The sequence below is a fragment of the Coffea eugenioides genome, chromosome 4 (genome assembly GCF_003713205.1).
Source record: "Coffea eugenioides isolate CCC68of chromosome 4, Ceug_1.0, whole genome shotgun sequence".
NCBI lineage: Eukaryota > Viridiplantae > Streptophyta > Magnoliopsida > Gentianales > Rubiaceae > Coffea > Coffea eugenioides.
Genome location: NC_040038.1, coordinates 13,499,398 through 13,643,576, shown reverse-complemented (window position 1 = coordinate 13,643,576; position 144,179 = coordinate 13,499,398). Strand labels below are relative to the sequence as shown.

At 35.3% G+C, this 144,179-nt stretch overlaps 7 protein-coding genes and 1 pseudogene across 7 annotated transcripts in view; 3 read left to right on the top strand and 5 right to left on the bottom strand.

Moving 5' to 3' along the window:
- Positions 1-17,645: 17,645 nt before the first annotated feature.
- LOC113768156 (peroxisomal membrane protein PEX14) lies at positions 17,646-25,691 on the top strand. The gene is made up of 13 exons (XM_027312404.1): positions 17,646-17,729; positions 17,896-17,963; positions 20,535-20,779; positions 20,930-20,978; positions 21,083-21,267; positions 21,469-21,664; positions 21,773-21,865; positions 22,967-23,043; positions 23,175-23,217; positions 23,316-23,383; positions 24,185-24,229; positions 24,333-24,401; positions 24,814-25,691. The coding sequence occupies exons 2-13, from the start codon at positions 17,906-17,908 to the stop codon at positions 25,285-25,287; spliced, it is 1,602 nt and encodes a 533-aa protein (XP_027168205.1). The 5' UTR covers positions 17,646-17,729; positions 17,896-17,905; the 3' UTR covers positions 25,288-25,691.
- Positions 25,692-35,078: 9,387 nt separating this feature from the next.
- On the top strand, positions 35,079-40,705 carry LOC113767740 (1-deoxy-D-xylulose 5-phosphate reductoisomerase, chloroplastic-like). Its single transcript, XM_027311920.1, has 12 exons — positions 35,079-35,364; positions 35,794-35,972; positions 36,098-36,184; positions 37,024-37,149; positions 37,234-37,296; positions 38,037-38,186; positions 38,373-38,440; positions 39,090-39,201; positions 39,334-39,438; positions 39,569-39,690; positions 39,843-39,989; positions 40,349-40,705. The coding sequence occupies exons 1-12, from the start codon at positions 35,262-35,264 to the stop codon at positions 40,515-40,517; spliced, it is 1,431 nt and encodes a 476-aa protein (XP_027167721.1). The 5' UTR covers positions 35,079-35,261; the 3' UTR covers positions 40,518-40,705.
- A 4,947-nt stretch (positions 40,706-45,652) lies between these two features.
- On the bottom strand, positions 45,653-47,265 carry LOC113769086 (putative disease resistance protein At1g50180). Its single transcript, XM_027313568.1, has one exon. The coding sequence runs from the start codon at positions 47,263-47,265 to the stop codon at positions 45,727-45,729; it is 1,539 nt and encodes a 512-aa protein (XP_027169369.1). The 3' UTR covers positions 45,653-45,726.
- Positions 47,266-47,312: 47 nt separating this feature from the next.
- On the top strand, positions 47,313-118,813 carry LOC113769085 (annotated as a pseudogene).
- On the bottom strand, positions 86,370-89,471 carry LOC113767673 (disease resistance protein RPP8-like). The gene has a single exon (XM_027311845.1). It carries the CDS (start codon positions 89,054-89,056, stop codon positions 86,420-86,422), a length of 2,637 nt encoding a protein of 878 aa, XP_027167646.1. The 5' UTR covers positions 89,057-89,471; the 3' UTR covers positions 86,370-86,419.
- LOC113767672 (putative disease resistance RPP13-like protein 3) lies at positions 102,880-106,141 on the bottom strand. Its single transcript, XM_027311844.1, has one exon. The coding sequence runs from the start codon at positions 105,791-105,793 to the stop codon at positions 103,136-103,138; it is 2,658 nt and encodes an 885-aa protein (XP_027167645.1). The 5' UTR covers positions 105,794-106,141; the 3' UTR covers positions 102,880-103,135.
- A 3,204-nt stretch (positions 118,814-122,017) lies between the features above and the next one.
- Positions 122,018-122,613, bottom strand: LOC113769084 (BAHD acyltransferase At5g47980-like). The gene is made up of 2 exons (XM_027313567.1): positions 122,532-122,613; positions 122,018-122,403 (listed from the first exon to the last, which is right to left on the bottom strand). The coding sequence occupies exons 1-2, from the start codon at positions 122,611-122,613 to the stop codon at positions 122,018-122,020; spliced, it is 468 nt and encodes a 155-aa protein (XP_027169368.1).
- A 19,453-nt stretch (positions 122,614-142,066) lies between these two features.
- Positions 142,067-144,179, bottom strand: part of LOC113767502 (probable disease resistance RPP8-like protein 2) — a 2,958-nt gene continuing 845 nt past the window's right edge. The window contains exon 1 of the mRNA XM_027311618.1: positions 142,067-144,179. This exon is cut by the window's right edge and continues 845 nt beyond it. Within this exon, the coding sequence (XP_027167419.1) occupies positions 142,164-144,179 (2,016 nt within the window). The 3' untranslated portion in view covers positions 142,067-142,163.

Sequence of the window (144,179 nt, the reverse complement as noted above, 5' to 3'; positions counted from 1 at the left end):
TGAATGAATCTGGTTTTGAAGTGGAAATTTTTAATAGCTAGCTAAGTGTTTAAATGCTGAATTTGAGTACCTAACACCCTGTTTAAACCAAGGGAAAAATTTGATCTAAAGTATATTAGTTGCTGAAATTTTTTTATGTGATAGTAAAAGGTTGAGTTGGGATCTTAACTTGATTTTAAATTTTTCCCTGAATCTTGATGGATGGAAATGTCTGGAATTTGTTGTCTTGGACTTCTATAAGAAATGTATGGATGGTTTGAATAAAAATATTTTGGTGTTAAAAGAGAAAAAGGAGTTTTTCACAAGTGAAAAATGACATTTCAGATTTTCGGATGTCCCTGACCAGTTTCAGTAAAATGCTTATATCTTGGTGTAGAAAAATCCGTTTAAGGTGCCATCAGTGGCATTTGAAACTAGAAACATAGGCCTTTGTTCTGTAGAAATTTCGTATTTTTCCTCCATGGGTACTGCTGTCTGTGAATCCTCAAAGTAGACTGTTTGGTATGAATGTCCTGTATTCTTCGTGAAACTAAATTTTGATTTGGGTTGAACTTGTAGCTTACTTGTGGTTTAAATTCTTGATTAAATTGTGGTTGGAAGTGATTGATGTTGTCAAGGGCTAATGATTGGTGAAGCCCTTGGCCATTGGAATGATTTTATAAGTATTACTGGATGATGGAATTAATTGCTGGAATGTCTTGGAGGCCTTACTTTTATTTTTATTTGTTCATGATGAGCTTGCTGAAACCAAGTGCTAATGATTGATGAAGCCTTGGTCATTCATTTTATTTTTATCAGAAATGCATTTGTTGAAATCTAGGGCTAATGATTGACGAAACCCTAGTAATTTGCTATGTGATTTTTGCCATATTTTGATCCATAATATGATCTTGAAACGGGATCGGAGCTGTGGAAATTGTATCGACCATGCGAACTCAAGTAACTGTGATCAAATTAATAAAAAAAATATTTTCCAGCTAGTATTAGATTATAAACTCAATATCTAGTGTTTCGCCTAAAACTTTCCAAACCGATAATTTCCTTTAGCTCAAACTAGCCTTGATAGCTATAGTAAATAAATCCTATAGCTTTTGAAAACCCTAAGTCTTATTCCTTTTCTTTTCATTAAGTATTGTTCTTAGCTAGTTAACTATAGGAAAAGTTTCAAAATACGAGTTTTACTAATTTTAGTGAAAAGCCTGGGAAACTTGCTCGGCAAGAAACCCTATTTTAGGAAAAATAGTTTTTAGGGATAATTTTTACAAAGGCCTTAACTTTATAGAAATGTTCAAAGTAACTTCCTAACGTGGATATTAAGAGGTTTGTCGACTTATTTCAAGAAAATAATACTAGTTACCTTTTTTTAAGGATAAGTATCTTAAGAAAAACTATAATAAACATTTCTTCTACTTTTGTCAAGTTTTAATCTAAGGGACTCTTGATTCTTCTAAGGAAAAGTAGACTAGTAGTATATTAAATATACCTCGATGTCTATAAGCTTAAAAAAACTGAGTAGAAACTTATAGTTTCAAAATTTGGTTTTTAGGATATTGCGATGACGCGGAATTCGATTCCCAACTTGATATCTGAACTCCACTCTTGGTGAGTGTCCCCGCCTGTTCTATGCTTACCTGTTTAAAGTACTTTCTTGACTTGATATGTGATAATTTGCAAAACTGGTTTTTGATCCATCGAAGTGAGCTGTGTGTACTTTATCGCACTAGCCGTTCGAGTGGTGACTTGTGCAAAAACATTTTTCTCCTGAATCCTTGATTCTAAATGTAGTTGCGTCGTTGGGTGAATCTCTCGACTTCTGAATCCAACTACCATGAGTCTAAACGTAGTTACGTCGTTGGGTGAATCCCTCGACGCATTAATCTAACTACAATAATGTCGTTGGGTGAATCCCTCGACCAATCATCTACGGATATATCTCGAGTATACTGCGTCCTTAGTCGGCGAGCGGGCCCGGGACAGGGGTATGAACGGTGACGGGTTAGGATCAAAATAAGACGCTCTACATGGATTATAAGTAGTGAGAGTTGACGGAGGGTCAACTACGATAAATGGTGATCAAAAGAGGAAAATGGCTCCTGAGAGCCCATGTATCCTACCTTGTGCTGTTATTCGCTTTCCTAACTGTTTAAATTTGCTATGTCTTTAACCGCTGTTTGTTATTACGTGATTGCATGTTTTGGGGCACCACTGAGATTTAGCTCACCCCACGTTTATTGTTTTCCTTAACAGGTTCTGGAAACTAAAAGCTGGATATTTACTTATGTTTTCTTTTTGGATTGTATTTGAATACTATGACTTATTTTGTGGGCTGTAATGCGTTATTTGGGGATAATGTATGTGGCGACCCCACTCTCCCCAAAGGCGAACCAGAGGGTTGGCGGGCCGCCTGCCCAACTCTCGCCAGGACTCACGCAAGCATTCTAACCCAATAACCTTTCGAAGAATAACCTAATCTATTACAAAACAATTCCTCCGAAGTAGGTCGACACTAAAACCACATTAACTTCAGAGATAGCAGTAATTTAAAATAGCCAAACGACAGCTCCTAAACATTTCACGCATTGCGAACTGCGGAATAGAATCGCACCGTCCCAACAAAAAAAAAAGTTCATACCACACAATACAACAATCAAGCCAAGCATCCAAATTAAGTTTTACACATTTTCCAGGTTCAAGTGGCAATCCAAAATAAAAAGTACCTTATCCGAATTTAACACACTACAGCCCACACAATTAGTCATAGTATACATATACATCCCAAAACGAAACATGGATAAGTTTCAAAACTTTCAATTTCCAGAACCTGTCAAGAAAAACAAATAAACGTGAGGTGAGCTAAAACTCAGTGGTGCCCCAAAACATGCAATCAGATAAAACAAATATCACGTATCGATTTTACTTAAAGTAAACAAATAGGAAAGCGTGTAACAACACAAGGTAGGATACAGGGGCTCTCAGGAGCCATTCTCCTTGCTTGATCAGAAATTTCCGTAGTCGACCCTCCGTCAACTCTCACTACTTAAAGTCCATGTAGATACTCTTATTTTTTTCTTAGCTCCGGCCACCGAACATACCCCAGCTCCGGGCCCGCACGACAAAATAAATGAGAGCGGTAATACTCGAGTATACCTGGAACTGGTCGAGGGATTCACCCAGCGACGTTGCGTCCAGCATGAGGTTATTATAGACTAGTCGAGGGATTCACCCAGCGACGTTGCGTCCAGCATGAGATAGTGCAAGCAGGATTTTCACGAAAACATTTCAAGCAAGTCTCCACTCGAACGGCTAATGTGGTAAAGTACACATAGCTCACTTCGATGGATCAAAACCATATTTCCAAATATCACATATCAAGCCGAGAAAGCGCATTAATCAGGTAAGCATAGAACAAGCAGGGACACTCACCAAGAGTGAAGTTCAAAGGTCAAGTCGGGAATCGTAATCCAAGTCCTCGCTAAATCCTAGAAATCCAAGTTTTAAGAACTATAAGTTTTACTAAGCAAACTCTTGACTTCAAACATATAAAAGATTATCTTGTATTAAACTAGTTTATTTCCCTGAAACAAATCAATAAATTTCTTAAACATCAAGACTAGTAAGGAATAAAGTGTTTCATGTGGTTTCTTTAAAGATATTTTCCTCTGGAGGCAAACTATAACCAAATTGGTTCAAACGGGTTTTCTTGCCGAATAAGTTTTCTATGCCTTTTATTTGAAATTACTTAAATCTAGTATTTTTTTTTCCCAAATTTCCTTTAAAACAACTAGTCAAGGATAGTTTCATGAAAACTTAAAGTTTAAAAGTTAAATACAATTACTCCCTAAAGGTAATAAAGCTAGTTTAAGCAAAATAAAAGAATTAACTAGTCGGCAAGGTTTTGAAAGTCCCAATACCTAACTTTCTAATAATACTACACTAAACTCGAATTCTATCACTTGATATTAAAGCGGAATATTTCCACAAAATTTAATTTTGAAAGTATTCAAGTTCAAGAATAATCAAAACGGTCTTCACGATTCTAGCTCATTTGCACAATGGATTCCCAGGTCACCAAGATTGAAACATTACAAACCAAATATCAATTTTACTAGGGCTTCATCAATCATTAGCCCTAGGTCTCAACAAATTCCAGTACAATTAAAATTCAACAAAGGAAGTCCAGGTACTAAAGCAAATCCCAAGTCACAACCCATGGACTTTCCAAGTACATTCAAAACAAGAATAAAACTACAGCCAACTTGAGTTCTAAATGATTCTAAGAATTCAAAATATCCATTAAACCTTCCACTTTTACTTGCTAGAATCACTATACATATAGTTTATAATCTGCTCAACTTAAACTGAAGCAAACAATACACAATCCAGAAAATAACTTACTAAAATCTTGAACTAGCATGACTCGCAACTATATACAAATTTCCAGCAAAGATATACCAAAAGTTTCAACAAGAGTTCCATCCTTAGCTTGCTTTAATCATTAGGCACTTAGCATGCATTTGTCCAACATGGAACGAGTTAAATGATCAATGATTTCAGCAAGTTATACCACCAATAAATTCCCCACAAATCTGTCATCAGCTAGGATAAAACTTTCCAGCAATTGATAGCTCGAATTTGAAACTTCCTCCATAATTCCTCATTTTTTTTTCCTTTTCAGCTCAACATGCAAAGTGAAATTCTCACGCTAAGAAGCATCTTGTACAATAGTATAAGATTTACAGCCAAGGTTTCGAAGGAAAGGCTAGATAAAAATTCTTTCCCTCGGTTGAAATTGGAAACGAAAATTCCAGCGTGTCCCCTCATACGATCTCAACCCAAAAATTCCATCCTTTACCCAAGTTTCCTTCAACTAAACGTCACTTAATACTTAAAGCTATCAAACTACAAGCATTTCATAACGTAATTTTCCATTTAACAGCAATCACGGTCTCAAACAAACATGAAGTCCCTCGGCTACTAAAGAAAATTTCCAGTAGCCAAGCTAGCCGCAAATCTGTTTTCTTTTTTTTTTTCAGCTAAAACTTTATTTAATACATAAAACTAACAATTTACATACCTTACCAAACATAAATTTCCATATTACTAGAATCACAAGCTGCAAGACAACATGCAAGCTCTCGGTTCCTCATCTCAAGTCCAGCTTACATTTTTTTTTTTTTATATCAAAACTCCCTTCAACCAAGATTATTAACCACAACTTAAAACCAACATGCGACCCATAATTAGCTACATGCATGATCCAATAAACAGCTACCTACCAGATTTGATCCAAAAATCAAGTTCGGATGTAATACAAAAGAAACCACCTAACCAGATCTGGTCCAAACTCTCTCGGTTGACATATAGGTGACCAGAATTTATTTTCCTTCAGTTTTCTGGCTTATACATAGCTAATTAACCACATGCATAACTTAATCATCCCGTTTTTAACTAACTAAACCCACAATTAAACTCAGATCATCACAAAATAACAAACTAAAGCTGAAATTCCAGCTCAACCACTCGGCAACCTCAAATTTTTTCCAAACCAGATTTCTTAAGTCTCAATTCCTCATCTAACCTCACAAACCCACATGCATGCGTATAGACAGCTTCATCAACCCGTAAACAATTTATCTAAGTCCAGAATTTACCTTAGCCTGAAGCCTAAAACACACAGCTAGCAGCTGCAACAATTCTCTCTCTCGGCTGTCCAGAAAAAATGCAGACCGCTAGTTCTCTCTTCCTCTCTCCCTTGCTCTGGCTTGCGGCTGGATGAAGGAACTCTGGTCTCAAGCTCTGCACCAGCTCACAGATGGAAGACAGACCGAATCACAAGTCCCTCTCTTCCCTCTCTGGTTTACGGACAGAAAAGAAAAGAAACAGGAAGCTCGGCTCACTCACCAGAAATCTGAAAATTTTCCTGTTCAGCCTCTCGGCCCTCGGCTTGCACAAGTTTTGGTTGTGGTAGTTGCGGCTGGAACCTGGTTGCAGCTGACCGAGATGGAGGTGCAGAATGATGAAGCTCACTCACGGTTTTCTCCCTGGTTTCACTCCAGCTCACGGACAGAACTAGAGAATTTGGCAGCCGCGGTTTCCTCCTCTTCGATACACACGAGGTGAGTCTCTCCCTCTCTTTTGCTCTCAGACCGAAAACTGGGTGGAGTTATGGAGTGTGTTGTGGTCTGAGGGGAATTTGTGCAGAGAAATGGAATGGCGGTTTGAGATATGAAATGGAAAGAGAGGTATATGGTTTGCGGTAAGTGATATGAGAAAGGATTGAGTGATATTAAGAAGTATTGTGGTGCCGTGGTTTAAGATGTGAAATAGAGGTAATGGTATAAGGTGCCGCGGTTTTAGGAGCAGAGGTTTCGTGTATTAGAATCGATTGCGTATAGAATTGGTGATAGTTGCGGTAATTGAATTTGCGGTCAGAGGATTGGTTTGGTTTGCATGGAATTGTAAGGGCATTTTAGTCTTTTCACTTTGCTCCCTAACCTCAACTTAATTTCTCAAATCCAACTTAATTCTAAAAATTATCCCCAAGTGTGATTTGAACGCCTAATTATACCCTAATATACCTAAACCATTTTTATCGAATAATTATCGATTAAACTTGAATATTAAGGTTCCTAGTAATTCTTATATTATTTAGCGATTAAATTAGTTATTAGAATTTCCAATTATTATTTCTCAAGAAGTGGAGTTAGTCTAACTCGAAATTTATCGATTTAGTAATATAAAGTCAAATGAAATAATAATTTAATCCAAGGGTGTCAATTTGCACATAAAAATTATTTTTACGCACTTATTGTGAAAACAAGGAAAGATAAGGATATATTTATCGAATTTTCACGCCTTAAGTATGTTTAGTATATTAGAATCATATTTATCTAAAATTCATTGGTTTTCATCTTAACGCGGAAATTCTTATTAACATTTAACATTAGCAACTAATTGGAATTAATCATAGGAACTTAAATAATTTATTTTAAGATAGTAAAGCTATCGACTCAAGTATCATTAATTTAGCATAAAGGAATTAAGTATTCTAACATTTTATGTTAAGGCGAAAAATTAATCTAACCCTAAAGTTATTAATTTACTCTAGCAAAACCAAGAAATTTCATACTTAGGAGAATTATATTATTTTTCACATAAACCTATTTTACGTACTTAATTGCAAACAAGTAAAAGTAATGCTAGAAATTATTAAGGAATAAAAGAAATGCAAATGAAATATGCACTGGCTTATATATCTATTTTCAGGGTTCTCACAATGTACTTTTCTTTTTGATTGCCACTTGAAGCTGGAAAATGTGTAAACCCTAATTCGATTGCTTGGCTTGTAAGTTTGTATTATGGATTTATGTGTTTATCTATCCGGTTTGGAACGACTTTATACTTTGGTACGTAGCACGTGGGACGTTTAAGAGCCTCGACTGGCGAATTTATCACTGCTATCTCTGAAGTTAATGTGGATTTAAGGAAGATCTTATTCGAGAAAATTTGTTTTGTAATAGATTAGGTTTTTATTCGAATGGATTTGGGTTAGTATGCTTGCGTGAGTCCTGGCGAGAGCTGGGCAGACGGCCCGCCAACCCTTTGGTTCGCCTTAGGGGGAAGTGGGGTCGCCACAGGTGGTATCAGAGCTCCTACTGAGCTCAAACCGGGAAAATGTTCTCGGACTGTGGGGAAAGGTCTATTAAGTGTTGAACTAGTTACTATGGTTAAGGGAATTAGATATGTATGTTGGGTAGGAATCTCAAATGTAGGTGATTCATGCTTGGGACTGGCCAGCTTGAGTTGTGAATCATCTTATTTTCGGATTCTTGTACCCGAGTACCAAATATTACATTTAATGGAGTATTGACAATTGAAAAGAATTCAGTATATTGCATTATGATGTGACTAGAAATCATGACTAGGTTTGGAAAAGTAGAATCGAAGGGACCAAGTCTGACTTTTGGAAGTTAAAAGCGCAAAGCCAGCAGTGAGATCTTGAAGATTCGTGCAAATTTCATATTTTCTTTAAAATGAATAATTCCATTAGTCGTTCACAGGTAAATAGGTTTTATGTCACCTCTTACCCAAAAATGTGGCTTTAGACCTAGAGATTGAGTGAAATAGCAGTTTAAATAAGAACTATGCAGTTGTGAATGGTTTTAAACCCGGAGGAGAGATAAGTTTGATAAATTTGCCACGTTATTAGTATGCTATCATTTGCAAATAATTAAAGGTGAGCTCTAGATGACATCGTGGTCTTTGAATTTTATTGAAGGATTATTCGGGGCTAATATCCAATGGGATAAAGATACCTAGCTGTTAGGTTATTAGAAAAGTTGATGAATGAAATGTTTGAGTTCATTTAGATTACTTAAGAGCCACTGATGTACTTAAGTAATGATCATATTATTTGATTTGGCACTAGACGTAGTAGATCTACAATTTACTAAGGAAATTTGATTAGTGTTACTAAGGGGGTCTAGTGGGATTGTCTAGGACTAAACTAATGAAGGTTAAATTGAATCTAAACTAAGGGTTGAGCTACTAGCTATGTGGTTATAATAATTTGTGTATTGATGTATTGTTTCCTTTCATGCTTATAAAGATTGAAGTTTGAGTTATGTATGAAAATATTGAATGTATTCGTGAATTGTTTGGCTCCTGAAGTTGTATGAAGTTGGTGTGCAATGTGACTTATATTGTGAGTATGAAATTCGATGATTACGCGTCTATTTTGTTATAATGCTGTAAAATATATTAGCCTTGGGATTAAATAATTTCTAACTTGAGTGAAATTTGATAACCAAAGTGGTGTATAGAAACTATGAGATTAAGATTGGAGAAAAAAAATAAAAATAAAGGAAAGTTGAGCCTATAACGAGGTTATAATCATTGCAAGGACCAATGGTGTTTTCTAAAACAGATTTTGACAAGGATACTATCAACGGAAAATTTAGAAGGAAACCAACCACGTAGCTACCCCTATTGACCACATGACTGATATCTTAGAACGGTTGGTGGAGTACCAAAGCTCTAGGCCAATCAACTAACCTAGGAACCAAAAGAGTTGCGAAAATGGAATGACTCTTGAAATTCGTCTATCTAGGTTTCATGGGGAATCTGACCTCAAAATAGTAAGATTAAATCGAAGGAATACAATAAGGCCCTAGTGAGAATAAGAAGTATGACTGTTGTTTTTAAACAACTTTGAAGGTGGGTATTGAACAGTGCACTAAGACATGAAATTTTTCTTTGGGATAAGACTTCCTAATTCTGTCGTGATAGTGAGTAACGATGGTAATCTCAGTGACACTTAAGAACTCGCTGGATTAAGTAGAAAGTAGTTAAGGTTTATATTTTGGAGTAACCGTTAGTAAAAGGATGAAAGAGCATTACGGCTCAAGCTTCCAGTATTAATAGTTGCTTATTTTGATCCTATGATTTGTCTGGCAGGCTAGCTATTTGATTTAAGCCAACTAATAAGATGACAACTTTGGAAGAAATGCGTAAGGAAATGGACATCCTCCGAAATGAGATAGAATTTCAAAGGAAATTGGCTGACTACTGGGAAGGACGATGGAAACAAGAATATGCAGATAAAGTTGAGCTACTACGCCAGAACGTAGAACTGGAGAAGAAACATAAAGAAAATCCTCGAAATGGCCAAGCCGCCACCTTTCATGCAAATGGTGGATATTGTGGTAAGGTTAACCACATTGAGGCCGAGGGTTGGTTAAAGCAAAGAAAGTGTCTGGGGTGCGGTAGTACCAAGCATAAGATTTTGGATTGTCCTGGAGCACCACGAGGAGCTCTAGCAGAAGGAGTTGGGGCAAGAAATGCAGGGGGAAGAGATAATAGAGCTAGCGGGGGATCAAATGGAAGAGGTCAATCTAGGAACGTCTCACGAGGAAGTCGTGCGATAACTTTCCGGGAAACTTGTGGGTATTGCAAGAAATCTGGACATACCGAGGCCGGCTGCTGGAGGAAAGAAGGAAAGTGCTTGAGGTGCGGAAGTAGCGAGCACCAAATTGCCGGTTGCCCGAAAATGCAAGAAGGTGAGAATTTTGGGGACAAAATTCATTTTAAGGAGGGGAGGATGTGAGAACCCTGAAAATGGATATATAAGCTAGTGCATATTTCATTTGCATTTCTTTTATTCCTTAATAAATTCTAGCATTACTTTTACTTGTTCGCATTTGAGTACGTAAAAATAGGTTTATGTGGAAAATAATATATATTTCTACATTATGAAATTTCTTGGTCTTATTAGACTAAATTAATATCTTTAGAATTGGATTAAATTTTTCGCCTTAACATAAAATATTAGAATATTTAAATTTCATTATGCTATATTAATGACACTTGAGTCGATAACCTTACTATCTTAAAATAAATTGTTTAAATTTCTATGATTAATTCTAAATAGTTGCTAATGTTAAATGTTAATAAGAATTTCCGCGTTAAGATAAAAACCAATGAATTTTAGATAAATATGATACTAATATACTAAACATACTTAAGGCGTGAAAATTCGATAAATATATCCTTATCTTTCTTTGTTTTCAAATAAGTGTGTAAAAATAATTTTATGTGCAAATTGACACCCTTGGATTAAATTATTATTCCACTTGATTTTATATTACTAAATCAATGAATTTCGAGTTAGACTAACTCTAATTCTTGAGAAATAATAATTGGAAATTCTAATAACTAATTTAATCGCTAAATAATATAAGAATTACTAGGAACCTTAATATTCAAGTTTAATCGATAATTATTCGATAAAAATGGGTTAGGTATATTAGGATATATTTAGGCGGTTGAAAAACGCTTGGGGACAATTTTTAGAATTAAGTTGGAATTGAGAAATTAAGTTGAAGATTAGGGAACAAAGTGAAAAGACTAAAATACCCTTACCATTCCATGCAAACCAAACAAGACTCCTGACCGCAAGTCCAATCACATTTGTTATTACCAATTCGATACGCAACCAATGTTATACGCAATCGATCCTTACACGAAAACCTCTGTCTCTTAAACCACGGCACCACCATACGTCCTTTCTATCTCACGGCTAAAATCACAATACCATTCCCTCTATTTCATGTTTCATTTCACAAACACAAACCGCAATTCCAATTTTTCTCTGCACAAGTAAACCACAAACCGCTTCTTTTCTTGATACCGAGACACCACCTTCACCAAATCTCATTTCCTTCTCTGCACAACTCCACCGAAACTACTGCAATTCCTCTCCACAACCACACCACACCTCTTCCTCTGCCTTGACCGAGAGCATCCGAGAGAGAGGGCTGCCTGGTGAGCTGCATCCGAGAGCTAGGAGGAGGGAACGTGAGCTGCCAGAAATTTTCTGGTTGCCGTGAGCTGGAGTGAAGCCAGGGAGGAGATTTTCAGGAAGCTTCACCATTCTGTACCTTCATCTCCACCAACTCCAACCAACCGACCTCAAAGCCACCAGCTACAACAAATTCCAGCCGCAACTTAGGAGCCAGGAACCACCGACTGCACTTGAAGCCGAGAGCTAGGGAAAGAAATTTCTGGAATTTTTTGTGTGAAAGATTAGCTGCTATCTGAGGTAAATTCTGGTCTAATTAGGTTGATTATTAGTTGAGCAAGCTGCATCTGAGCTTGCATGTTTAGATTATACAATCGGATGCTGAAATCAAACCATTAGGAAAATTTCTGTTTTGACAAAATGTTGCTACCGAGAATTTGAGGAGATAATGTAACTCCATTTGTGTTTTTCTGTGGCATCTGAACACCTAAGTGCCTTTAGCTGAGTGAAGACTTGAAGATTTAGACCATGCATGTTGAATTGTGCATTCGGATGATGTGTTAAAGCAGGGAAAATTTCTGGTTTGGTTAAGAAAATTTCTGCCGAGGAACTGGCTTGAATTTGTAGTTTTATTTCTGGCTTCCGGCGACAATCTGAGTTTGTTTAAGTGTTTAACTAGTCAAAAACAAGAAGTTTAAGTCATCTAGTGACATGCATGTGATATTAGGCAACCGGATGAGTGTATTAGAAAAAGAAAAAAATTGATGTGTCTAGATTGAGTCTGCCGAGAGCTTAGCTTAAATTTTTGCAGCCTGATTTGGTTTAATGTTGTTGTTTAAACTTATAACCATGATTAGATGGTTAATAACAAGTTAATTAGGCTCTGCATGCAGCTAATTAGTTAGTTTAAACCAGAAAAATAAAAAAAAAATAAAAAATGCAATCTGCCATGCATGTTCATCCGAACCAAGCAGGAGAATTTTTAGAAAATTTTGATGTTAATGGTTGTTGTTTGAACTCGATTTCTGAACTGAAAATGTTTATTTCCTAGCTAAGTAATTGCATGAGGGAGTTGAGAGTTTAAAAGCATGTTTTAACCCAGAAAATAAAATGAAAACAGAACACCTCTTCATGCATGTCATCCGTGGCTGATGGGCGAAATTTCTGGATTTTTCTAGATGATTTTAGTTGCTGAATGAATCTGGTTTTGAAGTGGAAATTTTTAATAGCTAGCTAAGTGTTTAAATGCTGAATTTGAGTACCTAACACCCTGTTTAAACCAAGGGAAAAATTTGATCTAAAGTATATTAGTTGCTGAAATTTTTTTATGTGATAGTAAAAGGTTGAGTTGGGATCTTAACTTGATTTTAAATTTTTCCCTGAATCTTGATGGATGGAAATGTCTGGAATTTGTTGTCTTGGACTTCTATAAGAAATGTATGGATGGTTTGAATAAAAATATTTTGGTGTTAAAAGAGAAAAAGGAGTTTTTCACAAGTGAAAAATGACATTTCAGATTTTCGGATGTCCCTGACCAGTTTCAGTAAAATGCTTATATCTTGGTGTAGAAAAATCCGTTTAAGGTGCCATCAGTGGCATTTGAAACTAGAAACATAGGCCTTTGTTCTGTAGAAATTTCGTATTTTTCCTCCATGGGTACTGCTGTCTGTGAATCCTCAAAGTAGACTGTTTGGTATGAATGTCCTGTATTCTTCGTGAAACTAAATTTTGATTTGGGTTGAACTTGTAGCTTACTTGTGGTTTAAATTCTTGATTAAATTGTGGTTGGAAGTGATTGATGTTGTCAAGGGCTAATGATTGGTGAAGCCCTTGGCCATTGGAATGATTTTATAAGTATTACTGGATGATGGAATTAATTGCTGGAATGTCTTGGAGGCCTTACTTTTATTTTTATTTGTTCATGATGAGCTTGCTGAAACCAAGTGCTAATGATTGATGAAGCCTTGGTCATTCATTTTATTTTTATCAGAAATGCATTTGTTGAAATCTAGGGCTAATGATTGACGAAACCCTAGTAATTTGCTATGTGATTTTTGCCATATTTTGATCCATAATATGATCTTGAAACGGGATCGGAGCTGTGGAAATTGTATCGACCATGCGAACTCAAGTAACTGTGATCAAATTAATAAAAAAAATATTTTCCAGCTAGTATTAGATTATAAACTCAATATCTAGTGTTTCGCCTAAAACTTTCCAAACCGATAATTTCCTTTAGCTCAAACTAGCCTTGATAGCTATAGTAAATAAATCCTATAGCTTTTGAAAACCCTAAGTCTTATTCCTTTTCTTTTCATTAAGTATTGTTCTTAGCTAGTTAACTATAGGAAAAGTTTCAAAATACGAGTTTTACTAATTTTAGTGAAAAGCCTGGGAAACTTGCTCGGCAAGAAACCCTATTTTAGGAAAAATAGTTTTTAGGGATAATTTTTACAAAGGCCTTAACTTTATAGAAATGTTCAAAGTAACTTCCTAACGTGGATATTAAGAGGTTTGTCGACTTATTTCAAGAAAATAATACTAGTTACCTTTTTTTAAGGATAAGTATCTTAAGAAAAACTATAATAAACATTTCTTCTACTTTTGTCAAGTTTTAATCTAAGGGACTCTTGATTCTTCTAAGGAAAAGTAGATTAGTAGTAGATTAGATATACCTCGATGTCTATAAGCTTAAAAACTGAGTAGAAACTTATAGTTTCAAATTTTGGTTTTTAGGATATTGCGAGGACGCGGAATTCGATTTCCAACTTGATATCTGAACTCCACTCTTGGTGAGTGTCCCTGCCTGTTCTATGCTTACCTGTTTAAAGTACTTTCTTGACTCGATATGTGATAATTTGCAAAACTGGTTTTTGATCCATCGAAGTGAGCTGTGTGTACTTTATCGCACTAGCCGTTCGAGTGGTGACTTGTGCAAAAACATTTTTCTCCTGAATCCTTGATTCTAAATGTAGTTGCGTCGTTGGGTGAATCCCTCGACTTCTGAATCCAACTACCATGAGTCTAAACGTAGTTACGTCGTTGGGTGAATCCCTGGACGCATGAATCTAACTACAATAATGTCGTTGGGTGAATCCCTCGACCAATCATCTACGGGTATATCTCGAGTATACTGCGTCCTTAGTCGGCGAGCGGGCCCGGGACAGGGGTATGAACGGTGACGGGTTAGGATCAAAATAAGACGCTCTACATGGATTATAAGTAGTGAGAGTTGACGGAGGGTCAACTACGATAAATGGTGATCAAGCGAGGAAAATGGCTCCTGAGAGCCCATGTATCCTACCTTGTGCTGTTATCCGCTTTCCTAACTGTTTAAATTTGCTATGTCTTTAACCGCTATTTGTTATTACGTGATTGCATGTTTTGGGGCACCACTGAGCTTTAGCTCACCCCACTTTTATTGTTTTCCTTAACAGGTTCTGGAAACTGAAAGCTGGATATTTACTTATATTTTCCTTTTGGATTGTATTTGAATACTATGACTTATTTTGTGGGCTGTAATGCGTTATTTGGGGATAATGTACTTTTCTTTTTGATTGCCACTTGAAGCTGGAAAATGTGTAAACCCTAATTCGATTGCTTGGCTTGTAAGTTTGTATTATGGATTTATGTGTTTATCTATCCGGTTTGGAACGACTTTATACTTTGGTACGTAGCACGTGGGACGTTTAAGAGCCTCGACTGGCGAATTTATCACTGCTATCTCTGAAGTTAATGTGGATTTAAGGAAGATCTTATTCGAGAAAAATTGTTTTGTAATAGATTAGGTTTTTATTCGAATGGATTTGGGTTAGTATGCTTGCGTGAGTCCTGGCGAGAGCTGGGCAGACGGCCCGCCAACCCTTTGGTTCGCCTTAGGGGGAAGTGGGGTCGCCACAGTAATGACCTGTGAGGAAAACCAACATGGAGGAAAAGAAGAACTAGTGTGCTAGAATCATGCACTGCCAATTAGAGAAACAATATTCAACAGGACAGGAAAAGAAGAACTAGTGTGCTGGAACTGTGCTGTAGATGCTGAAACAGTGGAACACCTCTTTTTTCAATGCGAAAAGGCAACAGATATTTGGAAAATGGCTCCTCTCCAATGGCATGGATTGCAAGATTATTTGGGAAACTTTAAGTGCTGGTGGACAAGACTACTTGAAATAAGAAAGGATAGCTAGGAACATATTGCTCTGACAGTAGATATACTTTGGCAGCTATGGAAGGGCTAGAAATGAAAAGAAATTTAAAGACAAAGACTGGCATCCTGTAGAAGTAATATGAAAAGCAGTGAAGGATTGGGAGGAGTATAGACAAGTTCAACACATACAAACACAGATGAGCATTTCAGAAACAAACAGAGGCAGCTAATGGACAAGATCAAAGAGATGCATAAGAAGAAAGTACTCTAGGAATTTGTGCGGAAGTGGGACAACACATAGAAGGTCAAAATATGGGGATTGAAATGTCAACAATGAATAATCAAAACTAGTTGCAAGTAGTCTAGAAACTAAAGGAAAAAAGCATTGGCTCAATGATTTTGGATTACCTGCAAGCCAATAAGTTGGCATTGAGCAAAGTAAAGGAACAAGGATGGGATATTATTAAAGTCAAATTATCCTCTCATCAAATCCTAAACTTGCTCAGGGCACAATCCTCATATGACACTATAGTTGTTGCACACCTAAAGGATATCATGAGTCTTAACTCAATATTTAGGAAATGCTCATTTGATAAGCCTGATGTTGAATAGAATAGGTTAAGTAAAAAATTGAGCAAACTTGGTCAAAACATAGCTGTTGATGAGGAATTCTTAGATTCTTGATGTCTTAGTACACTTTTGTGTAGCCAAATTTGAGCCTTTGCTCAGCTTGTAATTATAATTTGGTTATGAATAAAATTCTCTATCGTTTCAGGAAAAAAAAAAGACTAATGCAATTCCGATTAGTCGGTTATCAATCAAATCCCTTGGGGAAATAGTTATGTATTTTCTACATCTTTACTTGTAAATTTTATGGTATATTAAAATGGGACACAATAATAATAACCATGTAAAAGAACCAATGATAGATAATGCATGATTTTTAAAAAAAGAAACTAATGTATTTTTTTATCATTTACTCCATATCCAACAGTATAACTATAAATTATGTAAAATTTGAATTCGAAATTTAACTCTGACACATGTATTATATATCTAATGGGTACATGGATACACCTATTCATATGAGCGCTTATGTTCATCAAAGTGTACATTTTTATTCATTATGGTGGACTTGCTATATATGTTGCTATAAAAGGTGATTTAGTTGTGTAATAATAAATTCACTAGCTATTTTATGCCATGCATTGCGACTCATTTACATTTACCATTCCGACCAATACTGAATTTTTGTCTATATTCCAAATTTTCCAGGAATAATTTTCTTTTCTTTTTTTTTTTATCTTTGGTTGAGGGGATGAAGAGTACTTCCAAGATGATGAAGACATATAAGAACAAAAATAAAAATAAAAATAAAAGATTTGAAAATAAAAATAAAAGATTTGAGACATTTTTTCATCAATGCAAGCCCTATAAGGATATTATCTTGCCCAAAGGCATAAAAGAAAAAGAAAAAACTATAAAACAAAAGCAGCAAAAATTGTTTGTATAGAATGGAAAAATTGTTCAAAACGTCCCTCATATTTTGTTAAATACATTTTTTCATCTTTTACTTTTAAAATAGTAACTTTACATCCCTTATAAAATTAAATCGGTAAAATTTGGTTCCAACTTAAGTTTTCAACCACTTTTTACCTTAAACCTGTTACGTAACCCACACATAGTCATTTTTTTGGATAAAAAGGTCATATCCCATTTGTTGTTAAATAAATGGCTGGATCCATATTCATTTTTATCATTGAAAAATTTGAATTTGATCCGAATCATATTCATTTTTTAGCCAAAAAAGTAAAATTTCATCCAATCTATATTTATTTTTACTACTAAAAAAGTAAGATATAATTTTTTTGTACATAAAAAATGATTGTATGTTGGTCATATGGTAATTTCAAACTAAAAAATGGTTTAAAATTTATAGTGGAATCAATTTTTGCTAAATTAAACTTAGAAGGGACATGAAATTAATATTTAAAAATAAAGAATGAAAAAATTTACTTAACGAAATGTAAGAGACATTTGAAACTATTTTCCTGTAGAATGGATGGATCGATTTATGAGCTCATACATTTATTACCCTCCCCATTTTTGCTTATCTTTTATTCTAAAATAAGATTAAAAAAATGTGTATTTTGCAAATCTTTATTTTTTTTTTTCCGAACAAACCCACATACTATGTGTTATCCTAACCACTTCTGTACGGTGACTTGCTTTGAACTAAGCAAAAACCCAAGAGCTGCTGCTCCTTCCCTGACATCATCATTCTCGGTATCTCACCCAAGATTTTTTATTTTCTACTATATAATTTTAATTTTCTACTATTAATTCCCATTATTTCGAATACAAGTTTCAAAAAGGGCGCTTCTCTTTTCCCTGTTATTAATTTTTTCAGTGCAAAATAACCCTTTCTTGTTATTTTCTTTTGGATATTCAGCTAGAACAGCATGGGGAGCCAATCTGATTCAACTCCGAATTCTGTAGACGATAAAGCCCAAAACCCAGGTTTTTTTTTTACTTAGTTTGTTAATTTTTTGTTTAATTTTTAGTTTTCTTGCTGTCTGCTTAGTTTTCTTGGAAAATTTAAGGTTAATGGGGTTATAAGGTATCGAAATTTGTCTGGTTTTTATGAGATTGAAGAGTTGATCTTAACTAAAACCCAGATTCTAGTTCTTGAATTTGTAGTCTTTAATCAGTTGTACATGATAGTAAACATTTTAGTTCTTATTAGTTTTGTTTTTTCAACAAACGATAATATCTTTATATATATTAACACTTGATAATACAAGATTAATTACGAAAGGGGGCAACAGCCCCTTCATCTATTCTATTTGCTTCTATCAACCAACTTGGGAAGTCATTTACCCAATCTATGTCATTAACTAGCTTTGATGCAAAAAGTGCTAGCCTATGACTTGCTATATTAGATGTTCTAGGCACCCATGATATTGTGCAGTAATCAAAATCTAGTGTTAGATCCTCCATGTCTTCCAAGATGGTTGCTAGAATCCCATCCTGCACATTGTTGCATCTGATGTAGTCTGTGGCCGTCTTGCAATCTGATAGGATAGCTATCTTCCTCCAGCCTGCTTCGCGTGCCATTTGGAGAGCTAATCTAATGGTTAATGTTTCCTCCATTAGAGCTTCACCCTTCTTTCTTTCCACTACTCCCTTTGCTCTTATAATCTTGCCTGTCCAGTGCCTTGCAACTATTCCTTTTCCTGTTCTGATCATCCTTGCATTGAGTGCAGCATCTGTACTTTCGAGGCCTAGTTCTTTTTAGTTAATCAGCAATAAATAGAAAGGTGATCACTTTCGAGGCCTGTTTTGATCGTGCGTTATGTTGGTTTCAAGAACTTGGTATAGTGATAATTGGCTATGCATTGCCAGTCACACTTCTCTAGTAGGTTTTTTTTCCTCGTTGCCTTACTGATGTTATGAGCATAACTGGTTTTTACTATTTCAGCTTAGTTTTATGAAAGTAATAAAGAAAAAAAAGTCCAGTTTGAAAACGAATGGCCGAGAAATACTTTTAATTTAGGGAAAATAAGTGAAAATGGTGTGTTCACAGCTGTCTGTAGTTAAAGAAGGCAGAATTTGTGGTTGTTTATTGTTAAGGGCATCTCTATGGACTCCTGTACAAAATGAATTACTAAGTGTGCAGCAAAAAGTTTACGTTTTGCATAAAAGGTCAGTATGAACCTCCATCATGATGAATAGGCTAAACTTATGCCCTCTACAATTGGCACTCTAGGCTGTTTTTAAATTATATACAACTAGCCTTCTCATAAGTATCCCGAATTAAAGGATTGGTCACTGAAAATTTCTCAATTCAGTTGGCTGGATGTAGAAAATGATTTAGCTTCCTCTGTTATATATTTGTTGGAAGGAAGATAATTGTGTACACTTTATCTTCTCAAGTTAGTTGACTTATGTGATTCATCCAAAACTGTGTATCTGTTTTAAGGGAAATAAGAATGTGTGAGATTGCATTGAAAAGTGCTATTTGCATGCACTGAACCTCTTTCCAAGTGTAAAGTTATGCTGTGATAAAGGGAAAAATACAGCCAACTTAGGGTAAAATAAGTAGGATTGGTTGTTTGCTACTCTCTTTTGCTATCAGTTTTTGCAGTTTTGCCAATCTTGATTAAATACATTTCCTTAAGTTTTTTACTGAATGGCTGAATGCACTGATTGAACTAGAGAAACTATGAGTAAGGAAGACATTTTGCTTCTTGGGCACTAGTTCTTCCTAAAATTACATGCTTGATTCCTCTAGTTACTCTTGTTAGTTTGAAGCGATGAGCATTAACTTAAATCAGTTCGGCCAATAGTTACAGGTTTCCCTAGTGTTTAGAATTCAATAGCTTACTCTAGAACTACGTTACTTGGATCGCCTGTGTAGAAAACTTAGTAGGATTCTAACATCGTTCTGAAAGTTGCCATTTCTATACCTATGAATATTTTTTGTTGCTTTAGCTGTATCCACATGGCTCATTTTAAAGAGATGAGTGACCTTTTTGGCCAAAAAAGAAAAGTTTGGTGAGCAACCAGTGCAATTTTGAAAAGTTTGGTAGCCTTTTTAACCATTTTCTCCTAACCAAAACACAGCAGTTACTTGATGGTGGAAAATCTTTCATGCAATACCCTTTTGCATCGTAGACTACTAGGGACGAACAAAATTTAGAATGTGCTCTTACTGAGTATAACATATTGGAGAGTACAATTTCTCTTCAGTTTGAGTTATGTAGATGCTTGATTCCTTTGTATACGTGATTCTAATTCTCTTTTTGTTCTAGCACCTAGCTTTCATAATTGGACTGTTGAATGAAGAAAAAGGATGCTTTTGTTTTCTTTATCCAAATATTCCATGTCTTTTTCTGATTGTATGGAAAAAAAAATGAAGTGACATATATGCCAGGCCTACTCAACAACAAAGAATAATATATGCATTTGACATGGCTTTCTGAGTTATGATATATGTCACCAGCCAGATGTAGATGGATAGAATCTACTTTGTTTTGCTTTTTCCCAAATCATTGCTGTATCAGAAATTAAACTTCTTTTCTTTTACAGCTTCACAGCCTTCAGAATCAACAGTTAACCAAGGTACAGTTGCCAAGGCTGATGTTCCTAATGAGAGAGCCACACCTTCTCCATTTGTGAATTCAGAACCAATTCGAGAGGAGCAAGTGCAAAATGCTGTGAAGTTTCTTTCACATCCAAAGGTTAGGGGATCTCCAGTTATGTATAGGAGATCATTTCTAGAGAGGAAGGGTCTTACAAAAGAGGAGATTGATGATGCATTTCGTCGTGTTCCGGTATGCCAATAGTTTTTTCTGAAATCTCCAAATTATTAAAATTCAGGCCATCTAAAATCTGTTTTAAAATTGGTTGACTGTTTTCTGTGCCTTCTTAAACATGAGAATTAATATGTTTTTGGGTATGTAATATACTAACGATCTTGATAGGATCCCACACCAAGTGCTACGGCATCACAGCCAGTCGTTGCAAATCAAGGTACGAAATGATACTCTTCAGCTGTGATCTTTGGATTTGACAGCCAAGTTTTTCTAGTTGACGTCATAATTGGTTCTCTGCTATGGTCATTCTCTTGGTAATAGATGGACAGTTGAATTCATCATCAGCTATTCAGCAGCAAGTTCCTACTCAAACTCTGCAACGGGCACAAGCTCCATCCACTGGCAGCATTTCAAGATTGGGACTTTATCAGTTTCACTGGTCTCATGTGCTTTATGCTATTGGCTTTCTAGCTGTTTCGGGAGCTGGAACAGCAGTACTTCTTAAGGTGTTCTTGAATACCTGATGAAGATCCTTTGAAAAAATGCTTCTGTTTAATTCAATTGTTTGTGGTCTAACAATATAGATATGCTAGCTTATATATGTGCTGACGTTCTGAATATTTTATTCAAAATACAACCTGTTTTTTGTCCAATGAATGCGCTATTGCTAATGTGATCTTTCTTTTTGCTTGCGTATGCTTGTTCAGAAAACTATCATCCCACGGCTGAAGTCTTGGATACGCAAGGTTGTGTTGAAGGAAGAAGAAGGTGAACCTTTGGTAGAGAAAGGTAATGCAAAACCCAATTTGGCGGAAGAAGCTGCTGCTGCTGCAAAGGCGGCTGCGGCTGCTGCTGCTGATGTGGCTCGGGCAAGCCAAGAAATGTTGATGTCGAAAACTGAAGGTCTATATCTGTTATAGTTTGCCATCTTCTATGAAAATTCCCTTAGGAAATACAAGAACTTTTGGTTATGATTTGATGATGACACTGATTGATAATTATTTTCTTCAGAGAAAAGATACTTCTCGGAGCTTACAAACTTGTTGGATGTACAAATACGTGAAATGAAGACCATGAGTAATGCTGTGCAGAAATTGCAAGATAGTAAGTTTCCATTATGCCAGATATCTAAGATGTGTTTCCTTATACTTCTGGAGGGGATGGGTTTTTCTTTTTCTTCCGCTGCCTTGTGTTTCTAGTTCTCATGATATTGCAAAGCTTTTAGGGAGCAAATTATGCACTGATTTCTACTTTCCCCGTCTTCCTTTTGTAGTTTTGCATATTATAGTCACCTTGAGTGTGCAAGGCATAATGGGACTCAAATATTTCATTATTGGAGTTTCCTGCTTCTGAAAGATGTAATTGGACAACATTGGCAGACAGATTGTGACACAAAAATTAGTGACAAGTAGCTCAGTAGCTCATTGTTGACACCATCTTTAGTGCCCTTACGCTACTGGAAGCTTTTTCTGGAAGCCCTATTTGGACTTTTAACTGCAAGGCTTATTACTTTACTTGCCCTTTAAATGGTTTGCACAAGTTGCCTAGATGTCCTTATGCGTTTCTTCTTGGTATTGTAGGGCATAATCAGAGATAATAGGGGTTGGCAACGGCCGTTTGGTTTAGTTCTCTGTTTTCCTATCTCCTCAATTTATTTGGTTTCAATGTCTAGAGTGAAGTACTTTTATGTGTTTCACGTTTCTTCTGTAAGTATGGTGGAGTAAAACATGATGAAGAGCCTCCAATTTTTTAACCTTCCTTGCGTTTCTGCTAGCATATGAGCATTGTAGATCTTACATGTTTTCACTGATAGTTTCTCAATTTCTGGTTGTTTAATTTGTCTGATTATTCTTTTTAAATTGTGTACAACAGCATCGTTTTATTATACACCTTTTTTTTTCTATGTTTGGCACCGAATTTGATAGTTGAATATAAAGGTTTTGTGTGTGTCTTTCTAGGAGATTAAAAGACTCAACCTATGCATCTGGTGCCAAATATAAGTTTTGTGATTCATAATTTCTTTGATCTACAGGAACTTGTTGATAACTTTAAGCATCATTGATGAATTACTTGAACACTCTCATATGCTTCCATATGGAAAATGTTTTCCAGACTGGAATGGCATTTAATTTTGTCAGTGTCTCCTTCCAATGCTTTTCCAACCATTGTGGCTTTTGTGGCTAAAATTGTTCTATGTGTTTGTAGAAGGAGAAAGCAGTATTCCTGGGAGAATAGCAACAAGAGAAGAAGATGACCATAGAGTTTCAGTCGTCAATTCGAGGGTAAGTTGATTAGTACGACTCATTTGAGAAGCTATATGGAGTTGATACCGTTGTTAATCTTGTTTTATGTTTTCGTAATCTTTCTAAAGTTTTTAACTTGAATTGCTTAATCATTTTGCATGGTCTTTCAGCAACCTTATTCTAATGGCAAGGTGGATAACAGAATAGATTCAGGTTGTCAGCTAGTTATCAAATTTCATGACTTGTTATGGTAATTATTACCTGTAAGTTCTCTAAGTATGTCCATCAATGTAATGGCTATTTATGTGCAGTTATATCTTCTTCACCACCTTCTTCCGTGGAACCGTCTACTGCCCCTCATCCAAAATCATATATGGAGGTGACTTATCGCAGTTGCTTCATAATACTTGTCTGTGTTAATGTATTCGAGAGGGTGCTTCCTGTTCTCCTATGGCCCCATTTTTTTGAGAGCATGCTTTTTCAACAAAAGGCTTTGCATGCATAGCCCTTACAACTGTTGCTTTGCCATTGTGTGCAACTTTATTTGCATCAAAAGTGATGGCTTTATGAATTTTTTTTATTTTTTATTTTATCCTGAATTGAAGCTTAAAAAGGAACAATTTGATAAATCTTGATGAGAGTTACCTGTAAATCTGAAGTTACTACCTATTTTAAACTATTGAGCCCTTGTTCCTTTCACTACATATTTAAAGCGCCATCTGATTGTATAAATGACAAATTCCCATTCCTCATTTTTTATTGCTCATCCTGCCTAAGACCAACAAAAGAGATCTAGATGAAAAAGATGAGGAGAAAGACACAGGAAAATGGAATTTTAAGGGGCAAACATGGTTTATTACATGGCTATTTAGAGTTGCTTATACAGAAGCATCTGAAAAACAGATATCGGTTTGTTTAGCATATATCCTTAATCAGGGTTGAGCAAGTCTTGCCATTCAGAAGAGCTACTTGAATTCATTAAAGTTTAAAGAAAAATGTACACATAATGATATTTCTTGACAGTTGCAGACTGGTGATCAATATATTAGTTCTATGGTACCATGTTGATTTTCTTTCCACAAACAGGTTAACAGTTGCCAATATATGGTCAAATACGTTATGATTGTTCAAACACGTGCCATGCTATCAAACTAATTTTTGGAACTATGTTTTGTTGCAGATCATGGCTATGGTTCAAAGAGGAGAGAGACCTTCCAACATCCGAGTACATACTCCTTATGAGATCATTTGTCTCAGTTTCCATCCATAGATGTCCATTAGTAGCATCCTTATTCTTTATGCATTTGCTTGTTTATTTCTTGTTTCAGGAGATCAATGATCAGCCGCCCAATCCCAATCAGCCAGTACCAAATCCTCGCTTAGTACCAAAGCCTAAGGTTTGGTTTCTAAGAATTCCTTTTGTGTTTAGTTGTTTTTTCCTTTTGCTAAACCCCTACCAATTTGTGAATTATGAATATTCACTGAAGTACAGCATGATGTTTAATGGGTTTGATTCCCAAAAATGAAGCAATAAATAAGAAAGCACTTGTCAAATATAAAAACATGCTAACTTTTTGCTCGTTCTCTGAGTATTAATTGTTTACAAATTGCATTTTTCTTTTAAGAATGATGTAACAGTGGGATGTGTTCCGAAGATTTGCATTAGCCTAAAACACTGATCAATTTTATTTCTGGTATCAGTTTGTTGTAAAATTTACATGAAAGGCACGATAATATATGCAACCTGTGTTCTTCACCATTAGAAATTCTGCAACTCATCACTAATTTGCACATTGGTCTTTTGATTAGCCTTGGGAGGTTGGTCAATCTCAGAGTAGCTCTGGCAGTGGTTTCCAATATCAAGAGAGCAGTAATGGCTTCACTTCTGGGTCCCAAACTATACAATTAAATGCAGATGGTTCAGTCCCTTGGTGGCAACAAAAGAATGCCAGAATTACAGAAATTGAAAGTGAAGATGAGCAGAACATCAGATCTTCAGTGCCCAGTGAAAAGCCAGTTCAGCGATCCTGGGTTCCACCCCAGCCGCCTCCTGTTGCAATGGCAGAAGCAGCTGCAGCTATCCGACAGCCCAAAAAACCATTGCTCCAGAAGGAACAGTTGACTGACGACCAGTTACTAGGTCGTGCTTCAGAGGTAACTGATGAGTTGCAGAGAATTACAAAAATCTCTGAAGCTGGTGGTCTAGAGGCCAATGGTGGTAATCCAGCAAATAATGCCAGTGAGATACAGAAAGAAGAGGAGCAGGCCTACACTGAGACTTAAGTGTCTTAAACGGGGGTTATCCATTCAATCCAGGTTGCTCAAACAGTTGCCCCTCAAAGCTTCTTGTATTGGAACCATGTTGTCATCTCATCAAGCAACTGATCATCATCATTCTTGTTCTGTACCCTTTACCAAAAATACTTACTGTATAAAAAGCTATATATGTTTAGACAGTTATGCGGGTCATCAAGATGAAATGATGTATGGAGCTTACTTATTTTGTCATCTCTACATGAAAGTAAGACCAATCTCTAGAGTTAGTTAGACCATCTCTGCAGGTTGAAGTGGTACACTTGTATGCCTCATATTCGCCAAAGCTTTGGCAACCAAGAATAATAAGGTGCAAGTTATAAAAATGTTCCCCATGAAGCTTGAAATACGATATTTCCCTTTTTGTTTTTGAATTTTTTTGTTGTTTGATGACTATATGTTTTCAGTTGTAAGCTCCTGTCCAGACTTGAATCTATTCTTATGGACATGAATTTTTCAACATGGTCACTAAGAGCTTAACTAATTCATTTTTTTAAAAATCCAATTCCTCTGTTTATTTTGGGTCAGAATGTTATCAACCCTGCATAACTTGTCTTCTTACTGAATCAGATATTTAGATGCATTTAGTTTCGACTAGTCAGCAATTTCCGGGGACTTAACAAGGATTTTGGATTTCTCAAGGCTGCCAAGGATTTTGGATGTGAACAATTTTCTGTTCAAGGCTGTCACGAACTTGAGGTCTAGCCACCAGAAAAGTCCTATTACCCACCACAACACCACGGGCACCTTTCCCTTCTCTAACAAATTGATCAATATATGCATATATATATGTACCTAAGCACATGATTGCATATGAGCTTTGCACAGCGATTTTCTAATTTGCTGATTGAGGGTGGGAATTGACCTTGTACACCATTTTCAAAAATATTACTGTACATTAAGGTTGCATTGCATTGTTATGTGAACATCCTAAGTTAGATACTTTTCCCTTCCATTGACCCCTCCCTCTCGTCCTCGGCTTAAAAGACAGAGAAAAATGCAGTTTTGGTACTCAAATTTTGATACATGGACGGTTTTAATTCTCAAATTTTGGGTAAAAACAAATCTAGTATCCAATTTTTCAAATATTAAGCACATTTTAGAACCTTTGACGGATTTTTTTCAAATTACTACCGAAAAAAGTTATGGAATAGTCATGTGTCCGGCAACTATTGTATAAAAAAATATTAAAAAAAATGAAAAAGTTTCTTCTGACACTAAGCGTCACTTAAAATATCCTTTTGACACTAAATACCAAGTTTAAGGACTAATAATGTTATCAAGTAAAATATCCTTTTGACGCTAAGTACTAAATTTAAGAACTAATAATTTTATCAAAAGGATATTTTACATTTTTTCGGCAATTTTTTATTAATAGTTTCTAAACATATGATTATCACGTGATTCTTTCAAGTAATAATTTAAAAAAAATCATCAAAATACTAAATTTGCTCAAAAGTTGAAAGTTTGAGTACCAAATTTATTTTCGTCCAAAATTTGGAAACCAAAACTGTTCATCTGTCAAAGTTTTGATACCAAAATTGGATTTTTCTCGAAAACAAAGCAAACCAAACTTCAAACATTGGAATATTCCCAACCTAAATAGAATAGTTTGCAGCATCACCTTGTAATCTGATACCTGACAGATACCAAAAATTTTACAGGTGGCTTTTAGTAGTGCCAGACACGATATAAAGGCACTAGAACAAGTTTTGCACATGCAATAAGCCAAAAAAAAAAATGTTAGAAATTTTGACACACTACCTATACAAACAGTTTAATCCAGGTATATTTCAAGAATGCAACCCTTAGCTTGGAAAGAGCAGATACTAATACAACTTGAAAATTAAAAAATATATAGGGGTTTCCCTTTGGTAAATCATGAGTGATGGGCAAAAGCAACAGCTCTTCATTTCTACCCAGAAGGTCTTCTTTTCCAGGGAGGGACTGGAACAATTATCTGTCCATGGACAAGATTGCGACCCCTCCTCCCCCAACTTTTATATGTTAAATTGAATGCTCGTGATTGAACAAGATTGCGACCCCCTCCCCCAACTTTTATCAGTGTAACAACTATTCACATAAAACATTGTCCGAGATCCACAGAATCACGTTGTGCAATCGAATCGAGTTCAATCAAGTAGTTCACGAGCTCTTTTTTTTTTTTTTTTTTTTCAAAATTCGAGCTCGACCTCGCATTGACTAAATTCGAGTTTGAGTAGGTCAAGTTACTTGACAAGTTTAACTAAATTCGAGTTCGAGTTTGAGTAGGTCAATTTACTTGACAAGTTTGACACTCGAGCCTAATATGTAAATTTTGAAAGCCTGTTGAATTTAATCTAGTTCAATCGACTTTTAAGTATATAAGTTTTTCTTTAATTTTTTTTATTTATTAGTATGAAATATCTATTTTGTCCCTTATTTAAAATTATATCAAATATAAATTTATATTTTCCAACTCGCTTAGATTTGATTAAACTCGATTGTGCTCGAATTAAACTCAATTGGGCTTGATTTGCACGAGTTTGAGCTCCAACTCGAGTAAAGGCAAAACAAATTCAAGTTGGAGCTCAAACCACACTCCTAATCATGTATTGGCATGTTGATATGCTATGTACCATAATTTTTCATTGTCCAGTATCCTAATATTATCATTCACATCTTGAATTGTTATAGTTTATCTCATGACCTTATAGAAGAACCGAATGAGAATTGGCGCTTTTTGATCGACGATATGTTGAATTGCTTTGTATACTATAGGTAACCATGAGCAATCCCAACAGACAATTGCTTCTGCCCATCAATCAATTTATCAAACCTAAAGCATTTCTGGTGGATACTAAACAAATCTTTGTCGATGTAAAGTTGTCATCTTTTCTTTTAAAATAATTGGTATTGATGCGAACACCAATTTCGCTTTCAACTCCGATCCAACATTTCCTGCATCATGACAAAAAAAGTCCTACCCTACATTTTCCTCGTGCATCATGCTGCCATTCTTGAATTTCGATCCGTAGCGTCCTTAGTTAAAATGCTGCTCATTTTGAATATGACCCAAAGTGCAACAACCAGTCAAACCTTTTCTCATCCCGTGACTTTGCCTTCTCATTGATTATATCATTTATTGAAGTAAGTGTTGATTTCTTTATTCTTCTTGGTAGGATTAATTTTACTTTGTAACCCTAATGTTTCGTGCTATTATTACTTGGCACCTTAAAACTTTTACTTTCTGACATGTTGCACTTTAAATTTATTAGAATGCTCGAAATCACACCAAAGGCTCTTTTTTTTTTTTCCCCTAGCAAGATAAGGGTGAGATTTAAGCAATGGGGAGGAGGAAGAGGATTTTGAAACCAGAACTCATAATTTTTAGAGTTTCAATTTTAACCATTACATTAAAGTCTCCTCAGTGGGTCATTAAAATGTTCTGATCCACCCGAAAATCTTTTACTTGTATATAATTTTAATGAAGGACTAATATCCATTATTAGCATTAAGAAGTAAGAACATTATGATGTATGAGTGTGCAATGTTTCTCATTTACTATTAATTTTGCGTGCATTATGGTAATTGAGATGGAACGTGGATTGGTAATTTAAGGATATAAACTGTCCAAAGTAATATAATGTGGTGGTAATCGATAGCTTTATGGCATTACAAAGTGCCCAAATAAAAACTAAAAGTACAAAGTGAGAACAATTAAAAATGTAAAGGGTGCAAAATGAAATTTTTTAGTACATAAAAGTTTCGGAGGGAGGTTAACCGATCATTCCTAAGGCAAAAACCCCACGTTAACTTTGTTGAAGACTTAGCAATGCCTTCTAGTGCATGAAGCCATGAAGATTACTACTTCACTTTGTTCCAATAGTGCCAATGAGGTGATCACTTTTGGCCACAAAGCTTTTTGTTTCCTTAGCTTTTATACCTAGCATTGGATAAAGCTTATTTTGGCATCATCCCAATGAATTGTCATTGACATCCAACTGCCAAAATAAACACTACCACACCACCTAAAATTAAAAATAATTGCACAAGAGAGGTTTTGAAAAACATAAAAAAAAAAAAACAGTGAAAGGAGTAGGCTTTAAGAAGAAAAATAGAAGAAGAAAGGAGAGAAAGACTGATGGAAGATAATTTTTTTGTCACACTTGGTAAAATCTGTCAAATTTTGTTGTTTCAATAGCAAATTTGCCTTTGACACGTAAAATGTGATCCACATCAACAAGAAACACGAATTTTAGGTCACATCGATCATGGCCTGGCTGTCGAGCTGCTGGTCCTGGTTTGTGGGTTAACGTACGGTTGTGTTATTAATGCAGTACTTATTTTGGGTTTGGCCAAAAACTGACTTCTGCGAGTACATTTCGAATCCTCAGTCCTATTATGGAACTCAATTATCAAGTTTTCCTCTTCAAATCTTGACATTGTTACGTGAGATCGGTTAAATAAATTTCTACAACATGATTTATTATAAGGGATGCTGCTGCGGTATCTACACCTGTCTTGGATTAGGTGAATACACTACAGAATTTACCTTATTATAAGTGTCAAGCTTTGAAAATTGACATACGATAAAGAAACTCTATATTGGGGCTTAGAATAGGAAGTGCTGCAAGTAAGTACAACATTATTTTGTTGTATGAGCGAATTTTTGTTCGTATGTATCAATCTAGGGTAAAAAATAATTGCGATGTACACATTTATATTAAGTCTTGAAAGAAATATATCAGCTACAATTCGTACCTAACCCACATCAGTTTTTTATTCTCTTTCTTTTCGTTTGAATCGAGAGTAGTTTATCCATTATTTATTACTGTTTAAATGGGAAAAACATACCTTTCTTAAAGATAAACCCCACTAGTCTATGGGAGAGTAAGCATTCATCCCCACTTCCTAATTGCAGAGTTTAATATGTGGTGCCATAACACATCCAGTTGCCTTATTCCACTATATCAAAATTGCATTGGTGAATTGGTCACATCTACTAAAGTAAATCTTTTATCTATAACATTCTCCAAAAATCTTTTATCTATAACTATAAGCAACTGTTTTGGGTTTTCGTCAATATAAGTTGGCTCAATTGATAACGGACGAGTCACTTTCTTACAAAAGGTCATATATTTGAATCTCATTGCTGATGTAAGAGTTATATTTGTGAGCGATTTGTAAGAATCTCTGCAAGCCACTTATAGTGATCGAAGTCGAACTCATCCAAACTTTTTTTTTCTACCAAAAAAGAGTGGATTTTCGGTTTCCTTTGATTGGTAAGGTCTTTTATTTGTCCTTCAATATTGTTGGTCATGCCGCCTTGGCCTTTATAACCGTTTATAAACCAGCAGCCAAACATTTTACTAAGGAAAAAAGAAAAAAAAAAAAGGATGTAGGTCTAATTTCATTGAGCCAATATTTGAATTTTCAGGACGAATTCTTTAGACAAACACTATAACTATAAATTTTATGCATTTGCAACTTATGTATTTTTAGTAAAATTAGAGTATCTAAAATCTTCTATCCCTCTCTTTTTTTTGGGTCAACACAGGGAGTATCTTAGTTTAGAGCTGGACTAATCTTCTATCCCTCTTTCTATGCTAATCTCTATTGAATCTTTTAATTTTTCTTCACATGCAAATATATATTATAGTATATTTTCATGTACTGTTGCATGTGAAATTACGTAAGATGAGAAAATAAAGTGCAGATTAAAAATCAATAGGGAGGGAGACAGATGATCCCAAAATCAGATTCTGATCACGGTTCACTCCTTGAATGTCTGCCATGGATGCAAAGACGTACTTCTTTTCAGCTATTCTAAACTCTAAAGCGCAAACTGACAAATGATGATTAAACACAACTAGCTTGGCATGTTTGAAAAGTAAAACTTGTCATTCCCCACTTCCACATTATTCCTCATTCTTGCATTTTTTTCAATTAATATTACTATTTTTGACCACTATTTTTGACCAGTCCTACCAACTCCTGTTAATAAATTCCTTCATTGACTAGAAGATGCTAATAGTCTCCGGGTTTCTCAAGCTATAAGAGAATCACTCATAAAAATCCCAAAAAAAAGAAAGAAATTGTAATTTTTTAATCTTTTTTGCTAAAGGAAGAAAAGAAGATAGGGATAATTTCAGAAACCTACTTTGAGGTTTTTAACAATTTCATTTAACTCTCTCGAGATTTTAAAAATTACACATACGTTCCTTGTCATTTAAAATGATAATACTACCCTAAATATTTAATAAAATTCTTTTGTTTGGTATGTTTATACTTAGAATGGCTTTTAAAATTATTTTTTTATTCTTATTCCTTTTTTTTAATTTTTTGCCAATAAAAATAGAACTATCACTATTATCTCTAGTTTCTATTGTAACCAAATGTTGAATTAATGATTTTTTTGATGAATTAACTTTATATGCAATCCAATGTTTTTGTTGATATTTGTTTTCTATATTTTTTTGTATTAAAATTAACAATAAATCAAAAGAAATGGCCCAAATCACTACTAAATTATGATAATTTCACTACTCGAAAAATTCATAAACTCTAAATGAATTGTTTCAACATTTTCTTTTCTATCTTATTAATTTAAATTCATAATAAAATACCATCAAAAGTATTCTATCATAGTGATAAAATTATTATTATAGTTGTTTATCAAATAGTAGGTATGGACATGAAAATTTTGACATCTTTCTTATAATTACACTAGATAATCTTATAATTATATAGGAAAGTAAATTAAAACTCATTACACAAGAGCATTTTGGATATTCATTTAAAAATTTGACCAAATCAATATTATTTTAAAATTTTATTACTAAAACTATCAAATTAAAGAGAGGTAATTTGATAAATGAGTGTTATTTTTCAAATCTTAAAGTAACTGAGTAAAATTGGCAAAAACTTCAAGAGAGGTTTATGAAATTATCCCAAGAAGATAAGATTAACTGATCATGGTCAAAGACTGTAACTTACACCCATCTGTAACATAAAACATAATGCTTGATTTTCTTTTAAATCCAAGATGCAAATTAGAGGGTCCCAAATGGAACTCAACTTCTGCCTACCCTTTTCTTGTCTTGATCTAATATTTACCGTTGAATCGATTCCCTATTGTCAGAATTTAATAGTACTTGATTCTTCAATTATATCAGTGATAATGTGTCAGAATTTCTTATTGTACCTACCCTCACGTGGTCTATTTTTGTAGTATGCTGTAGGCACACCCTATTTGACTGATAATAGACTTATTAATTACCGTCTACAAAAGGTGTTGACAAACTAATTATTTGACTGAATATAGGAAGCTATTGAGTGTCTTTGGATACGGGATTATTTAAAATATTATTTAAAATAATTATTATAATATTTTTTGAGATGTAATACATGTTAGATAAAAAAATAATTGAGAAGATAAAAAATTAATTAAAATTATATTTTTGATGCAAGTAAAATATTATTTAAAATAAGTATGTTTGGACAGGAGATTATTTGTCTAAATATATTTATTTACATCACCATTACAATTTCCAATATACCTTTTTATCTTCTCAATTACCTTTTTATCTCACATACATCACATCACAAAAAATGCTACAGGAAAAATATCTCAAATAATTTACAATCAAAATACACTTTTCCCAAATAATATTTGGAAACGTTGGAGTGTTTGGATACAAAACTTATCCCAAATAAAATTTCGCTTGCATCATAAACACATTTTCCAACCCACCTTTTTATATTCCCAACCACCTTTTTATCTCACATACATCACATCACAAAAAGTGCTACAGTAATTATTCCAAATAATATTTCAAATAATACCTATCCAAACAAATTAAGCTTTTCAATTTTCATCATTATTAAAGATAGTGAAAATAACAATTCCATCTCCAAGACCTAGTTTATCTAATAGGGACATTAGTTAGGTAATCGTAAAATCTACTATTCGACTCTAAAACTCTCTCTTTTCTTCTTTCCCTATAATAGTGCTTGAAGTTTTCCTTCGAACCAAAAAAAATGGTTTAAATATTAGCAACTCTATTGCATTGTAAACTATCTTAATTTATTCCAAATGTCCCTTATCTTGAAGGCGCAATTGTACACACATGCTGATCTTGCGTGCCTTAATTTCGCTTTACCATTTTATGCTGCATACCAAGAAAAGGTAATTATGTATTTTTGTATGAGCGTTTGGAATTAGCCGTTTAAATTACACCATACAATAATATATGCACTGAAACAATATCATATATGCACTGAAACAATATCTCTAGTTATCATGATGACAATGCTAAAAAAAGGATAAATTAAGATAACAACATATAAAATTATAATAAAATTCACTAATCATTGAAAATTATGTCCCATAACCAATCTCATCTATCTAATTCTACTCTTTTTTTTTTTTTTTTTTGTAATAGCTCAGGTAATTGCATATAATTCCAACCTGCTCAGTTTTTCAGTTTTTCTTAGGCAGTATTATACTAACAAGTAAAATTTCTAAAGAAAAAAAGAGAGCAAAAAAAAAAAAAAAAGAAACCAACTAAGGTTTAAGCTTACGATTTCGGTAGAAAATAAATAGAAAACGCTAAAAGCCAGAAAGGAAAAAAATAATCCCGCCCCATTCCCCTCGTGCAGCGCGTGCAAGAGCTGAAATTTGACGGAATTTAATACTTTTCCAAGTCATGTCAAGCTCAAGATATTAGACTTATTCCAACGTTTATTAGAATAAGTTAAAAAAGAAGTTGATAAATGTATTCCACAAAATTCTAAGGATAGGAAACAACATAATAACTACATTAAAGTATTATATCTATATACAGGATTGATGCATGTACTCCATATATTAGATATGATATTTTAGGAAACATTAATAGGACTCATATTTTCATTAATTGCATGTTCACTATTTGTTTTATCAGACAGACTAATAAATGAAAATCATATGGTAAAAATGATAACGAAATCGCGATTAACAAAGGAAAGTGCAGTTAACGTTTTTCAATTTTTATTCTACTAGAAAAGTCCCTTATATAGTTGAATTTGTAAAAGCTTATCCCGTTCCTAATTTATGAAATCGACAGAATTTGTTCTCCTTATAATATTGAATAATCTAAGAACAAATTTCGTCCAAGAAATTACAAATAATTTGTGAATTTAATCTAATTTGCAATTTTAAGTTGATATCTCATTGTGCTTGTCAATAGATAGATATACATATTCCTATATGCTAACAAAAATTTCTACTTTCTTTTTTTTTTTTGTAAACTTGAGTAACTATCAATCAACAGTTTCCAATATCAGTTTCAAACTTTCATTCATTATTATCTCTGTTCTTGTTTGATATGCAGAAGTATTCCACAGTTTATAGCAAAAGTATATACTCTTAAATAAAGCCCCATGCAATCCACGAGGTGTCACTGATTCCTTCATTGTCTTATCCATCCTTTGTCTTCTTCTTCCCACAATTTTTTCCCTTCCCAAATCCAAAAAGATTAAATAAAAAACAAATTTTCCAACCAAAAAGAAATAAGAAAAAAAAACTCCTATAAGTAGTCCTACAACAGATGTATCTTGTTTCCATAATTAAATTATTTCCTCAAAAATCACAAAAATTTAAATTTCTAAAACAAATTTAAACGCCCCAAAAACAGTAGAAATACCAAAAATTGTAAAATAAAAAACTGCTCCTAGTTGTCCTACGCATTTCTCTTTCTCACGGGTCCTATAAGAATCTTGCTGACACTTCACAGCCACAGACACACAGAACACACACTGAATTGAATTATTGAAAAAAAAAGTTATCCCAGGAAAGATAGAACACAGTAAACTTTTGCCTTTCTGCAAAATTCTTCAGAAAAAAACAGAATCTTCAAAGGCTTAGACCAGCTCAATCTCAAAAGGGTTGCTGTCTTTTTTTTTGGGTTGTAAAAGTGAATATGGCTCTGAACCTGTTCTCCCCTACGACTGAAATCAAGGCTATTTCATTCTTGGATTCCTCAAAGTCCAATTACAACCTTAATCATCTTCTCAAGCTCCAAGGTTCTTACTTTTTCTTTTCTCATACTCGTTACTTGCATTTGAATGTATTTTGGTACTAGACTAGTGGTACTGGTGTGGTTTACTAGTTGATTTTGGGGTCATAGGAATTGATTGGAAGTTGTGGTTTGGTTTAGATGATCAATTTTGGATGGAATTTATAGTGTTTTGTGCATTTGTTAATTTTTTTTTACTTTTTGGATGGCCATGGTCAATTTTTGGTCGAGAACTTTGATAGGAAATGCAGAACTGTACTTCAGTGATTTATCTATATAATTTCAGCTTGTAGCTATGGTAAAGCTTGATTCTTTTTTATCCTTTTGTATTAATAGTTGATGACGAGAGGTTCGCAGCATAATTTGTTGGCGGTATGTGTATGTCTTGGTTTTACTGTTTTGAGGTTAAGTCTGCCAATTTTATGATATCTCTTAGGTGGAATTTCTTTGAAGAGGAAGGACAATGGAGGCACAGTCGGAAAGAAAGTTCAGTGTTCAGCACAGCCACCTCCTCCAGCTTGGCCAGGCACGGCGCTTGTAGAGCCTGGTAGGAAGAGTTGGGACGGTCCAAAGCCTCTCTCAGTAGTTGGATCAACAGGGTCCATCGGAACTCAGGTATGTCTTGACTAGATGGCATTTCTTTGCAGCAGGATATGTTTTTGCTTCTAGTTAATTGGTTCTAGGTGTAGTGTATTGTACAGTTTTGTAAATTACTTAGAATGTTATCTTTGTCTCTGCAGACGCTTGATATAGTTGCCGAGAATCCTGACAAATTCAGAGTTGTTGCACTGGCGGCTGGTTCAAATGTGACCCTTCTTGCTGATCAGGTGAGCAGTCATTTAACGTGTTCTGTAGCATGATATAGGTACTCCAGTGCTTCCAGATTATCATTGAAGACTAACTGTTGACTGGCATCTTCATGAACAGCCTGGAATTTAATGATTTGAGTCTGCTTCTTAACTGGCTACGAGTTTAAGCTGTTCAGCATACTAGTGATTAGATGTGGATTGGGGATCATGGGTTGATGCTGAGTGCAAAAACAGTTTGGAGTACCATCAAAACAATTTTCATTGGAGCCGGAAATATGGGCACAAATGTTAAAACTGCTCTTTCGAGTGTCTGGATCTGACTTTAAATGCACCTTGCCATGATATAATAAAAGAAAGAAGGTGCTTTACTTTATCTTCCGTAAAAGCAGACTACCACTCACTGATTCTGACTGAACTATGTGTTCAAATGATTATAACCAACCATACTGTGGTTTCATAAGGATTACATCAATTTGCCTCTGCCAGATCTATCACTATTCTAGACTTTCAGTAAAAGCAGGGATTAAGACCATGACTTTTTGGGATTTCTGTTGTTATGTGAGAAAAGAAATTGCACTGGGTCAAATAAAGTGGCAGGTTATGAGAAGAAACAGTAATACATAAGTGACTCTTATGAGCACAAAGAGTTGGCGGGTGATCAACATTAGCTTTGATATGCGACTTGCACTATTTATCCATTTAAACATGCTCAGGATAAGTTGCATTATTAAGTCTGGTGTTATGATGGCTTGAAAAGTTGCATCTGTGTTAACTGTTAGTTGAGTTTAGTCAAGGTAGTTGTAAAGTGCCATTATTGTTTTAAGCTCTAGGATCAGTGAGGCCCGTCATTTTTGCAGGTCAAGACATTCAAACCTCAATTAGTTGCTGTCCGCAATGAGTCATTAGTTGATGAACTCAAAGAAGCTTTGGCTGATGTTGAAGACAAACCTGAAATTATTCCTGGAGAAGAAGGTGTCGTCGAGGTTTGTTACCACCTAGTTCATGAGGTTTCTCTTTTCCTGGTCAAAGCTTTTATCCCCAGCTGATCATCTTCTACGCAATTTCAGGTAGCCCGCCACCCTGATGCTGTCTCTGTTGTCACAGGAATAGTGGGCTGTGCTGGTCTAAAGGTAAATCCATACCTTCTGATTGTAGTTTCTATATTGTTACTAGATTATTGAACCAAAGATCTGAGCTGCACATGCATCTATACTATTAAAGATACTATTGAATTGTAAAAAGCATACTTTAAAGCATTATTAATCATTCAGAAGAAGCATACTATTGATGTCTGCACAAACACATGATACTGTTTATACATGTCCTAATTGTGGATAATTTGCAGTTGTCTTGTCAGAGTCTCGGGTTATCCAGAAGTGCCAATAGAAAATTTAACTAGACAGACCTCAGAGCATCTTGGATGAAATGATTATGTTGCAAATGCAATACAAATGCCAAAACTTATGCATTTGAACTCAGACACATATTTTCATGTGCGACAACTTCCTTCTGTTTTCAAGTTGATGAGTTTGAGAAATTACTGATTATCAGTGATACTTAAGATTGGTAGAGAGTGGAGCACTCAGAAATCTCTCTTTGAAAACAATACTACTCGATTGAAAAAAGACAGGCTCTAGAAACAAGAAAGAAACATTGCATTAGAACATGAGTCTTAATTTTCATGGATGATCATCTGCTTGAGACATGGCTAGAGTTCAGCTTGCTTATGCTTTAATATTGCTTTGCATAAGCATCTATTTTGCTTTCTTTGCTAATTGCTTTTGCACGTGGGGATATCCTGTTCCATTTGTGAAGCTCATAATTCAGTTACGAGTCCTTTGATGTGTGAATGATTTATTCCTTATTGCAGCCGACTGTGGCTGCCATAGAAGCAGGGAAAGACATTTGCTTGGCCAACAAAGAGACGTTAATTGCTGGTGGTCCTTTTGTACTTCCTCTTGCGCACAAGCACCAAGTGAAGATTCTTCCTGCGGATTCAGAACATTCTGCCATATTCCAGGTGTGCACCTATGTATTTTGCTGTGTCCTGTATGCTAAGACTGGGAATCAGTTGCTTTTAGGTCATACTTTGAATTGATAATTGTTAAGTTCGAGGTCATCTTGTTTATTCAGTTGTCGTTTCCCCTTATTTCACTTGTAATCGTGAAAAATACTTGCTAACAAAAAGACCTAAAATGTGCTTCAGTGTATACAAGGTCTGCCTGAGGGTGCTCTTCGACGTATCATTTTAACAGCATCTGGTGGTGCTTTCAGGTATGATGTATAAATTTCTATGGAAGATTTTGCAAATGATCGTTAAATGTATTATCTTGTTGTTACTGAACAGCCTTTTTATTAAATTCTGCTAAATTTACTTCCAAAGCATGTAGAGTTTTTGATGTTTATAATTAGGAGAAATTATCCTCCAACTTTCCAATCTCAGCATGCAAATTTAAGTTCATATAAACTTGGGATCTCATATTTTTCTTCTGAGAGTTAAATGTTCTGAATCAATGCAGTTTTTCAAGTTGCACATTATTCTAGTTTTGTATTAGGTCGACCAAAATTTGAGATATTTGTGGTTTCTTTTTCGACAGATCAGTGAACGGCTGTAAAATTTCATATGAATGCTCTTACAAATCTCTTAATTCCTACACAAAAAGCACAATAAGCTCCCATGCCTGTAACACTGAAAAAACTCCACCTCCTGTTTTCTCTCTCAGTTTCTGTTTGTGTTTGAAATTTAGTTCTCTTTTCTCATTGCTGGAGTTGTTGAACTGAAATTTAGTTTCTATACATCATGAAAAAAACTGCACATCCGTTTTCTCTCTCAGTTTCCGTTAGTGTTTGAAATTTTGTTCTCTTTTCTCATTGCTGGAGTTGTTGAACTGATATTTGCAATCTGTTATGCTATCAACACCAGGGATTGGCCAGTTGAGAAATTGAAAGACGTCAAAGTAGCAGATGCGTTGAAGCATCCTAACTGGAACATGGGAAAAAAGATTACAGTGGATTCTGCCACCTTATTCAATAAGGTGATTTTCTGGACTTTTTTCTGGCGTACTCTCCTGACCATGACGACAACTGTTTCTTCTTGAACTTTCTCATGAACCCCAACGAACCAAAATATTTGGATAACTCTGTCATGGAGCATTTTTTCTTTGCAGGGACTTGAAGTTATTGAAGCCCATTATCTTTATGGGGCCGACTATGACAACATTGAAATCGTTATTCATCCACAATCTATCATCCACTCAATGGTTGAAACACAGGTATGACCCTCTCGTGTATCATCATTATATTTTCTCAAGAGTTGAGCTAAAGTGAGGTTCTTGCTTTGCAAGGTTATTTATTCTTAATGGTTGAATTAAAACATTTTCCACACATTTGTTGCTACTGCAGGATTCATCGATATTGGCACAATTAGGATGGCCTGACATGCGGTTGCCCATTCTTTACACAATGTCCTGGCCAGACAGAATTTACTGTTCTGAGATAACTTGGCCACGCCTTGATCTTTGCAAGTAATTTTCCTTTTGGTTTTCTGTTTATCATTTTGAATTTGTTTAACAATTTTAAAGTTTTCTGATATCACAAATGCTAGATAGTTCCACTTCTCTACCTTTACATTGACCAAATTTTGTACAGTATATAACTTAGAGCACTCATGATTCAGGCTTGGGTCTCTGACATTTAAAGCCCCAGATAATGTCAAGTATCCATCAATGGAACTCGCATATGCTGCTGGGCGAGCAGGAGGGACCATGACTGGAGTTCTCAGCGCTGCAAATGAGAAAGCTGTCGAAATGTTCATCAATGAGCAGTACGTCTCCTTCAATTTTTATTTTTTTTTAACATATCAACCACAAGGTTCTATTTCTTCCTTGTGGCTGCTTCACTTGCAACTAACCGTTCTCACTAATATTTGCCATTCAACCAATCGTCACACAATAACATAGAAAGTTCGATATTTTGAGGAGTATCCATCTTCAGAAAGTACAGGCATACAGACTATATAGACAGTTCACCAAGCTGTAATACAATAATAAATGGTCCATGCTTTCATTTTAGCATGATTGTCACTTCACACTTTGGCCTCGGACAGGAGAATTTATCAAATTGATATCATTTTCATGCTATCTACACCTTGTCTAATGTATGGTGTACCATTTCCTGTTTCAGAATCGGCTATCTGGACATTTTCAAGGTTGTGGAGGTAACATGCAACAAGCATCAAGCAGAATTGGTGTCCGCCCCATCCCTCGAGGAAATTGTACATTACGATTTGTGGGCACGTGACTATGCAGCAACCTTGCAATTCTCTGCTGGCTTAAGGCCTGCTCTTGTATAAGGAACTAGGCGGCTTTGATGCAAATCAGAGGTATCTCTTCTCATTGTATTGGCAGATCTTGCCTAAATTTGATAAATGGGATGGTGGAGCATGATGCTCTTGTATCATAGAATTCAGGGATGAACTGCATGAGCATCTCTAATGTTCCATCATTACAGATTATAAATGTGTTTTTCTGCTTTCCTTAAGCCTGTGAAGCATAGAGATCTCAAAGATTAGTGTAAAAGAAAACATTGTGTGGGGAAACAGATAAACTTAAGAATCTCTTCAACTTAAAAAACAAAAAAAATGCAAGCACATATTTACACACAAACACAAACGCACACTTTACAGAGCAGTTGTTGAAGAAAAATGTAGTAAATTTGAAGTTCCATTCGAAATGAAAGGCACCTTCATTTCTCTAATTTGAAGCTTTTTTCGCTTTTGTCTTTGTTCTACAAGTTATTGCCTTCTTATTATCAGCTCATTGAAATTGAATAGGTGCAAATTGTCGATTTGCAGGAAAACGTTAAAGGAAACAAAATGTGCACAAATAACAATTTCCTTCTTTGAAAATTGATACAGTTGAAACGTAAATTAAAATAGTTCCTTTTTTTAGGCGTTGGTTTAATCCAGACTACTGAGAGATGGGGGCAAAAATAGACAATCACAAAAAGGGATTTATGAAAAGCAAAACTCCTGTTATCTGAGACTGGCAAATTTTGCACTTATCCAAGAAGGCTGAAAATGGACACAACGCTTAGGAAGTTATATCAAGAAAACAAGGAAAAAGCTCATCCACAAGTTATTGATAGTTAGGACACCGAAATGGACAAGATGATCACTAGATTTAGGAAGGGTAAAACTCCATACCATTGCATAGACTTTTCATCAAAACACAATTTCCGAGAATTAGGAGGCTTAATATTGACAATATATCACAAGATGAAATTAGAAAGGCAATCCTTGCAGACTGCAGGCAAATCAAGTTAGAAAAGGCAAGACTGCAGGCAACTACCAGGACTTAAAAATGCAGAAGATTCATCCATACAACTACCTAGATTTGCTAGCAGGCCAAAAAGGAAAAAATTGCTATGGAAAGTTTTGCAATGCAGAAGCATTTGAGCTCTCTACCACTTCTTCTACCTCCCAATGTATAAAATGCACAACCCAGATCAGACGTAAAAACATAGAAAATTGGAAGACTTTTTCATCTATTATATATAAAAAAGGAAAGACTTTTTTTTTTTTGATAAGAAAAAAGGAAAGACTTTAATACAACTATATTTCCTAAAATGAACAGTCAATATGAAGCCTTTAACACAACCATATCTCTTTTTTTTTTTTTTTTTTTTAAAAAAAAGACTTTTTAATTTATTATATAACAAAGCAAGGGTAGATTACACTTTACCTCTTGTATTTTAGTACTTTTCCACATAATTCTTCTATAGTTTAGAAAGTTATACATCATTTGGACTAAAGTATTAAATTGATGAAATCATCGTGTTGTAACAAACCAGTTGAAACTTCAAGATTATCTTTATTTAGAAACTAACATGGTTGAAGTAGTCAAGATATGTACATGTAGTATACATTAATACTTTAATCTAGTCCTATTTCACATCATCCTTTTATTGTTTTCAACCTGTGGCTAGTGAATAATTTCTATCTTGACAATTAATTGCAGATTTCAAACTTTTACACTCGTTAACAACTACAAAGCAATAAGACTGAGGTGGCCTTGGTTTGTTGGCACTTACGAAGTCTTGTTTTGATATAAATTGTGCTAATCATAAAATGACTAGCATCATTAAGGTTGCGCAAAGCACTAAAATTAACACATTAGAGATGAATACCAGTTAGTATTGGAAGGGCAAAATACCTAAATGGCCCTCAAACTTTCATGCTCTTATACTTTTAACCCGCTGTGACTATTAAATGTATTTTTTTGCCCCCTGAATTCTTAAAAGGGTGTTCCTGTAGCTCTTTCCTCGATTTGAGGTGTTACGGCTAATGGATGGAGCATCATGCATGAAAGAGGAGCGAAAATGGAAGGCTTTTCTTTTGGAATAATAAACAGAATAACCCCAAAATTAGGCTGTTTAATTCAATACAAATTTGGCTAATATATCTGGAAAAATCTATAAAGCATGAGGAGTTCATATCGTGTTGACATATTAAAAATTATGACACCTAGTAGACCTTCAAATAAACAAAAAAATGTTGAAATAGTGCTAAGTTTTATCATAAAAATTTAGAATATTTCTTGCCAATTTCTTTCTCTATTTTATCTCTTCTCACTCTCGGGAACATTTTGGTATAATGTGGTAATCAACCCTCGGTCAATAGGGTGGGCAACCCTTCACTGGTGGCAAATAATTGTAGCGATACATAGTTGGATGATTAAAAGATTAAAATAATGTCTTTTTGAAATATATTCCATTAGGTTTATGGCTCAAATAGACAGAAGGGGCGAATTTCTACTAATATTGTTAAGTTCACAAAAGTGGTATAAATTGGAAGTTCGTTCTACATTAAGGGTTGCCGCAAATGGTATTGGAGGCTTCTTTAAAAAATTATTTTAATTTTTCATTTTTTCCCCCTACTAATCTAAGGAGTGATTTTTTATTTTTTTTTGAAAAGCCTTCACCGCTCGTGAAATGAGCCCGCGAAGGCCAAATTATTACTTAATCAAACTAATTCGCTGCTCATGAAATGAAATTATTACAAACACATAAAAAAAACATTACATGTAAGAATTATTATAAATGCCTTTCATAATAAATAGCCTACAGTTGTGCCCGTATTCAAAAACTTTCCCCTCAGTAATTTTTTCCCCTGCAATGTTTATCCCAAACAACTTAAATGAACAGCTTGTTATTTGATTTTCGCATGTTTAATTTTTGTTTTAACATCTTATATGTATAATGAGTAGTATTTAGGAAGCAATCAATTCTCACTTTCAGACGGACCAACACTTTATATGGGATAAATTCCTTGATTTGTCTGCCAACTTCATTCTTTTGTTCTCTTCAAGCACATGAATAGAGGCCTTTATTTCCTTGTTCTCTTTTTTCAGTTTGGGCAGCATGGGAAAAATTAGAATCAACCAAACACCTCTAGATATTTTTAATGATTTGGACATTTCCAAAATCCCAAGAGTTTACTATCAGGATTTTTAAGGCCTACCGAAGACATGAACTTTTTTTTTTTTATTTATTTCTACTTGTATTAATATGATATATGCGATGTAAATTGATAGAGAGACAAATCCTATAGGTACAAGTGTAGGCACTGTTAGTTACCCAAAAAATCATTAATGACAAAAGAGTCATTCCTTCTTTAATAGTGGGATAATTAAAAAGCAAGCATTGAAGTGTGAGATTTCAAATAATTAAAAAAAAATGGACTAAAAAAGCTTGTCGGTTGGTCTAAATTATGTGACGAAAATAAAGAGCGAAATAGCGGCAAAGCAAAGTATGTTCAATTGGGGAAACAGAAGTTATGTTGAATATAAAACATTCTTTTTATTTATTCATATATTTTGATAAAACCTTCCATTCTACGCATGAATTATAAATATCAATACCAACTTTTTTCCTCCGGCAAGTCAAAATATTCTGAGGTTAGGGACGCTGGAAACCATGTCCGCATCAAGCCTACTGATGAAATCTTTCGGCATGTCCACAAGCTCAAGCGCATCAAGAGTAGATATGTGCTTCAGCTCTTCCGGCAATTTCCATAATCTGCGGCAGTTCCTGATTCTCAGGCACTGGAGCTGTGGCAGTGCGCCTTCCTCCACCTTTATTTCATCCAAATCATATAGGGAGTTGAGCTCAAGGAATTTCAATTGGTGAAAGCCATGCCTAGAAATGACTAGCTGTGGTCCCAAATATGCAGCTTCGATTTTGAGGAATGACAGCTGTCCCAACTTCTCTAGTGCAGGCATTGGGTCATCCTCGAGACTTGTGAAGTACAAAGACAAGCGAGAGAGATTTGGAGGGAAATCAGGAGGCAGCATTCTCCAACCCAACCCGCGTAGCTTAAGCTCTGTTACATGATGGAGCTTAGAAAGTCCAGCTAGAGATTGTGGCTGCCCAATTCCTGCAGGACAATAAAGATGTAGTGCCTTTAGGCTTCCAACCTCAGATAAATGCATGCAGAGTTTGTTTATCTCTGAACTTTCGTCTACTTCAATCCCCAGTTTCTGAAGACTTGTCAAAGTTATCATGTTATTGTGCATAATGTCATCAAAGGGTACGCATGACTGAGTCTGGAGATTCCTCAATCCTTCAATCTTAAGAGGCACATCACATTTCATACGACGCGCATATAGATGCCGTAAACTTTCAAGCTTCCAAATGAAATTTGAAACTTTTACTGGGTAATAGGTCCGTATGTCAAGAGTTTGTAGGTTCCGCAAGCAACCCAAGGAATGAGGGATAGTGCTGTTAACGAGCCGAGTCGAGCTCGAGCATGTGATAATCGAGCTCGACTCGAACCCCTAATCGAGCCAACTCGAGCTCGCTCGATTAGTAATTCGAGCTTCACAAACTATTCGAGATCGACTCGATGTGCTCGGTAGAAAACTCGAGCTCGAGTTCAAAATCGAGTCGAGCTTATCGAGCTCGAACTCGAGCTTGTCGAGCCTGTAGAATATCAAATACACAATTAAAATGACGCTAATACCCTTACTATTCAAGCAATTTCGAGTTCGAACTCGAGCCTATCGAGCTTGTAGAGTATCAAATACATAATGAAATGACACTAATACCCCTACTATTCGAGCCTATCGAGCTTAAACGAGCCGAGCATAGCTCGGCTCGTCTATTAAACGAGCATCAAGTTAAACTCGAGCTCGGCTCGTTTCTCTCAATAAACGAGCCGAGTCGAGCCCTTATCGAGCCGGGTCGAGCTCGGCTCGCGAGCTGCCCGGTTCGATTAACAGCTCTAATGAGGGAGCCTTCTAATGGGTGTGCGTCTTAAACCGAGATACCTTAGAAGCCTGACTTCACCAATTTCTTTTGGCAAATAATCCATCCCAGCTTTCTCAAGGTCTAGTATCCTGAGCTTTCTGAAACTTTTGAAGCTAAGACTGAAGTTTTCCCTGTGGACATTGAAAAAAAGTAGAGACCGGAGAGGGGTTGAAGACCCAAAATAATTTTTATCCAGAGGGAGACTATGAACAGCAAGGTACCTGGATTTGGCTGATATTTCATCATCTCTGGTGTCATGGATCTGAAAAAAAATTTTCATCCTCTGCCTTTCTGATTGCAAGCTCTCGCAGTAAATCATGGACTCTGCAGCTTTTAATCCTCTCATCAACAGTCATTTCCGCCACTTGGACCATATTCCTGCTACAAAGTCGTTCCACATCATCATATGCTGCAGTTTCCTCCAAATTTTTTGCATCTCTTTTCTGCATTATTCCCTCTGCAACCCACATATGGATCAACTTGCGCACAGAAATCACGGAGTCCTCTGGAAACAAACCCAAATACAAAAAGCAATATTTCAGATTGGCAGGAAGATCTGCATAACTTAATTCCAGAATCGCCCCTGCTTCACTCTGGCTTCTTGATAGGTATGCGCTAAAGTTGTTGAGAACTTTCTCCCATTCACTCTTCAACTTTTTCTTGCCTAGTAGCAGGCCACCAATAACCGTTATGGCCAGTGGTAGACCGGCACATCGCCCCGCAATTTTCCTGCCTACTACTTCCAAATCTGAAGGACACACAGCATTAGCTCCATGGCCTAAGGCCTTTTTGAGGAACAACTGCCAGCTATCGTCCTCCCCCAAAGTTTTCAACTCATGTGGGATGCTAAGAGCATCTGCGTGTACGGCAACATCCCGATTGCAACTTGTAAGCAGCAATCTACTTGATGTGCCAACATCAGGAAAGGCCCTCCTGGATAGGCAATCCCACGCTGCTTCCTTCCATACATCATCAAGTACCACAAGATAACATTTGTCTTGTAGATCTTGATAGACCCTTTGTTCCAAGTCCTGCTCTTGCATCTTTTCCAACATGTCAAGTAGCTCATTAGTTACTGGATTCAGTTGCTTTATGATTGTTCTCAGCGTCTCTTTGTGATTGTAAATTGAAGAGACACATACCCAAGCACGACAGTTGAATCTCTCCCTAACATCAGCATGGTTATAAACTTTTTTGGCTAGAGTTGTCTTACCAGCACCTCCCATGCCAATGATCGAAACCACCCGGCGGTTTTTGTCCCCTTTCAAAAGTTCTTTCACCAGGGATTTTGTTATCTTCTCGAAGCCCACAATATCCTTGTCCTCACTAATTGGAGAGGACCGTCGGAGACGTTGAAGCTCTTCTCCTTGTGTACTCGTTCCCTCGCCAAGATTTTTTATACCGTATTTTTCACGGCTATCAGCTATGTCATTGAGCCTTATCTGTAAGGACTCGATCTCTTTACCTATCTTGTAGAGGTTCACAATTTTCAAGGGATAATACGTCAATTTGGTGACGAGTCCCTTGTTCTTTGTGAAGAACTCAACTTCGCTGGCAAAGATCTCAATGACATCCTCTGCATCATAGGCAGCAGCTCTGATTTGTGAAACCCAGTGGTGAATCCTTTCATCTTCATCTTGCTTTTGATCTGCATCTTTCAGGAAACACCGCATCCAGTCCAGATCATTTCGGACTCTTTCAATTTGTCGTCCAACATCTTTCAGGAAAACAGATTTTTTAATCAGCAGATCAACAGTTCTTTCAATAACAAGAGAGATAATAGTGTCAGCCATCTAATCTAAGAGAGCTTTGCTTCTCAATAAAAGAGTAAGAACCAGCAATGGAGGAGAGGCTCTTATATTTCAAGTGCAGTTGCAAAGCCAGATTAATATATGCACCTGTTTTTCTACACATTTTTATAAAGCAGAAGTGGCAAATGCAAAGACCGTATATCTTGTCTGTAGGTAAGGAATCAATGACTTTACAAGAAATCTATATTCAGTTTGTACGTAAAGATGATTCCAATTTCCTAGCATATGTTGTTTAACTCTGCTTTTCAAGCACTGGGTAGGGGATTTCACGATAACAGGTTACCTTTTATATTTAGCATATTTTCAACAGAACATAACCAAGTTACCTTTATAGAGGGGAACAAAAAAGATGGTGTAAGATTCCTATCTCAATCTTCAACTTGATTTTCCATCATTTACCTCTGCCTTTTTCTTGATTGTCAATTTCTTTTTCTTTCTTAAACTTGATTTCCTGATTTCATTGAGATTCTGGGCCAACATTTGATAAAAGTGGTTTTAGGCATGGTTTTGTGATTTTTTTTTTGCAGATGCTTAAATGCTTGCTTTGCTTGTTAGGATTTATGTTAGCCATTTAATTCAGAAGTGTTTGTTAGCTCCTAATTAGCCTAATCTTAACATGAAGTAATAGTTATCAGCAACAATTAATTAAGTCGATCTCTTAATCTGTACCTGACTTAGATGTCCGTGCTCTTTAAGCTATTTTACTAATTAAGTGTAGAAAGCATTCTTGATTCTGTGCATAGATGCAAACTTTATAGTTCAAACTTCAAAGACAGGACAATCTTTTAACTGATAATCATTTCCTTTCGTGAGATGAAGTTTGTTTAGCCAATCAATTACAACAATAAAGAACATGATATATGATATAATTTATAGGTGGAAATGGAATTTCTCAAACTAATATGCAACTCTATATCTTGTCTATAGGTAAGGAATCAATAAATTTACAAGATATCTCTAATCAGTTTGTACGTAAAGGATGATTCCAAAGTCTCCAACCTTAGTGAATCGAATATTTGCCAATGGTCCTATTGTCGTTTTAACTAATCTTAGAAGAGACCTGCGATTCGATAGTCCCATTTTTCCTTCCAGTTTTGTCCTTCAGCTTCTTAAACAAAAGCAACTACTCCAGTCAAAAGAAAGCAGGTTTTGATTTAAATGGTTTTACATTAATCAGGTTGTGAGATGTGGGAAATTCTCAAAAAACAGAAAAAGGAAGGGCAGATTGCTTGTTTTAGGAGAGTCGTAAATAAAATTATTTGGTGCACAAAAGGCTACAATCAACTTTATGCCATGTTTCCAGGTCCAAACAGCAATAGCTTCTACAGTTTCTTTGGTCCAAATCATCATGAAATCATCTGGTTATACAGTTTCTTTATCATGAAATTCCCTCCCATTGCTTGAAAAGCAGAGTTAAAGAACATATTTCTCAAACAGATTTACTCACATTAGTCCAAAATTTGTTTTCCAATCTCTGTACCCACCTATATTACCCTTCCCCACCACCACCACCACAAAAAGGCTGCATATCTTTTAAGAAAAGCAGCCCAGAATTCAATTCTCTTCACCTGGAGTGTCAGCTTCTTTAATGCCATGTATAAAATTCGTTTCTTTGTCTTTCAAATATACCCTTCTGTTAAGCTTTCAACTTTCTCCTAATAGCTTATGAAGATAAGAATCTTCAACAGAACCATGGAGATATAAAGCTAATGTACCAGTTATTAACATTTCAGTAGACAAATATTTTAGAAATTCATTCGTAAAATTTAAAACCATGGAGATATAAAGGAGTCACTTGAACTTTCTTTAACCTTCACCTATGACAATCAAATCAATTTGTAAGATACCACTAGCAGACTAAGAATCGATTCAGAATATAACCATCTCATTGAGTAACAAACTCAAAAACAGGGCTGCCTGTTTATGATTTCCAGCATTAGCAGGGCTGAATAACGCTTTGAGTAAGCATCTATTTTGCTTTCTTTGCTAATTGCTTTTGCACGTGGGGATATCCTGTTCTATTTGTGAAGCTCATGATTCAGTTGCGACTCCTTTGGTGTGTGAATGATTTATTCCTTATTGCAGCCGACTGTGGCTGCCATAGAAGCAGGGAAAGACATTTGCTTGGCCAACAAATAGACGTTAATTGCTGGTGGTCCTTTTGTACTTCCTCTTGCGCACAAGCACCAAGTGAAGATTCTTCCTGCGGATTCAGAACATTCTGCCATATTCCAGGTGTGCACCTATGTATTTTGCTGTGTTCTGTATGCTAAGACTGGGAATCAGTTGCTTTTAGATCATAATTTGAATTGATAATTGTTCAGTTCGAAATCTTGTTTATTCAGTTGTCATTTCCCCTTATTTCCCTTGTAATCGTGAAAAATACTTGCTAACAAAAAGACCTAAAATTTGCTTCAGTGTATACAAGGTCTGCCTGAGGGTGCTCTTCGACGTATCATTTTAACAGCATCTGGTGGTGCTTTCAGGTATGATATATAAATTTCTATGGAAGATTTTGCAAATGATCGTTAAATGTATTATCTTGTAGATACTGAACAACCTTTTTATTAAATTCTGATAAATTTACTTCCAAAGCTTGTGGAGTTTTTGATGTTTATACTCCCTCCGTCCCACTTTGATAGTCCTGTTTCTTTTTTCACACAGTTTAAGAAAAAGTAGTTAATTTTGTTGAAAAAGTAAATTTAGATTGCTATTTTCTTAAAACACCCTCACATTAAATATGGTACAACTTTATGGGAACTTGAATTGAAGGTAAAACAAGAATCAACCCTCATTAAATGGGGTAGGTTTATAGTAACAATAACTTACATTGAATAAGGGTATTTTAGGAAAATTAAAATACAACTACATTCTTCAATTGGAAAGTGGACTACAATAGGACTATTAAACTGGGACGGAGGGAGTAATAACTAGGAAAAATTATCCTCCAACTTTCCAATCTCAGCGTGCAAATTTAAGTTCATATAAACTTGGGATCTCATATTTTTCTTCTGAGAGTTAAATGTTCTGAATCAATGCAGTTTTTTAAGTTGCACATTATTCTAGTTTTGCATTAGGTCGACCTAAATTCGAGATATTTGTGGTTTCTTTTTCGGCAGGTCAGGGAACAGCTGTAAAATTTCGTATGAATGCTCTTAAAAATCTCTTAATTCGTACACAAAAAGCAAAATAAGCTCTCATGCCTGGAACAATGAAAAAAACTCCACCTCCTATTTTTTCTCTCAGTTTCTGTTTGTGTTTGAAATTTAGTTCTCTTTTCTTTTTGCTGGAGTTGTTGAACTGAAATTTAGTTTCTATACATCATGAAAAAAACTGCACATCCGTATCCGTTTTCACTCTCAGTTTCCGTTAGTGTTCAAATTTTGTTCTCTTTTCTCATGCTGGAGTTGCTGAAATGATATTTGCAATCTGTTATGCTCATGGTTCAAAGTCGTGGTCGCGGTTGCGGTCGCGGCCCGAGCCGTTCCACATCGGTTTCAGCATATCAGTTACGGTTTCAGTAATATGTTGATTTATCAAGACACAGCCGCAATTCTTGACCTTGGATGGCAGAATTTTGCGTCCCACATCGAAGATCAGAAACGGAAGGCTTCCCTCTTGATTCTTATAAATAGAAGAGGCCATTGAACGTTTGATGTGCACCACTCAAGAGAGTTATATGGGCTATTAGTTTCTTGAGTCATCTAGCCCATTCAGTCAAATATTTTAGGCTCTCTTGTTTTGAGTTTAGGAATATTTTCTAAACTCTTTTGTAAGTGCCTATTGGCCTAAGAACCACTTTCCTACGGTCTTTTGTATTTCTTCTTCATAGTAGAAATATTGCTCCTCCCTCGCCCGTGGACGTAGGTCAATTTGACCGAACCACGTAAATCTTCTGTGTCTTTTATTTGCTTTGTTATCCGTCTTTATATGGTCGATTTTACCGCCTAATTATTATATGGCTGGTATCTACCGCCTATCTATTATATGGTCGGTTATACCGCCTACTTTGTCCTAACTTGGATTTGTCTATTTCCTGGGCCGGTCCTAACAAACTGGTATCAGAGCTGGTTATTATATTTTGCAAGACAGGTTCATCTGGTGGGGTCCGTTCATCTGGTGGGGTCCGTTCATCCTGTGTGGCCCACTCATCCTGTGGGGTCCGTTTATCCGTGGGGCCCGCTCACCTTGTGGGGTCCTTTCATCCCGTGGGACCCGCTTATCTCGTGGGGCCCACTCAAGAGACTTGCATATTCGTTTGGCCAATTTTTTGAGACAAATTTTAAGTTACTGATTTTGTGGCAACAATGACGATAACAAAGACGGTTGTCGAGAAATTCGACAGGAATGTCAACTTCGAAATGTGGCAGCTCAAGATGGAGGCTATTCTTGTTCAAGACGGAGTTGATCTAGCGATTCACGGAATCGAGAACAAACCAGAAGATGTAAAGGATGCGGATTTCGCCGATATGGATAAGAAGGCCAGATCCAGCATAATCTTAAATCTCTCCGATGAGGTATTGCGTGAGGTAGCAACGGAGACTTCGGCCAAGGCTATGTGGGATAAATTGAAAGCCTTGTATATGAAGAAGACAGTCGAGAATCGGCTATATTTGAAGCAGAGTTTGTACATGCTTCGGATGTCTGAAGGTACATCTATACTCTCCCATCTTGATAAATTTGATTCCATTATTATGGATTTGGGGAATATAGATTCGAAAATTGATGATGAAGATCAAGCCCTATTACTTTTGTGTTCCCTTCCCCAGTCTTTTAAGCATTTCCGCGATACTATGATTTATGGAAAGGAAAAAATTAGTATCGGGAAATTAAATCTGCATTAAATCTAAAGAGTAGATAGATAGGGACATTACTAGGGAAACTAGTGGGAGTCAAGCCGATGGCTTGTTTGTTCGGGGTAGATCTGAAAAGAGAAACACAGAAAATAGAAGTAGATCCAAGTCCAGACATAAAAATGTGGTGTGCAATTATTGTAAAAAGAAGGGCCATGTTATCTCTGATTGCTTTAAATTGAAAAATAAAGAAAAGCAAAAGGGGAAATTTGTTGAGAAAAATACTGAATCCGCTGAAGCTAGTATAGCAGCTGATGAGAATGATGGAACCATTTTCTGTGCAACAAAAAATATTTTTAGATCTAACAATGAGTGGATTTTAGATTCGGGTTGTTCATATCATATGTGTCCCAATAGGGACTGGTTTTCAACATATGAATCAACTGAAGGTGGAGTTGTCTTAATGAGCAACAACGCTGTTTGTAAAGTTGTTGGCAAAGGCACAATCCGGATTAAAATGTACGATGGTATTGTGAGGACGCTCACAGATGTTAGACATGTTCCAGATTTGAAGAAAAATCGCATCTCTTTGGGCACTCTTGAGTCTATTGGGTGCAGGTATTCAGGTGGAGATGGAGTTCTCAAAATCACTCGAGTAGCTCTTGTTGTTATGAAGGCACACAGATCTGGTACTCTATATATTTTGCAGGGATCTACTATTACAGGTGCTGCTGCTGTTTCTACATCAACTTTGTCTGATTCTGATTTTACCAAATTATGGTACATGAGATTGGGGCACATGAGCGAGAAGGGCTTATCTATTTTATGCAAACGAGGTCTTCTTGGTAGTCAAAGTATTGGAAAGATAGGACTCTGTGAACATTGCATTTTTGGAAAGCAGAAGAAAGTTAGCTTCCAGTTGCCGGCAGTTCACAGGACAAAAGGAACTTTAGACTACATTCATTCAGACCTCTGGGGGCCTTCTCGTGCTTCTTCTAAAGGAGGTGCCAGGTAAATGTTGACTTTCATTGATGATTATTCAAGGAAAGTTTGAGTATATTTTCTTAAGTATAAAAATGATGTTTTCCTAACTTTCAAGCAATGGAAAGTTTTGATTGAGAAGCAAACAGGAAAACACATTAAGCGGCTCAGGACAGATAAAGGCATGAAATTTTGTGAAGGTGAATTTAATGAATTCTGCAAGAATGAAGGAATTGTTCGGCATCACACCGTCAGGATGACGCCTCAATAAAATGGTGTGGCTGAACGTATGAACAGAACGCTTTTGGAGAGAGCAAGATGTATGATCTCCAATGCAGGGTTGACAAACGACTTTTGGGCAGAGGCGATCAATATGGCCTGTTATATTGTCAACCGTTCTCCTTCTGCATCTCTTGATTTCAAAACTTCTGAGGAAGTTTGGTCAGGTACTCCTGCTGATTACTCCAATTTAAAAATTTTTGGATGTCCAGCATACATGCACGTGAATGATGGAAAATTGGAGCCTAGGGCTAAAAAGTACATTTTTCTTGGGTATGCTTCTGGGGTGAAAGGATACAGATTATGGTGTCCTGATCCCAAATCTCCAAAATTTGTGATCAGTAGAGATGTTACTTTTGATGAATTGTCTATGTTATCTTCCAAGAGGAGTTTTCTAGTCCTTGTACTACTAATAGTACACAGAAGCAGGTGGAGCTTGATATTGGCAGTTCTGGTCCTTCTCAGTCCAAATCTTCTATTCAACAAGTGTCAGTAGATACACCTGAATCTACTGTTGAAGATAGTTCAGAAGAAGAGGAGTATTCCATAGCCAGAGATAGACAAAGGAGAGACATTCGACCACCACAAAGATATGTAAATTTAGTTGCATATGCTTTATCTGTTGCAGAAGAAACTGATGCAGTTGGTGAGCCTTCCACCTATTCAGAAGCAGTTTCTTGTGATGATTCTGCAAAGTGGTTGATTGCGATGAATGAAGAAATTGAATCTCTTCATCGTAATGAAACTTGGGTTCTTGTAAAGTCGCCGTCAAATAAGAAAATAGTTGGTTGTAAGTGGGTTTTCAAGAAAAAACAAGGTATTCCAGGGGTTGAAGATGCAAGGTATAAAGCACGATTAGTTGCAAAGGGCTATAGTAAGGTACAAGGTGTTGATTTTAATGATGTGTTTTCACCTGTTGTTAAACATAGCTCTATTCGTGTTTTACTTGCTTTAGTTGCCATGTATGATTTGGAGTTAGAGCAGCTTGATGTTAAGACAGCTTTCTTACATGGCGAACTTGAAGAACAAATTTATATGAAACAACCCCAGGGTTTTGAAATTGAAGGTAAGGAAGACCATGTTTGCTTATTGAAGAAATCCTTATATGGATTGAAGCAGTCTCCAAGACAATGGTATAAAAGGTTTGATTCCTTTATGTTGGGTCATGGTTATTTGAGGAGCATGTATGATAGTTGTGTTTACTTCCGGAAGTTAAATGATGGTTCTTTCATTTATTTGCTGTTTTATGTTGATGACATGCTCATTGCTGCCAAAAATTTGTCAGAAATTCACACTTTAAAACTGCAGTTAAATAGTGAATTTGAAATGAAAGATTTGGGAGCAGCTAAGAAAATTCTTGGCATGGATATCAAGCGAGATCGAGGAGTAGGGAAGTTGTTCTTGACCCAGAAAAATTACCTTGAGAAAGTTTTGGAGCGTTTTGGCATGAAAGATGCTAAACCAGTATCTACTCCTCTTGCTAGCCATTTTCGGCTATCTGTTGCTCAATCACCAAAGTCAGATGAAGAGGAAGATTATATGGCACGGGTTCCTTATTCCAGTGCAGTCGGCAGTGTTATGTATGCAATGGTTTGTACTCGTCCAGATATTGCACAAGCAGTCAGTGTTGTTAGCAGATATATGTCTTGCCCTGGTAAAGCACATTGGCAAGCTGTGAAGTGGATTCTCAGATACTTGCGAGGTACTTCAAATCCATATTTGGAGTTTGGAAGAAATAATAACACTTTGGTTGGTTTTGTAGACTCAGACTACGCTGGGGATCTTGACAGGAGAAGATCACTTTCAGGCTATGTATTTTGCATTGGCAGTTGTGCTGTTAGTTGGAAAGCTACTCTACAACCTGTCGTAGCTTTGTCTACTACTGAAACAGAATATATGGCTATGACCGAGGCAATCAAAAAAGCCTTGTGGTTGAAGAGTTTATTTAGCGAGTTAAGTCTATATCAAGGTGTTACTGATATTCACTGTGATAGTCAAAGTGCCATACACTTGACTAAAGATCAGATGTATCATGAGAGGACGAAACATATTGATGTGAAGTATCATTTCATTCGAGATATCATTGCTGAAGAAAAAGTCCTTATTCAGAAAATCAATACCAAGGATAATCCAGCTGACATGTTTACGAAACCTCTTCCAGTTTACAAATTCAAGCAGTGCTTGGATTTGATTGGTGTTCATTGTTGGTGATTTACGCCCATTGGGGCTTATGTGGAGAAGGTGGAGTAATTTTACTATTGTCGATGGTAGAACTAAAATTATGCCAAGGTGAAGATTTGTTGATTTGTCAAGACACAGCCGCAATTCTTGACCTTGGATGGCAGAATTTTGCGTCCCACATCGAAGATCAGAAACGGAAGGCTTCCCTCTTGATTCTTATAAATAGAAGAGGCCATTGAACGTTTGATGTGCACCACTCAAGAGAGTTATATGGGCTATTAGTTTCTTGAGTCATCTAGCCCATTCAGTCAAATATTTTAGGCTCTCTTGTTTTGAATTTAGGAATATTTTCTAAACTCTTTTGTAAGTGCCTATTGGCCTAGGAACCACTTTCCTACGGTCTTTTGTATTTCTTTTTCATAGTAGAAATATTGCTCCTCCCTCGCCCGTGGACGTAAGTCAATTTGACCGAACCACGTAAATCTTCTGTGTCTTTTATTTGCTTTGTTATCCGTCTTTATATGGTCGGTTTACCGCCTAATTATTATATGGCTGGTATCTATCGCCTATCTATTATATGGTCGGTTATACCGCCTACTTTGTCCTAATTTGGATTTGTCTATTTCCTGGGCCGGTCCTAACATAATATGCAAATTTTTGAAATATTTAATATTGTAAAAATTGTAAAAAAATATAATTAAAAATAATTAAAAATTAGCGAAAATAATAAAAATTCGACCTTATTCGGGATGACTCGGGGCGATTCGAAGCGACTCGGCCGTTTCTATCCGTCTTGGAGACGTCTCGGTCGAGTTCTCAGTGACTCATTATTTCGGAGTCATCTCATCCTGGTATCGGATGGGGAAGGCCCGTTCTAGTGACAACTCGGCCGAGTCATCTCAGTCTCGGCCGAGTCTTTGAACCTATCAACACCAGGGATTGGCCAGTTGAGAAATTGAAAGACGTTAAAGTAGCAAATGCGTTGAAGCATCCTAACTGGAACATGGGAAAAAAGATTACAGTGGATTCTGCCACCTTATTCAATTAGGTGATTTTCTGGACTTTTTTCTGGTGTATTCACCTGACCATGACAATTGTTTCTTCTTGAACTTTCTCATGAACCCCAACGAACCAAAATATTTGGATAGCTTTGTCATGGAGCATTTTTTCTTTACAGGGACTTGAAGTTATTGAAGGCCATTATCTTTATGGGGCCGATTATGACAACACTGAAATCGTTATTCATCCGCAATCTATCATCCGCTCAATGGTTGAAACACAGGTATAACCCTCTCGTGTATCATCATTATATTTTCTCAAGAGTTGAGCTAAAGTGAGGTTCTTGCTTTGCAAGGTTATTTATTCTTAAGGGTTGACTTAAAACATTTTCCACACATTTGTTGCTAATTAGGATGGCCTGGTATGCGGTTACCCATTCTTTACACAATTAGGATGGCCAGACAAAATTTACTGTTCTGAGATAACTTAGGCCACGCCTTGCCTTGATCTTTGCAAGTAATTTTCCTTTTGGTTTTCTGTTTATCATTTTGAATTTGTTTCACACTTTGGCCTCGGACATGAGCATTTATCAAATTGATGTCATTTTCATGCTATCTACACCTTGTCATTTTCATGTATTGTGTACCATTTCTTGTTTCAGAATCGGCTATCTGGACATTTTCAAGGTTGTGGAGCTAACATGCAACAAGCATCAAGCAGAATTGGTGTCCTCCCCATCCCTCGAGGAAATTGTACATTACGATTTGTGGGCACGTGACTATGCAGCAACTTTGCAATTCTCTGCTGGCTTAAGGCCTGCTCTTGTATAAGGAACAAGGCGGCTTTGATGCAAATCAGAGGTATCTCTTCTCATTGTATGGCAGATCTTGCCTAAATTTGATAAATGGGATAGTGGAGCATGATGCTCTTGTATCATGGATTTCAGGGATGAACTGCATGAGCATCTCTAATGTTCCATCATTACAGATTATAAATGTCTTTTTCTGCTTTCCTTAGCCTGTGAAGCATGGAGATCTCAAAGATTAGTGTTAAAGAAAACATTTGTGTGGGGAAACAGATAAACTTAAGAATCTGTTCAACTTTAAAAAAAAAAAGAAATGCAAGCACATATTTACACGCACAAACACAAACGCACACTTTACAGAGCATTTGTTGAAGAAAAATGTAGTAAATTTGAAGTTACAGCCGAAATGAAAAGCACCTTCATTTCTCTAATTTGAAGCTTTTTTTCTTTTTGTCTTTGTTCTACATGTTATTGCCTTCTTATTATCAGCTCATTGAAATTGAGTAAGTGCAAATTGTAGATTTGCAGGAAAACGTTAAAGGAAACAAAATATGCACAAAAAATAATTTCCTTCTTTGAAAATTGAAACAGTTGAAACGTAAATTAAAATAGTTCATTTTTTTAAAGCGTTGGTTTAATCCAGACTACCGAGAGATAGGGGTAAAAATAGACAATTACAAAAACGGATTTATGAAAAGCAAAACTCCTGTTCTCTGAGACTGGCAAATTTTGCACTTATTCAAGAAGGCTGAAAATGGACACAACGCTTAGGAAGTTACATCAAGAAAACAAGGAAAAAGCTCATCCACAATTTATTGATAGTTAGGACACCGAAATGGATAAGATAATCACTAGATTTAGGAAGGGTAAGACTCCATACCATTGGATAGACTTTTTATCAAACACCATTACCGAGAATTAGGAGACTTAATATTGACAAGATATCACAAGATGAAATTAGAAAGGCAATCCTTGCAACTGATGAGACTTCAAGGTGGACAACAACATCACAAATCAAGTTAGAAAAAGCAAGAATGCAGGCAACTACCAAGACTTAAAAATGCAGAAGATTCATCCATACAAATACCTAGATTTGCTAGCAGACCATCAAGAAAAAAAAAGAAAGATTTGCTAGCAGACCAAAAAAGAAAAAATTAGCTATGGAAAGTTTTGCAATGCAGAAGCATTTGAACTCTCTACCACTTCTTCTACCTCCCAATGTATAAAATGAAGATGTAAAAACATAGAGAATTGGAAGACTTTTTCATCTATTATACATAAACAAAGGAAAGACTTTAATACAACTATATTTGCTAAAATGAACAGTCAATATGAAGCCTTTAACACAACCATATCTCTTTTTTTTTTTTAAAAAAAAGGAAAGACTTTTTAATTTATTATATAAAAAAGCAAGGGTAGATTACACTTTACCTCTTATATTTTAGTATTTTTTCACATGATTCTTCTATAGTTTAGAAAGTTATACATCACCGATCACTAGCTCATGATTTAGACTAAAGTGTCAAATTGATGAAATCGTCGTGTTATAATGAACCAGTTTAAACTTCAAGATTATCCTTATTTAGAAACTAAAATGGTTGTATTCAAGATATGTTAATGTAGTATACATTATACGTTAATCCCCTATAATCTAGTCCTATTTCACGTGATCCTTTTATTATTTTCAAAATCTATTCGTAACCCTCCTATGGCTAGTGAATATTTTCTATCTTGACATTGGAGTACTTTTGACAATTAATTGCAGATTTCAAATTTTTACACTTGTTAACAACTACAAAGCAATAAGACTAAAGTCTCCTTGGTCAAATGATTAAGGTTAAGGCTTTAGGACCTAGAAGTTCTGCATTCAAATTTCCATTCCCCTTTCTTATTTCTTAAATCCTACCCTTCTCCAATTTCCATTCCCTTTTTCCATTTCTTAAACCCTACCTTTTCCCACTTGCTGGAAATGTTTTTTTCAATAAAACTATGACCTCAAAAAACCGTTAGAGCTCTATAGATGTATAGAGCTAGGAATGCCCTGTTCAGCATAAAGGTTTAAAGCTTCCTGTGATGATTTGTAGCCTTTCCATCCAGCCACCATACTCAACTAATAAAAGCATATGCATTGGCTGTCACTTAACTAATACAAGAGTAGGTTAGTTTAGTAATCATTTTAGCTAAAGGAAAATTCTTGATATCAAATAGGGAACTTTCAACAGTTCAGTGGCTATTTCCATATTTGCTTTTATCTTAAAGAGGAGAAGCGCAATGATTTGCATCCTTGTATTTAGTTATATTCGTGAGTCGAAACCTTCACTAAAAGCCATGCATGTAGATAATCAATCATACTTAGGAAACCTAATAATGCAAAAATGCTAGCTTTCAAGGGGGCCAGGATTTAAAGAAGCAAAAGCCAGGAGCTCTGGATTTTACTCAAATATAGCCATGTCATCTTCTTTTAGGTTTACCTATGCTTCAATCCCATCACCGCTCCTTGTATCCATTAGCCATGCTATACGTTCAACTCTGGATCCATATATGTTTCTGTTTTTAGGGCCGAAGAAAGACCAATTGGGATTTCCCCATCCAAAATCAACTTCAGGAAAAATAGCCTTACAAAGACCACTGATCATAAAAACTTCAGCCGCGTTGTTGGGGTTGCAAATCAGTTCTTCAAAATTTTTTAATGTCTCCATCAACTTGTGATACCCATCTTCACCTTTCATACCTTCAAAAAAACCTAGTGTTTATATTAGCAATGGCATTCGTTATGTAGTTAACCAGTAATTGCAGCTCTGGACTGAATCCTGTCCCTTGTTGGGTATATGCCAGCCAAACGAATGACAGTGTAAACAGGGAGAACTGGTAGGGGAGAAACATCTCGAGAGAATCTATCAAAGAACCTAATATGTAACTGACCTAAAAACTTAAGTCATAAGATCTTAGGCCCTTACTTACATATTAACTATTTTTTCTTCATTTCTCGGACCAATGTGGGACGTAATCTTTTACTCATGAACCTAGCAAATCTCCTCCTATTAGGATGGTTATCTAAATTTAACTATTGGTGAAAACTATCACCTATTAAATCCAAAATCTATATGGCGATTATTAAGAAATATATTAACAGTAAAATAGCGGAAGCGTACCTGGATTCATATCGACAAACTGATATATGAATCTCCAAGGATATTGGGGTGGCTTTTCAGGTCAACACGTATTCGTCGATCCTTAAGAGAGCCCTTTAGTATCTCTCTGGTATCTTTCCTGACGATAGGATATCAGGGAAGAGCTATCTTTTGTGGTACTAGAAAAAACGACAAATAACAATGATATGTGTGATTTGGGGACCATGACCCTATTTATAGGTAACATTCCTGTTACCTTTTGGAATCCTATTTCAACCCATCATAGAAATAGGAGCTCTTAAGTCTCTACACATTAAAGACCCACACCCTATTAGATACATTAAATTCAAACTATATTTGATCACTTTAATTGGGTTTAATCTTAATTGACAGTTTGCAACACATAATTATTCACATTTAAGTCCAATGTTGGATTAAGGATCCAACAATCTCCCACTTGGACTATATGTGCAACCTTATAATTATGTTTCGTAATTAATTGTATGAGTTCAACTTTACTATTATTATCATAATGTATCTGTAACCAATTCGATCCATCAATCATACCAACATAGGATCAAAGCGGTTTTTGTTACAATTTCGTAACTCGACCCATCAATGATCACATATATTGATATAATTGAATGATATGAATCATGATGTGGATGGGTAGCATGAAAATTTCATATAATATGATCAAAACATGCTTATTTTCAACTGGTCCACCTTAAATTTTCATGAGATTAAACCATACCAAAATCAGAGTGTAAAATAAATCCAAACTTTATTTATGCATAAAATATTTTTAAATCATTAATAACCGAAAGGTATTATAAGAGCATCTAAAATAACAAACTCCCATTAAAACTGTACATCATTTAATAACATGACACCCATACGAGCAGTATGCTTATGAAATATTTTGGGTGGCAATCCCTTAGTAAGCGGATCTGCAACCATGGAGTTTGTCCCGATATGCTCTATCGATAACTGTCCACTCTGTATTCTTTCTTTAACAGTCAGGAACTTGATATCTATATGTTTAGATTTCGTCGAGTTCCTGTTATTATTGGAATAAAGAACTACTGACTTATTGTCACAAAATAATTTGAGTGATTTTTCAATACTATCCACTACACGTAATCCTGTGACGAAATTTTACAGCCAAATTTCTTGGTTGGATGCCTCATAACAAGTTATAAACTTTGCAGCCATAGTGAAAGATGCTATAAGAGACTGTTTAGCACTCTTTCAGGATATGGCACCTCCAGCCAACAAATACACATAGCCTGACGTTGATTTCATAGTATCTTGGCATTCAGTATAATCGGAATCAGTATACCCAATGATTTCTAACTCATCTGACTTCCGATATGTGAGCATGTAGTCTTTTGTTTTCTGTAGATACCGTAAGACCCATTTGGTTACTTTCCAATAATTTAATCCAAGATTACTCAAATATCTGCCCAACATTCCAGTAATGTACGTAATATCCGAACGCGTACATATTTGAGCATACATTAGACTCCCTACTGCTGATGCATAAGGAATCTTTTACATCTTTTTTCCTCAAAAGTATTCTTAGGACACTGTTCAAGACTAAATTTGTCTCCTTTAGTCACAAGGGTGTCACCTTATTTATAATTTTACATGCCATATCTTTTAAGAATCTTTTCGATATAACTCTTTTGTGATAGTCTTAAAATACCCCGAGAGCGATCCCGGTGTATCTGTATGTCTAACACAAAAGATGTATCACCAAAATCTTTCATCTCAAAATTTTTAGTTAGAAATTTCTTGATTTCATGCAATAAACCAATATCGTTGTTGGCTAGCAAAATATCATCAACGTACAATACCAGAAAAATATATTTGCTCTCAAAGAACTTATGGTATATACAATCATCTACTAAATTCATCTCAAAATCAAATGAAATGATCAATTGATGAAATTTGAAATTCCATTGTTTGAGCCCATAGATGGATTTTTTAAGTTTGTAAATCATATTCTTTGGATCTCCTGATATAAAGTTTTCTGGTTGTACCATATAAATTGTCTCATCAATGTTATCATTGAGAAACGTTGTCTTTACATCCATCTGATATAACTCAAGATCGAAATGCGCCATTAATGTCATGATAATTCTAAAAGAGTCATTTGAAGAGTTGGAGAGAATGTTTCTTTATAGTCGATACCTTCTTTTTGTGTAAATTCGTTAGCGATAAGATGAGTTTTGTATCTTTTCACATTACCTTTCGAGTCTCTTTTGATTTTAAATATTCATTTACAACCAATGGGTTTCGCTCCTTCTGGCAATGGGGCAAGATCTCAAACATCATTGTCCTTTATGAATTTAATCTCTTCATACATGACATCGATCCACTTTTGAGAATTTGAACTTTTCATGGTTTGACGGAAGTTGATTGGATCATCTTCCATAAATTCAGAGTCATCCTCATGTTCTTGGAGAAAAATAATGTAATCATCTGACACTGCACTTCTCCTTTCTCTAGTGGATCTTCTTAATGACACTGATTTTTGGAGAGAAAGAGTTTGTTCTTCTATAACAGTTTTTTTTTCGACATTGTTTTGATTTGTCATGTCCTGAACAAGATCAATGATACCTGTGAAAATATTAATATATTCCTCTTTAAAGACAATGTTTCTTATTGTATTTTCTTCCCCAAACTCGACATCCTCAAAGAACCGGGCATTTTCTGTCTCAAAGATTGATTTAGTTGTGAGATCATAAAACTTGTAACCTCTGGATCTTTCAGAGTATCTAATAAAATAACAACTAACTGTTTTTGAATCCAATTTCTTTTCATTTGACCTGTAAGGCCTTGCCTCAGGTGGACACCCCCAAACATGCAAATTGTTTAAATTGGATCTTTTTTTTGTCCAAAATCCATAAGGGATTTTGATAGTTGCTTTAGTTGAAACTCTGTTAAGGATATATGCTGCAGTCTTAAGTGTTTCTCCCCAAAGTGACTCTGGTAAGGTAGAATGACATATCATACTTCTTACCATGTCTTAAGCGTTCTATTTCATCTTTCAGTTACACCATTCATAGTGGGTGAACCCGACATAGTGTATTGTGGGACGATACCGCATTCCTCTAGGTATTTAACAAATGGTCCTGGACGTTGTTCACCTGAATCGACATATCTACCATAGTACTCACCACCACGGTCAGATCTGAAGTTTTTAATTCTTTTGTTGAGTTGATTCTCAACTTCAACTTTAAAATTTTTAAATACGTCCAGTGACTGTAACTTTTCAGAAATGAGATATATGTAACCATATCTTGAAAAATCGTTTATGAACGTTATATAATATTATTGACCATTTCAAACAGGTGTAGAAAATGACCCACAAATATCCGTATGTATAAGTTCTAAGACGTCTAAGAACCTATTGATTTCAAATCTCCTTTTATTGGTTTGTTTCCCCTTTATACAGTTAATACAATCATCAAAATCTGTAAAATTCAAGAGATCGAGAATTTCATTTGACACAAGTCTTTCTATTCTCCGTTTGGAGATATGTCCCAATCTCTTGTGTCATAATGCGGTTGAATTCTTATTGATTAATTTTCTCTTTACTCCTCTAGTACTCAAATGCAGTGATTCATTAAATGAGGCAATTGCATCAATTAAATATAGATTATCGTAGTGCATTAAAGAACCAGAACCAACCAATTTTGAATCATGAAACAATTCAAATTTTTCATTTTCAAATGAACAAGAATAACCAAATTTGTCCAAAACAGAAATAGAAATTAAATTCCGTTGAAAAGACGGTACAATAAATGTCTAATTGAAATCCAAATAAAATCCGATCTTTAACAATAATCTAAAAACTCCAATTGCCTCAACTTGAACTGTTTTGCCATCGCCCACGTAGATATATCTTTCATTATCATTAGACTTTCGGCAATTCAGGAAACCCAGCATAGACACACTGATGTGAGTTGTTGTATCAGAATCTAACCAACCATATGTGTCTAGATACTGAAATTAAATTAATCTCAGAACAAACCAAATTAAGAAGCATATCTTTCTTAACACGTTAAGCGTGATAATTGGTGCAATGCTTCTTTTTATGTCCTTCTGTTCCACAGAAGAAACAACTATTCTTTCTCTGATCATCTGATTTCTTTTGTTATTTCTTTTGTGGCGCTGTACCTGCGGCTCCTTTTTCCTTCTTTTTCTTAAGTCCCTTACTTTTATTATTAGTAGTTGATACCAGATGAGTACTTTCTGTCTGATCTTACTTCAATCTTTCTTCTTCCTCTACATAGTGCGAGATGAGTTCATTTAAAAATCAAATCTCCTTTTGACAGTTGTAACTCACCTTAAACTGGTTAAACTGTGCAAGAAGAGATATTAAAATCAAATGCACTAGTAACTCTTAAGAAAATGTCAATTTAAGTGCATTTAATTTTAAAGCAAGATGAGACATTTCCATAATGTACTCTCTGATATTGGATTTATCACTATATTTCATTGAAACTAGGCATGTCAAGAGCGTACTAATTTCAGTTTTTTCGTTCTTGACAAATCTTTTTTCAATGCCCTGAAGGAACTCTTTAGCGGTTACTTTTGTTTCTGACATTGTTCCTCTGAATCCTTCTGGAACGGCCTTCTTAATGATCATCAGACACAAGTGATTTGATCTCTCCCACCTTTTCTTATCCCTCTTTTCATCAGAGATACTCTGATATATAAGAGGTGGGGGAGAATCATCCCTTAACGCAAGATCAAAATCCATTACTCCAAGTACTATCAAGAGATTTTCTTTTCAAGATTTGAAATTTGTGCCGTTCAACATAAGAATATTATTAATGTTGGTAGTAATATTTGTAAGATCATTTGCAACTGAACAGGAAAAAATATCAAATAATTGAAACTATGCTCACATAAACCAAATAATAATAAATTCAAATAATGGTAGCCCCATTTCAAAATACCGATGTTCCATTAATATTTTATCTTTGGACAAAATATTAACTTCTAAGTGATATCTTGGAACAGTAATAAACACTGACAATAATAATATGTCAAAAAAATAAATTTTTCTTTGGACCAATTTATAATTTACATGTAAAAGCCGAATAATTATCACGTATTTATTACCACAAGTGCACAGGTAATTTTATTAAATATTGACCTTCCTTTGGGTCGATCAATATTCATAAAATTACAAGTACCAAACTAATTATATTTTAAAATAAATTAATTTTCATAATAGAGGTCACTTTGGTGGCATATTATTTCAATTAATTTATTCCAAAATATATATAATCATACCAATATTTAAATTTAAAATTATCCAAAATAAATAAAAATTTTGATCAAAGTCAACTTTGGTCAACTCTGGTCAAACCAGTCAATTAGATCAAGACTTATTGGACCAAAGGTTCATATCCATAATTTGACCCAAAATTATCATTCAAGCCCAAAAAAAATTTTTCTTGAAATCCATAAATACTTTATAAAACTACATGTTTAATGGGCCACACATATGGATTTTATAGGGTTTAAATGTCTTATTTAACTTTATTAGGGTTCAATTAAATTAAAGAAATCCTAATTTTCTTAATATATTAATATATACATATTTATTCTTGAACATGAAAACAAGTCATAAAAGCTATATAAACAAGTTGTTTGATATGCAATCCACGGTAAACCACATAATCCATAAATCCTTATGTAATTATAAATGGTCCCCTTATTTATCGATATCCTATGAATAATGAATAAAACAAGGAAACTTGAATCATGGTTGTTACTGTTTAAGAACCATGGACTATCTTGACTTTATATTATTCAGCAAGTACGATAAAAGCATGAAACACGGCACGAAACCTGGATTCAAATGGTTAACAATTGACCATTATAATAGCATAAGAAAGTAATGGATCGGCTTGACTAAGGTGGACCCACTGAATTCCATGTCATCAAAGCTATGAATCAATGGCATGAATAACATATAGCAATCAATCTGTACATAACGACAAAACCATATCATGACATTCATCATGTGGCCGACAGATGCATTTATAGTCAAAACTCAAGACAGCCACGATGCACCAAGAATTTTCTTGTTTAATGGCCTATATGCATATATATATCAAAAACGAATTCACAAGACAAAAATATATGTATGTTTATACATAAATTACTAAATCTAAATTATTTCCCAATAATCAACCAATGGGCTCTGATACCACTTGTTAGGGTGGTTATCTAAATTTAACTATTGGTGAAAATCATCACCTATTAAACCCAAAATCTATATCGTGATTATTAAGAAATATGTTAACAGTAAAATAGCGGAAGCGTACCTGGATTCATATCGACAAACTGATATATGAATCTCCAAGGGTATTGGGGTGGCCTTTCAGGTCAACACGTATTCGTCGATCCTTAAGAGAGCCCTTTAGTATCTCTCTAGTATTTTTTCTGACGATGGGATATCAGGAAAGAGCTATCTTTTGTGGTACTAGAAAATACGACAAATAACAATGATATGTGTGACCTGGGGACCATGACCCTATTTATAGGTAATATTCCTGTTACCCTTTGAAACCTTATTTCAGCCCATCATAAAAATAGGAGCCCTTAAATCTCTACACATTAAAAACCCACACCCTATTAAATACATTAATCCCAAACTATATTTGATCACTTTAATTGGGTTTAACCTTAATTGACAGTTTGCAACACATAATTATTCACATATAAGTCCAATGTTGGATTAAGGATCTAACACCTCCTTCATGAGTAACCCCTCACATTAAATCCAAATTCAGAAGTTCTTCTTTGAACCACTTTAATACTCAATGCAAGCTCACCTTATCACATAAGGTCATCTTTTTTCCTAAATATGAACCCACTCTTTTTCAATATCTAAACTGTATTCGAGACCCCTGCCAACCTTTGGATCCTTCATCTAACACCAACCGGACCCTCTGCAAACCCATGGCACACCTGGTCCAACATCTAAACTGTATTTGGGACCCCTGCCAACCTTTGGCTCCTTCGTCTAACACCAATCGGACTCCATCAGTCAAACTCTTTGACACTTCAGTCCACCATCAAGAAGAGAATTTTCATCGGTCCAACTCCAAGAAGAATCCACTTGCTCATGAGTAGCCCGGTCTCACAACTTGAAACTCTGATACCAATTTGATAGGGGAGAAACACCTTGAGAAAGTCCACCAAAGAGCCCAATATGTAAGTGAGTAACCTAACTCTGACCTAAAAGCTTAACCATTAGGTCTTGGGCCCTTACTTACATATTAACCGCTCTTTTTCCATCTCTCGGACCAATGTGGGACGTAATTTTTTACTCACGAACTTAACAAGAACATCTTGTCCTTAGATTAACTGAGATCAGCAAACTCAATTCCTTCTGAGTGTCCGATCTTACTTGGGAAGCCGATATGGCAGATTTCCATAGAAGTCCCATAACAGCTGTGACTGAAGTTGGGTTTAGAGATGATGTCCCTGCTTTAGTTTTGAGGACATCCAAGGTTAAGTGGTCGAAAAAAAGTATCTTTGTTACATAATTGTGCTCGTCTAATTGGCGTTTGGATAGCACTGTTGACATACCTGTAACTAACTTGGAATAGTTAGATGTACAGGGGGGAACTTGGCGAAAGAAAGAAGAGGAAACAAAGATGGGATTTATTTGTTCTGAGGATTCACGTGCTATACCAGCCCAAGCATTCAAAAATTTTATCATTGTGAGGCCGTCAACAATCTTTTGAGAGGTGCTAAGACCAACGGCAATGCCACTGCAAGCAAAAGTGTTTACTTGGACCATGACTAAATAGGTTTGCGACATTATTTATGCCAAATTTGGATTGAATGCAAACAGTCAATTTATCAACTCATTCTCAGACTCTTTGAGGAAATCTGAGAGTCGAATACTTACTTGAGCGTCAGTATGGTAAACTCCATCATCATTACAGCCAATGTGCAGATTATCTTAGACCTTTCCAGCTAGCGGATAAAAAGGTACTAAAGTTCTCGATAGTGATTGCTTTAGACGTTGCCTTTTTTGGAAATAACATCATTTAGCATGGTGCTTTGATTCATCGGCGAGAAGAAGTACACAAGATAAGAATATTCATGACGAGCAAGCTGATCAAGGAGTGAAAGTCTAAAGGTTCTCAAGTGAGGTGGAGTTGGAGATTCTGGTTTGACTTCTTCCTTGGATATGATCTCTATTTCCATAGCTGTAGTTTCTTGGCTGTGACTCAACTAGCTGCTGCAGATCAAAGGTGTTCCAAAAGTATTTCCTTACACAATATCTAATTGAAATTAACAACTACAAAATCCGCCTGATCAATTCTCAAGACTTAGTTACAGTAGAAATCTTTTCTTTTCTTTTTTTTCCCATCTACTTAAGAACACTTTTTTTAAAGTTGCAGTCATATTTCTCTCCTTTTTTTTCATCATCTACTTTAGTTTGTTGGCACTTACGAAGTTTTGTTTCAATATAAATTGTGCTAATCATATAAGGTTATGCAAAGCACTAAAATTAACACATTAGAGATGAATACCAGCTAGTATTGGAAGGGAAAATACCTAAATGGCCCTCAAACTTTCATGTTCTTATACTTTTAGCCCGCTGTGACTATTAAATGTTTTTTTTTTGCCCCCTGAATTCTTAAAAGAGTGTTCCTATAGCTCTTTCCTCGATTTGAGGTGTTACGGCTAATGGATAAAGCATCATGCATGAAAGAGGAGCGAAAATGGAAGGCTTTTCTTTTGGAATAATAAATAGAATAACCCCAAAATTAGGGTGTTTAATTCAATACAAATTTGGCTAATATATCTGGAATCTCAATAACATGAGGAGTTCATATTGTGTTGACATATTAAAAATTATGACACCTGTTAGGCCTTCAAGTACACAAACAAATGTTGAAATAGTGCTGAGTTTTGTCATAAAAATTTAGAATATTTCATGCCAATTTCTTTCTCTATTTTATCTCTTCTCACTCTCGGGAACATTTTGGTATAATGTGGTAATCAACCCTCGGTCAACAGGGTGGGCAACCGTTCATTGGCGGCAAATAATTGTAGCGATACATAGTTGGATGATTAAAAGATTAAAATAATGTCTTTTTGAAATATATTCCATTAGGTTTATGGCTCAAATAGATAGAAGGGGCGAATTTCTACTAATATTGTTAAAATAAAAAAAAAGTTCACAAAAGTGGTGTAAATTGAAAGTTCATTCTACATTAAGGGTTGCCGCAAATGGTATCAGAGGCTTCTTTAAAAATTTTTTTTTCATTTTTTCATTTTTTCCCTCTACGAATCTAAGGAGTGGTTTTTTTTTTTTTTTGAAAAGCCTTCACCGCTCGTGAAATGAGCGGTGAAGGCCAAATTATTATTTAATCAAACTACTTCGCCGCTCGCATTATGATGCAATTAAGAATCACCGCATAGTTGATATGCGGCGATTCGTTTAAATTTTTTCCCCTAAAACCTAACCCTATTTCTAATCATAAACTTAACCCTAAACTCAAAAATCACTACACCTTAACACATAATATAAATCCTAACCATGAAATCTAAAATTTAATTTACCTATAAGAATTGTGCTAATCATGCATGCTGTTAAATGAAAATAAAATATGCCCAAGTCATCCCTTTTTAATATTTTAGTTTTAATGTTAATTTAAGTAATGATAAATAATGTAGCATTCAACCATTTAAATGATAAATGAGTGCAATAATTAGCACATGAACTTGAATGATAATAAAGGGAGATTTGACAAGAAAAATTCATAAAATATGAATATCACCCACCAACACGCATCTTGCACTTATCGCGCAAAATGGTAAAGTAGCCACATTTCCATTGTATCCTTCCATGTGGTGGATCTCATCTCAATTGTAATCGTTTAGACTTCCGAAGTGGTGCCTGCACTTGTTCAAGCATTTGGTCCTGCTCATCATTGCCGGGGGGGTCTAATACAGGAGTCTGCCCGCATCTAGGACAAGAACCATGTATAGTCGTCTGAAAAAGAGCATTAACGAAAACGCTGTCGTCTATATGAAAAATAGGTGAAAAGCCTATCTTTTTTTTTTTCCGAAACGTTAGTTTGCTTGCATTGAACTATACAAATAGAGTTAACAAATCGAGCAAAGGCCCGAACATATGTACATCACGTGCTCATTGACACGGAGGAACAAGAGCTTCCTCATCCAACAAAATGCCTAAAGTATAAGAGCTAATATTAGCACAAACATCCTTATCATCATAATTAACTAAGCTAAAGGAGCACACTCGAAACAAAGACTTTAAACACAATATATTTTCAAGGATTGTTGTCAATCTGCAGTCTGAGGATTTGCCAAACTTGAGGCGCTTCAGTAGGTCCTTGTTGTGAATTTGTATACTGATGTTGCTCCAATGTCTGTCCAAAGCTTTGCATAAAATCAATTGAACAGCTGCGGCATCATCAATATTTTGGTCACCCGAGCTTCTGTCTTTTAAGGCCCACAACTCCTTTGCCTCCGTTTGCATCCTAGAAATGTCAACTCCAATTCCTAGCACTGCATGTCTTTGTGATCTTCTGGTTGCCATCTTCAGAATGATGAGGTCCTGGCTTTGTTGTGCATGACAGTCCTCTTCCAAAGTCGTCAGTGTTTCTGTTGTACTCCTAGAGTTCTTCATAGGCTCTAGATCCTCTAGTTCTAGCCACTCCTTGTGTGCTTTTTGAATAACACTACACGGATGGCTGCCAGTATGATGCTCAAACTCCCTCTTATTTCTGTCCTTCCATATCTGCCACAGTATATTAGCCGTAAGTCCCATGTGGCTTCTCCCTTCTTGCCTTTTCCTAGCCTCAGTAATTGTACTCCATCATCTTTGAAAGTTCCCTGTCTGGTCTTTAGCTCCATCCCATACTAATGGAGCTACTTTTCAAATCTTCTGTGCTAGAGGGCATTGCAGTAAGGTATGCTCAATTGTCTCAGGCTCTTCTCCACATCCTTTACACACTGGATCCCCTAATGCAGCTCTCTTGTGTATAGCCTCTCTGACAGGTAAAACACCATTGATACACTTCCAGATGAAGATTTTAACTTTATGCTTGATATTGAGCTTCCACAGAGTGTTCCAAAGATGTTTGTTTTGGATACCACCAGCATCAAGGCTTGTTCCTGCATTCTCCATATTTGTTTTTGTGCCTGAACTATCTTCCATTAATCTCTTGTAGCCTGATCTTACTGTGTACACACCCCCTTCACTGTATTTCCAATAATTAGAATCTGCTCTACCAGCTAGACTTATTGGAATACCGAGTATACTTTCTGCATCAGATTTGTTGAAGAGTCTAAAGATTATATTTGTGTTCCATCTTCTATTGGTGATGAGTTGTTGGACTGTGTCATACTCACAGTTTTGGGGTCTTGGAGTAGAAGGCCTGCCATTCGGGGCTTTTGGTATCCACTTGTGATCCCATATTTTAGTGCTGCTCCCGTCACCAATTCTCCGCAGTACACCTTCTTCCACCATCTCCCTCACACTTATCAGGCCTTTCCAAAACCAAGACGCACAGCCTTGCACTTTGCAATTAAAGATAGACCCCTTAGGAAAATATTTGGCTTTCAGGACCTTGCTCATAAGTAGATTAGGCTTGGTGATTATCCTCCAGATCTGTTTACCTAATAGAGCTTTGTTGAAGGCCTCCAAATCCTTGAACCCCAGTCCCCCTTCCTTTCTGTCCCTAGCCATTTTCCGCCAAGAAATCCAGTGCATTTTGTTTTTCCCATTAGCTTCCCCCCACCAGTAGTTTGCCATAGCTGAACTGAGATCCTTACAAAGTTTCCTTGGCAATTTGAAGCACGACATAGCATATGTGGGCATGGCCATTGTGACAGCTTTAATCATAACTTCCTTTCCTGCATTGCTTAACAGCTTATTCTTCCAGCCTTCCAATCTTCTATTGATGTTTTCTCTTATGTATCCGAAGATTTGGTCTTTTGTCCTTGAAATCACCATGGGTAGACCAAGATACTTTCCTTGCTTCACTTCTTCCATACCCCCTAGTATACTGCAAATCTCACTTTTCTGCCTTCTCTCTACATTCTTGCTAAAGATCACAGATGACTTCTCTAAGTTGATCAATTGTCCAGAAGCTTGTTCATAGACCTTTAAGATTCTCATGATTTCTTCAGCTTGCTGCTTATCAGCTCCACAGAAAATGAGTGAGTCATCCGCAAAGAAAAGATGAGTAATATTTGGTCCCTGCCTACTAATTTTCACGCCTTTCAAGCTCCTATCATCAACAGATCTTTGGAGTAAGTTTGAGAACCCTTCAGAGCAAATCAAAAAAAGATAAGGTGACAGTGGATCACCCTGTCTTATCCCTCTACCTGGCTTCACATATCCTTTTACCTCCCCATTGCAGTTGAAAGAGTATGAAACAATCTCCATGCATCTTGCAATCCAGTGTACCCATTTTTCACAAAAACCCATTTTAAGCATCATAGCTTTCAAGAAGTGTCATTCCACCCTATCGTAAGCTTTAGCCATGTCTAACTTGATAGCCATATACCCTTCTTTCCCAAGCCTTTTGTTTTTCAGATATTGCATGTATTTCTGAGCTATAATCACATTATCAAGAATTTGCCTATCCGGGATGAAGGCAGACTGATTTTTACTGATGCATTTGTCAAGAACTGGTTTCAATCTGTTAGCTAAAATTTTGGAAATGATCTTGTACAAGACACTACACAGACTTATAGGCCTATAGTTTTTCAAGCATGTGGGATTCAGGACCTTGGGAATCAGAGAGATAATAGTGTGATTAATGGACTTCAGCATGCAACCAGACACAAAAAAATCTTGGACTGCCTGGGTTACATCCTTCTTGATCACGTTCCAGGATCTTTGAAAGAACAGGGGGGTCATTCCATCTACACCTGGTGCTTTATCCGGGTTCATGGAAAAAATGGCAGATCTTATCTCCTCCTCAAGAACTGGTCTGGTCAGATTGAAATTCATCTCCTCAGTAATAGAATGAGTAATACCCCTTAAAACCTCAGAACTGTCTCCTACCCCATCACTGGCAAACAGATTTTTATAAAACAAGGACATCTCATCCACAATATCCTCCTATCAAGGTCCCTAGAAAGTGATACATATAGTCAAGATTATCTTGGAACTTATTTTGTGGACGAAATGATGTATCACCCTAGAACTTATTTTGGTCTTCCTACGGAACAATGGCCACTTCGGGCAGACGAAGAAGATGAAGGGGATTTGGATGGGGTTGTGCGAGAGGGAAATAAAAACGTTTGAAGTTGGGGTTCTCAGTCGAGTGAACAATAAAAGTGAGTGAACAATGACTAGTTTTATAGAAAATTGTCGACATAAATTGTTATTTTGATACAACAATAATTGTAGCAATGTTACTTTGACTCAAAATTTCTTTGACTGAAGTTGTTACCATTGATCTCGTTGTGTCTTGTATGAATGGATGATCCATAGTTGCTATATTTAAAAAAAAAACTTTTTTTATTCACCGTAGGTCCAATTTGCGGCAATGTTTTTAGAACCGGACCGAACCGACCGGTTCGATTGGTTGGACCACGAACCGGACATGTCGCCCGTCTGGTACTAAAGCTGCAAGTTAATGAAAAACCGTTGAAAACCGAATGAACCGTTCGAACCGTAAACCGGCAGTTTTTTAAAATTTTCAAATATTCATCCAAAACTCAAACCGATAATAGGATTGGAGCTCCTGGCATTCGAACCCAAGCCTCCACAATCACAACAAAGGCTTGTTACCACTGAATCACATTCATGGGACAATTTTTTTTTTTTTTTTGTGTACAATGCTACTTATCTTATATTAAAAACTAAAATCTAATTAAACAAAAGAAAATCGTAGCACTAAGACACAACACCTTTTGGCTTTTGCTTCCCTTATCCTTGATTCTTTGTCTCTGCTTCTTCTCCTTTTTTTTTCATTTTTTTCTTTGTAACCTTTCCACCTCCAAATCAAATACCCATGACAAAATCTTTCTCAAACCTTCCCCATACTCATCAAACTATTATCTTAGCTGATTTATAAGCAAGTTGGAAGCTTCAACTTTCATAAGAGTTTTTTCATTTTGATGAGTTTAATTTTTTCCTTTTCAAGATTTTTGTTTTCTATTTCTATTTGCAAATGATTCAGTACAAATATTTTACAATTTTTTTGGAGTTTCATGTATAACTTTTAGAAAATTTATTATTATCTCAACTTAAATTTAGTTTTAAATTATATTGCTGAATGCATTTTAGGGACTTAAGTTATCAATAATCATGTTAGACTATGCATCAGCTGTCAAATTCAAGTGTAAAGTGAAGACCCGTGAAGTACTAAGCATTGAAGTCGCAAAAAAAAAAGAGAACCGGTGAATCGGCCGATCGAACCGGCCCCCTATCCGGTTCACTGGCCAGTCCGAGATTAAAAACATTGGTTTGCGGCAAATAAAAAAAGTACGGAATCGTTGATCTCATTAGCCGCAAATGACCTTTGCGGTTTACCAAAAAAAAAAAAAAAGCCTTCGCCGCAATACAATTTGTGTCACCTTCACCACAAAGGTCATTTGCGGTTTCAAGAATTCTGCAAATGGCGATTCTCCACTGACCGTTGATCAAGTAGATCAACGGTCCACAAATTTAGTCTTGTGTGTCATTAAAAAATAAAAATTCCTTCACCGCAAATTTTGTCTGCGGCAATAGGACTGAAAATTTTTTCCTCCAAATCATGACCGTTGAAATATGTTAATCAATAGTGATATCTGACTGAAATATAAAATTGTACCGATTCTTAAGAACATAAGAAAAAGGAATAATAGGTTGGATTTTTTGTTGGGCTGATATTCCCACCTGCGGCGGCCCTTATATCATCCCACAACACCACTTTTGTGATAATTTTTTATTTCGACAATATTCCAAAAAATTTGCCGATAGAAGGCTTATGAATATATGTTTTTAAAGAGTCTAGAAGCCAAAAAGATACCAATAATAGTTAAAGAATTAAAAGTATAAGATCGTTAAAGTTTGAGGTCCAACTGATTAAGAAGTATTGGAGTTTTTGGTATTGGTGGGTTAAAATAACTACTACATAGTTTAATCCTTTTTCACTAAATTTGTCACCAAAATTACTTACACTCCCTAATTCATAATTTTTTATATAATAATGATGATGATAATGATAGTTATTATTTTTTCCCTCTTGCTGATAGGACCAAATTTCGGTACGCCAATTTGCTTCACTATTATAACTGATGTTTAGTACAATTTCAGCTACTGTTCCTGTTTCCTTAATTGATTATGGTAAAATTACTGCTATAAAATCATGGAGAAAAAGCCCGAGGAGAGCTACCATTTTTGCACACTTCTTCTTTCTTCAACTGGATTGCCCTGCAATGCTATCCATCGAGATTCCGGGCTACTAAAGAGGGTTGTGCTGCAAATTATCAGCCATTTCCTAGAAACAACTAGCAAAATAAAGAAAAAAAAAAGAAGGAAAGCATTTATGGATTAATGATTCAAATAATGTTAATGTAACACGAGAGGGTTTAGATTTATGAAATAATCATCCATATTCAGTTTGGAATCTTTTTGCTTTTTTAATTATAAAATGAGGTATAAATTTATACTTGATCCTGTAAAGGATTTTTTAAAACTACAATGTCTGCATACTTATAATCAATTTTCTCAACAATTTATCGAGTCATGTGATTGAAAGTAGAAAGAAGATTTAAGTAGGCAAATGAACATAACATACAACACATATTCTTCTTCTTTTTTCACAAAATTTAGGATCTTCCCACTTAAATTAATTACATGAATGATGGTTTTAAGCAGAAAAAGAATATCAATGTTCCATTTTATTTTATCCAAATGATTAAAAAAATATAACATACAACACGTATTTTTCTTCTTTTTTCACAAAATTCAGGATCTTCCCACTTAAATTAATTACATGAATGATGATATTGAGCAGAAAAAGAATATCAATGTTCCATTTTATTTTATCCAAATGATTAAAAAAATAATCATTCTATAGTAAAAATCATATCTTGTAATTTTAACATTCCAAGAACCTTGGGGTCTTTCCTTATAAACTATGCAGAAGGACACTTTCGTTAACTCGACTATTTTAATGGTTAATTTGATTAGTTGGACTAAAATAGAAGGCAAAGTGAGAAGAAATAAACATTAGGTGGTGAACTACAACCTTAACCAAACCCCAAAAGGAGTTTTTATAATTAACCCTTCTTTTAAAACTTTTCTTTCCACTCCAATTTTCTAGTAGTTCACAAAAAATTAAATAATTTTTCGTTTATAAGCAAAAATACACTTGCTTTTTTTGAGAAGCAAATACATTTCCTTCAAGACGATACATGTTATAGAATCAACTAACTAGTAATCACGAAGAATTAAAAGGGAGTGTCAAACTTATAAACTGCATACAATCTTAGATCATCCATTACACACGACAGTCGTACTAATTTTTGTAAAAATGGAATTACTACGAAACACATTAAAAAAATAACATTACATGTAAGAATTATTATAAATGTCTATCATAATAAATAGCCTACACTTGTGCCAGTATTCAAAAATTTTCCCCTCTGTAATGTTTTTCCCTTCAATGTTTATCCTGATAGGTTGCAATTTTACTATTTATTTTATTATTAATTTCCCCTATTACCTGACCTGATATGGATTAATTGCTGGATTCTACTCACTTTTCGTAATTTGCACTTATTTCAGGGAGTAGATCAAAAATACCACAATCACTGCTATTTTGACAGTCATTGAGAAAGAAATAAAATAGAAGGCTTGGAAGGGCATTTTTGGAAAAAAGGGACACAAGCCCTTTTCGATCATTTTGGCCAAGGGTTCTTTTCCTAGGAGCCGCCGCAAGGAGCAGGACTATATAGAGGAAAATTGTGCAGAATAAAAGGGGAGTTCGGAGCTTAGCATTAGATTTTGCCTTTTTGGCCTTTGAGTAGGAAACCTCCTGCGGGCATGGCAGGAGCAAAAGAAAACTTAGCTTAGTTTTTGGTTGACTTTTCCTGGCTAGCTTTATAGTAGCTATATCTTTTGGTATGTCAGGCGCAATTAGGACCTTTAACTTAGCTTTTGTTTTGGGACTTTCTCCTTTTGATTGTTAGTGGATTCCTCCTACGCATGTCAGGAGCCATTGGAGGACTTCGTCATCTTCTGTATTTTACGTTTTCCTTCGCCAATTGAACGGTTTGAACTTTTCTCAATTAGGGAGATGGCCGCTGCTTTCTTTCCACTTTTGTATGGGCTTTGTTCATCGATCATGAACTAATTTCACCACTCTAGTCAAGGAGCAACGAAGGCTCTGGTTCGCCTAAAAATTGTGAGATCGATTTAATTTAATCTTTTTCTTTTATTTATTGGTATTCGCATATTCCCTGGTTACAGTGCTTATGATTATTTAGTTGATTGATTGTCTTGGATCCGGATAATTAGTTAATTGGATAATCTATTGTCAATTGGGACGTTAAATCCGTAATTGTTTAATTGTCTCAAAATAGTGATAACTGGCATGATTGGGTTTGTGTCAGGGGAATACGCGGGCTAATCTAAAATAACCCTGGTAGTGCGTTATTTGGTTAGAATAGGGCTCCTCTAATACGTAAGGCAATTGGGGAATTAAATTCTACGGACGTACCTAGAATTATTTCTCAATTAGGGCAGTGATTAACGGGCGTACCTTGATCACCGACACAGTAAGGAGGGGTTGACTGCCATCGCTTGTTTGGTAGTTATAACCTATTTATTGATAAATAATTGGAATTGCCTTTATTTCAATGATCAATTAGGTGCACCATTGCTGAAGTTATTCCTTGGCTAAATCCTTAATTATCACTCATTTGATTTTAGTAAATTGTTATTTAATTTCTAGTTGGCTATTTTATTTTTATTATTTTACTTTTAGTTGAATTGTTTAAATTTTACCCCTGATATAAAAATACCCCCTTGTCACTGTGAATTTGGAAAGGAACAAGTACTCCCAGTCCCTGTGGATTCGACCCTGCTTACCACTATCTACAGAAATTAATTTTAGTTTGAGCAGGTTTTATTATTGCACAGGCTTCGACAAGCTGTCAATTTTTGGCGCCGTTGCCGGGGAATGGCGTTATTATTTGTTTCTTTTTAAATTCATTTTTTTTTCTGTCCTAATTTTCTGGTTTTCTTCTAGTGTATGCCTTGATCTTCTCGTACAGGTGATTTGATTTTTGACCCTGAGGTAGAGAGGACCGTGCGTAGAACGAGAAAGGAAACCAGACAGCTCAGAGAGGAGCACTCCAGTGCTGCATCTCAGAGACCTGAGCCAGGAGTTGACCCAACAGATTCGTTTGGTGACACTTCAAGTGACTCTGACCAGGAGGAAGGAACCATGGCTAATGCACGAACATTAAGGGAGTTGGCTGCCCCTAATTTAAATCAGCAGCCTCTATGCATTACCTTCCCCACCTTAAATGATAACACTCCATTTGAACTAAAATCTGGTATGATTCAGCTTTTACCGTCTTTTCATGGTTTACCAGGTGAAGAGTCGTATAAGCATCTGCAGGAATTTGATGTCGTGTGCAACAGTATGAAGCCCCCGGGAATCTCAGAAGAGCAAATAAAAATGCGGGCATTCCCTTTCTCATTGAAAGACTCTGCAAAGGACTGGTTATACTACCTGCCACCAGGTAGCATTACCACGTGGGATCAGTTGCAGAGAAAATTTCTAGAGAAATATTTTCCTGCATCCAGGGCTGCAAGTCTAAGGAAAGAAATTTGCGGGATTAAGCAGCACCCAGGGGAGTCACTTTATGAGTACTGGGAGCGATTCAAGAAGTTGTGCCATAAGTGCCCCCAACACCAGATAAGCGAGCAGTTGCTCATACCGTATATTTATGAGGGGCTCCTTTTCAGAGACAGGAGCATAATTGATGCTGCAAGTGGAGGGGCACTGGTGAACAAAATCCCTCGGGAAGCAAGGGAGTTAATAGAGGGGATGACAGAGAATTCACAACAATTTGGTACGAGGGAGGATGTCCCAATACGCAAGGTGAATGAGGTAGAGACATCCTCTATCCAGCAGCAGCTAACTGAGTTGACCTCGTTTGTTAGGCAACTGGCTGTAGGAAATGCATCTCAGGCCAAGGCGTGCGGGATTTGCCCTGGTATGGGTCATTCAACAGACATGTGCCCAATGATTCAAGAAGAAAATGTGGAGCAAGTGAACATGGCTGGTTACGCGCCCGCGCCAAGGAATCAATATGACCCATATTCGAATACCTACAATCCTGGTTGGAGGGTCCACCCCAACCTCAGTTATGGAGGGAACAGGCAGTCCAATTTCGTACTAAATAAGCAACCAGGGTACCAGCAGCAATACCAACCCCGACCACCTCCGCCCCCAAGCTCTGATCCATCTTTGGAGGAGATGATGAAACAGATGATGGCAACCATTACACAAAATCAGCAAAGGATGGAAGCAACCATTACGCAAAATCAGCAAAGGACGGACTCCGAAATGCAGGCAATAAGAAATCAGATGAGTCAAATGGCCACAAAAATCAACCGTTTGGAGTCCCAAGTAAATGGAAGATTGCCATCCCAACCTGAACTGAACCTGAAGAACGTAAGCGCAATGACTTTAAGGAGCGGGAAGGAAATTCAGGGGCCTGAACCTATGATCACTAAGGATAAGGATGAGGAAAAGATCGAAAATGAACTTGAGAGGGAGGACAGCAATGGTGCAGATCTAAAGGTACTTCCAGACCCAGTAATTACAGTTAAAACTAATCCCCCTCCATTTCCTTGCAGGTTGGAAAAATCGAAGAAGCAGGACAAGGAGAAAGAGATCCTGTAGGTGTTTCGCAAGGTAGAGATCAATATCCCCCTATTAGACGCCATCAAGCAAGTGCCGAAGTATGCAAAATTTCTGAGGGACCTATGTGTCAATCGAAGGAGGCTGAGGGGAGATGAAAGAGTTATTGTTGGGGAGAATGTGTCAGCAGTTCTCCAAAGAAAGTTACCACCAAAGTGTGGGGATCCAGGTAGGTTTACTGTCCCATGCAAGATAGGTAATACTCTGATTAGAAATACCTTGCTGGACTTAGGAGCATCGATCAACGTAATGCCAAAATCTATGTATGCTTCTCTGAATCTCGGTCCATTAAAAGAAATCGAGATAATAATTCAATTAGCTGACCGAACAAATGCATACCCTGATGGGTTGGTCGAGGATGTGCTGGTTAAAGTTAATGAATTGATATTCCCGGCTGACTTTTATGTACTTGACATGGATGATGATCATTCCCCTGACCCCTCACCTTTGCTACTAGGTAGACTCTTTTTTAGCACAGCACAGACAAAAATTGACGTTAATAAGGGTACATTGTCCATGGAATTTGATGGAGAACTAGTCCACTTTAATATTTTCGATACAATGGAACATCATGTTAACTCTCACCCTGTGTTTGCTATTCATGTTATTAATCCCTCTGTGCAAGAATTTTCTGAGTTTGCTTGTAGGAATAAATTCAAACTTACTGAGAACAAGTATAAGGGGATGAAAGCACTGTATGAGGTGAAAAGGAGTAGAAAATTAAGAAAGATGGCAGCACTCAAAGGCTATTTGGATCCTGGAGGAGGGCCACCGATTTCCAGGAAAATTGAGTTACACCCAGATTGAAGAGTGGTGTTCAATGTCTAGCCAAAGACAATAAAAAAAGGCGCTCGTTGGGAGGCAGCCCAATTGTTTCTTTTAATTGTTTGTTTGATTTCGTGTGATAGTTTAAATATGTTTTCCATGAATTTGACTGATTTCGGATTTCAATTTTCGTTTTTGGTGAGTTGTAGGTGTCTATCTGACTCGGCGCGCCCGCGTCATGTCGCAGGAAGAGCTCACGGTCAGAGAGCTCTCTTGTCCTCTTGACGTGCCCGCGTCATGACGAACGGAAAGCTCACGATCAGAATCGTCAAAAGGGGTTCTTGCCTTCATGACGTGCCCGCGTCACGTTTGCGGGACAGGTAAGGATTTTTTTTAAAAAAAAAGTTTAAAATTAAAAAAAAAATCAAATAAAAAAAAAGAGAAACTAATAAAAAAAAAGAATTTTTAAATAAAAAAAAAGGGGGGAAAGAAATATCTTCTAATACGCAAAAAAAAAATTTTCCTTTCTTCTCACCGTGGCTTAAAGGGAGCACGAAAATTTTTTTTTTTTTCTTTCCTTCTTCTTTTCTTTTCTTTCTTTTTTCTTTCTTTCTTCTTCTTCTTCTTTCTTTTTTCTTTCTTCTCCCATTTTCTCCTGTCTGACACCCGAAGCGTCGTGCTCCACCGCCATCTCCACCTCCACCGCGCGCCACCCTCTTCCTCGATCTCACCACCACACGTCGCCGTTTCGGCCAGCCACGCCCGCGCCAGCTGCCGCCGCCCCCGTGCGCGCCTCACTTCCCCCCCCACCACCGCAGACCTCTCTTGCATTTCTCTCTCCCTCTCGGTCACTCGCGCAGTCGCGACTGACCGCGCACGAGTCGCCCGCAGCAGGACGACCGCCGCCGCCACCCTCCACCTGTGGGTCGCGAGCTACTGTCCATCGTCTCTCTCTCTCCTCGCACCTCCAGCAAAACGACCAGCCCTGCGCCGCCGTTCTTCCTTGGCCGAGACCCAGAGGCCCTAGCGCGAGACCACGCCGCCGCTGCCTCCCAAAGCCACGAACGCACGCTGACCGCTGCCCGCTGCTCTGTCCGCCACCCGACGTGGTACTGGTGGAGGTATCTGGCTTTTATCTCTCAATTTCTAGTATTACTGCCCCTATTTGTTTGGTTCACACACTTGTTGGAATTGGTCGTGCTCTAGCGTAGTGTTGGGGGTCATTGGCCTATTTGGTTGAACTGCTGCTAATTTTGGGGTATTGCTTGTGACTAAGGTGATAAATCTCTAAATTTATGAGCTACTCTTTTGGGTTTGCAACGGCCTGTTGGATTGGGTGGCATTTGTGCCATTTGAGTTGCTTGTTAAAATTGGGCAAATTTATTGCAATTGTTTGGGGTGTTCTGTCCATCGATTCCAGTTCTGATTTCACGGGGGTCTATTTCAATTGCCTGTTGATTTACATCATTGATTTGGAAAGAGCTTTATCTATGATTTTGGGTCTAATTAATTGTGCAAGCCTCTGCCTCCTATCCGGATTGATTTATTCCCTGGATTGATTGTTGACTTCAGTGAACTGAATTCCACCTAAGGCCCCTTTACTTGCTTTGTTCCTTGGAAATCTAGTCCTCTGTTGCCTCTCTTTGGAAGTTTCGAATCTTTCTTGTGACTGGGTTAATACTTGAGGCTACTGCTTTACTACTGCTTTGCTTTGCTCTGGCAATTGGTGAAATTTCTGGGGACATTTGTTGAAACTCTAGTTGGACTGAGTTTACTTTCGACTGTGAGTTGGGGCTGTTGTTACTTTGGGTCAACATCGACGCCAATGTAGCCGGCATGGTGCAGAATTTGGCGCAGTTTCTGCTTCATACGGGTTTCGCTCCTCCATTTCCACCTCGCCCACCACTTTGACCCGGCTTCAGGGAAGTTTGGTTGCTCTCTCTCCCACTTTTGTCATTTATTTGTCACATTGGGGACAATGTGTCCTATAGGTGTGGGAGAGGGGTCTAATGGGGTGCTAGTGTTTTTAGTTTTTAGTAGTTTTTAGTTTTATTTCTAGTTGCTCATTTTCTTTCTTTCTTCTTGGTGCTTATCTCTCATGTGAATGCCAAAAATTGGATGTTGGTTTATTGACTCTAATTCTACTTTTGCCAAGTTTTTAAAATAAAAATGTATCGGGTTAATGTGGTTGAGTCCAAGATATCTCTTTGGTGAATATCGGACTGCTTGACTCTTTTGATTTCTTTGATTAACTTTTCTAGGCATAGGGAATGACTGTTGGCGTTTTAATGTGAACTGGTCCGATATTGACTCCAGTTCTCCATGTTTGGCAATAATGAGGCGAGCTGCTCCTATGCTTGGATTTTGGTGTTGTTATTTTGCATTTTTGCGTTGTTTGGCTGTGAATAAGCTTGACTGTACTCCGCTAATAGTTGCTACTGAGTAACCGGGAATCTGCACCTAAAAGTGTTGATTCTCGCGTCAAAAGGTGGTACTTTTTATGAGTACGTGGTCGTATAGCGGTGAGAGCTGAGTAACCGGTCTCCTTCATCTAAAAATATTGGAGTTCGCGTCAAAAGGCTCCAACGGCTAGAGACTAAGTCTTTTTGTGTTATTGTTATTATCATTGAAAAAAAAAGATGAAAAAATGAAAAAAAACAGAAAAGTGCAGGTTATGTAGTATGTTAGAGGTCAGCTTGCCCATTTATGGACTGAATATGGAGGCTTTGGTTAATATTTGAATTGTTTGCTGATAAGTGTTATGCGTCATTTCTTTTTCTTAGATTAGCTAATTTGGAAATTAAAGGAGTTTGCAGTTTAGAGGCTAACTGGGGGGATGCTTCTCGGATTTTGATCATTAGTGCTGGATATATAGTCTTTCTTGATATCTTGGCAATTTGGTAGATAGAACAATGACTATTATCAAATTTTGGTGTTTGTGTACTCTTCTTATGCTTGAGGACAAGCATGATTTAGGTGTGGGGGGAATTGATAGGTTGCAATTTTACTATTTATTTTATTATTAATTTTCCCTATTACCTGACCTGATGTGGATTAATTGCTGGATTCTACTCACTTTTCATAATTTGCACTTATTTCAGAGAGTAGATAAAAAATACCACAATCACTGCTATTTTGACAGTCATTGGGAAAGAAATAAAATAGAAGGCTTGGAAGGGCATTTTTGGAAAAAAGGGACACAAGCCCTTTTCGATCATTTTGGCCAAGGGTTCTTTTCCCTAGGAGCCGCCGCAAGGAGCAGGACTATATAGAGGAAAATTGTGCAGAATAAAAGGGGAGTTCGGAGCTTAGCATTAGATTTTGCCTTTTTGGCCTTTGAGTAGGAAACCTCCTGCGGGCATGGCAGGAGCAAAAGAAAACTTAGTTTAGTTTTTGGTTGACTTTTCCTGGCTAGCTATATAGTAGCTATATCTTTTGGTATGTCAGGCGCAATTAGGACCTTTAACTTAGCTTTTGTTTTGGGACTTTCTCCTTTTGATTGTTAGTGGATTCCTCCTACGCATATCAGGAGCCATTGGAGGACTTCGTCATCTTCTGTATTTCACGTTTTCCTTCGCCAATTGAACGGTTTGCACTTTTCTCAATTAGAGAGATGGCGGCTGCTTTCTTTCCACTTTTGTATGGGCTTTGTTCATCGATCATGAACTAATTTCACCACTCTAGTCAAGGGGCAACGAAGGTTCTGGTTCGCCTAAAAATTATGAGATCGATTTAATTTAATCTTTTTCTTTTATTTATTGGTATTCGCATATTCCCTGGTTATAGTGCTTATGATTATTTAGTTGATTGATTGTCTTGGATCCGGATAATTAGTTAATTGGATAATCTATTATCAATTGGGACGTTAAATCCGTAATTGTTTAATTGTCTCAAAATAGTGATAACTGGCATGATTGGGTTTGTGTCAGGGGAATACGCGGGCTAATCTAAAATAACCCTGGTAGTGCGTTATTTGGTTAGAATAGGACTCCTCTAATACGTAAGGCAATTGGGGAATTAAATTCTACGGGCGTACCTAGGATTATTTCTCAATTAGGGTAGTGATTAACGGGCGTACCTTGATCACCGACACAGTAAGGAGGGGTTGACTGTCATCGCTTGTTTGGTAGTTATAACCTATTTATTGATAAATAATTGGAATTGCCTTTATTTCAATGATCAATTAGGTGCACCATTGCTGAAGTTATTCCTTGGCTAGATCCTTAATTATCACTCATTTGATTTTAGTAAATTGTTATTTAATTTCTAGTTGGCTATTTTATTTTTATTATTTTACTTTTAGTTGAATTGTTTAAATTTTACCCCTGATATAAAAATACCCCCTTGTCACTGTGAATTTGGAAAGGAACAAGTACTCCCAGTCCCTGTGGATTCGACCCTGCTTACCACTATCTACAGAAATTAATTTTAGTTTGAGCAGGTTTTATTATTGCACAGGCTTCGACAACCTGTCATATCCCAAACAACTTAAGTGAATATATTGTTATTTGATTTTTACATGCTTAAGTTTTTTTTTTTTAACATCTTATATGTATAGTGAGTAGTATTTAGGAAGCAATCAATCCTCACTTTCAGATGGACCAACACTTTATATGGGATGAATTCCTTGATTTGTTTACTAACTTCATTATTTCCTTGTTCTGTTTTTTAGTTTGAGCAGCATGGGAAAAATTAGAATCAACCAAATACCTCTAGATATTTTTAATGAATTAGACATTTCCAAATGCCAAGCGTTTACTATCAGGATTTTTGAGGCCTACCGAAGACATGAACTGTTTTTTAAAATTTATTTCTACTTGTATTAATATGATATATATATGCAATGTAAATTGCATTTGTAAATTGATAGAGAGACATTGCATTTGTGTAGACACTGTTAGTTACCCACAAAATCATTAATGACAAAAGAGTCATTCCTTCTTTAATAGTGGGATAATTAAAAAAGCAAGCATTCAAGTGTGAGATTTCAAATAATTAAAAAAAAATGGACTCAAAAAGCTGGTCGGTTGGTCTGAATTATGTGACGAAAATAAAGACCGAAATAGCGGCAAAGCAAAGTATGTTGAATTAGGGGGAAACAAAAGTTATGTTGAATATGAAACATTCTTTTTATTTATTTATATATTTTGATAAAAACTTGAAATAATTTTGTTAAACACTACACTACATACCTTCCATTCCATGCGCGAAATACAAATACGGACTTAGGTTCTAGAGTCAAAATATTCTGAGGTTAGGGACGCTGGATACCATGTCCGCATCAAGCCCACTGATGAAATCTTCTGGCATGTCCACAAGCTCAAGCGCATCAAGACTAGATATGTGCTTCAGCTCTTCCGGCAACTTTTCTAAACTGTAGCACTCCCTAATTCTCAGGCACTGGAGCTGTGGCAATGCACCTTCCTCCACCTTTATTTCATCCACTCTTAGGTATCTGAGCTCAAGGAATTTCAATTGGTGAAACCCATGCCTAGAAATGACCATATGCTGTGGTCCCCTATATGCATCTTTCATTTTGAGAAACGACAGCTGTCCCAACTTCTCTAGCACTGGCATTGGGTCATTCCTGAGGAATGTGTTTTTCAAAGACAAGCGAGAGAGATTTGGAGGGAAATCAGGAGGTAGCTTTCTCAAAAACATCCCGGATAGCTTGAGCTCTGTTACATGATGGAGCTTAGAAAGTCCAGCTAGAGATGGCCACACTGTTGTTATATTACGATAAAGATGTAACGTCTTTAGGTTTTCAACCTCAGATAAATGCAAGCAGAGTTTGTCAATCTCTGACCTTTCACCCACCCAAATCCCCAGTTTCTGAAGACTTGTCAAAGTTATCATGTTATTGTGCATAATGTCATCAAAGTTTACGCCTAACAGAGTCTGGAGATTCCTCAATCCATCAATCTTAAGAGGCACATCGCACTCCATACGACACGCATATAGATGCCGTAAACTTTCAAGCTTCCAAATGAAATTTGAAACTCTCACTGGGTAAGAGTTCCGTATGTCAAGAGTTTGTAGGTTTCGTAAGCAACAGAAGGAATGAGGGAGCCTTCCAATGGATGTGCGTCTTAAACCGAGGTACCTTAGAAGCCTGACTTCACCAATTCCTTCTGGCAAATTATACGACATCTTAACATTCTCAAGATCTAGTATCCTAAGCTTTTTGAAACTTTTGAAGTTAAGACTAATGTTTTTCCTGTAATCGTGGACATTGAAAAAAAGTAGAGACCGGAGAGGAGGGGTCGAAGACCCAACATACTTTTTATCCCAAGGGAGACTATGAACAGCAAGGTATCTGGATTTGGCTGATATTTCATCATCTCTGGTGTCATGGATCTGGAAAAAATTTTCGTCCTTTGCCTTTCTGATTGCAACCTCTCGCAATAAATCATGGACTCTACAGCTTTTAATCCTCTCATCAACAGTCATTTCAGCCACCTGGACCATATTTCTGCTAGAAAGTTCTTCCACATCATCATATGCTGCAGTTTCCTCCAAATTTTCTGTATCTCTTTTCTGCATTATTCCCTCTGCAACCCACATATGGATCAACTTGCGCACAGAAATCCCGGAGTCTTCAGGAAACAAACCCAAATACAAAAAGCAAAATTTCAGATTGGCAGGAAGGTCTGCATAACTTAATTCCAGAATTGCTGATACCCCACTCTGGCTCCTTGATAAATATGTGCTGAAATTGTTGAGAATTTTCTCCCATTCACTCCTCAACTTTTTCTTTGCCAGCAGCAGGCCACCTATAACCGTGATGGCCAGCGGCAGACCATCACATCTTCTGGTAATCTCTCTGCCCACTTCTTCCAAATCGGGAGGACACCCAGCATTATCCCCATGGCCTAAGGCCTTTCTGAGGAACAACTGCCAGCTGTCTTCCAGCCCCAAAGTTTTCAACTCATATGGGTGGCTATAAGCATCTGCGTGTTGGGCAACATCCCGATCGGGACTTGTAAGTAGCAATCTACTTGATGTGCCAACATCAGGAAAGGCCCTAGCAAGACAATCCCACGCTTCTTGCTTCCATACATCATCAAGCACCACAAGATAACATTTATCTTGTAGATCTTGATGGAGCCTTCCTTCCAAGTCTTCCTCTTCCATCTTCTCAAGTTGCTCATTACTCATTTCATTCAATTGCTTTATGATTGCCCTCAGCGTCTTTTTGTGATCGCAGCTTGAAGAGACGCAGACCCAAGCACAACAGTTGAATCTCTCCCTGACATGAGCATGGTTATAAACCTTTTTTGCTAGAGTTGTCTTACCAGCACCTCCCATGCTGACGATTGAAACCACACGGCGGTTTCTGTCCTCTTTCAAAAGTTCTGCCACCAGGGATTTTGTTATCTCCTCGAAGCCCACTATATCCTTGTCCTCGCTGAAAGGAAAGGATCGCCGGAGCCGTTGCAGCTCTTCTCCATGTGTAGTCATCTCCTCTCCAAGATTTTTTATACCATACTCTTCGCGGCAATCAGCAATCTCCTTGAGCCTCATCCGTAGGGATTCAATCTCTTTACCTATCTTGTAGAGGTTCACAATTTTCAAGGGATAATACTTCAATTTGGTGACGAGTCCCTTGTCCTTTGTGAAGAACTCAACTTTGCTGGCAAAGATCTCAATGATATCCTCCGCATCGTAGGCCGCAGCTCTGATTTCAGAAACCCAGTTGCGGATCCTCGCATCTTTATCTTGCCTCTGATCAGCATCTTTCAGGAAACACCGCATCCGGACCAGATCCTTTTGAAGTCTCTCAACTTGTCGTCGAACGCCTTCCAGGAAAACAATTTTTTGAATCAGCAGATCGCCAGTTCTCTCAATAACAAAAGAGAGAGCAGGGTCAGCCATCGTGGTAAAGTGAGCTTTGCTTTCAACAACTAGTAAAGGAGGAGAAGCTTTTGCCTGTTAGGTGCAGCTGCAAAACTTCTAATCTCTGTTGTTTTTAACTGATCTCAGCAGAGAGGCTCGATTCTCACGTGGTTCACTTCCTCGATTCACGTGATTCACAAAACAGGCGATCCTGGTAAGATTGTTGTATCTCACAGGGTTTTCTTTCCTTTTTTCTTTCGGAAATTATTGCACCGTGAATACGATTTTTGTGTGAGAAAAATCACTGGGCAGCCACAGAAAGCGGACGGCCTAAGTGAACGTCAAACGGTCTCTCTCTTCTCTATATCCACTCTCCATACGTATATGTGTGTAGTTGCTTTTCATGCATAATAAGACTAGTGCTTACACTTTCTTTTTGTTCAATCTAATTAATTTGCAGCTCAGGCACGTCCGCTGGAGAGCCAAAGTTGATGCCATCAATTGAAGAAGATCTTGACCGACGAACCTTCTTTATAATCTCATCATGCCAATAATCAACCAGTTAGATACCATTCACATTATCATTGTGTTCTCCTTTCCTTCTTCATGTACTACTTGGATGATCTCTCCTAAGTGATGATAGTAAATATTTACCGGTATCAAAGGGCAAAAAGTCAACTCTATATATATGAATTTTCAGATTCCACAGTATAATTAGTTTTTAAAATTTAAAGTTGTCTAAATTTTTAATTCAATAACACCTTCTTACCTGAATTTTTAAGTGCAAAAAAAACTTCTAAAGAGAACAAATTTTAAAATTGGAGCTTGACTTCAACTTGTGCGGTCCACGAAATTATCTTCAACAAACAAGTTTTGCTTTATACCTATGTAATATTATTAAAAAAATTTTAATTTTCAGCATCACCATTCCTAAATCTATATTCATGAATGCGCAATAATTATATAGTTGATGAATTGGGATTTCGCTATATTGAATTCTGCAAGTTCAAATGAATTTGCACTTTTAAATTGCAATAAGTAGTATAGTAGCTTAGTAGGTTCCATTTGACAAAGTTTTAACAAATTCTATCCTTCAATTAAATTTGGTTGCTTGAGTTGGTTCAAGCGGACTGTAAGGGACTAAGGGCAGTTGCCCTGGAGCATGTAATCTGTCATAGTTTATGAATGAATAGTTGCCGTTGGAAAAAAAAAAAAAAAGTTCAGTTTTTGGTTTTGGTTTTCGTTCTTTTTCCCTTTTAAATTTGGTTTTCCGTTTTGGCATGCTTCGGGTTTTGGGTTGCATTCTTCTCAAGGTCACAGCCTTGATTGCCGTGTTTGTGTCGGCAGAAATTTATTGGGTGGTAGTAATTAATACCGGTTTTCCGTTTTGGTTTGGGTTGCATTCTTCTCAAGGTCACAGTCTTGATTGCCGTGTTTGTGTGTCGGCAGAAATTTATTGGTTTTGGATCAATCAATTTTCCACTTGGACAGGCAACCATCAATTTTCCACAGGCCATGATCAGAATAAGTGAGCCAACAGCCATAATAAATGATTTAGATGGGCATTGATTAGTTATTTAACAGATATAAGTGAGCCAACAGCCTCTTGCTTGGTAACTCCAAGACTTATAAGTCTTGGGTCCACTAAATTTGTCATTTAATTGTAATTGTCACTTTCGAATGACTTCATCGTCCACTTTTCCTCTTCTTAAATTAGGTTAGAATATATTATATAATTATTATCGTTGTAACAAAAAAAGAATAATATGCATAAATGAGTCAATTTATTTATATTCATTTAATTAGATAGATATAAATAAATAAGTAAAAAAATAAATTAGATAACCCAATTATCCATTTATAATTTATTTATTTTAACTTTTTGTAAACTCATTTAAATTTATTTTTGCAAACTAAATTATTAATTTATACCATCCTTTACACTCATCATTAGTTTTAAATATTTACTTATAATGTTCAATAAACCTAATTACCAATTTTTTTCTCATTTGTATTCTATGTCGCAAAATTACATACTATTTAATAATTGAACAATAAAAATATAAAATTTTGACCTAAATACTATAAAATTTAACATAAAAATTTAATCCAAAAATTTTAAACTCCTAAAATTTTTTTTCTTATGTAAGTTTAAAATTTCATTTTGAAAAAATAGGAAAAGAAATTAAAACTTGTCATAAATTGGTAATGCTTAAAAATGAGCAAGTTAATAAATTAAGATAAAATAAAATGATAAGATAAAATCAACAAATAATAATAATAATGAAACAAAAGTAGTTAACATCATGACAAAATGAAAATCTAAAAAAAAAATAATAATCTCCCCTATTTCTCCTTCTCTTTAGGTCACATACCCTGTTGCTCGCTGGCGTCCCGCATTCACCAAGCGTTGCACGCCACACCAACAAAACCTCCAGCACCACCACATATCTCCCTCACTCTCTCTCTCTCTCCCCGCGGTCACTCAGCCGCCGCCACTACAGCCGCGTGCCACTGCTGTCCTCCACCCCACTCATCGCCGCCACTGTCACTTGGACCAAGACGTACGTCGGAGCTCTCCTTCCCTCTGCAATCCGTCACTGCCACACCCTGCTGTAGCACCATTTTCACTCCACCATTCCCACCTATTCCATAGCTGCCCGAAACCCTCCACCACGTATTCAGGGAAGTGCCCTATTTACTTTCTTTGCTTTATGATCTCCATTGAGGATAATGTAAGATTTAGGTGTGGGGGAGTAGTATATTGATATTTTATTGAAAAAGTGCAAGTGTAGGCATTTTTGTTGGAATTTTTTGTTTGACTTTGTCAAATTTTATCCAGTTTTTGCCTATCTTTGTACATATTTGTGATTATTCCTGAAAAACGATGGATAGATGTCTCAAAATTTTCTATTGCTAAGATTTTACACTCTAAGGTGTTAAGTATGACATGGTCAAATCTAAGGGTATATCTTTGGTGAATATTTGAGATTTTGTGACTTTTGCACTTTTTGGTTAACTTTTCTAAGTATTGTAAATATTTGTCTAGTATTTTTTGTGCAAATTGGTTCAACTATTAATCTTAGTTCTCCATGTTTAAGAAATGAAGCGGGTTTTTGTAATTGTTAATTTTAATTTGGTGCTTATTTATAAATAGTATTCGGCTATACTCCGCTAGTATCGTTGCCTAGTAACCGGAGGTCTTCACCACAATTGTCGATTTTCGTGTCAAAAAGCGACGATAACTATGAGTATGTGATTTTTAAGTGATGATGGCTGAGTAACCGGGCTCCTTCATTTGGCCAATGTTGGATTCCGCGTCAAAACGCTTAAATGGCTAAAGACTAAGCATTCCTCCTGGAAAAAAAAAATCAATCAAGTGTGAGGATATTTTAGAAAAAAATGTGTTAATAGTGAAAAATGTGAAAGTGTTTGAATGAATTGTTAGCCTGCTGATCCATGAATTTTAATGTTGAGATTTTGCTTAATAGCCGAACCATTTGCTTATGGATGCTGGTTGAATATTTTATATTCTTAGATTAGTTAATCATAAATTGAAAGAGTCCTTGATCTTGAAAGCTAATTGGAGAGATATTTTTTGAAAATTGCCACTAATACTTGACATATGTTTTAATTGTATCTTGGCAATAGAAGATTTAAACAATAGCCATTATTTGAATTTGATTATTTGATTTGTTGTTGTCATGCTTGAGGATAAGCATGGTTTAGGTGTAGGAGAAATTGATAGGTCATAATTTGTTGCTAAAATTATAATTATTTTCCCCTTGATTTTAGCCAAATATTGCTTTAATTGTCGGATTCTACTTATATTTGGTTAATGGTGCCAATTGTAGGAAAAGGAACAAAACGTGATTAAAAGTGGTAATTTTCCAGTTCATTGGATGGTGGCATGTTCGGGGCTGGTTTCCAAGTCCGAGTCGAATTCAAGGCAATTTTTGATGGAAGATTTTGAAGATTTTAATCTTCATTGCTAGTTCTAGTTTTGGATTAGGAAACTTGGAATATTTTCTTTTATGGTTTCTTTTTCTATTTAGGAGACTAGTTTTATTTGGTAGTGAACTTTAATTAGGACACAAAAAAAAATAAGAGAAGCCAAATTCCCGTTTGATTAGGCCTTCAGCCAAAAACAAGAGGGGAGTGTCATGACTCTTTCATGAAGGGGCCGCTTGGTCTTTTCTCCTTAAAGGAGACAACGGCTTTCTTGCTCCTCGTTCCTTTGCTTTTGTTTTGCGAAATTGTAAAAGCTTTGGCGTCGGGATTTGTTTCCCAACGATGAGCCACTAATCTTCTTTTCTAGTCGAAGGTCAATTTGAAAGCGCGATTCCAAACATTTGTGAGATCGAATTATTTTATTTATTTTTTTCTTCATTGGTATTCGTACGTTTTCTGATTTAATTTCTTATGATTGTTATGTTATTTGAATGTTAAGGGCCCGATATTCGAATTAACCTAATAATCTACAGCCAGATTAATTGATTAAATCCTTAATTGTTCAATTGATTAATACCAGTGGCGACTAGCGTGATTGGTTTCATATTAGGGAAACATATGATCTAATTTAAACGAACGCTCAAAGCGTGTTTGTTGGTTAGGATTGGGTTTTTCTAATTCTTATTGCAATCGAGAAATTAAATCCTATGGTCGTACTTAGGGTTATTTGTTGGTTAGGAAAATAGTTAATGGTCGTACCTTGACTATCAAAAAGGTAAGGAAAGGTTGGTTGTTTATTGCGTGTGTGACAACTATAACCAATCTAGTAATGAGTAATTGAATTATCTTTGCATCAATGATCAGTTGAATAAATCGTGTCTGAAAAGTTGCACCTTTGGCTAAAGTCGTATTGGTTATTGATTAATTTCTGTTTATTTCTATTAGTTGTTTCATTAGTTAGTTAATTAGTTATTTTATATTCTCCAAAAACTCCCCCACACTTCGGATTCTGGAAGAAACGAATTATCTCCAGTCCCTGTGGATTCGACCCTGCTCACTGCTATATACAAAATTTGTATTTTTCTTGAGTAGGTATTTATTATTGCACAGGCTTGATAACCAGTCATCAGTCAAAGCGAAGCCGTATATTTTTATGTGTTAATAATTCAAATTTTTGTTATAAAATGAAAATAAGTCTGTTTAAAGTAGCAATCTTTCCCACCAAAATGGTATTTTCGCCTCTCAAATTTTTAATGGAGGACAAATTGGTCATTTCATGAATAACTTGGATGAAATTAATTTTCGTGTTATTTTTTAGTTAACCAAGGGTGTAAAGTGTCCATTAAAATATTTTATGGTGTAAAGTATAACTAGTGTAATAGTTCATTGGGATTTTTTTTTTTTTTTTTTGCATTTAACGCAACAAAAAAAAATCAGTTTTATCTTACATATATTCGAAGGTGTATGCTGTGGAGCATCCAACTCCCAGTTTTGCTTCTAACCGCATACCATCAATAGAAATGTCCATATATCTTATTACAGTTCTAAGTGGGAATAGAATTAGAATTAACTTTTTGTACACTGATAGTGTGATAATTTTTTATACTAATAGGTTCAGTTTTAGATATACGTCACATATGCATGATTTGAATTCTAAATTTGAATTTATATTGCAAGGCATGATCTAAACCTACTATTACAAAAAAAAAAATTATATTGACAATGTATAAAACTTTTAGAATTGGAGTAGATGTAGCACATTATTTTTTGTTTACTAGTATTTCTTTTTTTCTTTTTAGTTATTTTTTGTTTCATGAATAAATGGCATGAATGTCTAAGAAGTGACACAGTCAGACGGTCCCCCTGAATCCTTATTATTGGTATAGGGCCGTTTGTCTGACGGCCAACGCGACTTATTATTATTTTTTGGATTTTCGTTGTTATTTACTTTCCTACTTACTGTAGTATTTGTTGCCTGCCTCTATATAGAGTTTTAACAATTGTTACAAAGTTTTTCTAAGTTTTTTTTAAAGTTTACTGGAAAGATATTTGATTGCCCCTTCCTTTGGGTCATTTTGTGTTAGTATGCATTTTTTGTTTAAGGTATTACATTAACTGAATGTATTTCACTGAAAGTCACATTCAATATAAATTTTCAAATTTAATAGATTTGATTTCATAAAAATCACATCAAATATGAATCCTTAATTTTAAATGAATTTGGTTTCCAATAAAATGACTTTCAGTATAGATCGTTAAGTTCAGCTAAGTTTAATTACCAAAATGTCACATTTGGTACAAACATTTAATTTGGCTGAATATGATTCCCAAAAAAAAGTTAGTACAAACTCTTTTAATTTACTTGAATTTGACTTTCTGAAAGTCACATCCGTTCTAAACTCTTATTTATATAGAATTTGACTTTCAGAATCTAACATTCAGACTTTAGTACAAATTCTTTATTTTAATTGAATTTGATTTCTAGGTAGTTACGTGCAGCACAAAATATTAAGCTTAATGGAATTCAATTTTTGATAAATACTATTGATATTACTATTAAATAATTATTATCCTTTTGATAACTAATATTACTAGTAATTACATATTTTTTCTAGCATTATCCCCTAATTTATGTGATTGCATATCCAAATAAAGAATAAAGGCTACTTTCACATTAAAAAAAAAAAGTTTAAGCTATTTTGCGTTGAATACATCATAATAACGAACACATTATTTTCATTTTGAATTTATTTTTCAAGTATTATGATTGTTTATATAATTGCATCCTAAAATTTTTGTTATACATTCGACTATTTTCAGCATTAGAAATTTAAAAAACTGCCAAAACAGTTACTATGCACTTCTATAAATTTCCCATTTTATAAAACAATTGTTACTTTTGCATTGTGATAAGCTTATATATTCACAGCTCTTTTTTCTTAGGCCCTGATTAGGATTGCGCTGATTTATAAAGACGTCTTACACAAATGCTTTTAACAAAAGTGTTTTTAAATTACCAAAAACTCGACTCTTTAAGTTACAGAAAATTAGTTATCAAACACCGTAAAAATATTTTTGGTGTTTTTTTATAAACATATCGTAACCCCAAATGGGGCTAAATATAGTAAAGACCATGAATCATTTTGATACTTACATTCAACCTTCGGTTAAGCAACGAAAGTCGTAATTCTTTAGGCATTTATTGCTTGGTTGAAAGCAAAAGAACATTTGTTCAGTTTTTTCAGAAGCAAAATTCCATTTGTTGTAAAAGAGCATTTATTCTGTTTTTCCATAATTGAATTCCATTTGTTTTTTTTCCCTTTTCTCCAAAATGAAAATTCCATCTCATTGTTCACCTTAGGCGTCCCTTGTTTGATGCAGTAGTATTATAGTAGTTTTTGTGATATAATGAATGTGAGCTTAAAAAGCTTATAGAAAGATAAAAAGATGACTAAAATACGCATTTGTGATACAATCAATTTTTTAAGTGTTGAAGAATAATATATTGAGGATATCTTAACACATAAACCTCAATATATATTCAAGTTGTCAACTGTGTATATGATGAAGATCTTGAAGAAAACAAGTTATCTGACACCGTTAATGTAAGCAGTTGATAAATAACCAAACAAAATATAATAAAAGAAATGTTTTACTCAACCAATCTATCGGGCTGTGCTCTAACAAAGGCAGCAGATTTTCGAATTTGGGCGTGAAATTTCTACCTTTTAAAGTCAATGCTTTCCATGGTCATGTTGGGGACATGGCCGACCTTGTATGAATCTATTCCTTGAAGCCTAGTGATGAATGATTTTGGCGTGGCTGCTCCCTCCATCCTCTCAAGACCTTTCAGGGGCTTCAACTCTCCAGGAAGCATTCCTAAATCGTAACAGTACGTAGTTGATCCGTAAGCACCTGAGTTTTGGCATAGGACCTCTCCCAACATTTATTTGTACCAGATTAAGCAGGTCAATGAGCTCAGTAAACTTCAAATTCTGAAATCTGTTTTCAGAAGTTTCTAATTTCTAATTCTAGAAGCCCCCTCGTTCCTTATAAAGGAGTTGAAAATGGATGCCTCTTATCTTCGTGTCATTTTCTAACTTCTCAATTATCATATCTTGTAATTTGAACATCCCAAGAACATTGGGTTCTTTCCTTATAAACTACTCCCTCCGTCCCACTTTGATAGTCATGTTTTCCTTTTTCGTCTGTCCCAAATTGTAGTTTACTTTCCAATTGAATAATGTAGTTGTATTTTAATTTTTCTAAAATGCCCTTCTTCAATGTAAGTTGTTATTACTATAAACCTACTCCATTTAATGAGAATTGATTCTTTTTTTACCATTAATTCAAGTTCTCATAAAGTTGTATTCTATTTAATGTGAGGGTATTTTAGGAAAATAGCAATCTAAATTTACTTTTCCAACAAAGTTAACTACTTTTTCTTAAATTGTGTGAAAAAAGAAACATGACTATCAAAGTGGGACGGAGGGAGTATGCAGAAAGCGGTTTCGTTAACTCGACTACTTTAATGATTAATTTGATTAGTTGGACTGAAATAGGAGGCAAAGTGAGAAGAAATAAATATTAGACGGTAAACTGCAACTTTAGCCAAACTCCAAAGGGAGTTTCTATAATTAACCCTTCCTTTAAAACTGTTCCTTTCACTCCAAGTCTCCAATAGTTCACAAAAACTAAATAATTTTTTCTTTGTAAGCAAAATTGTGCTTTTTTTTTTCTCAACAAGTATATACATTTCCTTTAAGGAAATACATGTTACAACATTGAATAACTAGTAATCATGAAAGAATTAAAAGCGAGTGTTAAACTTATAAATAGCAGGCAATCTTTGGACTATCCATTACACACGACATTTGTACTAATTTTTGTATAAATGAAATTACTACAAACACATAAAAAAAATAACATTACGTGTAAGAATTATTATAAATGCCTTTCATAATAAATAGCCTACAGTTGTGCCCATAATAAAAAACTTTCCCCTCAGTAATTTTTCCCCCTTCAATGTTTATCCCAAACAACTTAAATGAACAGCTTGTTATTTGATTTCCGCATGCTTAATTTTTTAACATCTTATATGTATAATGAGTAGTATGTAGGAAGCAATCAATTCTCAATTTCAGACGGACCAACACTTTTATATGGGATGAATTCCTTGATGTGTTTGCCAGCTTCATTCTTTTCTTCTCTCCCAGTACATGAATAGGGGCTTTTATTTCCTCGTTCTGTTATTCAGTTTGGGCAGCATGGGCTTGATTTTGTAATCATGCTGTTGATTTCGGAAAAAAAAAGGATTTAGAATTTTCCTTATTGGTATTTTGGATGTGCAGGAAGCAGAGGAATAGGATGTGGAAGAGTAGATAAACAGAACCCAATGAGTTTGGGAGAATAATTTTCCTTATTGGTATTTTTGCTCCAAGCTTGTACATCTACTTCTGAGAAGGTACACACATCAGCTTGATATTCGTTGTTTTATTGAGCATATACTTCTACAAGAAAATTTTCAAGGTCATATGTGTTTCTTGTTTCTAAAAGAAAATTTTGCTTTATTGCCATACGGTGAAAAGTTGTATCTACCGAAAGGGTATTCATTTTGTTCATTTTGCGACTATCAGATTTCCTTTGTTTCTAATGTTTAGGGTTCTAATTTTCTGCAGCATATGGTTTGGACTTAAACACCTTTAGTGGAAAATTTGGAGGTAAACCTTTGGCTTTCTTTTGTTTGGATATCTCTACTTCATGAATAGTTATATTGTAGCTGTTAAGTTGGACTACTTTGGTAGATATTAGTCTCAGTTTTTTTTTAAAAATTTTGGAGTTTAATGATTTGAATGGGATTTCTTTTTTTCTTTTTTTTTTAGTTTTTTTTTCACTATATAATTTGCACTCTTTTACTATGTTAGGGTATAGAAAATCTCATCGTGTGAGATTAAGGAAGTTGAATTCTTTTCTACAACTTATTTCAAGTATTTTATTTTTATGTATTTGAGATTTTTATTTGTGCATCCTATCATATCACATACTATTTGAATTGATTTAAATCTTCCAATTCAGTTTTCTTTGGACTGCACCTTCCACGAAAACAAGCAAGAGTTCTATTAGTTTCCCTCTCTACCTCTCCTACCCTCCCTCCCTTTTTCTTTTTGTAAAAGAAAAAAAAGATTTACTATTCAAGTAAATTGTCCTTGTTCTACTTTTCTTATTAGTATTGTTATTTTGGGAAATTTGTTGCTGATAAGAAAGTTTCCCCCCAACTTTCATAGACTGCTATGGTAATTCTACCAGAAGCAATACTCATGAATCAGATATGCATATTCACAAACCTGTAAGTTTGGCTTCTTGAACCTATGTCCATATACTAGCTCTTTAAGGAAAAAAGAAATATTTGGTTTGATTTTATTTCTCCCTTAATAGGGTTATACTGCATATGATTAATTTTGTGTTAAATTATGCTAAACTGGAAGAGTCCCTTATATCTAACTTCCTATTTTTATGCTGGTTTTTCTTTGGAGGGGAACAAAGGGCTTGTCTTCGAACTCTCCATTGATGGCTAATAGAAATGCATTTTGGATTTTAGACTAATTTTCATAGAAATTTAAGCATTAAAGACTTTCACCACAATCTTAGGGGTGTTCAACTGTTCATGGCTCTATTTTGTCCTCAAAAATTACATTTTTGTCAAAAGCAAATTGAGATCAATTCAACATATTTGCTTCAATGTATTACATATTTCTCAGCCTCTGAGACAATATTTCAACATATTTGTCAAACACAACAAACTGATTTTCAAGCTATGGATTAATTAGTTTAACATATAGCATTAGAATTAGTCAATACATTCCCAACAATAGAACGAAACACCTTGATCATCCTTCCTTACATCCTTGAGATAAGAAAGATTCCTAAATCTTGGACACTACTGTGAAGAACTACCATTATTTAGCCAATGTTGTTGGAACCTTCACAAAATGCCACTGTTAATTTGTGTGTAGCTATGCATGATTAAGTAGATCTAAGTTCCCATTGAATCATTCAGTGGACCATGATGAATACTCAGTAAAATAAAGCCAAACCATTTTCAAATGAGCGAACAAAGTGCATAAATATTTTTTTCTAAAAATAAAAAAGAATCTCCAGAGCTTTTCTTTGATTCATTGTTCCCTAACGGACAAAGTAGTGTGCAAGAGGCAAGATTTTAAGACTGAACTACTACTTTTCCAGCAATCGTACTCGTGGGTTATGGACAACTTTTTAAAATAATGAGAAAATCGTTAGATGCTTTACATGTATTACTTAACATTGGTACCTGGTGTATTAATAGCATTAGTAACTTATCACTAGATAATGATAGTAAGTCACGTTTTATAATAGGCTAATATTAATAGTTTATCATCAAAATGATGGTAAGTCATAGTATTTTATTTAATATGTGATGTACAAGGTGGTGAACTAGGATTAGTACTATAGCTTATGAAATTGCACATTGAAAAGCATCTTGTTGAATAGCTTATGCCTTGTAGACATTTCCTATAAGCTTAGCATTGAGTTGAGCTTATGCTTCATTTAAGGTGTAGATAATGTGAAATTCAGAATTAATGGGGATTATTTATTTAAATAGCACAATATACATAAAATAAGATTTTTCAAGTTGTATTAGACCAGCACAATGTAGCTTATACTTTTATAAATGTCCTTATAGTATGTTCAAGAAGTAGAGGATAATAAATATCCTAATAGTATGTCTGTTTTACTTTTGCCCAGACAAATACATGCAACGGCTTCTACTGTGACTATTTCTCCCCAAATAAGGCTTATTAACCCAAGATGTGGTTAGAAACCTGAACTAGACGGTCAGTTATTGCTTCTTCTTTTTTTTTTTTTTTTTTTATAGAGAGTTACACGTGGTTCTTGGAGTTTTATGACAGGAAGTGACTCTATTTTTATCCATTTTTTCCAAATTTATTGAATTCAGAGGTGTAGTAACTTACCATCCGGCTAAAGACTTGGCATTTTCTCTTGCAGAATTTATTGAAAATGGGGCTTTTTAATTAACTATTACTACATGGTAAAGTTTAGTGCTTTAAAAATTATTTTTCCTCAAATTCCTACTAAATTACTATTGTGATTGTCTTCTTAGTTTCTTGTCTTTATAGCAATATCATGGAGGAACAAACTTGGGCAGGATAGGTGGTGGACAATTTATTGCCACTAGCTATGATTATGATGCTCCTCTTCATGAATATGGTATGTAGATTGTGTCAGCTCCGAAACTCATGCCCTAAGATTGCCGTATTCACCTCGTTTCATCTAGATGCTAATGTTTTCTATATTAGTTTGAATTTTGTTGGTAAATTAGCTTTTGGGTTGGCATTTGTTTTTATAGTGGCCATACTTATCAGCAGCTAAGAAACCTCAATCTGCCATGGCATGTAAACTGGACATTTGTGTCATTTGACTAAGAGAGAGAGAGAGACCTAAGAGAGGTATATTTAGTTCAATTTCGCCTTTTTAAATTGTTTCATGTAATTTCTTACTCTCGTATTTGCTCTATAATCATAATTATTCTCGCATTTTTGCTTTTAGGCATTGAGGTTTGTGTATATTTCCTGGCAGGAACGATGAAAATCTTTTATTGAGTTATTGATGGTGAAATGCATAGAGGTAAATTCAAACCCATATCTTGGCTGGCAACCCAGATGGCTTCTGGGATGAGATGGAACTCATTCGCATATGTAACTGAGAATTTGCAACCATGGTGGTGCCTCCCTCCATTTTGCCTCCTCTTGTTACAGATCTAAGCCTGATTGATCATTTTGTGTATCTTCTCTATATCTTTTAATTAATCAATTTTTTTTGTTCCAGTCTTGTGGTATGTTGATTTATTGTTGGATGAATTCCATTGGAAACAATACATTGATAGACCTAGAAACATCAATTTCATTAAGCTAGGAGGAACCCAGAAATTTTATGCAGCAATTATATGTTATGAAACATTAATTTTGCCGTTAACTGCATTGTCGTGTTAGTGACTGTCGTGGTTAGGACCAAAGACCAGTCAAAGAATACTTTCTCAGCTCCTACCGTCTTGGTTTTAATTTTTCACATGTTTTGGGGATCAATAAGTAGAATCTGCAGTCAATCATCATTTGTTTGATATAATTTGGTTTTTGTTTCAATTTTGGTTTTAGGAAGTTGATGCTGGTCATGCACTGATTAATTTCTGTCATAGATAAGCACTTCTAAGTTCCATAACTTAATTCTTTGAAAGGGGATTATTCACTAGACAGATCCTAACTGGAGTGATAGAGACTTTTAACATATCTCACTCTTCAATCATTTTGTTGCAGCTATCTTTGTTATATTTGTTTCTCTGGTTTTGCGCATGGACATGAACTTTGCTTTAATTACCCTGCTGCTATAATGGTTTGCTTCAGTGGGTATCGCATGAACATCTCTGAGGGCACTTTGGGCTTTGACGCTACAACTTCTGGTTAACTTCAAATATCAGGTGTACTTTGTTTCTCCTCTTCCCTTCTCCCGGAGCTGTGTTGCCTGATTTTGGTAGCGTTTCACTAAGTTCAACTAATATCAGTTTCGAAGAATTGCAAGATATTCAACATTCACATTTGGATAATCTGCACCGTGATATCTTAGAAAAGAGATGATGTCAAGATGTAGTAAAAAATTAGCAAAAGCCTTAGTTATGTTGATTTACAATTTTTAAACAAGACAGAGCGTAATTGTTCTTTATTGCTATCCTTTGTTGTTTAGGTTTCTATGACCCTCTGTGGAGCATGCATCATGATATATTGATTTATGCCTTTTAATGTGCCTTGCATCGCGCTACTGTAATTATAATTCAGTAGAAAATATTATCATTCAGGAGAAAATATTCTCTACACAATCAATGGCCTTTTCAACAGGTCTAATACTGCCACGCATTGTGTGGGAAACAATTCTCTAGTATTTTGATAAATCTTGAAATACACTACATAACTTCCATTCTGCGCGAGAATTACAAATATGAACCTCCTTCCTTCTGCGAAATCCCAGAGTCAAAATATTCTGAGGTTAGGAACACTGGATATCATGTCCGCATCAAGCCTACTGATCAAATCTTCTGGCATGTCTACAAGCCCAAGCTTATCAAGAGTAGATATGTACTTCAGCTCTTCCGGCAACTTCTCTCACATCAAGCCTACTGATCAAATCTTCTGGCATGTCTACAAGCTCAAGCTTATCAAGAGTAGACATGTACTTCAGCCCTTCCGGCAACTTCTCTAATGAGAGGCACTTCCTGATTCTCAGGCACTGGAGCTGTGGCAGTGCACCTTTCTCCACCTCTATTTCCTTCAAACCATGTTGGAAGTTGAGCTCAAGGAATTTCAATTGGTGAAACCCATGCGTAGAAATGACTAGCTGTGGTCCCCAATATGAAAATTCCATTTTGAGGAACGACAGCTGTCCCAACTTCTCTAGTGCTGGCATTGGGTCATCCTGGAGACGTGTGAAACTCAAAGACAAGCAAGAGAGATTTGAAGGGAAATCAGGAGGTAGCGATCTCAAACCCAGCCCGAACAGCTTAAGCGCTGTTACATGCTGGAGCTTAGAAAGTCCACCTAGAGATGGCCACTCGCTTCCTCCATCAAAATAAAGACGTAGCGCCTTTAGGCTTCCAACCTCAGATAAATGCATGCAGAGTTTGTTTATGTCTGATCTGTCATCCACCCAAATCCCCAGTTTCTGAAGACTTGTCAAAGTTATCATGTTATTGTGCATAATGTCATCAAAGTGTATGCGTGACAGAGTCTGGAGATTCCTCAATCCTTCAATTTTAAGAGGCACATCACATTCCATTTTATACGCATATAAATGCCGTAAACTTTCAAGCTTCCAAATGAAATTTGAAACTATCACTCGGTTAATGTTCCGTATGTCAAGAGTTTGTAGGTTTCGCAAGCAATCGAAGGAATGAGGGAGCCTTCCAATAGATGTGCGTCTTAAACCGAGGTACCTTAGAAGCCTGACTTTACCAATTTCTTTTGGCAAATCATAACCCATCTCAGCATTCTCAAGGTCTAATATCCTAAGCTTTTTGAAACTTTTGAAGCTAAGACTAATGTTTTCCCTGTAACCGTGGATATTGAAAAAAAGCAGAGACCGGAGAGGAGGGGCCGAAGACCCAAAATAATTTTTATCCAGAGGGAGAATATGAGCAGCAAGGTACCTGGATTTGGCTGATATTTCATCATCTCTGGTGTCATGGATCTGAAAAAAAATTTCATCCTCTGCCTTTCTGATTGCAAGCTCTCGCAGTGCATCATGGACTCTACAGCTTTTAATCCTCTCATCAACAGTCATTTCCGCCACTTGGACCATATTTCTGCTACAAAGTCGCTTCACATCATCATATGCTGCAGTTTCCTCCAAAATTTTTGCTTCTCTTTTCTGCATTATTCCCTCTGCAACCCACATATGGATCAACTTGCGCACAGAAATGAAGGAGTCCTCAGGAAACAAACCCAAATACAAAAAGCAAAGTTTCAGATTGGGAGGAAGGTCTGCATAACTTAATTCCAGAATTGCCCCTGCTTCACTCTGGCTGCTTGATAGGTATGCTCTAAAGTTGTCGAGAACTTTCTCCCATTCACTCTTCAACTTTTTCTTGCCCAGTAGCAGACCACCTATAACCGTGATGGCTAGTGGCAGACCGGCACATCTCCTTGCAATCTCTCTGCCTACTCCTTCCAAATCCGGAGGACACCCAGCATTAGCCCCATGACCTAAGGCCTTTTTGAGAAACAACTGCCAGCTGTCTTCCTGTCCCAAAGTTTTCAACTCACACGGGTTGCTAAGAGCATCTGCGTGTACGGCAACTTCCCGATTGCGACTTGTAAGCAGCAATCTACTTGATGTGCCAACATCAGGAAATGCCCTCCTGGATAGACAATTCCACGCTGCTTCCTTCCATACATCATCAAGTACTACAAGACAACATTTGTCTTGGAGATCTTTATAGAGCCTTTCTTCCAACACTTCCTCTTCCACTTCCATCTTTTCCAACATTTCAGATAGCTTGTCATCGTTTGGATTTAATTGCTTTATGATTGATCTTAGTATCTTTTTGTGATCATAGCTTGAAGAGACACATACCCAAGCACGGCAGTTGAATCTTGCCCTGACATCAGCATGGTTATAAACTTTTTTGGCTAGAGTTGTCTTACCAGCACCTCCCATGCCAACGATTGAAACCACACGGCGGTTTTCGTCCTCTTTCAAAAGTTCTGCCACCAGCGATTTTGTAATCTCCACGAAGCCCACTATATCCTTGTCCTCAGTAACTGGAGAGGACCGTCGGAGCCGTTGAAGCTCTTCTCCATGTGTACTCGTTCCCTCTCCAAGATTTTTGATACCGTATTTTTCACGGCTGTCGGCTATGTCATTGATCCTCATCTGTAAGGACTCAATCTCTTTACCTATCTTGTAGAAGTTCACAATTTTCAAGGGATAATATGTCAATTTGGTGACCAATCCCTCGTCCTTTGTGAAGAGCTCAACTTTGCTGGCAAATATCTCAATGATATCCTCCGCATCGTAGGCAGCATCTCGGATTTCAGAAACCCAGTGGCGAATCCTCTCCTCTTCATCTTGCCTTTGATCTGCATCTTTCAGGAAACACCGCATCCGGGCCAGATCATTTCGAAGTCTCTCAACTTGTCGTCGAACGCCTTTCAGGAAAACAATTTTTTGAATCAGCAGATCGCCAGTTCTCTCAATAACAAAAGAGAGAGCAGGGTCAGCCATCGTGGTAAAGTGAGCTTTGCTTTGAACAACTAGTAAAGGAGGAGAAGCTTTTGCCTGTTAGGTGCAGCTGCAAAACTTCTAATCTCTGTTGTTTTTAACTGATCTCAGAAGAGAGGCTCGATTCTCACGTGGTTCATTTTCTCTTCCAGTCAATAAGAAAGCAGTTCGATTTACATGGTAGGGACGTCTGGGAGCCCTCCAAAAAAGATAAAGGTGCTGCTGCTGTCGTGTTTTGGGACGGTGGAATAATTCATCTTTATCCTTGCCTTCATTTTATTATTTGCCTGAGATCCTTTCTTTCCATCATGTTCACCTTTTCTACTGACCTAAATAAGCTACAGTAATCAAGCGCATCTTTTCCATTTCATAATCTGGACACATTATTGAATTTTGCTCCTCGGTTATTTCATCCCGTCGATCCTGTCATTGTACTTTAGCTTTATTTATACTACCTTTTGGAGTGCAAAATCTTTCAAGATATTTAAGACCTAATTAATGGTACTCATTGTAACATCGCAGACATCTACCAACAACTTTGTGCAGAGACCAAATAACAATTTTCATGGTGAAAATTAGGAACATTAGAAGCTGAACAACAAACAGGGCCCTTTGAATTTCTTTCCTTTCAACAAGAACCTCTCAAATTAATCCTTGTACTATCAAGTGTTAATATCTATAAAGCTGTTATCATTTGTTGAAAAAAAGGAAAAAAAAAAAAAGAACCTCTCAAATGCTTGGAGTGATCAAGAAGCTAGATCCACTTGTCTACTTTATTGTCATGGTATCATATCCTGTAGTAGCAAAAAAAACAAAGAGCCAGTTGCTGCACAATCCAAGAACTATCCCAGCAAACTTTTGCATCTGAGATGAGATTACCGAAACAATGCGACGCAAATATCGTCCACTTTCAATTGTAGGTTTGACGTTTTCTGGAGACATGCCTTCTCTTTTACATTTCTTTTCAGCTTTTCTAATTTTTCTTCTCCCCATTAGATAAAAGGGGGATAAAAAAGGTAAAGCAGACGAGACAAGGAATGCTAGCGCAAGCACCCCGCCCTGAGACTGAGACGTGAAAGAAATGATTATTAGGATTGTACTAGTAACATATTACCACTACTAGTATTGGGACGGTGGATATCAAACAAAGTATGCGAAGGATGAAGAATGAAATAACTAGTGTTTAATAGTTAAATTTCTCATGCACTAATTCACAGTTACAAGTTTTTTTTTTTTTCAAAACTAAGTTACAATGATTTGAAAACAAGTTTTTTTTTTTTTTAAGAAACATTCAAGTGGAATCATGATAGATTCAAGATGGCTTTGGGGTGGATCATTAACAAACAAGTTTTGCTTTATACCTATATAATATTATTAAAATTTTTTAATTTTCATTCCCAAAATCTATATTCATGAATGCGCAATAATTATATAGTTGATGAATTGGGATTTCTCTATATTGAATTTGCACTTTTAAATTGCAATAAGTAGTATAGCAACCTAGTAGGTTCCATTTAACAAAATTTAATTGAAATTTGGTTAGTTTAGTTCAATAATAACTCCGTTTTTTTTTTCAAACTATTAGTTCGTCTATTCGTGAACAGATATGAATAAATTTAATTAAATAAATTTATTTGCTACCTATAACCATAACCAAGACGCTTTTATAGGTCCACGGTTTTGGATACTACAGCAAAGTCTTGGCCCTTGGAATGAACATAAAATGATCAATTTTCCACAGGCCATGACCAAGACATTTTTATAGGTCCACGGTTTTGGATGCTACAGTAAAGCCTTGGTCCTGGTATGAACAAGCAACGATCAATTTTCCACAAGCCAAAACCAAGGCACCTTTATAGGTTTTTTTTTTCAGACACGATATATTATAATTTAGACCTACTCCTAGGGGATGATCAAAGGGGTTAAGAGGGGAACTGAGCGGAACTAAATCACCAATACCACTAATCTGATCAGACAAAACTTTTCAAGAAATTCTGGATCTAGACTTACACAAGCACCTTTATAGGTGGAAAAAGAACAAAAATGTACTAGATTCCTCTCTTATCAAGTCAATTTTCCATCATTTACCTCTGCTTTCTCTTTTTTGGAGCAGAGTGGGAATCTGACCTCATTAATACCCCACCTATTGACATAACATTTGCCACATAATTGATGATGGAACTAATTAACATGCAAAGATAATTAATGTGTATGGCATTTTTTGTTGAAAAAATGACCTATTTCATTTTTTACTTTTGACAAAAAATATTTTTTATCTCTCATTTTTAAAATGCTACAAGCTAGTTCCTCACATTTTAAAAATGAAACAAATTAGTTCCAGATTGATAATATAATATAGATTTTAGATATAAAATTGGAACATCATCTTAGTTCTTCCAAATCTAGCTACATATAATGCGTACATGACATTAAGTCACTATAAAATGAAAAAATAAAAATTATGACATAAAAAACAAACATTTCTGCCTAAAAGAAGTTAAAATTTTTTGAGGCAATGACATTAGTCAACACAAAAAGAAACAATCAAAATTTTATAATTCAAAAATTTTAAAACTTTTTAGAGTGAAGGGTTTGTTTTTGATGTTATAATTTTTAAAATTTTCTTCTTTTTAAAGTGAATGGTTTGTTTTTTATGTCATAATTTTAATTTTTTTTATGTTAACCTAATATCACTTTCTCAAAATTTTTAATTTTTAAGAGAGAAGGTTTTTCTTATGCTGTAATTTTGAATTTTTTTCCTTTTTCTATTGACTTAATATGATGTATATGTCAGATATACTTAGATTTGGTTAACACTAAAGTGATGTTTCAATTTTACCCTTGAAATCTATATCAGGTTGTCATTTTGGCATTGATTTGCATTGTTTTAAAACTGTGAGGGATTGATTAGCTTCATTTTAAAAGTAAAGGACAAAAAAATAGTTTTTTTCTAAAATTTGTGAGATGAAACATATCATTTTAATTTTTTGGATAAAATACAAAAAAGTCCCTATAATTTCAAAACATACATTCCAATACCTTGTAGTTTGAACTACTTTAAAAAAATGATAGAAATCATCTGAATTAATCCGTTTGAGATACACGCACCTCTTTTGTGAGTATTTACTGGAAACAAATAAAAATTCTGATGATATACCTATCATATCCTTAAAGTTAAATAAAGTTAAATAAAATGGTAAAATGCAGAAAGCCCCTTATGATTAAGCAAACCTATAGAAAAAGCCTCTTATGATTTCAAGTCATACAATTTAGTATTTCGTGGTTTGAACTAACGTGAAAAATCAACAAAAATCATTTAAATTAATGAGTTTGAGATAAACGTGCCTCTATTGCAAGTGCTTGACCTGGAAAATAATTTTTTAAATCAAAGTTTTAGCTGATATACCTATTAAACCCCTTAGAACTTATAATATTCTCAAAAACAATCCAAAACTCCTAAATACAATTCATCTTATTTCTATACATAAAATAAATAAAAACTCTCAAATATAACTCACCTTATTTCTGTACAATAAACAAATAAATAAAAAATTTCAAATATAACTCATCTTATTTCTATACATAAAATAAATAAATAAAAACTCCTAAATAAACTCACCTTATTTCTATACATTAAATAAATAAATAAAAATAAAATACTACCCCCATCTCTTCCTCCACCACCACTCGCCTCTTGCCACCACCATTCTCTTCTCCATCACCACCTTTCTTGCATCCCGCTCCCTTTTCTCCTTTCACAGCCATTTCTTCGCATCCTTTCTCCTTCCAATGACCATAATTTGTTGTGAAAGAGAGAGAGAAGAGGTTGTGACCAAATCACCCTTTCCTCAAAGCCTATCCTCTCTCTCCTATGTTAAATTTAGTCATAGAAAGAAGGTGAGGAGGTGCAGGAAAGGGGTTGCATAGGAAGGGAAGGGGGTGCAGGAGAGGGAAAGGGAGAGGAGGAAAAAGGGGACAAAGGGGGTTGTGGTGAAGGGGAAGGGGACGATCGAAGGTGGAGAATGCTAATGACAACAATCAGTAATCATCATAGAGCGTTCTTTCATAGGTTGGCTTAACAATAAAGTGTTTCTCCATAAATTTAATTAATTAGGATGGTTCTTGGAAAGTTTGTTTTGCTTGAATATATTAAGATAATTCTATCATTTCATCTGCCTCAATTAGTTTTGATGATTTTTATTGCTGTTTCAAATTAGTTCAAATCTTGAGAAACTGGAATGTATGATTTGAAACCATAAAATGCTTTTCACAGGTTAGCTTAATTATATGAAGTCTTTTTTTATATATATATTTTTTGCCCTTTTTTAGGTAAAATACCCGTTACGTAGGAGAGGGATACTAGCCTAATCTGTATGGCTTATTGACTATATGTCATGTAATAACACCACCTCTCTCAGCCCACTTAATTCCCTTCAAGGTTAAGTATGTTCTCACCATCCATATCTTTAATTTTAATTCTAAATATTAGATTTGTGGCATTTGCCTTTGAACGTTTAAAAATGCATTGCACTGTCAAAATAAAAAGAAAGACATGTTGGGGAAAACCAAAAAATCAAGATGTATCAAACTTATAAAATATGAAAGGCACAGCCAATTAGATTAATCAATATATTTCTTTTTTATTTTTCCTTGACTTTTTGTTTGTCTTACACTTTTGCCTTTTCTTCTCCTTTCTTCCTTATCATAAGTGTCCTTCCCAACCATTATCGGACTAGAAACTTAAAACTGGATGCACCCTAAATTTCATTTTCAACTTATATTCTAATTATAACCAACAAGTTCTGTAGGAATGCAAATTTTTGTTTTCTTTGAGTCATAAATCTTTTTATTCATTGTGAAAAGAAATTATTTGTAAGAGCAAAGGTTCAATAAAGAAGTTGTGTTAAATAGAAAGACACTGTGTAATCTTTCCACTAAAAAGTTAGAAATACGATATTTTGGGGAGTTTTTATTAGTTAGTATAAGTGCAGATAAACCCTTTTGATTATGACCTTTTGTCGACTCAACAATTATATTATTCAAATAAGTACTTAAGTCACAAAAGTGGTATACAAATTTTGTTAATTGTAAGGTTATTTATGTCAGTTCAAGAGATTTTAGTATATTATTTGTGTATCTTATTTTTTTTGCCGTTTTCCTGTTCTTTTATATTCTTTTTAGGCTTTTACTGCAATTGTTTTATATCCTCCTCTGTCTTTTCCCTTTATATATATGTAGTATCTCTCTTTGGAAATAGCTGCCTATATATATGTGTTTATGTAAGGTTCCTAGGCATTACTTGTTTGATGTGTTAGTAAGGACTTTTATGACTTTGCATACTTTATATATTCAATTGTTCTCATTTTACGCCCCAAATTTAATATCTTACACAATTTGCATCATAATATTAGTTACCAACAATTAGCTAGTTACAATATAATTGCTTGGACACATTCCAGATTTACCAACTATTCTCACGTACATGAACATATGAAATTTGTCCCGTTACTAATGTTGCTCAATTTCAAAGCGCCTCTCATCATAATATCTCAATGGCGAGTTGACGAGTAAGGGGCTAAATTCACCTTTCAAGTTTCAACTAATTATTCTTTACATTATTTGTTCAATACATTTGTACAAAGAACTAATTTAGTATTCATTGTAGATAGATTGGAACATAGCTAACTTCCTCCGCCTCTGTCATTCGTACTTATGTTTTCAAAACTTACCATTTACCGGAAGAGCCCCTTCTAAATTTTGGAAACTTCTTTTAACCCCTATAAAATTTTAGAATAGTTATATGAAGGCCTTCTCTTGTTCTCTTAAAATCTTAATCTAATACCATATATTGGTTAATTTCCTTCACTTTTTCTTATAGAAAAATTCAATATTTTTTTTAAGACTTGCAAAATATTTATATTTACTTTTCAAGAGTTTCTCCCATTCCCCAAAAACCCCCCCACACTTCATACATTCCCAGCTCTCCTACTGCATTATCGTATCACTACTACCATACAATATATTTTCTGAAAAATTGATCAAGTTATGTAATTGTAAGCCGATGTGGAATTGTTTAAACGAACAGGAGCAATAGGTGGAAAGCACTAGTACATGTAAGTTGCAATCCATACCATGCATTAAGAGGCAGTCCGTGCCTTGTCTATAGGTTGGGACTAGGAGCCCAAACACGGTTGTCAGAAAAATCGTTGGGATCAGTTTTGTTCAAAAATATAGCATATAATTTTATTTTTTTCAAATATAATTCATTTCCAAAGAAAAATCAAAGAAGATTACTTAGTTGATTTAAATATTGACAACACATTGGGGGAGGCAAAGTGACAAATTTTGATTTAAAAATTAATGCTTCATTTATAAATTTTAGAAAACTTTAAGGGGCCTATATAGGTTTTACAAAATTGTAGGGAGGGGAGACGTTGGTTGCCCCTGCCCACCCTCTCTAAATCCATCCTTAATGGCTGACCATAATAAAAGGAAAAATGATGCAAATAGTCCCTCACATATTGCATTTACATCTTTTTAGCCCTTCACTTTTAAAATGATGAAAATCCATCCTTCAGATAAACAAAATATGTCATTTTAGTTCCTATATCCATTTTGATGACTTTTTAGTTAGAAAAAGGTCATGTGCTACCATTCGATAATGATTTTACGGGTAAAATAGACATCACACCCTATTCGCACCAAAATACACCACATCTAGTAAAACTAATAATTAAGAAAAAGTTTAACTGTTATTTTGAAAATTCTTGAGGACTTTTAAAATAGGAAAATAAAATATTCCAAAGAAGAAAGTTAACCCCAAAATAATATTTAACAAATGGAAAAGTGAGGATAAAAGTTGCAGTGAAAACAAAGTTGATGAAATATCAAAATAAATGCAAAATATATAAAAAAGTAAAAGAAGAACATAGAGAACAAAAAAAGAGCACATATCTCAGGACATGTGTTTGGACTTCAGATTTGCCGTCATTCTGACATGGAAAATTCAGAAATTTAATTTTTAGTTGAAAATAGGATATAATATCTGTTTTGCCCTTGAAATTATCATTACGTGGTGGCACATGACATTTCCTAGCCAAAAAGCGCTTGAAATGAGTGTAAGGAACAAAATGTACATTTTGAATATGTGAAGGATGAATTTACTTCATTTTGAAAGTAATGGATGAAAAAAGTACAATTATAATATGTGATGGACCATTTATGTGATTTTCCCTTAATAAAACTTGGCTGGGAGAATTGGCCCATGTTGTGTGAAGTCCAGAGGCCAATTTCTTACCCATTTGAGTTCTCATGCACCATTGAGAAGTGATTGTTGGAGTTAGAATTTAGAGGCACTTGATGGCGTGATATGGGGCATTTTGAGATTCAATTGGTTATGATTAAATTGCGCACAGAAATTTGAAGAAATGTATAAGTAACTTTGGATGAAGTATAAAGAACCGGAAAAAAAGGATGAATTTATTTGGAAATTTTTTTTGGACATTCTTAAAATATGTTTTCTCATTACTTCTTATTTTCTTACTACTTTTTAATCTCACATACATCATATGGTTAATAGCATTCAACATCTATGATAGGATGATTAGACTTCTTTAATGGGGTGATTTGCAGTTTGCCACCTAGTACTATTTCCCAAGCACTTCTTTACCGCTCCTCGGCAGTGAAAATAAGGCTTGACCGTTATATAATGCCTTAATTTCAAATGTTGCCCTCATTTTAATGCTAACTTGCAATTTCCCAATAAATATAACCTTATTTGTAGTTTGCCTTCTAAAGAATTTTAAGGCAGCTTACACTACTGTTATTTCAATTACGTTTTGTTTTTTCTGTCACTTATTTTTCTTTATATATACATATATATATATATATATATATATATATGCCATCCGCTCTATTCACTTCAAAACTATTACATAAGTATTGATAATTGCCTAATTTGAGCCTTTGAGCCTCTAACCTATGTTTTCAGAATCGGATCGGGTATCGACTAGGTCGAGGTCAGGGGTCAATAGGTTCAACCGGGTTCGATCAGGGTTGAACCGGATGACGTCATAAATAAAAATTATTTAAAAATTAAAATATTTTATGTAAAATACCTAATAACATGTTAATATTAATAAAGGTATATTCATATGTATTTAATGTTTTAAATATATTTAACAAGAAAATACAAAGAAATTAGAACAATCAAGTAGCAATTTATGTTATTTAATGAGCATTAAGAAGTTTAGAATTAAAATTATGGATTTAATTGAAAAATAACACCAAGCTTTAAGACAACATTTATAAAGTATGAAATATTTGAGATATATTAATAAATTTTAACAACCTAGGGGTCAAAACATAATATTTAAAATATTTTGACCTTTACAAAAAAGTAAAAAAAAATCGGGTCTTTTTTCCAGTCAAACCCGGGTTTTGACCTGGTTTGACCGAGTTTTGAATTTTCCGGTTTTTAAAGTTAACTCGGATAGGACCATTGGCCGATTCCCGGTTCGACCGGCCGGTCCGGTCCGAGTTTAAAAACAGAGCCTCTAACTTATATTTTTAGATTTATGTATTTTCATTTTTAAGTTATATATGCTTTGTCATCCACGTAACAAACTAACTACAACATACAGCAAACTTAACATCAAAACTTTTATTAACTATTGATAGTGAAAAAAGAAAAACAAAATAACCTTTGACACTTGAAAGAATGTTGGAGACAACTAAAAAACTAAATGTTACAGCATAACTGTATTCATGTCTTCTGCATTTGAAAGCGTATTTAATTTGGGCAATAAATTATTCAGACATGTATAAAACATGGAGTTTGTGATTAAAAAATTATTGACAATAAAATAGCAGCTTTTTTTAGTAGTTGCTAATAATGATAAAAATAAGGGAAAAACTAAAAGAGAGAGGGAAATGAAATAAAGGGAGAAAAAAGAACACTGTGAATAGGTAAAATATCAAAGATAATCTTATCCTTCAACATAAATTAGGAGGTAAATTGAGTATAAAGTTCTTTTGGGGGGCGGAGTGCAACTTGAGTTGTAGTTTGTAGGGAAAAACTGCAATCGCTAGCTTGAGGGCGATTATGTGTTTTTACTAGACCTTTACCTTTGGTTGTTAATCTAGGAGGCAAAGTGCTTAGAAAAAATATTAAGGGGCAGAATCCAAATCAGCTCAAATGTTAAGGGCTGTTCAATTCTATGAACCCTACATAATATCACAAATAAGTGCTAGATAAATCAAAAGAAATTTTTCCAAAATAATCTCCAGTTGAAATGCACATATTATTGTTTGAATGAATATATTTATCATTTAAGGTTTTACACTACCCAATTCTTTACATAAATATGTTTTTAATGGAATTCCATAAACAAAGATGACCTTGGAAGTCATTGCCGTTTTGCATTCCATGAAGAAGTTGAAGGATTTGATTAACTAGTGCAACTACAGGCATTAGTGGCATTCGTCAAGACGGGTTTTAAGCGTTAGATTTTTGTTGAAATAACTAGTATGCACAGTCAGTGGCCCATCGAAGGATGATGCATTTGTTGTTTTGATATTGGTTATGGAATTAGTTGTATTTTTGAACTTTTAGTTATATTTCTAATAGATGAGAAATAAACCACCATTCAATCATCAACAACAAACCAAGCAAAGTAAAAAAAAAAAAGAAAAAGAAAAAGAAAAGCCAGTCAATGGTAGCCAGATCTGGGCTGCACATGCATCTATACTATTAAAGACACTATTGAATTGTAAAAAGCATACTTTAAAGCATTATTAATGACGCAGAAGAAGCATCCTATTGATGTCTGCACAAACACATGATACTGTTTATACATGTCCTAATTGTGGATAATTTGCAGTTGTCATGTCAGAGTCTCGGGTTATCCAGAAGTGCCTGTAGAGAATTTAACCAGACAGACCTCAGAGCATCTTAGATGAAATGATTATGCTGCAAATGCAATACAAATGCCAAAACTTATGCATTTTAACTCAGACACATATTTTCATGTGCGATAACTTCCTTCTTTTTTCAAGTTGATGAGTTTGAGAAATTACTGATTATCAGTGATACTTAAGATTGGTAGAGAGTGGAGCACTCAGAAATCTCTCTTTCAAAATAATACTACTCAATTGAAAAAAGACAGGCTCTAGAAACAAGAAAGAAACATTGCATTAGAACATGAATCTTAATTTTCATGGATGATCATGTGCTTGAGACACGACTAGAGTTCAGCTTGCTTATGCTTTAATATCGCTTTGAGTAAGCATCGATTTTGCTTTCTTTGCTAGTTGCTTTTGCACGTGGGGATTTCCTGTTCTATTTGTGAAGCTCATGATTCAGTAACGAGTCCTTTGACGTGTGAATGATTTATTCCTTATTGCAGCCGACTGTGGCTGCCATAGAAGCGAAAGACATTTGCTTGGCCAACAAAGAGACGTTAATTGCTGGTGGTCCTTTTGTACTTCCTCTTGCGCACAAGCACCAAGTGAAGATTCTTCCTGCGGATTCAGAACATTCTGCCATATTCCAGGTGTGGACCTATGTATTTTGCTGTGTCCAGTTGCTTTTAGATCATACTTTGAATTGATAATTGTTAAGTCCGAAATCTTGTTTATTCAGTTGTCATTTCCCCTTATTTCCCTTGTAATCGTGAAAAATACTTGCTAACAAAAAGACCTAAAATGTGCTTCAGTGTACTGCCTGAGGGTGCTCTTCGACGTATCATTTTAACAGCATCTGGGGGTGCTTTCAGGTATGATATATAAATTCCTATGGAAGATTTTGCAAATGATCGTTAAATGTATTATCTTGTAGTTACTGAACAACCTTTTTATTAAATTCTGCTAAATTTACTTCCAAAGCCTGTGGAGCTTTTGATGTTTATAATAACTAGGAGAAATTATCCTCCAACTTTCCAATCTCAGCGTGCAAATTTAAGTTCATATAAACTTGGGATCTCATATTTTTCTTCTGAGAGTTAAATGTTCTGAATCAATGCAGTTTTTTAAGTTGCACCTTATTCTAGTTTTGTATTAGGTCGACCTAAATTCGAGATATTTGTGGTTTCTTTTTCTACAGATAAGTGAACAGCTGTAAAATTTCATATGAATGCTTTAAAAAATCTCTTTATTCCTACACAAAATGCACAATAAGCTCTCATGCCTGGAACAATGAAAAAACTCCACCTCCTGTTTTCTCTCTCAGTTTCTGTTTGTGTTTGAAATTTAGTTCTCTTTTCTCATTGCTGGAGTTGTTGAACTGAAATTTAGTTTCTATACATCATGAAAAAAACTGCACATCTGTTCTCTCTCTCAGTTTCCGTTAGTGTTTGAAATTTTGTTCTCTTTTCTCATTGCTGGAGTTGTTGAACTGATATTTGCAATCTGTTATGTTATCAACACCAGGGATTGGCCAGTTGAGAAATTGAAAGACGTCAAAGTAGCAGATGCGTTGAAGCATCCTAACTGGAACATGGGAAAAAAGATTACAGTGGATTCTGCCACCTTATTCAATAAGGTGATTTTCTGGACTTTTTTCTGGCGTACTCACCTGACCATGACAACTGTTTCTTCTTGAACTTTCTCATGAACCCCAACGAACCAAAATATTTGGATAACTCTGTCATGGAGCATTTTTTCTTTGCAGGGACTTGAAGTTATTGAAGCCCATTATCTTTATGTGGCCGACTATGAAAACATTGAAATCGATCGTTATTCATCCCCAATCTATCATCCACTCAATGGTTGAAACACAGGTATAACCCTCTTGTGTATCATCATTATATTTTCTCAAGAGTTGAGCTAAAGTGAGGTTCTTGCTTTGCAAGGTTATTTACTCTTAATGGTTGACTTAAAACATTTTCCACACGTTTGTTTCTATTGCAGGATTCATCGATATTGGCACAATTACGATGGCCTGACATGCGGTTGCCCATTCTTTACACAAAGTCCCGGCCAGACAGAATTTACAGTTCTGAGATAACTTGGCCAAGCCTTGATCTTTGCAAGTAATTTTCCTTTTGGTTTTCTGTTTATCATTTGAATTTGTTTAACAATTTTAAGGTTTTCTGATATCATAAATGCATGATAGTTCCACTTCTCTACTTTTACATTGACCAAATTTTGTACAGTATATAACTTAGAGAACTCATGATTCAGGCTTGGGTCTCTGACATTTAAAGCCCCAGATAATGTCAAGTATCCATCAATGGAACTCGCATATGCTGCTGGGCGAGCAGGAGGGACCATGACTGGAGTTCTCAGCGCTGCAAATGAGAAAGCTGTCGAAATGTTCATCAATGAGCAGTACGTCTCCTTCAATTTTTTTTTTTTAACATATCAACCACAAGGTTCTATTTCTTCCTTGTGGCTGCTTCACTTGCAACTAACCGTTCTCACTAATATTTGCCATTCAACCAATCGTCACACAATAACATAGAAAGTTTGATATTTTGAGGAGTATCTATCTTCGGAAAGTACAGGCGTACAGCCTATATAGACAGGAGCATGATTGTAAATGGTCCTTGCTTTCATTTTAGCATGATTGTCACTTCACACTTTGGCCTTGGACAGGAGCATTTATCAAATTGATGTCATTTTCATGCTATGTACACCTTGTCTAATGTACGGTGTACCATTTCTTCAGAATAGGCTATCTGGACATTTTCAAGGTTGTGGAGCTAACATGCAGCAAGCATCAAGCAGAATTGGTGTCCTCCCCATCCCTCGAGGAAATTGTACATTACGATTTGTGGGCACGTGACTATGCAGCAACTTTGCAATTCTCTGCTGGCTTAAGGCCTGCTCTTGTATAAGGAACAAGGCGGCTTTGATGCAAATCAGAGGTATCTCTTCTCATTGTATTGGCAGATCTTGCCTAAATTTGATGAATGGGATAGTGGAGCATGATGCTCTTGTATCATAGAATTCAGGGATGAACTGCATGAGCATCTCTAATGTTCCATCATTACAGATTATAAATGTCTTTTTCTGCTTTCCTTAGCCTGTGAAGCATAGAGATCTCAAAGATTAGTGTTAAAGAAAACATTTGTGTGGGGAAACAGGTAAACTTAAGAATCTCTTCAACTTAAAAAAACAAAAATGCAAGCATATATTTACACACACAAACACAAACGCACACTTTACAGAGCATTTGTTGAAGAAAAATGTAGTAAATTTGAAGTTCCAGTCGAAATGAAAAGCACCTTCGTTTCTCTAATTTGAAGCTTTTTTCCTTTTTGTCTTTGTTCTACAAGTTATTGCCTTCTTATTATCAGCTCATTGAAATTGAATAAGTGCAAATTGTAGATTTGCAGGAAACCGTTAAAGGAAACAAAATATGCACAAATAACAATTTCCTTCTTTGAAAATTGAAACACTTGAAACGTAAATTAAAATAATTCCTTTTTTTAAGCGTTGGTTTAATCTAGACTACCGAGAGATGGGGGCAAAAATAAACAATCACAAAAAGGGACTTATGAAAAGAAAAACTCCTGTTCTCTGAGACTTGCAAATTTTGCACTTATTCAAGAAGGCTGAAAATGGCCACAAAGCTTAGGAATTTATATCAAGAAAACAAGGAAAAAGCTCATCCACAAGTTATTGATAGTTAGGACACCGAAATGGACAGGATAATTACTAGATTTAAGAAGGGTAAAACTCCATACCATTGCATAGACTTTTCAGCAAACACAATTTCCGAGAATTAGGAGACTTAATATTGACAATATATCACAAGATGAAATTAGAAAGGCAATCCTTGCAACTGATGAGACTTCAAGGTGGACAACAACATCACAAATCAAGTTAGAAAAGGCAAGACTGCAGGCAACTACCAGGACTTAAAAATGCAGAAGATTCATCCATATAACTATCTAGATTTGCTAGCAGACTAAAAAGGAAAAAAATTACCTATTGCAATGCAGAAGAATTTGAGCTCTCTACCAATTCTTCTACCTCCCAATGGATAAAATGCACAACCCAGATCAGATGTAAAAACATAGAAAATTGGAAGACTGTTTCATCTATTATATATATAAAAAAAGGAAAGACTTTAATACAACTATATTTGCTAAAATGAACAATCAATATGAAGCCTTTAACACAACCATATCTTTTTAAAAAAAAAGAAGGAAAGACTTTTTAATTTATTATATAAAAAAGCAAGGGTAGATTACACTTTACGTCTTGTATTTTAGTACTTTTCCACATAATTCTTCTATAGTTTAAAAAGTTATACATCATTTGGACTAAAATATCAAATTGATGAAATCATCGTGTTATAACGAACCAGTTGAAACTTCAAGATTTTCCTTATTTAGAAACTAACATGGTTGAAGTAGTCAAGATATGTAAATGCAGTATACATTATACTTTAATCCCCTATAATCTAGTCCTATTTTACATCATCCTTTTATTGTCTTCAAAATCTATTCGTAACCCTCCTATTGCTAGTGAATAATTTCTATCTTGACATTGGAGTACTTTTGACAATTAATTGCAGATTTCAAACTTTTACACTCGTTAACACCTACAAAACAATAAGACTGAGGTGGCCTTGGTCAAGTGATAAGGTTGAGGCTTTAGGATCTAGAAATTTTGGGTTCAAATCTCCATTCTCCTTTCACATTTCTTAAATCCTACCCTTCCCCAATTCCCATTCCCCTTTTCCATTTCTTAAATCTCACATTTTCCCACTTGCTGGAAAATTCTTTTTAATAAAACTATAACCTCAAAAAACCGTTAGAGCTCTATAGATGTATAGAGATCAATGTTTTAAAACTCGGACCGTTAATTGAACCGGTGAAGTGAAAGGGTCGAGGTTCAACTGATCGGACCGGTTCAACCCCGGTTCAATGAATTTTTTTAAAAATAATTTATATAAATATATATGCACAAATTAAGACATGCAATAGACTAATTTAAAACTTTATATAATGAAAAATTTACTATTTTTGAATAACTTAGATTTTCAAAAATAATTTTTTTAAATTATAAGTTGAAACAAATAAATTTCATCTCAATTTCAATTATATCTACCAAAAAAATCTTAAATCCAACCCAAAAATATCACAATATTTTGAAATTATACAAAATTCATGTCTATAAGAATTTAGACATTGTAAACTTAAATTTTAATTTACGTTTTTGAGATTTAAAGATTGCAATTTAAAAAAGGAAGTTTGGAGTTTGAAAGAAGTCAAGAGAATCGAAAATAGAAATGCAAACTTGATAAGAAACAAAAAATGAGATAAAAGTGAGTGGTTGTGGCATTAAATAATTTCGGTTAAAGAAAAATAATTCTTTTTTTAACTTTTTTCAATTTAATGGACAAAAGCAAAATTAAAAGATGGAAGAAAACATCAATAAATTAAAACGAAAGAGGTTCAATTAAAAAGGGAGTGACAAAAGAAAAGATGAGAGAGAGAGAGAGAGAGAGAGAGAGTTGAATATTAAAAAGAAAGAATCATGAGAGGATAAGATTTTATAAAAAAAATTAAAAAAAAGAAATATGGGAGTTTGTTTTATATAAATAAGTTATCAAAAAAAACTAATAAGATGTGATGGTGCAATGGTTATTACATTGGTCTTCTATTACAAAGGTCTTGAGTTTGAATCTTGATAATTGCATTTTGCAAAACTTAAAAAAAAAAAAAAAAAGAGGGGAAACTTGAAAACCAAAAACCACCGGTTCAATCCGGTTCAACGGTTTTTCACGAGTTGACTGGTTTTGATTGATTTTCTAGCAAAGTCAACTCTAACATAGAATTGGACCGGTGCCATGACCGGTTCGCGATTCAACCAGTCGAACCGGCTGATCTGGTCCGGTTTTGAAAACACTGATAGAGATAGGAATGCCCTGTTCAGCATAAAGGTTTAAACTTTAAAGCTTCGTCCAATGATTTGAAACCTTTCCGTCCAGCCACCATACTCAACTAATAAAAGCATATGCATTGTCTGTCACTTAACTAATACAGGAGTAGGTTATTTGCTGTAAGGAAATACAATTTAATCAGCTGAGTAATCATTTTAGCTAAAGGAAAATTCTAGATATAAAATTGGGGAGCTTTAATTTAAACAGTTTAGTTGCAATTGCCCTGTTTGCTCTTATCTTAGAAAGGAGAAGCACAATGATTTCTATCCTTCTATTTAGTTATATTTTCGAGTCATCAAACCTTTACTAAAACCACGCTTGTCGATAATCAATCATACACAAGAAACCTGACTTTCAAGGGGGCTAGGATTTAAAGAAGCAAAAGCCAGGAGCTCTGGATTTTTCTCAAATGTAGCCATGTCATCTTCTTTTAGGTTTACCCATGCTTCAATCCCATCACCGCTTTTTGTATCCATTAGCCATGCTATACGTTCGACTCTGGATCCATATATGTTTCTGTTTTCACGGCCGACGAAAGACCAAATGGACTTTCCCCATCCAAAATCAACTTCACGAAAACCAGTCCTACAAAGATTGCTGATGCTAAAAACTTCAGCCGAGCTGTTGGGGTTAGAAAGCAGTTGTTCAAAATTTTTTAATGTCTCCATCAACTTAAGATACATATCCTGACCTTTCATACTTTCAACAAAATCACTGGCTGTAGTAGTAATGGCATTCCTTGTGCAGTTAACCAGTAATTGCAACTCTGGACTGGAATCTGTCCCTTTTGAGCATATGCCGGCCAAACTATATTTCCAAATGAATGACTTGGTAAAGGGGGAGAACATCTTGTCCTTAGATTAACTGGGATTATCAGACTCAACTTCTTCTGTGAGGCCACTATGGCAGATTTCCACAGAAGTCCCATAACAGCTGTGCGACTGAACTTGGTTTCAGAGATAATGTAGTTGCTTTAGTTTTGAGGACATCCAGTGCCAAGTGGTCGAAAAAAATCTCTTCGTTACAAAATTGTGCTCGTCTAATTGGCGTTTGGATTGCAATGTGGAGCAGGCGTAAATAACTTGGAATATTTAGAAGTATAGCAGGGAAACTGGCGAAACAGAGAAGGTGAAACAAATTGGGATTTATTTGTTCCGAGGATTCACGTGATGTAGCAGCCCAAGCACTCATAAATGTTGACATTGAGAGACCATCAACAATCTTGTGAGAAGCGCTAAGACCAATGGGAAAGCCACCGCAGGAAAAAATGGTTATTTGAACCATGGCTACATAAGTTTGGGACATTATTTCCACGGAACTTGGATCGAATGCAAACAGCCGATTTATCAACTCATTCTCAGGCACTTTGAGGAAATCTGAGAGTCGAATACTTACTCGAGCTTCAGTATAGTAAACTCCATCATCATTAGAGTCAATGTGTGTTGTAAATAAAAGAGATATTTCAAAAGATCTTGTCCCACATTGAAAAACTAAAGGGACTTATCATCATTTATAAAGCGTAGTTTGTTATTGAGCTTGTATTAAGTTGGTAATTAGTTTGGGTTTACGTGCATGAGAGGGAAGTTGAGTTGGGCCGTTTTGGTTCAAACTGACGGATGTCCCTCCCACCAAAAATAAATTTTACTTTATATTTTTCAATTCAAAATTTGACTCTTTCATCAGTTACAAAGTTCTAATGTTTCATAACGTGCCCTTTTATTTTATCGGTTACTATCTATTAACATAAATTTAACGTTACTTTCAGTTACATAATAAATTAAACGTTACTCTTAACCACGTTTTTTTTTTGTTATATGATATTATTTCTCACCAACGTACACTTTCCGTTGCCTATAAAAAGGAGCTGTGCTTCCATTTCAGAGACACACCAACAGCTGATAGTAGAGACCTTCCTGACAGCTTTCTTCCTCTCATTCTTTTCTTCTCCTTCTTTCCTTCTCTGCTAGATTTAGCCAAAGCTTGCTAAAGTTCTGATCCTTCTTACTATAAACAAGAAGAAGGCTTGTTTAACTCTAAAAAAATATTTCAACCTCATGAAATAGTTTCTTAGGACAATGTTTCTAACCACAACTCAAGCTACATTTGATTAGTTTAGTTAGCGTTGCTTTTTGGCTATTTTTTACTACAATCTAAGAAACTATGGCCTCCAACAATGTTAACGCCTCACAAGCTACATCCGACTCAGTTGCTGTCATGCTACCTTTGGCAAGACCTTTTCCAGACGTCTCCAAAATTGAAGTTTTTGTCAATGAAAACTTTAAAAGGTGGCAAGAACGTGTGTACTCTCTACTGGATGTTCATGGAGTGACCTACGCACTGATAGAAGCACAACCAGCTGCAACTATGGATGTCAAGACGCAAGAATCGTGGCAATATGCCAATAAGGTATGTCGGCATACTATTTTACAAACACTTTCAAATAAATTATTGGGTAAAAAACAAAAAAAAACCCCTGTGCTAAACCTAATATACAAATAAGCCCCCTGTGATTTTAAAATATACAACACGACACCTCATGTTTTGAACTAAATTGTAACCCTAACGGAAATAGGTAAAATTAACGGGCACTGATGAAAGGACCAAAATGTCCTCATTTTTATAAACAAAAGGCAATTCTTCAAAGAAAACGGACTCCTCGCAGTTCTCCCTTTTAAGAGGCATCCGCCCTAGAGAAACTAGCCGTCCCGCATATTTTTTAAGAAGAAAAAGTTGTTTAGAACTATTTGAAAAACAGGAGAGTGTCTCCTAGATGCAAAGAACAGATGAAGTCAGAAAGTTTCTCAATTGAGAAACCATGGGGATGAAGTGTCATGTAAGGATGTAACTGTTAAGATTTTCTCTCGAATAAATCTTTCTCTTAATAGATCTCTTCTTGTTCCTCAATTTTCAGAGAATGCGGCGTTGTATTATTAGAATCCTATTCTGGAAAAGTCCAAGGGCAGACCGGGTCAGGCCGATTGGGGAACTTCCACTTCATAATAATGAGAAGAGCATGTTGGGTTACCTTATTTTCCACCTGAACTTTCATCAGTTCAGTTATCAGAAAAATAAGGAGTTCCCTGCTCTCTGACCCCTTGTGGATCTCCTGTGCAAGTTCTTCCCAAGTGCACCCTCTTGGGAGACTTTCACCCAGGTTTGTTATAGATAGCTGGAGGATTGTGGCCATTGTAAGCCGTAGCTCCTCCAAACTTTGGAGGTCCAATGGAGTGGCTCCCCCAACGGTTGCGGCTTGCTAGAACATAAAGTACGTTGGATTTCTCTACACAAACATCGCTGGGAGTTTTATTGGGGGCTAAGGGGTACAATAAGAATATTTGCTAAAAATTAAGTCAAAGAATTTGTTTTTAACTTCCAGTACATCAGTGCCCATTAATTTTACCAATTTCCATCAGGATTACAATTTAGTTCAAAACATGAGTTGTCGTGTTGTATATTTTGAAATCACAGGGGGTTTATTTGTATATTAGGTTTAGCACAGGGAACTTTTTTGTTTTTTACCCTAAATTATTTGATGTGTACTGTAGCTGCAAGGAAGATAAGACAATTTGGGAAGTCTTGATAACAAAATTCACCGCTGAAGATGCCACCAAACAAAAATTTATTGTGGGAAAATACAACCAATAGTAGATGATAGAAGACAAAGAAATGAAAGTACAAATCACGGAGTACCAAATGCTACTTGAGGACCTCAAAAATGAAGACATAAATTTGCCTGAAAAATTTGCTGTTGGCATGCTAATTGAAAAGTTGCCCGAGTCATGGACCGAACAGGTATACTCACAATCCTAATAGTGAGTATTGGATTGCATTAGTCAAACTAATAAAATATTTAAAATGTACCATGAATTATGGTATCTTATATTGTAGATTGCCCACTGTATTAAAGGGTACAGTGATGCTAATTGGATCTCAAATTCAAATGAGACAAAATCCACTAGTGGTTATGTATTCACCCTCGGTGGTGGTGCAGTAGCATGGAAGTCAGCTAGACAGACAATCATTGTTAGATCAACTATGGAATCAGAGTTTATAGCTCTGGAGTTGACTGGTTCTGAGGCTGATTGGTAAAGAAAGTTCTTAATCGGTATTCCTACGACTAAGTATCTGTTGCCTCTTGTGTCCATACACTGTAATTGTCAAGCAGCAATTGCTACTGCTAAAAATAAATCATATAATTGTAAAAGTCGACACATGAAACTAAGACATGATGTCGTAAAGCAGTTGCTTAAAGATGGAATTATTTCTATTGATTTTGTGAAGTCAGAGTTGAATTTGGCCGATCCTCTGACTAAACCTGTAGGAAGAAAATTAATTCTTCAAACTACAAGGGAAATGGGACTAAGGCCAACAAGTTGACAATAGAGATAGTAACCCAACCTATGTGATTGGTGATTCCATGAAATAGATTCATATGGGTAATAACAAGTCAATATTGACCATAAAGCATTTCAAAATTAAGTCTCTCCGGAGATAAGTGCTTTGATTACTAATAATGGTGAGGGTGACTTTAAAACTCTTAACGAATTCATATCCCTTTAGAGAGATGTATTTAAAACAATATACACTTGATGAATTCACCTATATGAGAGTGAAGTGAGGCCACTCCTATAAGATTTATTGGCCGAATCTTTAGAATTCTCATGAATAACTAGATAGGCGCACGGCCTAAAAGTGCAAAATCGCGATAACAACAAGTTATGGGTTGTAGTGTGATTGATAAAATCTCTGTCATACAACAAGAGTTATTGGTTCATAGAAATTCATATTTCACCAATAATTCTGCAAGTCATGTTTTATCAATCCAAGTTTGGTTCATAGTCCAAAAGACACCAAACTGATTACTTTTCACCCAAATAAATCCAGCAGACTATTTCTTTTGTTTTGACCAAAATCTTTTAAAATAGGAAAGAGATTGTTGTAAATAAAAGGGATATTTTAAAAGATCTTGTCCCAAATCGAAAAACTAAAGGGACTTATCATCATTTATAATGCATAGTTTGTTATTGAGCTTGTGTTAAGTTGCTAATTAGTGTGGGCTCGCGCGCATGAGAAGGAAGTTGAGTTGGGCCGTTTCAGTTCAAACTGACGGATTTTCCCTCCCTGCACATTGGTTAAATGTGGTCCAAGTGAGTTTTACTGCGACCAAAAATACATTTTACTTTATATTTTTCAAATCAAAATTTGACTCTTTCGTTTCATAACGTTCCCTTTTATTTCATCGGTTACTATCTATTAACATAAATTTAACGTTACTTTCAGTTACATAATAAATTAAATGTTACTCTTAGCCACATTTTTTTTGTTATCTGATATTATTTCTCACCAACGTACACTTTCTACTGCCTATAAAAAGGAACTGTGCTCCCACTTTAGAGACACACCAACTGCTGACAATAGAGACCTTCCTGACAGCTTTCTTCCTCTCCTTCTTTTCTTCTCCTTCTTTCCCTCTCTGCTGGATTTAGTCGAAACTTGCTAAAGTTCTGATCCTTCTTGTTATAAACAAGAAGAAGGCTTGTTTAATCTTGGGGGAACATTTCAACCTCATGAAATAGTTTCTTAGGACAGTGTTTTTAAGCACGACTCAAGCTACATTTAATTAGTTTAGTTAATGTTGTTTTTTTGGCTATTTTTGACTACAATGTGCAGATTATCTTTGACCTTTCCGGCTAGCAAATAAAAGGGTACTAAAGTTCTCGATAGTGATTGCTTTAGACGTTGCCTTCTTTTTGAAATAACATCATTTAGGATGGTGCTTTGATTCATCGGGGAGAAGAAGTACACAAGATTAAAATATTCATGACGAGCAAGCTGATCGAGGAGTGAAAGTTTAAAGGTTGTCAAGTGAAGTGGGGTTGGAGATGCTGGTTTGACTTCTTCCTTGGATATGATCTCTATTTCCATAGCTGTAGTTTCTTGGCTGTGACTCAACTAGCTGCTGCAGATCAAAGGTGTTCCAAAAGTATTTCCTCACAAAATATCAAATGAAAAAAAATTTAAATCCGCTTTTAACAACAACTAACCCAATCAATTCTCAAGACTCAGTTACAGTAGAAATCTTTCTTTTCATTTTCCCCCATCTACTCAAGAAACCTTTTTTTTTTTAAGTTGCAGTCATATTTCTCTCCTTTTTTTTTCATCTTCTACTTTAGTTTGTTGGCACTTACGAAGTCTTGTTTCAAAATAAATTGCGCTAATCATAGGATGAATAGCACATTAAGGTTGCGCAAAGCACTAAAATTAACACATTAGAGATGAATACCAGTTAGTATTGGAAGGGCAAAATACCTTAATGGCCCTCAAACTTTCATGTTCTTATACTTTTAACCTGCTGTGACTATTAAATGTATTTTTTTTTTGCCCCCTGAATTCTTAAAAGGGTGTTCCTATAGCTCTTTCCCCGATTTGAGGTGTTACGGCTAATGGATAGAGCATCATGCATGAAAGAGAAGTGAATATGGCAGGCTTTTCTTTTGGAATAATAAACAGAATAACCACAAAATTAAGGTGTTTAATTCAATACAAATTTGGCTAATATATCTGGAATCTCTATAACATGAGGAGTTCATATCCTGTTGACATGTTAAAAATTATGACACCTGTTAGGCCTTCAAATAAGCAAACAAATGTTGAAATAGTGCTAAGTTGTATCATGAAAATTTAGAATATTTCATGCCAAATTCTTTCTCTATTTTACCTCTTCTCACTCTCAGGAACATTTTGGTAAAATGTGGTAATCAACCCTCGGTCAACAGGGTGGGCAAAAAACTCAGTCCGATCCGAAACCCGACTAACCTGATCCGATCCGATCCAAAAATAGGATATCCGATCCTATTTTTTTTAGCGGGACAGACATGGGTCGGGTACTCGCAAAAACGGATACGGATACGGATCAACAAAATAAAAACCCACGGGTACCCGACCCGCAGGATATATTATCTAAATATTAAAAAAATAAGGGTTCATTATATAATTTTATAATTTTTAATCCTAAGTGTAAGTAAAGTGGTTCACAACCTCATATTTTAATCTCATATGATCCGTCTCTCCTCATTTTGTCTAAAAAAAGCGAATATTCTTGGTGAAATCTGAACCAAATGAATAAACAAAGAAAAATTTGTGAAACTCTATCATAAAAATTGTTCGTTCATTTCATCCTTTTTCATTTTTATTTTACTTCCATCGATCTTTCCTACAAATTTTTCATCAATTCAATCAAAAATTTGTGTTTGGAGCTCCAATTTTTTGTTAACTAGATACTTAAAACATTTGTGTCTTTCATTTATTTATTTATTTTATTGCAATTGTGTCTCTTAAATTTGTCTCCTTTTATTTTAGTGCAAGAAATTTATTTTTCTTTTTCATCACCTTTAATGCAACAAGGTCTATTCCAACGATGTAAGAAAGTTGGGGAAAATTTTTCAAGATTATTTTGGTTATACTTTCTTCAAAAATTATTAGCTCTGTTTAATTCTTTTCCGGACTTGATTCCACAATCGACTCATTTTGGATGCAATCTTGTACCATAACATCCTTAAGGAAGTTGAAAAAGCTGCCATATACTTATTATCCTTGTGTTTGTTATATTGTAGAAGGATGAAATGCGTGAGAATGGTGATATATTCAAAATTATCATAAAATTTCGTTTTATCTATTAGATATTATAATTCTAATATGTACTAAATTTATGAAATCGGTTTGATTATTGGAGGAAATATGTGAGAATGGTGATGTATGGATTTTGATTATAATATCTCTACCAATGTTAATTGGAAAGCATACTTTTTTTAATTGGAAAACATGTTGATATTAAGTGAAAAATATTTTTTTATTGAAAAATAATTTTTTTTAGGGGCGGGTACCAGCGGGTTAGGGTCGCAAAATGGTTGATCTGATATTTTAGGATCGGATCAGCCAAATCTTGTTAGGGACGGGTACCCGACCCGTGTCCACCCCATGGGCAACCGTTCATTGGCGGCAAATAATTGTAGAGATACATAGTTGGATGATTAAAAGATTAAAAAAATGTCTTTTCGAAATATATTCCATTAGGTTTATGGCTCAAATCGATAGAAGGCATATGAATATACGTTTCTAAAGAGTCAAGGAGCTAAAAAGATACCAATAATAGGTAAAGAATTAAAAGTATTGGAGGTCCAACTGATTAAGAAGTATTGGAGTTTTTGGTATTGGTGGGTTAAAATAGCTACTACATAGTTTAATCCTTTTCACTAATTTGTCATTAAAATTTGAATTATCCCATAATGAAAAGATAATATGCATAACAATATGCTAAAATACAATATCCTTAAATAAAATTTGTTAGAAGAGTTATTTTATCATTTTTTTTAAAAAAAATTAAACTAGTCAAAAGCTCAATATTGACCCAGAGTACGAAAGTGGGAATCTTTTTTACTACTTTATAAACTTGGAAGATGCCAAATTAACATTAAAATATATTCTAGTGGGGAAAAATAAAATTTGTATTGTCGGGATTCTACCTTAGGGACCAATCAAAACCAAATCAGAAGTTTAAGAATTTAATGGACAGTCTATAAGTCAAGGAACCAAATAGAATCACTAGCAAAAGTTAAAGGACTATTTGAGTCATTCACCAAATAAAATGCAGAAGGACAAAGGGATGTAACTACCTAGAACTCATAAGAGGATAGTTTGCAAAATAAGAATTTTGAATATTTGAGCGTCACATTCACATGATTGTGTTTCAGATTGAAAAAAGACCAACTAATGACTTTGTCAATCACAATGAACCCATTATACTATCAGTGAGGGACCCTCCTTTATGTTTAGAATTATTGATTTCATGTAATCAAAGATTGGACACAATTGCGCCTTTACGTTAAAAATTTATTGAATTACAAATCCCAATTCTCACCTTTAGAGGAAGCAATGCCGTGATTCTGCCTTGTCATTAGAAGTTGATATTCTTTCAATGAACGATTCCACTAATGAAACGGCGTTGGTCTGCATGCTCCGATGGCTCCACGTGAGATGTGGCTTCCACCAGTCCAGCGGCCAGGCAACGAGAAGAGATGGCGTTGCGAAGCCAGAATGGTTGCCTTAGTCCCGGAACCACTATTTTGTGAGGGAAGCACCTCATGATGACGTGATTATACACAACCTAATGAATGAAAAAGTGCAAAGAAAAAACTTTCAACTTCAGACTGAAGCTGAAATGTTGTAGGATATTCCAAATGTAGCTTGAGATGTAGGGTATTTCATGTTTCACCATGAGCCTTGCTTTATAGTGTCTTTTTTTTTTTTTTTTTTTTTGAGGGATGCTTTTTTGGTTCACGACAACCGTTGAACTAAATGTCAATTACAACCTAATTATGTTCATCTGTCCAAGCCTATCCACCAATAATCCATTTAAACTTTTCCATTAATTTTGAATGGATCTAAATTGTATCTAATTAAACTCATTTAATTGGTTGATAGTGGGTTGACTCGACTCACTCATTTATACTTATTCAAAAATAGTTATACATTTAAACTCAACTTTTAGTAAGTATTAATGAAATAAATTTGATTAATTTCTTACCAATCTAATAACAATAAAATACCATTATTTCTTGTCAAAAACAATAAAAAAAGAAAAAAATAAGTAGAATTTTAAATAATTCATAAATGGGTAATTGAGTATATCCATATCCATTTATTAAATGGGTATAAATGAGTATATCCATTTATTTAAATAGATATAAATGAGTTAATTTAATTATACCTATGACCGAATTATGACCCATTGAATCATCCATTTTGACACCTCTAAGTTGAACCAATCAATTACTGGTGAAGCTCTTTTTCATTAGTAATAAATTCAGCCCATGCACGTACAAAATTAACCCATAGAAAATAAACAAACAAAACAATATAACAATCAATAACCTTGGCAACGGAAAAGATCAAAATTACAAAGACAGAGGAGACAACTTTTATTTCTTTAACTCACGGCTTTTAATATAACAGTAGTGCTTGGACACACGTATACACAATCAATAGAAAAGATCAAAATTACAAAGACAGAGGAGACAAATCTTTTATTTCTTGAACTCAGGGCTTTCTCAGTAGTGCTTGGACACACATAGAGGTATCAAAATGGGTGACTTGGGTCGGTTTGAATTGGTTAAAATGGGTAATGGGTATAAGTGAGTCAACCCATTTATATCCATTTTAATTAGATGGGTATAAATAGATAAGTCAAAAAATAAATTGGGTAATCCAATTACTCATTTATAACCCATTTATTTTAATTTTTGTAGACTCATTCATTTAAATTCATTTTTGCAAGCTAAGTTATCAATTTATACCACCCTTTGTACCCATCATTAGTTTTAAATATTTATTTATAATGTTCAATAAATCTAATTACCAATTTTTTTCATCCGTAATCTATGTTGTAAAATTACATAATATTTAATAATTGAACAATAAGAATATAAAAATTTGAACTAAGTACTATAAAAGTTAACATAAAAATTTAATTCAAAAATTTTGAACCCCTAGCATTTTTTTCATGTGTCAATTTAAAATTTCATTTTGGAAAGATAGGAAAATAAGATAAATCTTGTCATAAATTGGTAATGCTGAAAAATGAGTAAGTTAACAAACTAAGAGAAAATAAAATGATAAGATAAAACCAACAAATAATAATAATAATAATAATGAAACAAAAGTAGTTAATATCATGATAAAATGAAGAATCTGAAAAAAAAAATGGATGGGGAAAGAGAGGAGACTTGGGGGAAGATAATTCTAAATGAATTAATTGGGTTTGGTGAGTTACCCAATAATACCCATATGCAAAAATTTAAGATACCCTTATTCATCTATTAATAGGCGAGTATGGGTAAATTTAACTAAATTAGTTTGTTTGCCACCTATAGACACACGTACGTATAGGGCTGGTGGCTCGAACTCGGGTCGAGTTAGAGGTACTAGGTAAATAAAACAAGTCGAGTTCGAGCATTGTTTTGTGCTACTTAGTTCGGCAAAAGAGGCTTGGACAATTTTAGTGAACTTAAATCGAGGTGCTGCTAACGTGAGAAAAATCAGATTGCGGGAACTTAGGAGACAATTTGAGTTGGCTCAGATGAAATCCATGGAGTCAGTTAAAGATTTTATTAGTACAATTAAAGAAATTGTCAATGATATGGAGTCCAATGGTGAGAATTTGGAAGATGTTAGAGTTGTTGAAAAAGTTATGAGATCTCTAACTGCCAAATTTCACACCAAGAAGACGGTCCTTGAAGCCACAAAGGACCTTGACTATGTAGTAGTTAAATCAAGATTATTATTAGTTGTTAACTTCTATATGGTTTGTCTTGGTTTCCTAGTCAGTATCCAATTGTATAAAAGATTCCCTTTGTGATTCGGAAGCTAAGTTTTAGGAGACTATGTGGTCTATATATACCACTACTAGTAGCCTTGTCCGTTGTGCCATGAATTGAGAAGAATAAGATCTGACTGGTGCCTCCTCAAGCTTTGCTTGTTTTTGTCTCGTATCGTTGCCTTTTTTTCTTCGAGTTTCGTTTCCGCTGTCATACTTATTTCTTTGACTGTGAGATTTGTCTTGCTTTGTTTTATCCTGTGGGTCATATTTCTACAAAGTGGTATCAGAGCCCTACACTTTGATCCTGGGGCTTGTTCGCAAAATTGGGGCTTGGGGTTTGTTTGTGAAATTAAAATATGGATCCACATTATTTACCACGTTGTGGTGTATTTATCTTTGATGGTAAAAACGATTTTGAGATTTGGAGGTCGATGATGAAGAATTTTTTAAAAAATATTAGAGTTTTGAATACTATCCAAAAGAGGTTCATGGAACCTATAGAAGGCACAGAATTATCAAGGGATGCAGTTGAACAATTAGAGAGGAATAGACACTTTAAACTATAAGGCATTATACTATTTCCATACCCAAGTCTAGTTACATGTAGCCAAAAAATTCATACATGTTAAGACAACGAAGGAGGCTTGGAAATTTTTAACAAATTCCTATGGTCATGGTGAAGAAGAAGCAGAAAAAGAAGTTTTTGATGAGGCAAAGAAAGAAGAAATTGTAACAATTGTGGATACACATGAAAATGAAGAAATTGTGATTGAAGAAGAAATTTCACAAGTGGTTGAGAAAGAAAGTGAAATCATTGATCAAATTGAAGATGTGATTGAAGATCATGATGATAGAGAAATTGTTGACTTTATTGAGGTTGATGAATCTTTTGAAGAGAAAAATCAAGTGATGAAATTGGTTGAAATCAATTGTGAGGTGGACAAATTAATTGAAGATTGTGATACTGCAAAAGTTGATGCAGTTGTTAGTGTTGAAAAACTAAAGGAAAAATATGGTGATGTTGAAAACCTTATTGGTAAAAATTATGATTTTCTGATCTTTGGAGACTTTATTGGTGATATGGATGAATTGAATTGTGGAGTATCTAATAAAGAATTGGTGGATATATTTGAATTTTTTTACAAGAGCAATCAAGAGAAGAAATTGTTTGAGAAGTACAAGTTTCGTCCACCATCGCGCGTAAAGATGAAATTAGAGATCAATTACAAGTTGGAATTCCATATCATCTATACAGCAACTGAATTTTTCATGGAGATTCAAGCTAGGGATGGCATTGGAGATAACAACATCAAGAGGTTGGTTTAAGGGAGGCAATGAAGGAAATTAAACCAAGTTATTTTAGTATTTAGTTTCCTAATTCCTTTTGGTATCTTATTTGTTTAGTTTCCATATTAGATTAGGAAATCTCAAGTCAATTTCCAAATAAGTTTTGGTTTACAATTATATTTATTTTAGGAAATTTTAGAACCTATAAATACTAAGTAGCTCGAGTATTTATTTTTATTTATATAATATATTAATTATAATTATGAAATGACCAATAAAGGTTTATAATTTAGACAAATCACACGATGTCTTGTATGCTTGGTAAAATTCTTAAATGGTAAAAAAGTAATATTGTAATTGAAGGAGAGCCGTTGCTTCGCTGGTCCGCCCTCTCCTCTTCCTTTCATCTTCATTGAATTGCGGCATTCACAGGTAGAACCCCGAAATTCTTCTCTGTACTTTCAGTTGCCATGTAGTTTAACTAGAATTAGTTAAATTTTCGTGAATGAGTAACAATATGGTAAACCCTTTTTTTTTTTCAGGAAAAAAATTGTAATTGAAGGAGAGCCGTTGAAGTAGAAGTGAAGAGAATGCAAAATACCAGAAGTGCTACATCACATGGTCAAGCAATTGCAACCAGTAAGCATCACCATTAAATATTAACTTTAATTTTCTAATATTTTTAATTTATTGTAGTAGTATCTCCTGTTTGTTCATGAATCTATCTTGTACATGTAGAACCCCAATTCTGAATCAGTTTTTTTTTTTTTTTGGGAGTGCTTTTTTAGTGCATTTCGCTAAAACTTTTCATCCATATCAAGTTTTGTTAATATTTTGTGAATAATAGTTGTGCTTGGCTAATTATCCAATGTTATAATTGTTAGACCAGTAACATGATCTGCATTTGGACTTTAAACAAGCTATATTTGATGATGGTTCAAAGACAAGATATATTATATCTTAAAGCAGGGGAGAATAGATGTTCATACATTAGCTTTTTATTTTGTTTGGTTAGCAGACCTTTATGTCGTCTTTTTTTTTTCTTTATTCTTTTTTTGCTTTCGTTTGTTAATCCCTGGCAGCTTGCTATTTGCCCCTTGATGAGTGCAGCATGAATTCAAGTATATCTCTAAGTTGTGGGAGCACTTGTGTGAAGCTTAATACTTTTATTATTCGTCCCAGACATCTTGAGTTATAGGTTTTTAGGTGTATAACCATCAATGCATTAGGAGAATTTTGGGCTTTACAGTTTGAACTAATCTAATTATTTGTACCATTGGAAGTAAAAGTTTATTTTTTTTAATTTTGTAATTTTTCATTTGCCGAAGTGTTTGGGATGTATGTCTAGAATCTGGATGCATAATAATTAATTTGAATTTGATTTTGGATGTCAGAATTGACAGATATGGCATACACTACTTAATACAGTACTTAGCATTTACATTATTAATATAGAAAAGATTAATACATAATTGTATACCTATTTGTACCAGATTAAGCAGGTCAATGAGCTCAATAAACTTCAAATTCTGAAATCTGTTTTCAGAAATTACTAATTTCTAATTCTACAAGCCCCCTCGTTGGGATGTTGAAAATGGATGCCTCTTATCTTCGCGTCACTTTCTAACTCCTCAATTACCCTTTCCTTGTTCTTAATAATTCACCACGCTGAAGCCCAATGATACTCGAGTCCCAGGCATCACTTTACAAACCAAATGAACTAGTGCAGTTGGCCACCAGAGGAGGGAACTGAGCCCCTCCCCAGGCACAAGTCTGGGGCTTGAACCCCTTTTGACAGCATTTCTTCTCTAGTACTTTTTGGACTATGATAAAAGGTTATTTAACTTCCTTTGAGGTTATCAATAAATTAGATAGGCTCATTGCCCTCCTTTTCCTCCAGTATAGGACCATTTGCAATAATGTTGTAGTGATGGACTTACTTTAAAAAAAAAATGGTATGGTATCCTTTTATAATGCATTAATGTCATTACTATGTGAATAAGTAAATATTTCCTAGAACCACCCTTATAGCATTATAGTTATTATTTAATCTCTCTAGCTGATAGGACCAAATTTCAGTACACCAATCTACTTCAAACTATTTATAACTGATGTTTAGTACAATTTCAGCTAACGTTCCTGTTTCCTTAATTGATTACGGTAAAATTACTGCTATAAATTCATGGAGCAAAGGGCCGAGGAGGGATACCATTTTCTCCATTTTTGCACAATTTTCTTTCTTCAACTTGATTGCCCTGCTATGCTATCCATTGAGATTCAGGGCCACTAAATGGGGTTGTGTTGCAAATTATCAGTCATTTCCTAGGAACAACTAGCAAACCAAAGAAAGAAAGAAGGAAAGCATTTGTGGTATAATGATTAAAATAATGTTAGTGTAACACAAGAGAGTCTAGCTAGATTTATGAAATATCATCCATATTCAGTTTGGAATCTTTTTGCTTTTTTCTAATTATAAAATGAGGTATAAATCTAGACTTGATCGTGTAAAGAATATTTTAAAACTACAATATTTGCATACTTATAATCAATTTTCTCAACAATTTATCGAGCCATGTGATTGTAGGTAGAAAGAAGATTTAATTAGGCAATTCAATGAACATAATAACATACAATAAATAATTTTCTTCTTTTTCCACAAAATTCAGGGTCTTCCCACTTAAATTAATTACATGCATGATGATTTTGAGTAGAAAACGAAAATCAGTATTCCAATTTATTTTATCCAAAAGATTAAAAAAATAATTATTCTATAGTAAAAATCATATCTTTTAATTTGAACATCCCAAGAACCTTGGGGTCTTTCCTTGTAAACTATGTAGAAGGTGGTTTCGTTAACTCGACTACTTTAATGGTTAATTTGATTAGTTGGACTGAAATAGGAGGCAAAGTTAGAAGAAATAAACATGAGACGGTAAACTGCAACTTTAGCCAAACTCCAAAATGAGTTTCTATAATTAACCCTTCTTTTAAAACTGTTCTTTTCACTCCAAGTCTCCAATAGTTCACAAAAACTAATTAATTTTTTCTTTATATGCAAAATTGTGCCTTTTTTTTTTCTCAAGAAGTATATACATTTCGTTCAAGGCAATGCATGTTACAGAATCGAATAACTAGTAATCATGAAAGAATTAAAAGGGAGTGTCAAACTTATAAATAGCAGACAATCTTTGGACTATCCATTACACACGATATTTGTACTAATTTTTGTAAAAAATGAAATTACTACAAACACATAAAAAAAACATTACATGTAAGAATTATTATAAATGCCTTTCATAATAAATAGCCTACAGTTGTGCCCATATTCAAAAACTTTCCCCTCAGTAATTTTTTCCCCTTCAATGTTTATCCCAAACAACTTAAATGAACAGCTTGTTATTTGATTTTCGCACGCTTAATTTTTTAACATCTTATGTGTATAATAAGTAGTATTTAGGAGGCAATCAACTCTCAATTTCAGACGGACCAACACTTTTGTATGGGATGAATTCCTTGATTTGTTTGCCAGCTTCATTCTTTTCTTCTCTCCCAGTACATGAATAGGGGCTTTTATTTCCTTGTTCTCTTTTTCAGTTTGGGCAGCATGGGAAAAGTTAGAATCAACCAAATACCTCTAGATATTTTAAATGAGTTAGACAGTTCCAAGTGCCAAGAGTTTACTATCAGGATTTTTGAGGCCTACCTAAGACATGAACTTTTTTTTATTTATTTCTACTTGTATTAATATGATATATGCAATGTAAATTGATAGAGAGACAATCCTATAAGGTACAGGTGTAGACACTGTTAGTTACCCAAAAAATCATTAATGACAAAAAAGTCATTCCATGTTTAATAGTGGGAAATTAAAAAAGCAAGCATTGAAGTGTGAGATTTTCAAATAATTAAAAAAAAGGACTTATAAAGGTTGTCATTTGGTCTGAATTATGTGACGAAAATAAAGAGTGAAACATTGGCAAGCGAATACAATAATGACTGCCAGTTCCAAGTCATGTCTTAACTTATAAAGTACTAAAAGATTCCCTAATCACAAAAACTAAGACAAGCCACACTTTTTGCCTTTTCTAAAATTCATTATTGTTTTTGAAAATAAGGTAGGAGTTCATAAACTTAAAGAGGTGAATTTGGAACGGTATAAATTAATGAAGTTGATAAATAAGGTAAGAACTAAATAAAAATTTTAAGCATTTTCTTTTAGGATTTCCTAGTGAGACATTTTTTCTCCCCTAGACTTTTTTTATTGAGAGTTTTTTTTTTCTCCTAGAGTTTCTAGTGAGAATTTTCTTTTAGTTTATTTTTTTTGTCAAATCTTAGCTTTTTTAAATCTGTTTGTCAAATTTGAAATTTTTAAGATCTATCTTAACAAATGAGTTTGAAGCAGTTAAATAGCAAATCTAACAGGCGAGGACATGCACATATATTCTTTGGCTTAAAGGAATTGATATCATATGAATAGATTGGAGATTTATAATATGATACATGCACATATATTCTTTGGGCTTAAAGGAATTGATATCATTTGAATAGGTTGGAGATTCATAATATGATATTGTTATTTGAATTCTCAGATCTTGTATATATGTAAATTCTTCAAATTTGTTATCTCTATGATATATTTGGTGTATCGTTCAACTGTGCAGATCTTATGAATGAAATTGTGAATTTTCTCAAAAAAAAAAAATTAAGAACAAATCAACCATGATTACCATAAGGATCATGATTCATGATTTTTGATGTATTGTATTCACCCAATAAGTCAATTTAAGTTAGTTTCTCGAGACTAACTGCTATTTATTTCCACCAAGACTTACTACTAAGGATGCCCTAATCATGAAAAACAGAACTAGTTAAACGGTTTTTTATTCATCCCTTATTGTTGTCGAAACAAGGTAGAAGTTCATATAATTGTAGAGAGGAATTCGAAATAGAAATTCGAATCCTATCTCTACGTGTCTATTGTATCCTTAAAACATTAAGAGGTTACTTTTATTAAGAATAGAAAAAATCCTTTTACATGTTTCTATTGTATAGTCTAAGATTTTTTTAGTATAATTTTTCTATTTTAATTAAATATACTTGGGTCCTATTATTCCAAAAGTTAAATTCACATGTTTGTTTGATTTAAAGTTTACAAATTATCATTCTTTCAAGCAAGACTTTCCTTGTAACCATTCACTAGCAAGTGTAAAGGCTTTTCCCTTAGTATAGAATAGAAGTAGATATAGAATAGATATTATTGTGTCGATCAAAACAAAAAAATGGGCAAACATTCCTTACTTTACTGGAATTAGCATAAGGTGAAAAATGCTTCTTTTTGTTTTTTTTTTTTTAGTTTGGGTTTTACCCAAAAAGAAGAAAGATGTAGAATTTTAACTTTTGAAGGGACATAAGTTCATTTTCCTTCATTTTCTGTTTTCCCTTTTTATAAACAACTTTTTTTTTAATTTTCTTTTTATGCATACCTTTCCTTTTTGCTTTTTCTCTCACCGACTCTCCATTTTCATCTCAATTTCCAAAAGTTTCTATTTCCTTTTCTTGGCGACTTAATTCTCTCTCACAATTATGATATATTGATATTTCTACTGTTAAATTGTACTTCTGTTGTATGCTTATATAGCTTGAATATTTTTTCCTATGGTATATATGGTGCATGAGTTGTAAATTTTTTTTTATGTTATTAAAACTTAAAGAACAGGAAAAACTATATGTATTAATTGTTGCATAAGGGCGGGGTATAATTTGGAATTGGGATGGGTTTAATGTGGTTATGTATTGTTATTGTAATTTTTTTCAGAATTTGGTGTACGTGTAGAAACCAAGTTTATTTGTATAATACAATGATGTACTTGAATAAAATTTAAATGCACAACAAAGGTACATCAAATTATGTAACGTATACAAGTGCATGAAATCTCAACCAACCGATACCTCACCCTAGATCACTAATAGACAAAAAATATATATTTTTTATCCGGTAATGTATTCTTGAATGCACCTAAAGAAGCTAAATTTGGTCCCGCAAATACGTCCAACAATAAATTCTTGGATACATCTTTCCTACAATATCAGGAACCAAATTGGTTTTAGACGCATTCAAAAAAATAACATATGTAATGGATCATACCTGTAAATTCGACCAATTAAATGGAGTTTGAAAGGAAAACAATTCATCAAAGTCATTGGAATAACATAACTGACTCTTTTGTGTCGATATAGAATTGCAGACACAGAAAGACCTCTATCAGCCATCATGCCAAAGGTAATCCTTCTTGGATACATCCTTATCTGCGCAGAAGATCTAAAGAATGCAAAAGAATTGTATTAAAACTTTATTCGGGCGATCATAGAGATAGAGTGCATTACGTCAAGAAAGAAGGACGTTGTTGTTACCTGTTTTAATTTCAAAGTCAGATAGGAATTGTAAAGACAATGTGGTTTATATGGTATCTTCATGATTAATTCATAATTCTTTTTTTGCTTGTAAGGGTTGTTGGCCATGTTTTGTTTACACCAAGATTAGAACTGTTAATCGAGTCGAGTTGAGTCGAGTATTTGGCTGTCGAGCTCGACTCGAGCTTAATTCGAGCCGAGCTCGACTCGAGTTCGTTAGGCAAATGAGTTTTAAAATGTGTTCAAACTCGACTTGTCAAATGTACATGTGACTCGAGCTTGACGCGTTTATCACAAACGAGTTGAAGTTGTACGAGCTCGAGTTCGAGCTCGTGCAAATTAATCTCAATAAAAATATATAATTTTCAATTTTTATACTTTTGACTTCTAAAATGACAAATATGCCCTTTATTAACGAGTTCTAACGAGTTACTCAAATATCAAACGAGCCGAGCTTACTCGGCCCGTTAACTAAACGAGCACATTTCTAGCTCGAGCTAGGCTCATTTACCGCAACTAACGAGTCAAGCTCGAGCCTTATCGAGCCGAGCTCTAACGAGCTTTCGAGCTACTCGTGAAATTTAACAGCTCTAACCAAGATGCAGCTGCAATAAATGACCACCTAGGCATGCACGGTCTTGCGCCTGATTTTTTGTTATTGTATTTATCATTCGCTCGTCTACAAAAAATAAACCTTATTTATTATTTTAGGAGTTTGACTATATTAAAATGAATGTATTTTGTATTGTTTTTAGAGCTTGGCTAATTACTCGCGTGTTAGTCTTTTCTGGCAATAGTGAAATATTAATTTGAAAAAGATATTTAAATTTAAGGATGAAATATGTATATGTGTGTACATAGATACTTTCAGTGGATACCATTACAAAAATCCCTTGTTTTTAAGGTGTTTGATTAATTGTGTTTGAGTACCTTCATATCGGCCTTTGGTTATATGGTCGATTTCATTGCCAAATACCAAACTATCAGGATATTTGAGGCCTATTCAAGACATGAACCTTTTTTTTTAAAATACTACTTGTATGAATATGATATATGCGATGTAAATTGATAGAGAGACAAATCCTATGAGGTGTAGGTGTAGGCACTGTTAGTTATCCAAAATATCATTAATAACGAAAGAGTCATTCTTTATTTAATAGTGGGATAATTAAAAATAGCAAGCATTGAAGTGAGATTTCAAATTTAAAAAAAAATGGACTTAAAAAGCTTGTCTGAATTATATGACGAAAATAAAGAGTGAAATAGCGGCAAAGCAAAGTATGTTGAATTGGGGGAAACAAAAGTTATGTTGAATCGGAAACGTTCATTTTATTTATATATTTTGATAAAAACTTGAAATAATTTTATTAATCACTACACGACATAGCTTGCTTTTTACGCATGAATTACAAATACCGCCTTCCTTCCTTCGGCAAGTCAAATATTCTGAGGTTAGGGACACTGGATACCATGTCCGCATCAAGCCTGCTGATGAAATATTCTGGCATGTCCACAAGCTCAAGCCTATCGAGAGTAGATATGTGCTTCAGCTCTTCCGGCAACTTGTTTAATCTGCGGCAGTCCTTGATTCTCAGGCAGCGGAGCTGTGGCAGTGCACCTTTGTCCACCTTCATTTCATACAAAGCATATAGGTCATTGAGCACAAGGAATTTCAATTGGTGAAACCCATGCCTAGAAATGACCATACGGTGTGGTTCCCCCCATGCATCTTCCAGTTTGAGGAACGACAGTTGTCCCAACTTCTCCAGTACTGGCATTGGGTCATCCTCGAGTTCTGTGTATTTCAAAGACAAGCGAGAGAGATTTGGAGGGAAATCAGGAGGCAGCATTCTCAAATGCAGCCCGGATAGCTTGAGCTGTGTTACATGATGGAGCTTAGAAAATCCAGCTAGAGATTGTGGCCGCGCGAGTGACTCGTCTCTTAAATAACAATAAAGATGTAACGTCTTTAGGCTTCCAACCTCAGATAAATGCACGCACAGTTTGTCTATCTCTGACCTATCATCCACTATAATCTCCAGTTTCTGAAGACTTGTCAAAGTTATCATGTTATTGTGCATAATGTCATCAAACCATATGCCTGACAGAGTCTGGAGATTTCTCAATCCTTCAATCTTAAGAGGCTCATCACATTCCATACGAGACGCATATAGATGCCGTAAACTTTCAAGCTTCCAAATGAAATCAGAAACTATCACTTGCTCTAAGTTCCGTATGTCAAGAGTTTGTAGGTATCGCAAGCAACCGACGGAATGAGGGAGCCTTCTAATGTGTGTGCCTCTTAAATTGAGGTACCTTAGAAGCCTAACTTTACCAATTTCTTTTGGCAAATTAGAGTACATCCTAAGATCCTCGAGGTCTAGTATCCTGAGCTTTCTGAAACTTTTGAAGATAAGACTAATGTTTTTCCCGTAATCGTGGACATTGAAAAAAAGTAGAGACCGGAGAGGAGGGGTTGAAGACCCAAAATAATTTTTATCTCCAGGGAGAATATGAATAGCAAGGTACCTGGATTTGGCTGATATTTTATCATCTCTGGTGTCATGGATCTGAAAAAAATTTTCATCCTCTGCCTTTCTGATTGCAAGCTCTCGCAATAAATCATGGACTCTACAGCTTTTAATCCTCTCATCAACAGTCATTTTCGCCACCTGGACCATATTTTTGCTACAAAGTTGTTCCACATCATCATATGCTGCAGTTTCCTCCAAATTTTTTGCATCTCTTTTCTGCATTATTCCCTCTGCAACCCACATATGGATCAACTTGCGCACAGAAATCACGGAGTCTTCGGGGAACAAACCCAAATACAAAAAGCAATATTTCAGATTGGGAGGAAGGTCTGCATAACTTAATTCCAGAATTGCTGATACCCCACTCTGGCTTCTTGATAGGTATGTGCTGAAATTGTTGAGAATTTTCTCCCATTCACTCTTCAACTTTTTCTTTGCCAGCAGCAGGCCACCTACAACCGTGATGGCCAGCGGCAGACCACCACATCTTCTGGTAATCTCTCTGCCCACTTCTTCCAAATCGGGAGGACACCCAGCATTATCCCCATGGCCTAAGGCCTTTCTGAGGAACAACTGCCAACTGTCTTCCAGCCCCAAAGTTTTCAACTCATACGGGTGTCTATAAGCATCTGCGTGTTGGGCAACATCCCGATCGCGACTTGTAAGCAGCAATCTACTTGATGTGCCAACATCAGGAAAGGCCCTCCTGGATAGACAATCCCACGCTTCTTCCTTCCACACATCATCAAGTACCACAAGATAACATTTGTCTTGTAGATCTTGATAGAGCCTTTCTTCCAACTCTTCCTCTTCCATCTTTTCCAACATTTCAGATAGCTTGTCATCCTTTGTATCCTTTGGATTTAATTGCTTTATGATTGATCTCAG

Coding starts and splice junctions, on each gene's coding strand:
- LOC113768156 (XM_027312404.1), top strand. CDS start 17,906: ATGGGGAGCCAATCTGATTCAACTCCGAATTCTGTAGACGATAAAGCC. Junction 20,979..21,082: donor GCCAGTCGTTGCAAATCAAG/GTACGAAATGAT, acceptor TCTTGGTAATAG/ATGGACAGTTGAATTCATCA. Junction 23,218..23,315: donor GGATAACAGAATAGATTCAG/GTTGTCAGCTAG, acceptor ATTTATGTGCAG/TTATATCTTCTTCACCACCT.
- LOC113767740 (XM_027311920.1), top strand. CDS start 35,262: ATGGCTCTGAACCTGTTCTCCCCTACGACTGAAATCAAGGCTATTTCA. Junction 38,187..38,372: donor AACATTCTGCCATATTCCAG/GTGTGCACCTAT, acceptor AATGTGCTTCAG/TGTATACAAGGTCTGCCTGA. Junction 39,439..39,568: donor ACTCAATGGTTGAAACACAG/GTATGACCCTCT, acceptor TTGCTACTGCAG/GATTCATCGATATTGGCACA.
- LOC113769086 (XM_027313568.1), bottom strand. CDS start 47,265: ATGGCTGACACTATTATCTCTCTTGTTATTGAAAGAACTGTTGATCTG.
- LOC113767673 (XM_027311845.1), bottom strand. CDS start 89,056: ATGGCTGACCCTGCTCTCTCTTTTGTTATTGAGAGAACTGGCGATCTG.
- LOC113767672 (XM_027311844.1), bottom strand. CDS start 105,793: ATGGCTGACCCTGCTCTCTCTTTTGTTATTGAGAGAACTGGCGATCTG.
- LOC113769084 (XM_027313567.1), bottom strand. CDS start 122,613: ATGGGACTTCTGTGGAAATCTGCCATAGTGGCCTCACAGAAGAAGTTG. Junction 122,404..122,531: donor AGTTAATCTAAGGACAAGAT/GTTCTCCCCCTT, acceptor TTACTACTACAG/CCAGTGATTTTGTTGAAAGT.